We start from the raw sequence: 144,179 nt of genomic DNA, 5'->3' as shown, positions 1-144,179 counted from the left end.
AGTTCGTTGGCATATTTGAGCTGTTTCCATATTGTTAATTTTGTATTCCGCCGGATGTTGAATAATTAAGAAAATGGAGATGAGTGAGAGGAGGAATACATTGTAATTTTATGTGTGAGAGAATGAGGGTAAAATAAAAGAATATTGGTCAATATATTTTTAGCGGGTAGGGTCAATAAAATGATTAAATGGGTACCTTTTAATTTTTTTTAAAATTTGGATTTAAATAAAAATTTCATGTAAACAAAATTTAATGAAAAAATCACTTAAATAGGTTGCGTGACTTTCTAAGTGAAATATCAATAGTTGAGTGATTTTTGGGTTAGAAAATAAAGGTGAGTGACTTTGTGAGTAAAGTATCAATAGTTAAGTGAATTTTGGATTAGAAAATAAAGTTGAATGACTTTCTGAATGAAGTTGAGTGTGTATTATCTCAAATTATAGGCATCGAACTTATTTTTGTTACATTGTCCAACATAGTCAGATTGAACGATGATCCCATCTTTCAAATTGTAATTTGAATTGTTCGTGTTATAAGATTATATACTCTCACTTCTACTGCTACTGTCTATGAAAGTTTTTAGCTCTTTGTTTTTTAAGTTATAGTTACTCGGGGCATTTAGCTAGAGGTGACTCTTAAGTCTTTTTATTGAGAGAAGGTGACTCAAGTTTTAATTATTGAGTGGAGGTGGTGTTTTTTGATTAGTGATTAAGAGGTTTTGACCTTGCCCAAAAGTTTTTATTTTGACACTTTAACCCTTAACTTTATTTTTAACACTTTGCCTTCAAGTTTTATTTTTAACACTTTGACCCAGTCAATATAAACCCTAAAATACCAAAATGGGTCCAAAAAAAAAAGGGGCCAATAGCTGCACCGGTTTTTGCTCTTTTCCCTCCTCTGTTCTTCTTCTCCTTCCTCCATCCTCCATTCGTTCTTCCTCCTTCTTCTTCTTCTTCTTTTCCATCCGCCTGTTTTTCTCCCTCCATTCTTCTTCCTCATCTTCCATTGCTGCTTCCCCTGCTTCTTCTTCATCCATTGCTGTTCCATTTTGAAGAATCTGCTCAACAAAAGAAAAAACTAAACCACCAAATTTGCAATTTTTTTTGTTGGATTTCGTTAGTGTCTACATGGGCATTACTTCATAAGTATTGCTTCTTCCCATGCTTCTTCTTCTTCCATTGGTGCGACATTTTGAAGAATTTGCTCAACAAAGAAAAAAACGAAACCAACAGATTTTGCAATTTTTTGGCTGGGCATTACTTCAGAAGTAATTTCCGCTCATTTGGTAAGTAAAATATTACTGTTTTGTTTCAATTGTTTATGTGGGTTTTGCTGCTGATTTTCCAACAATTTACAGTAGCAATTGTACTTGTTGCAACAAGTGCTAAAGCTGCTGTATAAGAGCTTCTAAATTTTTGCAACAACTGTTGTAGTTGCTGCAGAAGCTGTTGTAGTTTATGCAACAGCTATTGTAGTTGCTGCCACAATTACAACAGATTATGTAGTTGTTGCAACTTCTAATTGTTGTTAAATACGTAGTATGAATAAGTTGCAACAGATTTGTGAGTTGTTGCAAGTAGTGTACTACCTGTTGCAACAAGTATCTTACTTGTTGCAACAACTCACTGATCCGTCGGATTCAGCTTCAGTCCAACAGAACCCAAAAACTGGACCCAAAAAAAAAACTGTAGCTGACTCCCACAGATTAGTTAGTTGCTGCAACAAGTTTATTACCTGTTGCAACAAGTAATTTACTTGTTGCAAAAACTCATTAATCTGTTGGACATCTTCAACTGTCTTTGGATTAAACAGAACTCAAAAAACTGAAGCTGACTCCAATAGATTAGTTAGTTGGTGCAACAAGGATAGTACTTGTTGCAACAGGTAATCCACTTGTTGCAACACCTGATTCATCTGTTCCAACAAGTCACTAAGTTATTGTATTTTGTTACTATACAGTCATGACCTTTTTTTCAAAAAACAAAATATATTCAGGTAGCATTAATGGGGGACTCAATAACAATAGGTGTTGATTGCCATGGCGAATGGATCGAGAAGAACAATCGATATATTTGGCGATGGAAGGGTGGTCACATGTTAGAGACGATAGCGATGAGTGTCCAAAGAGATGTTGTGTTTGATGATTTTGTGAACTTAATCATCACCTATTGTGAATTAACTTGTGAACCGAAAGATCTTGCCATCACTTACATGCATGGCTCTTTTGAAAACCAGAGGGTTTTGCCTTTTAAGATAACCGATCAGGATCGCTTGCGTACTTATTTGAATGATGTAGCTAGGCCCATTTTAAGGGTATACGTGGTTGGAAGCCCGGTAGAGAACCATAATTTAGGTCAACACCAATAAGATGTGTTAAATGATAAATTGGATGGGGTAGATATCGATATGGATATTCCAAATAATGGAAGTGGAGGTGAGCCGATTCCTACACCCGAAGTTGCGAGCAATACACCGTGTTCTACACAATCTTCACAGTGCAGCCATGTTCAAGATGATGAAACAGGCTTTTATAAAGGAATGTCATTCAAGAACAAGGAACAACTAGCAACTATGTTGAAACTTGCTTGCGTGAAGAAAGATTTTACACTCAAGAAGGTGATTAATTCGCGCACTGTGTATTGCTTTAGATGTGTACATCCGGAGTGCAAGTGGTGGCTGAGGGCTATGAAGCTTTTAAGTTCTGATAGATTTTGTATTACAACCTACGTAAAGTATCACACATGTGGTTCTGAGCATATTACTAGCCATAATCCACACGCCACAGCGAAAGTCATTGGTGAATACTTCAAAGATAGGTTTCCCAACGGTAAAGGCCCATCTACAAAAGATATGAGCCAATCATTCCGCACATAATTGGGTTGTAAAGTAAGTTATTGGAAGGTCTGGAAGGGCATGGATATTGCAAAATCTTTGACAAGGGGGACACATGAGCACGGGTATGCAGTGCTTGATGCGTACCGTTATATGCTTCGTTCCTCAAATCCAGGAAGCAAGACGGCATTGAAGGTTGATGCTAATGGGAAGTTCAAGTACTTTTTTGTAGGCTACAAGGCTTGGATGCTTGGTTTTGCGCAAATGAGAAAAGTCATAGCTGTCGATGGGACATTCTTGAAGAGCAACTACGAAGGAGTGTTATTGTCAGCCGTGGCGCAAGATGCGGAGAATCATGTTTTTCCTGTGGCATTTTGTGTAGTGGACAAGGAGTGTGATGCCTCATACAAATATTTTTTTGAACAAATGAGAAGCTTTGTAGATGATACCAAAGAGTTGTGCATAATTTCTGATAGGCATCCAAGTATCAAAAAGGCAGTTTCAATTGTCTTCCCTTTATCTCATTATGGTTGTTGCATGAAGCACCTAGGGGAAAATCTCCGAACCACCTTTCACAATACGAAGGTCATATCTCAGTTTTATAAAGCAGCAAAATCGTACAATATAGATGAGTTCAATGACCATTTCAATCAAATCAGAGATACCGTCTCTGGGGCCGCCGAACATCTTGAACGTGTTGGATTCCACAGATGGAGCAGGGTATTCTTCCCCGGAAATAGGTATTCATACATTACCTTTCCAATAAATAACACATCTGCTGGAACAACTAACTAACTTGTTGCAACAGGTAAGTTAGTTGTTCCAACAACTAAGTTAGTTGTTGCATTTTGTTATGACACAGAGACAATAACTGAAGCTCTCTCCAACAAGTAACACATCTGTTGGAACAACTAACTCACTTGTTGCAACAGGTAAGTTAGTTGTTCCAACAACTAAGTTAGTTGTTGCATTTTGTTATGACACAGAGACAATAACTGAAGCTCTCTCCAACAAGTAACACATCTGTTGGAACAACTAACTCACTTGTTGCAACAGGTAAGTTAGTTGTTCCAACAACTCACTTAATTGTTGTATTTTGTTATGACACAGAGACAATAACTGAAGCTCTCTCCAACAAGTAACACATCTGTTGGAACAACTTAATCACCTGTTGCAACAAGTGATTTAGTTGTTCCAACAACTCACTTAGTTGTTGTATTTTGTTATGACACAGAGACGATAATTGAAGCTCTCTCCAACAAGTAACACATCTGTTGGAACAACTAACTCACTTGTTGCAACAAGTCAGTTAGTTGTTCCAACAACTCACTTAGTTGTTGCATTTTGTTATGGCACAGAAACAATAACTGAAGCTCTCTCCAACAAGTAACATATCTGTTGGAACAACTAACTCACTTGTTGCAACAGGTGATTAAGTTGTTCCAACAACTCACTTAGTTGTTGCATTTTGTTATGACACAGAGACAATAACTGAAGTTCTCTCCAACAAGTAACACATCTGTTGGAACAACTACCTTACTTGTTGCAACAGGTGAGTTACTTGTTCCAACAACTCACTTAGTTGTTGCATCTTGGTATGACACAGAGACCATAACTGAAGATCTTTATTTTCACAGGTATAATCTTATGACGTCAAACATTGCTGAGTCAGTGAATTCAATGTTCAATGTTGAAAGAGAGTTTCCCATTACTGCTTTATTTGATGCCATAAACAGGAGATTTGCAGAAAAATTTCATGAGAGACGTATGGAGTTCATCGACTCACCAAACATCTTTGTTCCTTCAGTTGATTTTTTTTTTTCAAAATTTGTCAACTTGGGGAACAAGTTGTTAGCCCATCAAATAGCCAACTACAAGTTCAGCGTCATCGGTCACGGTGCAGTTGCGACAGTCGATCTGCAAAGTAGATCTTGTACTTGTAGAGTTTTTGACCTGGACAAAATACCTTGTCCACATGCAATGGCAGCGCTTCGTATCCAATATGGTGACGACTTTGGAAGACGGATTTATGACTACTCATCTCCATATTATAAGGTGGAGAATTACATAATTGCATATTGTGAGGAAATTTGTCCTGTGCCTTCTGAAGAATCTTGGGAAGTTCCTTTGGAGATTTTAAAGAGAGAGATACCTCCTACATATGTTGATCCAAGCAAACCCGGAAGAAGGCGGACAAAGAGGAGGCGCGGAATCGGGGAATCATTTCCAACGAGGAAAAACAAATGCTCCTTATGCAAAACAGCTAGCCACAAAAAAACAACATGTCCAAGCCTAAATACTCCATAGTTGTAAATTGCATTATGCTTTAACAATAGTTATCTGTTGGAACTTTATGACATTGTAATGTTATTATTTCTTAGAATGGTAATTTATGTTTAACTTCCAACAAGCAATAAATCTGTTGCAACAACCAAGTTATATGTTGGTGTTTTTTCAACTAAGTTATGTGTTACAACTTGTGTTTTATCCAACACGAGTAAGGATTTGTTCAACAACTTAATCACTCAAAAGAAACAGATATTACAATTGTTGCAACAGATTCTACATATGCTGCAACAGATATTGTATTTGCTGCAACAGATATTGTACTTGCTGCAACGGATACTATAGTCGTTGCAACACATACTATAGTTGTTGCAACATATATTCTACTTGCTGCAACATATATTGTACTTGCTGCAACAGATACTGTACTTGCTGCAACGGATACTATAGCCGCTCCAACAGATACTATAGTTGTTGCAGCAGATTACTCACATGCTGCAGCAGATACTATACTTGCGGCAACATATAATATACTTGCTGTCGCAGATTACTCACATGCTGCAGCAGATACTATACTTGCTGCAACAGATACTACTTGGTTCACCCATATTTAGTGATAAACAAAGGAAATCAACCATATTTAGTGATAAATAATGGAATACTTAATCAATTTGATGTAATTTTAGTCATCGAATAGGATCTCCTAAGTCAGCATGCACTAAATCGAGTGATCATTAGAGAGAATTGATGTGAACTATTCGATTCACCCATATTTAGTGATAAACAAAGGAAATCAACCATATTTAGTGATAAATAATAGAATACTTAATCAATTTGATGTATTTTTAGTCAGTGAAGAGGATCTCCTAAGCCAGCATGCACTAAATCGAGTGATCATTAGAGAGAATTGATGTGAACTACTCGATTCACCCATATTTAGTGATAAACAAAGGAAATTAACCATATTTAGTGATAAACAATGGAATACTTAATCAATTTGATGTATTTTTAGTCAGCGAAGAGGATCTCCTAAGCCAGCATGCACTAAATCGAGTGATCATTAGAGAGAATTGATGTGAACTACTCGATTCACCCATATTTAGTGATAAACAAAGGAAATTAACCATATTTAGTGATAAACAATGGAATACTTAATCAATTTGATGTATTTTTAGTCAGCGAAGAGGATCTCCTAAGTCAGCATGCACTAAATCGAGTGATCATTAGAGAGAATTGATGTGAACTACTCGATTCACCCATATTTAGTGATAAACAAAGGAAATTAACCATATTTAGTGATAAACAATGGAATACTTAATCAATTTGATGTATTTTTAGTCAGCGAAGAGGATCTCCTAAGCCAGCATGCACTAAATCGAGTGATCATTAGAGAGAATTGATGTGAACTACTCGATTCACCCATATTTAGTGATAAACAAAGGAAATTAACCATATTTAGTGATAAACAATGGAATACTTAATCAATTTGATGTATTTTTAGTCAGCGAAGAGGATCTCCTAAGCCAGCATACACTAAATCGAGTGATCATTAGAGAGAATTGATGTGAACTACTCGATTCACCCATATTTAGTGATAAACAAAGGAAATCAACCATATTTAGTGATAAACAATGGAATACTTAATTAATTTTCAAGTGCATTGTTGTGACAACTAAGTAAATTGTAGCAACAGAAGATCCATATGTTCCAACAGATGCCTTACTTGTTGCAACAACTTCAGCAGCTGCTGGATTATTTGCAACAGAAGATCCATATGTTCCAACAGATGCATTACTTGTTGTAACAACTAAGTAAATTGTTGCAACAGAAGATCCATATGTTCCAACAGATTCCTTACTTGTTGCAACATCTTCAGCAGCTGCTGGATTATTTGCAACAGAAGATCCATATGTTCCAACAGATGCCTTACTTGTTGCAACAACTAAGTAAATTGTTGCAACAGAAGATCCATATGTTCCAACAGATGCCTTACTTGTTGCAACAACTTAGGTAAGTTAGTTGTTCCAACAACTCACTTAGTTGTTGCATTTTGTTATGACACAGAGACAATAACTGAAGTTCTCTCCAACAAGTAACACATCTGTTGGAACAACTAACTCACTTGTTGCAACAGGTGATTAAGTTGTTCCAACAACTCACTTAGGGCCTGTTTGGAAAGCCACCTGGTAATTGGAATTGGTGTAATTACTAGGGTAGTAATTACACAACGTTGTAATTACACTGCGTAATTACAGTGTAATTACAAACGTGCTGTTTGGTTGCACAAGTGTAATTACACAGTCAGTTTAATTTAAAAATAAAATTTAATTATAAAAAATTTAAAATTAATATTTAAAAAATATTGCCTTTATAAATGATATTAAATTAGTTATTTAATAACACATTGTTTCTCGAAAATATATTAATTAATAATCATATATTTGTAACTAATATTGTAGCAAAAATAATTGATATATATTTTTCAAATTAATATTTAATTTTAATTAATTATAAAACTTAAAAGAAGACTTTTTTTGTGACAACATCATGGATTGGATGTTTGACAAAAAAATAATATTTAATAAATATAATGCCATAACATTATTCAAATGTTTGACACAAAAAATCCATCAAATGTAAGTGAAAAAAACAACAACATGCAATGTGAAAGCAAATAACTTAAAATTCAAAATATAACCTAAATTCAAAATCCAAAAGAAAAAGTTCAACATAATACTCTTATGTCAAATTCCAACATTACATAAGTAAGTTCCAACGTAACTTAAGTAAATAATTCAAAAGAAAGGAAAAATATATTCACAATGAAATTCTACTTTAATAACGGCACTCGTTATATGTCAAGTTTGTTAATAACTCATTCTTTCCAATATTAAGAGGTGTAATTTCAAATATTAGAATAATAGCACGGTTATGCTAAATGAATAAAATAAAAAAAATAAAAAAAATATGAGCAATTACATGAAATCACAAGAAGTAAAGGTTGAGAATGAAAAGAAGGAATATGAAAAACAAATAATATAAAAAGAAAAATACATTTTAAAAAATAAAAAAAAAAGTAAAAATAAAAAAGAAATTAAAATAATAGAAATAAAAAAATATTAAAAATCAAAAAAATCAAAATAATAGAAATAAAATAAATTAAAAATAAAAATAAATTAAAGTAAAAAAATAAACAAACTAAAAAGTAATCCTGTAATTACAGGGTGTAATTACACCCAATTCTCAGCCCCCCCCCCCCCCCCCCCCTTGAGAATTGGAGAGTGTAATTACATCCTGTCAATTACACTCAATTCCCACCTAACTGTGTAATTACTTGATCAAACAAACAAGTCAAACTGTGTAATTACACCCAATTACACCCAATTCCAATTACCTGGGTGGCTTTCCAAACAGGCCCTTAGTTGTTGCATTTTGTTATGACACAGAGACAATAACTGAAGTTCTCTCCAACAAGTAACACATCTGTTGGAACAACTAACTCACTTGTTGCAACAGGTGATTAAGTTGTTCCAACATATCTGTCACTTGCGTAAAACTACTGAAACAACTTAAACAATATATAAGGGTACTGAGAATATAATACATATTTAACAAATTTACATAATGTGTTCATCCACCATAATTCAAATTGATGGTAGAAGAGAAATTGTTTAATGCAAACATAGTTTAAGAGAAATTGTTTGTCCCAAGCCCACCTCCATTAGGGCTCCAACACCTTATCAATAATTCCACAAACCCACCTCCATTGCATCCTCTCCACAGTATTGTCACTCAATAAGGTATCGAGCTTGCTCATATTCGTGCGGGTAAGCAAAGCTTCAACAAAAGCAAGTGACCAGGAAGTACATGCCTTATTGGTATCATTGCGGGGGATATCCTTCTTCCGAACAAAATTCCATGATTCATTTAGCAACTTTTCAGGTAAGTGTGAGAACATGCCACTCTGCTTTAGCAACTTGGGGAACAAATCCATTAACGGTTGCATGTGGCAGAAGAAATCACTGTCGTCATTACATGGAATGTTGCAATCATAAACATTTATGATACCCTCCTCAATGATGATCTCAACAGTGACAAAATGGTTGTCATTAATATTCATGACATCTATGATCCTTTTGGCACCAATCCACTCGCAGCCACCTGGGTAGGGCACACTACCTCTGGGAAAAGCGAGACCATCATCGTCCCACCTAAAGAGAGCAAGTCTTTGATCATAGGACACGGCACCCACATTTGTAGACTCATCGGACAATCCTAAGTACCTGTTGCCACAGTGATCGTAGAAGTTGAGGTCCATGATTCTATCAGAGGAATCATAGTACTTAGGGAAATTGAGCTGCCTCATACGCATCAGCAACAAGATTTCATCTACATACTGCAGTAAAAGTATCAAAACAGTCAGCCACTTGCTGCAACAGGTAGTTAGAGTTGTTGGAACAACTAGTGAACTTGCTGCAACAGGTTGTTAACTTGTTGGAACAACTGGTTAACTTGTTGCAATAAGTTAGTAACTTGTTGTAACAACTAGTTAACTTGTTGCAACAAGTTCATCGAATTACATTACTAGTTCAAACAGCATACTGAATTATATACATATATATATGAGTGTTGAAACTTACCCAATCCTCCCACCATTCGTGCATGTTTGTCATAACCTTGAAGTCTTCGGCCCCAAATTCATGCATTGAGTACAGTGCTCTCCCACTCTTTTTGGATTTGATCAAGGTTTCAAGCTTCTTCTTTTTTTGGGGGTTTACACGCTTGAAAATATCAACTTTTTTCAGCACTTGTGGCACAACTTCAGTAGGAGGAGTTGCAATAGACTTCTGCGGAGTACTTGTTTTCCTTGCTCTACAATCAGCAAGTGCCTTGGAAATTGTTTTTGCCCTCTTGCGAATCCCAATAGGAGTATAGGGTGAGCTGAGCTTTTTGGATGGCTGGACACCCTTCTTGGACATCAAACTCTTTATAGCTGAATTCGTATCTTTTTGTGCCTGAAGCAACTCTTCAACCTTGTTTATCAAACCTTCCATTTTCAGCCTGCAAGTACTGCATTCATAAGCACAAGAATACACCTTGGAGGAACCGGCACCAACTGAAGAATATCTACCCAACCTATAAGGGATATCTGTGGTCTGCCCACCACCACCACTTTGGGGAGTGTATCCACCAACTCCACCACCAACTCCATCACCACCACCATCATCATCTCTTCTTTTATCAGCAAGACCTTCCACTGTTTGTCTTGCAACATCAACAACAGTATTCATATCAACAGCATCACCAACACCATCACCAACACCATCACCATCACCACCACAACCACCAACTCCATCACCACCACCAACTCCATCAACAACACCAGCCCTTATGATGGTTGTGGCTCCAACCAATTCTTCTTTTATCTTATCAATCAATTCATCATGCACAGATTCCCTATGCCCTAAACTAACGAGGCATGACATCTGCACCTCTCGTTTTGTCGGGATAAGCCTTGGATGTACAACCTACAACAAACAAACAGATATATTCAACCAATAAGTGTGTAATCTGTTGGAACAACCCCCACATATGTTTCAACAACCTCCTAGGTTGTTGCAGCATATTCTTTAGCTGTTGGAAAAACCAAAACAGCTGCTGCAGCTTCCTCTGCAACTGTTCTGTTATTTTCCAACAGATTTTGAACCTGTTGCAACAACTGATCAAGTTGTTCCAACATCTTAGGAGTTGTTGCAACATATTCACTATCTGTTGGAAAATATCAGAACAGTTGTTGCAACTTCCTCAGCAACTGTTTTGATTTTTCCAACATATTCTGAGGTTGTTGCAGCAGATAAATGTATCTGTTGCAACAAGTAGTTACTTCCTATAAAACTATTCAGGGATATTTTCCAACAGATTCTGACTTACTGCTTCCTTGGGGGGGGGGGGGTTAAAAGGATCAAGATTCATTTTTTTGTTGCTGTTTTTGGTAGTCAACCATCTGAGGATCCTTGGAAAACAAACTTCTTCTGAGTAGTCCCTGACTTGACTCCGTAGGTGAGGAATGACTTCAAATGCCCAAGCCTAGAAAAAATTATGCCACCAAAAATCAGAATAATCAATGAAGGAAAAGAATTAAAAAGATTTAACATTGAAGAAAGAAAGTTTACCATGAAGGCCCAAGGGAAGCCATAGATGTTGGAAGTCTTCACATTAGGGTTCAAAGCTTTGCACAAATATTCAACAGTCAACTTAAACTTTTATGACACCATGGATAGTTATTGAATGCCTCATGATCCTCCGACAGTTTAATCAAACCAAGTTCTATATTATTCTTTACATCCCTTGCCCAAAGAATAGAATTCACAAACCAAACTAAGCACAATGACTCCTTGTGCTTTCTTGACATAGTTTCTGACTTCAAGTCTGCTAGCAAATCTGTTGCCTTGTAGCTCTTTCCACAAACATCCACTAAATCCAAATCATCATCAACCTTGGCTTTGCCTTTCTTGGTTGTCTTGGATGACTTGGGTGTCTTGGCTCCCTTGGATGACTTGGGTGTCATGGCTCCCTTCTTTAATGTAACTGTAGGAAGAGGCTGAGAAGGATCATGACACCTCAATCCGGTAATTATGGCAAACTCCTTGATGCCAAAACAAACTGGCATGCCGCAGTAGTTTATCCATATCTCATCAGTTTTGCTGCAAATAATTCTTCGTTTGAGAAGACCATACACAATGGTCATTTGAACCTTACATTGTTGTCCTCAGGAAAATCTAGATACATGACAAAACATGTGGCCCTAAAGAAATCCTCCAAGTCCTCCTGCTGAAGTATCTTCCTAAAGTGATCAAAGGGCTTGCCCATGACTGATTTTACAACAAGATCACCATTTAAATCACCTAGTTTATCCATCGGCATCTGCACACGGAACTTCTCAATACTGAAAGTTTTGACAACTTCATCAGTGGAAGGTCTGTCAATATCAGTCCCAATAGAAGAATCAACAGCCCCGGTCGCCGACCTTTCAAAAGATGCAATTTTATCCTCTTCATTGTCATCATTATTTACATCATCTTCTTCATCTTCATCATCTTCTTCATCATCATCTTCTTCTTCTTCTTCTTCTTCTTCTTCTTCTTCTTCTTCTTCTTCTTCTTTGTTCTTCTCTATTTTGTTCTTGTTCTTGTTGTTTATCTTGTTCATCTACTTGATCTTCTTTACTTTCTTGGCCAGAAACTCCTACTTGAGAGGTTTCCTGTTCAGCAGTTTGATCAGAAAGAATATTTGCCTGTTCAGCAAGATCATCTAATGATGGCCCCTTAGCTCTTTTACTAACTGTAGATGATTTCGATGATTCCTCCCCTTTTCTTTTTCGTGAAGACATTTTATCTGCACACAGGAGATAAGCAAAAACACTTTCAATTGATTTGTGCACCATTTAAAGTAAATAAATAATGAATTTTTACAAGAGCTGAAGCATATGTTGCAACAAGTGTGTAATATATTGGAACAACTCCATCATATGTTCCAACAACTTCATAAGTTGTTGCAACAGATTATACATCTGTTGGAAAATATTAACACAATTGCTGCAGCTTCCTCAGCAACTATATTGATTAATTCCAGCAGATGGATAATCTGGTGCAACAACTGGTAAAGTTGTTGCACCATATGATTGAGTTGTTCCAACAGACTAATCTGTTGGAAACCATCAGAACAGTTGCTGCAGCTTCCTCAGCAACTGTTTTAACAATTTTCAACAGATTTTAAATCTGTTGCAACAACATATTCACTTGCTGCAACAACCTCAGCAACTGTTGGATTTTTACTAACAGATTAGAAATCTGTTGCAACAGATTACTCAGCTGTTGGGTAAAAAAAAATGGCAAGGCCATTTTTCCTAAGCCTTACAAGGACAACAATAGGACAACAACATCTATTTCACTATCAGGCTGCAATATCAGTGTATTACAAACACACAACAGTAAAAAATTGAACAAAATACACAGCATTGCATAGACACCCTGCCCATGTTCTTCCTCTTCTTCTTTAACTAAAATTAGTCATTTTCGTACTTTTATTTCAAAACTCTAACTTTTGAACCAGAAAAAACATTTGTTTCAATACAAACACACCACCATCACAAGTTAAACAAAATAAACCAACCTCAACTGTCAAACAAGTGCTGAAGTTGCTGCAACAACTTACTCAGCTGTTGGAAAAAAATCCAAAAAAAATTCAAACCCTTTTTTCGAAACCCTAAGGAGAACAAGAACACAAACAGTACCAAAAACCATAATTTCACAACCACATACACTATTTAACAACACAGAAACCCCAACAAGTGGAACAAATAGAGCAAATGCGGGTTTTGTCAAGCCTAACAAGCCCTTTTTTCGAACTCCTAAGGAGAACGAGAACACAAACAACACCAAAAACCAGAATTTCACAACCACATACACTATTTACAAACACACAAACCCCAACAACTCGAACAAATACAACAAATAAGGGTTTCTCAAGCATTGAACAACAAAATAAACAACATTGCAGACAAAGCCATGTTATTCTTCTTCTTCTCTGACCAAAATCATCATTTTCTCACTATGATTTCAAAACCCTAACTTTAAAAGAAGAAAAAGTTGAGCGAATTTACCTGAGAGAAATGGAGAGCAGCAGTTCGTTGTTGAGTCGGCTTTTGAAGAGGTTGACGACGGTTTCAAGAGGCACATTTAGCAGTTGAGATCGTGGGTTTGAATTTTGAGGGAGCAGTTGAGATGAACGTGTGTTTTGGATGAAGTTCGTGTGTTTGGATATGGACTGATGTTGAGTTTGAAATAAATGGAGGGTTGGATTAAATGGTTTGGGGTTTTTTTTGTATTTTATAAAAGATTAACAAGTTTGATAAAATATATTTTCAACCCCAATTTTCTTAACCACAAATTTAATTGAGTTTTGACTTCATGTGATCCCTACAAGTCACCTCTGATAATTTCCAAACTTAAAAGTCACCTTTGCTTAAATTTTCGTAGTTACTCCTCCTGCTTTTCTTTTCTCCTCGTTTTGGGCAAAAAGGGTCAAAAAGTTTGCCATGAAAAAAAGGTGGGATTTCGCCCCATCATCTTTTAGTCAATATTTATCATAGCTCAATTTATTCCACGTTACAATTTCCGAAATCCCATAATGCCTTAAAAGGCTAACATAAATTTAAGAGTTGATTTCTCTGGAATAATATTTGCCAGTTTCTTTTTTAAAATAATAAATGATGCCAACATTAGATATAAATATGACAGGCTTGAAATGTACCTTACTAACGCTGATGTTCACTCTTGCTGCCATAATTGGTATTTATTCTTGTTTCTAAATTTCAATTAGAATTGTGAAAAGAAAGAGGTATTGGCAAAATGCCCAAGCATCAAAATAGACTTCGGATTTATGTTATACACGTTGACAATTTAAACTTATTAGAGTAGTTTAACTGGGTCTATTAGAAGTTACATTTAGTCTTTCCAGGTTACTTATGCTTAGTATAAAGTATAAACGTTTATTTGAAGGTGGCTTTTAAAAAGTTATCTAATGAAAAGTTGTTATGCTGTTTTGTATAAAAATTAAACTGTAATATATAGTGTGCGTATGTAATGGTTGGTCGACTTTGTAGTCAGTATGACATTTCATTATTCTTAGTGTATTTAAATAAGTTTTTACTCTCTTCGTTCACTTTTACTTGTTCATTTTGAACTTTTCACGTTATTTAAGAAATAATAAATTAAGTGCATAATTTACCAATGTACGCATATTGATTGGTGCATATTTTTATTAGATTTAAAAAATGATTTAAAGTGAGTAATTAATATTATGGATAAAACAAAAAAAAAATGTCTTTTCTTGATATGCTAAAAGTGACAAGTAAAAGTGAAAATCTATTTGTAGAATATTGGACAAGTAAAAATGAACGGAGGGAGTAATAATATATGGAGAATTTATCAATTCCCTAGCAACCCAATTGAATCGAACCCCATAACCAACCAACCTCCTCCCACACACACGACCACTTCCTGAAGAAAATTAAATGAAAAGGAATAAAATTGCAAGAGCTAGCTAGTCATAGTAAATGTTGTGTTTATGATGCATGGTCCATTTTCAACGCAAATAAAGTATTAATTTAATTTTGTGGAAAGATAGATAAGCACCAGCTAGCAATGCTTCTTCTCAGAGTCGATGATTGTATGAGTGTGGTGGAAATTCGACTGAACATTGTTATGGAGTTATTTCGTTTATACATATACGTAGACATGCATCTATTAAAGGCAAGCTATCTCTCAATGAGATCTTCGTTGGTTGGAGAGAAATGTTACACATATAGTTGTTTATGTCTAGTTTTCAATAGTCATTTATATATGCAGAAAAACGAAGGTGTGGTAATCTTCAAGACACTGAAATATTGGGTAAAATAAAAAAATAGCCATTTTGCGGTAGGAAATTACACCTAATGAAGTCAGAAATGGCTGATATTGAACTTTTGATCACACAAACCTTCAACGTCAAAAGGCATAACTTGTTGACTTTGAAGTTTTACCCAATTCAGGGACAAGCGAGGTCAAAATTTTAAGACAACCCACCTCCAAGATCATTTTCCAAATCAGCCATTTCAGGACATGTAATTGAAAACTACCACGTATTCAAAAGTTATTGAAAAATAGCCATTTTTTGAAATCCATGACATTGTCATATGGGTTTCGAACAAAACAAGTGAAACTTCATCACATCAAAAATCATGACATTGTCCTTGAGTTTTTATTTGTATAAGTTTGAAATTCATGATATTGTTATGGTGTTCCCGCATAAAAAAATGTCTATCTATGAACAAAATTTTAAACACTGATTATTTTTCAAAATGCAATCCGAAAAATAGCTAGCCCGTACAATTTTTACGAAAATATTAGCAAGAACAGTGATATTTTAATTTCACGCGCAATATCAAGCTACCAAAATTATTAGGACCTTCTCTTTTCTCTTTGTGGGTATATAGAGGGAGACTTGAAGAAGCAATTGAAAGGGAGTAAAGATGTTGACAAATCAAAGAGATATAAATTGGACGCAGTAGTAATAATAAATATGTTGTCGATTTATATGATGTCGGAGAGGAATTAAGTTGCAGCAATAGCTACAATTCATCTAAGTTATTGACATTCCAAGTCCACGCAGCTCCTATAATTAATTGTTAGGTTTTAGGAGGCAATAGAGGAATCTAGGGTTTGGTGTACTTCTTTTTCCAACATATCCATTTATTGTACTTTTTTCATATCCCTTTCTTACTTTTATTTTTCTTTTTACTTTTTTCTCTTCTGTTTTCTGTGATGTTTGGCGAGAAATTAATACTAACTTGTTATCATCTTAAAGCCTACGTTGGAGCTTGAACGCTCACTTCGTAGACCAGTTGTAATAGCCGATACGTTCAATAGTCCTTCAGTGAATTTACAAGAAAAGTCATTTTCAAAACAAAACAAAAAAAAAAAATCACAAAAAATCATTTTAAAACTAATTTTTTGAAAACAATATTCACTAAAGTTTTATAATAATATAAGGTTATTAACAAATTTGATATTTTTGCTATCTTATTTCTCTTGTAATCATATGTCGCATGCATTCTGTTGAGCCGAGGGTCTATCTGAAACGGAATCTCTACATCACAAAGGTAGGGATTTGTCCGTCGCTAATTCTTGTTTTTCTAGTAATGATATTATATCATTTATCCAAGTTGTGTGCTAACTTAGCAATAGCTAGCATGCACCTTATGCTACCATATATATGTTAGGTTTTTGGGTTTTCCCTTCCTATGTGGAATTGGATTAATAAAACTCAATCCAATTACGTTTTTGGGTTTTCACTTCCTATGTGGAATTGGATTAATAAACTCAATCCAATTTGGACCAGGCCAATTTTGCCCAAAATTTCCTCTATATATAGGATCAATTTAGGTCTTATTTTTAGAACACAAGAGTGAATTCATAGCAACCACATAGAGAAAAACGTGAGAGAGAAAACAGATTTTCGTCCAGAAATTTTCTGCTACAGCAGTCCGCTTTAAATTACGTTTCCCGATTCGTTAACCGTTGGATCGTGTTGAAATTTGAAATGGGGATTCTCAACATCTGGTTATTAGATTTCAACGGTGGAGATCGGATTTTGTGGTCTGTAGCTCCAATTTTCTAGTACGAACAGTAGCTCGTTTTTGGGGGTGATTTCTCTCCTTTCTTCGCTAGTTTTGGTGCTATCTTTTATGTATTGTTGCTCCGTGCTTGGCTTTGTTGTCGTAGCCATTTGGAGAACATTGTTGTAACTCTTGTTGTTTATAGTGGAGCTTTTGTGGGCCGGAGGTCCCGTGGATGTTTCCTCTTCACCTTGAAGGGGTTTTACCACATAAATTTTGTGTCTCTTCCATTCGATTTATTTTTGCTTGCTTTGCTATTTTATTGTTGGTATAACTTCTGCCCAAATTTCCATTTATGATAGTGTTTATTGTCTTCTCTTGGTTCAAATAGTGTGGGAAGTTTTGACTTGGGTATTTCTTCCGCTTTTACCTCGTCGTGCAATTTAGTTATTGTTTGTTTCTTCCCAACAAAGTGGTATCAGAGCTTGTGATTGTATTTGGTTGTGTTGATTGTCTATTTGAATGATGGAGGCAAATATGAGCAAGATGGTTTGTTTAAATGGCAGTAATTACCATATTTGGAAAAGCAAGAGTTGAATAAGTCTTTTACCATGAAAAACTTGGGACCACCAAGGCAGATTCTTGGCATGCAAATTGTTCGTGACAGAAAGGCCAAGGAGTTGTGGTTATCACAAGAGAAGTACATTCAGAAAGTACTTCGCAGGTTCAACATGGATAAAGCTAAAGTTGTCAAAACACCTTTAGCTATGCACTTCAAATTGAGCACGAAACAGTGTCCTTCCAGTGATGGTGAGAAGGAAGATATGAAGAAAGTTCCTTATGCTTCAGCCGTTGGCAGTCTGATGTATGCAATGATTTGTATAAGACCTGATATTGCTCATGCCGTTGGTGTTGTCAGCCGTTTTCTTTCTAATCCGGAAAGAGAGCATTGGAATGCTGTGAAGTGGATTATAAGATATCTTTGTGGTACTTCTAGTCTGAGTTTGTGTTTTGGGATAGGAAAGCCTGTTCTTTGTGGTTACATTGATTAAGATATGGCCGGTGATGTTAATACTCGTAAGTCTACTTCGGGCTACTTGATTACTTAAGCAGGGGGGGCTGTGTCTTGGCAATCTAGGTTGCAAAAATGTGTTGCTCTATCTACTACAGAAGCTGAGCTTATTGCTGCCATTGAAGCTTGTAAAGAGTTGCTCTGGATGTGGGCCGGAGGTCCCGTGGATGTTTCCTCTTCACCTTGAAGGGGTTTTACCACGTAAATTTGGTGTCTCTTCCATTCAATTTATTTTTGCTTGCTTTGCTATTTTATTGTTGGTATAACTGCTGCCCGAATTTCCATTTGTGCTAGTGTTTATCGTCTTCTCTTGGTTCAAATAGTATGGGAAGTTTTGACTTGGGTATTTCTTCCGCTTTTACCTCGTCGTGCAATTTAGTTATTGTTTGTTTCTTCCCAACAATATACGACTAGGTTTACGTCATTTCTCAATACTTAGAGATAACTGGTACTTTTGTTTCAGACGTAAACTAATTAAAGACTTCTTAATTTCAAAGTTCGAACAACGAAAACTTAAAACATTTAAATGAATTTTGGTGATGATATTGAGAGCCCGTTTGGATTGGCTTATAAGTTGCTTATAAGTTGTTTTCATCTTTTTTGAGTGTTTGGCTGGCCAGCTTAAAGTCATTTTGTGCATAAAATAAGCCCAAAAAATAATTGGACCCGTTTGGCTTAGCTTATTTAAAGCAGCTTATAAGCTGAAAACAGCTTATAAGCAAAAAAAAAAAAATTAGCTTATCACAGCTTATAAGCTGCTTATTTGAAGCCCATCCAAACAGGCTCTGAATCTCACTATTATGTTTTCAGCCGTGCATGGTATCTTTAATTGGAGCTTTTAAGGTGATTTAATTTACAATGATTCTTCAAAATTAAAGTTTCAAAATATCACTTATATATGATCAACCTTTCTTAAATACAAACAAATCATTTGCATAACAAAATGATTCTATTGGCCATTATTACAAAGATCTAATAAATATTGAAGTTTTAATTCTCTCTTAAATATATTAATCTTGTTCTTTATTACATCAATCATCTTTTTAAGTATATTTGAAATCTTCAAACCCCTTTTTAAAGTTTTCTTCTTTATTCTCTTGTATTTTGACCATGAGTTAATTAATGAGAAACCTGTACAGGGAAGAAGTCTCACCCAAAGGGTACCAAGATTTTGACTTTCCAAGAAGAACCTTTCATTCTTATAGTGTGTGTTTTAGAAATATCAATTAAAAGTTGGAACATTATATGAAAGTGACATATTTGTCGCTTAATCTGTAATCTCGCCGGAAAAATCACACCAAAAGGCTAGCATTAACTCTCTTAGGACCCCCTAGGTCCCCCCCCCCCGACCCCGAGTACTCAATCATGAATAAATGCAGGCAAATATCCTCTCCTTCTTTTTCTATAATGTAAACAAAAAGTCTATGTGAGTAAAATACTAAATTAATAATATAAAAGAAAAAAAGAATGGAGCAATAGCACCTTAGAAGAAATATACACTCATAAGAAATATTTATGTGCACTCGATATTTGTATTAGTTCAAACAATTTAATTTTAAATTCGTCTTCGTATCAATAAACTAAAGTGATAAAAAATTATACGCAAGATACATATCTTAAATTTATGTACTTGATACAAAGGCCGAGCGCAACATAATTTTGTTTTTTCGAATCCAAACACAAGAACAATAGGATTAAAGTCGACGTATAATTTGGTGTCGTTTAAGGACACCGTAGTGCTGATTTTAAAATTGTGAAAGTAAAATACTTAGTCGTCAGTCTCATTTAGTGTTGTGACTTAATAATGACTTTATTATTTCTCTTAAAAAGTGTTACAACTACACACCTAATAAAAGAAATATTAAACATGGTTAAAATTCTTTCCTGTTCATGTCTCTTGTTGTAAATACTACGCCAACTTTATACATGTGATGATCAATAAGTTAATTTGAATTTTGAGTTCAAACTAATTAAGACAATTAATTTAAATATACTTGTTGCCGGTTGGGGAATAATTTGCATACTCACATGTAACTATGTGAAATATAATTGTTGCAAAATGAAAATAGTACTTGCATTGGTTAGCAATAAGAAATATGGAGCACTATTTTTTATCTGAAACTAAAAAAAAAGAAGATTTAAGAAAATGTATGAAGTTTTTAGATTATTTTAAAATTTGGAAAGGGAGAAAGGTTCAAATTTGGGCCGGTTGCCACCCCTAACATATTGGTATCTGGTAAAACAACAATTTTACAGTTGAAATTTTAATTGAAGTCGCAGATAGAGCCTTGACAATTTTGCTTATTGACCAAGTCAGCCTGGGTGAAAAACAAAAAAAAAAAAAACTAAGTCAGCCTGGTACTTTTTGGCGGTGTATGGAGGTGGTGGGGGGCTGGGGTGTGAGGGCGGGGGGTGGGGGTGGGGTTGGACAGTAAAACTATTTTAAAAAAAGAAATCCAAAATGAAGTAGAAAAGGTTTCTAAATTTCTCTGTGTTCTTATTATGAAATTTTCAAGATTTAACATACTTCCTTTATCCTTTGTTTCTACAAAGTTATAGAGATAATAATATTACTTCATGTCTATTTATCCATTCTTTGAAATTTCTGTTTGCTTCGTAGGGAAGTTATTTAATATTTTAATTCTAATAGTCTTTACTTAAATTACCTTTTTATTTTTTCTTTAGATGCCTTACTTTTCACTAACAGGAATAGTAAAAAGTAAGTAATAAAAGATAAATTATTTATTTAAAAAAAAATATTTAAAATAAATTTATTTGACTAAAACGACTGATATATATTTGGGACAGGAGAAAGGAAGAAAGAGGAAGTGCAATAAATCTACCCAATAAAAGGGCCAAGGGATGTTTCCCTGTGCACTCAATCTTTTCTATCTTCTATCTTATTTCAATATTTCTTATTTTTAAGATTATAATTTTTTATATTTTTATTATAATTTTTTATATTTTTATATAATATTTATATTTTTATTAACTTTATTATAATTTTATATTTCAATTTTCAGGGAGACTTACGGCTCTGGGCGACCTAATAATACAAAATTTTTATTTAATGGTGTATACACTTAACTTTGAAAATTTTAAACGTTTAACATACCTTTAACTTTTTGTTCAACTGGAATGACAAGGTAATTAACCTTTGAACTCGCACGAAATGACTGTAGTGTTTTAGCCATTTAGAGAAAGAAAGTAATTAACATTTACAGACAAACTTTTTTGTAACAACATTATTTGTTCCGATTCTGTTTTACTGCTATAATGAAATATTGTTATAGAGAACATAAAATATAACATACCATGAAAGCTGCATTCCAGAGAAAGCATGATTGTTATAGTAAAATATTATTATAGAGATATTCGATCTAATTTTTTATTTTTTTTATTTTTTTGTAAACTGAAGAACCCACAACCGCTATCCCTTTGAGTGCGCTTTGAGTAAACTCTGCTCCCAGTGCAATAGCCCGCAAACCACAGAGGAAATGTAAACTGCACTAGGCAAGCCCCGTGCGACGAGCTCGGACTGAGAAGGTTGTTGGCTAGGTGTGAAATTTCTGAGTATTGAAGCTTGATTTGAACAAAAATGGAGCCCTAATTGATCGAGCACAATAGGGAACTGAATATTGAAGGAGAAGGGAAAGAAAGCTATTTTCATTTCAATGTATATGCAAATGATCAGTACAAATTAGTTATATAGACCGCACTAATCACGTGCACCTCATGTGCTCATTAACTAACTAACAAACTCAACTAATTACTCTTTCTATTAACTAACCAACTATATCCTGATCATTAGTGCTAATCACCTTTTTAAGACTCCTCCTCAAGATGGGCTTGAACACATCCAAAACACCAAGCTTGGACAACAAAAGGTGATGTTGAGCAACTCCTAGCCCTTTGGTGAGCAAATCTGCAACCTGTGTTTTTGTACCCAAATGCTCAGTCTTGATTAGACCATCTTTGATTTTTTCCCTTACAAAATAGCAATCGATTTCTATGTTTTGTTCGTTCATGAAACATTGGGTTAGCAACTATTTGCATAGCAGCCTTGTTGTCACAACAAAGTTTGACATGCTACATCACTGGCACCTTTAAGTCCTTTAGTAATAACCAAATTATTTCCTAAATAGCTCCAGCCATGTTCTTATATTCTGTTTCAGCAGAACGTCTATTCACAATATGTTTCTTAGACTTCCAAGAGACCAAGGATCCTCCCAACTGTATGACATATCCATCCACTGATCTTCTGGTATTGGGGCATGATGCCCAATCTGAATAACAATAAGCAGTCATGTTTGTAACACTGTCTTTGCCAAGTAATATTCCCAATCCAGGAGCATTTTTCACATATTTGACAACTCTTAGAGTTGCCTCCCAATGAGATCTTTTAGGTTGCTGCATAAATTGACTGAGGACTTGTACAGCAAAGCAAATATCTAGTCTGGTAATTGTCAAGTAGATCAATTTACCAACCAGTTTTTGATAAGCAGTGATGTCCTCCAAACAAGGGTCATCAATCTTATGCAGATCCTTCTTAGTATCTGAGTCATCTGAACTACTTAAATGTTGATCATATTCAACTGAGGTGAGCTTGACATTCATTTCAAGTGGGGTTGATGTTGGTTTTGCACCACTTAATCCCATGTTGGAGATCAACTCTAGAGAGTATTTCCTTTGGTTGAGAAGTATGCCTTTTGCAGATCTCATTACCTCAATCCCTAAGAAATACATGAGTGTTCCAAGGTCTTTGACTTTAAATTTGTTGTTGGGAGTATGTTTGGCATCCTCAATCAGGGAAGGACTACTACCAGTTATAAGCAAATCATCGACATAGATTAAGATCACAACTATGTCTTTATTTCTGTGTTTAGTGAAAAGAGAGTGATCATATGAACTTCGGTGATACCCTGCATCAATCAAGGCAGATGATAACTTAATATTCCACTGCCTTGATGCTTGTTTTAAGCCATATAAGGACTTCAATAATCTGCACACAGTTTTCTCCCCCTGTCTGTGAAAACCTTGAGGCAAATTCATGTAAACTTCTTCCATGAGATCACCTTGAAGAAAAGCATTATTCACATCCATTTGGAAAATAGCCCAGTCCCTAGAAGCTGTAACTGCTATTACAGTTCTAATAGACACCATCTTTGCCACTGGGGAAAAGGTTTCATGGTAATCTAACCCCTCTTTTTGTGTGTATCCCTTAGCCACTAACCTAGCCTTGTACTTATCCAACTCTCCATTGGCTTTGTACTTGATCTTAAAAACCCATTTGGAACCTATTATTGTCTTGCCAACAAGCAGTGAAGTTAATTGCCAAGTTTTGTTTTTCTCTAGGGATGAAATCTCATCTTGCATAGCCTGGATCCATTTAGGATTTTTTTATGCTTCAACGAACGTTTTAGGTTCCACATCCACTGACATGTGACCTAAGTATACCTGATTTGAAGGGGGCAAGTAGGCTTAGGAAATGTGATTAGATAAAGAGTATAAAGAGTATGAATAGAATTCAGATGGCTTGGGGAAAACGATGAAATCTTTTAGCCAAACAGGAGGCTTGGTCTTCCTAGAGGGTCTATTGAGAGGTTGTGCAATGATACGCTCAAATTACACCTCTTAATGGTATAACGCGGACGTTGTCAAATATAGTAACCCAACAAGGTTGGGGTCGAATCCCACAGAGAACAATATGTAGGCGATTTAAGCATATTAGGAATTATCACTAACAATAGCTATGCCCGAACGCATCAATGGTGGTTTTTGATAAGGTTTTGATAAAATATGGAAATATAAATTCTAATCTAGAAAGCAAGAAAATTGATCAATGGCAACAAGAATGGAATAAAGGAAACTACTTCACAAGTAACGATCCAATTTATTTCACGAATTATAAATAATAGCAAGTTTATGTTATTTAGCCTCGGATAATGACTCTAAATTAACTTCTTCCGAAGATTAACTAGACTACCCAATTGAAGATCCCTAAAGCAATTAGGAGCATTAAGAACACCCGAATATGGCTACAAGTGGTATTGCCTATTCCTAGGTCAACTTCCATTAGATGAGGGTTAACGCCCCAAATTTATGTTAATTATTCTATCCCAACTCCGTTCTTCGTCTTCCGAGTTTCAAACAAAGTAAATGGGCGAGTTCAAAGGTTAGCTAATCCCTTGAGAAACATTCATGAACAAGAATAATTAAAATAGCAAAAACTTACTTGATTAAGAACAATGCAAATGAATAAATAAGCATAACAAGAGTGTCAATCTTAATTGTCACCAAGAGATTTCCATCAACAAGGATTAAATAGAAGAGAGAACATTTTTGTAGAAACCCTAGCCTCCAACTTGTGAAAACTGCCAAAGATGTTTAATGTTTTGCCCTAGTTTTCTATTTAAAGGGACTGGAACAACAGAAATCATCAAATCCCAAGTTCCGGTCGAAAATTGCCGAAAAACCTTCAGCGCGATCGCGCCATCATTCAGAGCGAACGCGTGAAGTCACGCCCGTTCTTCAGCACGAACGCGTATACTTAATAACGCGCGTGTGCGCGATCGCGTGGACTTGCAGCGCGAACGCGTGTAGTCAATATCGCGCGTGGGCGCGATCGCGTGGGATACCTGCGCGAACGCGCAGAGTATTTTTCCACGAAATTTTCCAAAACCTCCAGTTATTTCCAGTGATCAACGTTTTGTGCTCTGTTTTGCTTGTTTTCCACACTTAGGCTCTAGGGACCTCGTATTACCTGAAACATGATAAAAACCACGTGAAATAACATAGACTTGCTTAAAAACAAGTAAAACTTATAGCCGAAAAGCGTCGATTGTGGTGTAAAATCACGCCACATCATGCAACCTCAGCAGGTGGATGTGAAGAAGGAATGATAGGTGAGGAATCAACAATGGCTGAGGGAAGAGTAGGAAGAGATATATTAGTGGGAGCAGATGCATCACTAGGATTAGCAGGAGACAAATCATCAAAAGGAAGTGGAGATGCATCAGTATGAGGATGGATAGATGTTGTAATGGCAGAATCATTATCATGAGGGTGAGTTTCACTATTAGTAGTTGAGGAAATATCAGGATTGGTGGGAGATTGTTGGGCAGGATCTGTGATCAAGGGATTTGGAGAGTGGATAGGTTTTGTCAGATGATTGACTAGGTTGGTGTAAGGAGTCAGATTCAAACATGTCTGATGAGTCAAGACTTTTATCTTTAAAAGGAAAAGAATTTTCTCTAAATGTGACATCTCTACTCACAAAAAACAACTTGTCAACCATATCATATAATCTATATCCTTTCTGAGTTGCTGAGTATCCAACAAATACTGTAGGCCTAGCTCTGGAAGCAAATTTGTCACCTTTAGGCAACTTGCTTGCATAGCATAAAGAACCAAAAACTCTGAGATGATCTAGCTTAGGAGCCTTAAGAAACAACACTTCATAAGGAGATTTACCACCTAGAATCTGTGTAGGCAGTTTGTTTATAAGGTAAACATCAGTTTTGACACATTCACCCCAGAAAGTAATTGGAACAGCACTTTGAAACTTTAATGCTCTGGAGACTTCCAAGATATGTTTATGCTTCCTTTCCACAGTACCATTTTGCTGTGGTGTGTAAGCACAACTACTTTAATGAATAATCCCTTTAGAGGCAAACAGTTATGTCCCATTGTCAGAACTCAATTTTTTCACACACAAACCAAACTGTGTGTGAATTAAAGCAAGCAAGTATTTCAAAACCACAAACACTTCACATTTTGAGGAAATCAAGCAAATCCATGTGTATCTACTACAGTCATCAACAATTGTCACAAAGTAACTTTTCTTATCATGAGTAGGGGTCTTGTATGGACCCCATACATCTACATATATCAAATCAAAACACTTACTGGTAGTGCTAGTACTAATAGGGAATTTTAGTCTATGTTGCTTTGCTAAAGGACATATGTCACAATTTTCTTGAATACTAGTGTGTACTTGCTTACTAATTGAAGAGATGTGTTTCATTGCACCAATGGAAGGATGCCCAAGTCTTTGATGCCAAAGTACTCCTTGATCATCTATTGTACAAATTGTTGCACCTAATGTATGCTTCACATGTTCCTTTAAAATGTATAGTCCTTCACTTGCTTTACCAATCCCCATCACTCTCCCAGTGTAAAGTTCCTGAAATATGTAGAATTCAGGGAAAAATGAGACTGAACACCTTAACTCTTTTGTTATCTTAGATACTGAGAGCAAGTTAAACTTGAATTCTGGAACATGTAATACGCTTTTCAGCATTTGATCTCCTAATATCTTGGCATTCCCTGTATTTGCAATGTAACATTTTCCACCAGCAGCGACTTGTACTTTACTACTTTGATACTCTTCTAAACTTCTTTTTCCTGTTAAGATCTCTTTACAGGGGGTAATATGATGTGAGGCTCCTGAATCAACTATCCAGTTATGTGCACTTGATAATTGTGATATCATACCTGTCATGTTGGAAACGCAGTCACTAGCAGATGGCTTGCTACTTATCCATTGCTGGTATTGATCATCTGTGAGATAATGACCTCCTGTCTGTTGTGTTCTAGGTGCATATTCTTCATCTGCAGTAGTTGTGTTGGCTGCTAGTCTGTTGTTCCCTTGAAACCTGTTGTTACCTCGCTGTGCAGGTCTATTAGAACTTGGCATATTCCCTTTCTTCTTGCTCTTAAAAACTGCAGGATATCCTGCAACTCTGTAGCAATCAAGTTTGGCATGTCCTTTATAACTACAGTTTCCACAAATTTCATCAGAATTCCTAGACTTATAATGATTATAAGGTGGTTCCTTCCCTGCTAAGATGGTCAAAGGGTCTCTAGATGCTCCACCAACACCAAGTACTCTTTGACTCTCCTCTTGAGTCACTACTGCATAGGCCTCATTCACATTCATTACTGGTTTTGCAGACAATATATTGCTTCTAATGTGACTGTATGTCTCATTAAGTCCCATTAGGAACTGTATCAATCGTTGAGACTTCAAATGTTCTACATATGGAGCAGATTCTTCACAATTGCAACCAGGATATGGGACCATTACATCAACTTCACCCCATAAATCCTTCATTTTCGAGTAATAAACTGTCACAGGCTCAGTTCCTTGCCTCAAACTGACTATCTCAGTCCACAGATGATAGATTCTAGTTAAGTTCGATCTCTCAAACCTTTTTTTGAAATCTGACCAAATTCCCTTCGCATCTGATGCATACATAATACCTGGTAACAATTCACTCGCTACTGTGCAACCAATCCAAGATATAATAATTGCATTACATTTTTCCCGTTGCTTAGCCAAATCTCCTTTGTACTTAGCTTTTGTACATGTTCCATCCACAAAACCAAGCTTACCTTTTCCTCTTAAGGTAGTTTCATTGATCGACTCCACAAGGCATAATTTTCTGGCCCTGTGAGTTATGTCGGTATTAAAACTACGCCTGGAGCATCTGAAGCTTGAAGATAGAGTGGATGATTATGATCCAAAGCTGATACTTCATTAGCTGCCATTGTTGGACCTTCAGTAACCGCCATTGTCGTATTGACTTTGAGAAAGCTTTAATTTTCTGCGGAAAACTCAGATTTCTTTGTTGTGATTCGATCCCTATGATCTATGCTCTGATACCATGTGAAATTTCTGAGTATTGAAGCTTGATTTGAACAACAATGGAGCCCTAATTGATCGAGCACAGTAGGGAACTGAATATTGAAGGAGAAGGGAAAGATATTTTTATTTCAATGTATATGCAAATGATCAGTACAAGTTAGTTATATAGACCCCACTAATCACGTGCACCTCATGTGCTCATTAACTAACTAACAAACTCAACTAATTACTCTTTCTATTAACTAACCAACTATATCCTGATCATTAGTGCTAATCACCTTTTTAAGACTAGGAGAATCGATCTCAGGTCTCGCATGTGGGAAACTACTCGCTGAACTAACTCAGCCACCCACACGGGTGGATCTATATATATATATATATATATATATATATATATATATATATATATATATATAACTTTAAATTAAATTAAAGAGCGCTTTTGTGCTGTAATTTTATTACGATCCTCCACATTATGCATTTGTCTTCCCTCCCCACTATTGCCTGTTGCCTATTGTATACATTCCTTCTCCCACATTTTCCAATCTTGTCTTAATTACTCCCACCTTCCCCTCTCTCTCTCTCAATCCATCCGTTTCTCACTTTCTAATTTTCTCCACCAAATCCTCTCTCTCAATTCATGCTCATTACATATTTATCATTTAGTACATATATGTCTGATTTCCCGTCCGTTACCTTATTCCAAATATTCTCCCGTTATAATTTTCTTACAACATCAACCATAAGTCTTGCCTTTTACTATGCTATTGCTTATATACACCAACCTTCCCATCTTTATTTTTCCTTTATAATATCTTCATCATATATCCATTCTTCTTAGTAATATTACTCGCTAGCTCTCTCATTACAAGTGATTATTTACTCGTGTTAATGATGGGAATTATTACTACTAGTACTATATAGGAGTTATTGATTATTGGTTTGTCATTAAATTTTCGTTGAGTCTCAATAAAAGAGAGATCATCAATGGAATTTGCCACCGGTGGTGCTGCTTCCTCCAGCGGCGGTGACGCCTCTGACACTAACCGGAAAAAGAAACGTTTCCATCGACACACAGCTCACCAAATTCAAAGGCTTGAAACGTAAGACACTCTAACATAGTTCTTTTTAAATATTGTTATTAGGAAAAAATAATTTAACTTCTATAATAATCGGAGCCCGAATTCTGAGTTTATAAGTTCTGAATTCTAAAAAGAACATCTTAATTGTGTTCTGGATAAATTATTTGTACATATTAAGTGAACTTCTTAACACAAATATAAATTCTTGACCAAAGCTATTGAGTTCCGCTAAACCTGTTGCATTCTCTCTAGCTCCACGTTTGAGAGTGTAAAATGCAGTGTGTATTGACCAGTTGTATCAAGTACTCGTATTTTTTAATCAGTTTGCTTGTTTCACTTTTTAAAGGACAGTTACTTGTTGTTATCTTCAAGATAGTGTAAATATTATTTTGTACTAATAGAAGTTAAAATCTATAAGGAAAAATACAATCATGGTGTTTTAAAATGCTTTACTTAATTTAGTACTTTGTAGTATCAATTTTTTGGTTACGAAGATAATGAGGTTTGGCGTTTGTACTTTGTAGCGTGTTCAAAGAATGTCCACATCCAGACGAGAAGACTAGATTGCAGTTAAGCAGAGATTTGGGTTTGGCTCCTCGTCAAATTAAGTTTTGGTTCCAAAATAGGAGGACTCAATTGAAGGTTTTGATCTTTTTATCTGATTTGTTTTATTTAAAAGTATTATTTTCGTATATAAATATAACAATATTCTTTGTATTAAATGTGTTTTGGATTTTAGAGTCAACATGAGCGAGCAGATAATTCGATACTTCGAGCAGAAAATGATAGAATTAGATGTGAAAACATAGCAATAAGGGAAGCCATCAAGAATGTGATATGTCCATCTTGTGGAGGTCCTCCAGTTTCTGAAGACACTTATTTTGATGAACAAAAATTGAGAATGGAGAATTTGCAACTAAAAGAGGAGGTCCATATCACTCCTTTCATCTAATAATTTCTTGTCCATATTTGTTTATTTGCCATTTTCTCTTTATCTTATTTTTCTTTTCTTGCCATATATATGCAGCTTGACAAAATTTCAAGTATTGCTGCCAAGTATATGGGAAGGCCTATTTCACAACTCCCACCAATGCAACCTGGTCATCTTTCCTCACTAAACTTAATGTCCATGTCTAATTTTGGACTAACCGTCCCTTCACTTGATCTCGATCTTCTTCCTGGAAGTTCGATGAGTACTATTCCAAGTTTACCATGTCCTACATTGAATATTTCGGACATGGATAAGTCCCTTATGGCTGATATTGCTGGCAATGCCATGGAGGAACTGATTAGGCTTTTACAAACTAACGAACCTTTGTGGACAAAGTCCACAGCTGATGGCAGAGATGTACTTAACCTCGATAGCTATGGCCAGAATTTTCCGAAGGCTAACAGTTCGTTGAAAAATCCAAATGTTCGTATTGAGGCTTCCAGGGAGTCAGGTGTTGTGATCTTGAATGGCTTAGCGTTAGTCGACATGTTTATGGACGCGGTTAGTCTATCTTCTTGCTCACGGTCTTTTCATTTATCTTTTGAATAACCTGATAGTGAAAATTTTGCTTTGTTCTCATAATTTTGTAGAACAAATGGGCGGAATTCTTTCCTACAATTGTTTCAAAGGCAAGAACACTTGAAGTAATATCATGTGATGTAATGGGCAGTCGAAGTAGTACATTACAATTGGTAAAAAATATATATTAACTAATAACTACATCTTTTCCTTGAAATTATTTTCATAGTTTATTAAAGGCTGATATTTTGCCCTGCTACTTGCAGATGTATGGAGAACTGCAAGTGCTTTCGCCATTAGTCCCAACGCGACAATTGTATTTCCTACGGTTTAGCCAGCAGATTGAGCCGGGCTCATGGGCAATTGTTGATGTTTCCTATGATATTACTCAAGAAAATATGTACCCTCCCTCTTCATGCAAGGTTCATAAGCTCCCATCTGGTTGCTTGATACAAGACATGCCCAATGGTTATTCCAAGGTTATCCAAATGGCTCTAATATCATGATTTTGTGATTAAGCTCAACAATTCCATATTCGTAGTACTATATCTAACTGGTTACTACTGTGGAACAGGTAACTTGGGTGGAACATGTTGAAGTGGAAGAGAAAGGTTCAATTCATAGGCTATATAGAGATCTTATACATAGTGGTATGGCATTTGGAACAGAGAGATGGCTTGGTTCTCTGCAGAGGATGTGTGAAAGATATGCTTGTCTTATGGTTAGCGGCAACTCTTCTCGTGAACTTGGAGGAGGTATTCTCAAATGCTTTTCCACTATTTAATATTCATTCATGACATGTATTAATCAATTAATCAACTATTCCTCATTTCCAAATTAGTAAGGACCGGTTATATGAATCATATATACAGTATCTAATTATCGACCTATTAAGCCAGAGTTTCCTCAAAATGCGAAGAAAATTTTCATTTGCTTGAAATTAATACGTGTGTGATGCAATGGTGGCAGTGATTCCATCACCAGAAGGGAAGAAGAGCATGATGAAAGTGGCTCAAAGAATGGTTAGCAACTTCTGTGCCAGCATAAGCCCATCCAATGGACACCAGTGGAACAACATTTCTGCATCGGACGAGTTTGAAGTCAGAGCCACCCTTCAAAAGAGCACCAACCCTGGCCAGCCCAATGGCGTAGTCATCAGTGCCGCTTCCACCATTTGGCTCCCAGTTCCTCCCCAACATGTCTTCAATTTCCTTAGGGACGAAAGGACTCGACCTCAGGTGTGCATAAATTTACTAAGCTTCTAGAATTTGAATGGAGACCAACATTTTGCCTAAATTAAAGTATATTTGCATTGTTCTAATCCAAACATATTCATTATTTTGATGAACTCTTCTATTGTATTTGATTTTTTTTTACCGTGACACAGTGGGATGTTCTTTCCAACCAAAACCCAGTACAAGAGGTAGCTCACATTGCAAATGGCTCTCATCCAGGGAACTGTATTTCTGTGCTCAGGGTAAATTTCCAAAATCCATATATTTACAATGAAATGATATGATTTCCTTCTCATTTTTTCCTTTCTTTTTTCCCTTAAAAATTGAGTCAGTTCTCAAAGGGTCCCTCAACTATCCGAAATTACCTAGTAGAGTCATGTTTCTTTGTTTATAACAGAAAAATCACTTAACTAAGTCTATTGCACCAGAAGGTCACTCAACCAACCAAATATTATTTTACCCTCTAAACTATCAACTTCGTTGTTTTTTTACCTTTTTGGATAGCCAGGATAATGTTACATTTTGCAGGCCTATAATACTAGCCAGAATAACATGCTGATACTTCAAGAAAGTTGCATAGACTCATCATGCTCACTAATTGTCTACAGCCCGGTCGAATTACCGTCCATCAATATAGCAATGAGTGGTGAAGACACCACCTACATCCCATTGCTACCCTCGGGTTTTACGATATCGCCAGATGGCCAACAAGACCGCGGGTCCCACGAGGCATCTAACGGTACCATGGGAGATCACAACAGGGGAGGGGGTGGGTCACTAGTGACAGTAGTGTTCCAGATATTGGTGAGCAGTTTGTCATCATCAGCCAAAGTGAGCCCAGAATCAGTAAGCACAGTTAATAACCTTATAGGCAACACTATCCACCAAATTAAAGCTGCCTTGAATTGCTCCACTTCCTGATCCAATTTTTGAATTTAATTCAGCTGCTTCTGCTTCACTGCCATTCTTTAAATACACAGTACAGATGAGAAGTTGGATCATGAATTCAATAAGGGAAAAGGGAAAGAGATCTATTTGGAGTTAGTTGAGAATTATGAATGCTATGCTTTCTTCATCAATACCTTAGTCCTAGAGCTGACACAATGCTTAATACATCCATATGCCCCTGCTACTGCACCTGCCAAAAGTTTTATTACAGTTTAACAACTCATAGCTAGTTTCCCTTTCTTGTTTTTTGTTTTGAAATTGTATTTTTTTTCTTCTCCATTCTATTTAAAAGGGGGAGTCAAGAACGCACCATGCATGTTTTCTCTAGAAAAATTCTTTGGTAGGAATTGTCTTTAAGTTTTATTCTGTTCAAGCAAGAAAATTGTATGGTTCGGGTATTGACTTTCTACACATTAACTTTTTTTCATCAATCTAATTATCATGTAGGGTATCATTTTCTCTCTATATCTACATTTTCTGCATCTCTTTATCTATATGTACATGCGCACCCAAAATGTGGTCCAATGTGGTAGAAAACTGACAGCCATGAGTGGGACCAAAACAAAGACATGTTGAGAAAAATTTACTCCCTCCGTCCCAATTTATATGTTACTTTTCGTTTTTCAAAAGTCAATTTGACTAAACTTTGGAGTAAAATTGGATTAGATTAACTCAATATTGTAACATTAAAATTTATATATTTGAAAACTATATGAAAAGTACTGTAAGTTGCAACTTTTCTCATATCAATTCGGTGAAAAAAAAAATCCTAAAATATTGGTCAAAGTTCATGCAGTTTAAATCTCGGGAAACGAAAAGTGCCACATAAATTGGGACAGCTAACGTCAAAGAAGGCCTCGAATTTCACCTATTCTGAGTTAGTGTAATTTGTGGTCGGAAATGTACTGCACAAACCAAGATATATATGATTTACAACACCATCTTATTTGTTTAAAATTCTTAAGAGATTATTAAATGTTTGTAGTAGATTTTGTGTGTGTGTATGTGGGTGTGTTTTCCAAGACTAGTCCACTTTTAGGCCCAAAGCATGTCGATGGCATCCTTTATTCTCTCAGGTTTACTATGCACTTGATCATATATTATAAACTAGACGGCTTATGCCCGTGCTGCGTACGGGCCCAACACTTTAGATTATAGTGCATCTATGTGTATGTAGTTGTCTTTGAATAGTGATTATATATATATAGAGTATATGTTATGTTTAAAACATGATTAATATAACATTGTAGTTTGTGCTCCGTATCTAAAATTTTATTATATTAATATTTGCTACGAATACAAAATCGGCAAATTTATTAATATTTTTTAAAAGAGAAGACTTGTTGTAGAAATTGATTTTCTATCTAAACAAAGAAATACTATTTTTTAATTGTTGGTAAATATTCTCGGTTTAACTCATTTTACTTGTCATGTTGTCTTTTGCATTAAATTCTATCTTATTTTAAAATATAAATATTTTAACTATATTTAGTGACTTGATTTTGTCAATATGGGATACTATGTTCAAAACACGATTAATATAACATTATAGTTTGTGCTCCATATTTAAAACTTTATTATATTAGTTTTTGCTACGAATACGCATGGTGTTTAATATGGGGCCCACATTTTTTTTTAACATCGTTTATTTTTTAAGTATGGGATTCACTTTTTTTTTCAATATTGCTTGATTTTGTTAATATGAGATCCACTTTTTTTTCCCGTGAGTTTGGATGTGGTGGGTTCCACTTTTTTTTTTAATATTGGATGGTGTTTAATATGGGGCCCACAATGTGGGATTCATTTTTTTTTTTTATATATATTGCTTGATTTTGTCAATGTGGGATACTATGTTCAAAACACGATTAATATAACATTGTAATTTGTGCTCTGTATTTAAAACTTTATTATATTAGTGTTTGCTACGAATACGCACGGTGTTTAATATGGGGCCCACATTTTTTTTTTTTTAATATTGCTTGATTTTGTTAATATGGGGTTCACTTTTTTTTTCCCGTGAGTTTGGATGTGGTGGGTTCCACCTTTTTTTTAATACTGGATGGTGTTTAATATGGGGCCCACATTTGTTTAATATTAGTTGTTGTTTAATATAGGATTCATTTTTTTATATATATATTGCTTGACTTTGTCAATATGGGATACTATGTTCAAAACACGATTAATATAACATTGTAGTTTGTGCTCCGTATTTAAAACTTTATTATATTAGTGTTTGCTACGAATACGCACGGTATTTAATATGGGCCCACAATTTTTTTTAACATTGTTTGTTTTTTTAATGTGAATTTACTTTTTTTTTAATATTACTTGATTTTGTTAATATGGGGTTCACTTTTTTTTTTCCCGTGAATTTGGATACGGTGGGTTCCACCTTTTTTTTAATACTGGATGGTGTTTAATATGGGGCCCACATTTGTTTAATATTAGTTGTTGTTTAATATATATGGGGTCCACAATTTTTATTTTTTTTTATGGGCCTGTTTAATATGGGGCCCAATTTTTTTTTTTATATGTACTATGTTCAAAACAAGATTGATATAACATTGTAATTTGTGCTCCGTATCTAAAACTTTATTATATTAGTGTTTGCTACGAATACACATGGTGTTTAATATGGGGCCCACTTTTTTTTTAACATTGTTTATTTTTTAAATATGGAATTCACTTTTTTTTAAATATTAGTTGTTGTTTAATATATATGAGATCCATAATTTATTTTTTTATAATTTTTTTTTTAGGGCCTGTTTAATATAGGGCCCAAATTTTATTTTATTTTAATGAGGCCCGTCAGCGGACGACGAAGAGGGACGACCAAACTCCCTCTTCTAAGTAGTAGAAAATTCAATTCAATGTCGTTTGCGCACACATGACACAACCTGTGAGGCACTGCGAAATGGCATTTCATTTTTGACAACTTATATAAAAGGGCAGTTCGGTGGAAGAATTGCTCCGCGTTCATGTAGTATTTGAAGAAGGGTCGCATTTCAAGCGCGTGTGATGTGGTAGATTTATTTTTCATTTGCCTTAATGTATCTATGTTGAATGATGATAAAGATAAGGATACTGAATGCAAATTACTCAAACTATACGGAGTAAAATCTATATATATATATATATATATATATATATAAAGGAGAGACATGGACCCGGTGATGTGGCATGCCTCATTGATGAGGAAATGCATTTATCTATTTTCTCAATTTGTTGAGAATTTCCACACAAAAATTCAATTATTAAATCTACAAAATTAATAAATTGCTTAAAATTAAATAGACACTTTCCTTACTTTCCACCAAATATGCCCAATAGTCTCTTTCCTCATTATTCCAATATATGTGCTTAAACATCCAAAAGCCGGTTAATTAAAGGTTCTCATTAATTACGACCGAAGAGCCGCATCAGTTACTAATCGGTGAGGCTAATATATGTGTAACTCTTTAATCTCCTTCTTATTTTGTTTATACTTTATTCCCTTTCTTTTTTGTTTCATATGCCATATTATATACAAAGAAGACACTTGGCCTTTTTCCGTTCATTTTCACTATTTACTTGAAACGCTTCCTCTCAGTTTGTTCAATGACGTCGTTTTTCGATTTCGTTAGGTTATTGTGACCATGATGTCAACAAAATAGAGAGATAGATATGAATTTGAAGTACTTTCATGCTACAAATGAAAGTCAACTTTTGAGTGTAATTCTAAATTGATGTCGATCTCTTTATTATTAAAAAATTCTTACATTTGTATAGGATAACATAATCATGTTTTAAAGGTTTACTAGATAGAAATTTACAGCCCGAATTTTGTGTAGATATTGGTCAGGCATAACTTTTTCTCTATTTGATCAGGTTTAATGGCATTTCACTTTTGTTAAGACATATACATCTCCATATTTTTCCCCGGAACTCTCTAATTTACTAATTCTCACCTTATTATTTTGAGAAAATTTACATCGTCAATCGTCATAGAAAGAGGAAAATTTTGTTAAGATCATTAACAATGAAGAGGATGAAAGTAGAGAAGAAGAAAGTGAAATGGAGATGCACCAAATATATATATACAATAAAAGTGTGTTTTTATATGGAATAGTGTTGTGTGCATATTTATTCATAATTTTGTTATAAGAAGAAAGGAGAGTCTACCTTGGTGATGAGGAAGTAACAAGTTAGGGAAAAGGGAATAAAGCTTTTGGAATTTGCGGCTCCTTCTTCTTTGTCCATTTTTAAAATTTCTTCCTTTTCCCTTATTCTTTTCTTTTGGCTTTAATTTTCACTCCATTTCTCACTTCTATATAAAACTACAAGATAATATTGATGTAGCATATTTTTATGATCAAGAAACACATTTTTTTCCCCCTCACATTATGTTCTTTTTACTTCCCCCAACCCCATCCCTCCTTAAGTATTTCAAGACCCTTATTTAAGATCTTTAATATTTGACGATTATGGATCACACCGAATGTGTTTCAAGATTTATTATTATGATTATGATGTAGTGGAAAGAAAATAAAGAAATAGCAAATTATTCCATAAATGAAAATTTGTGGCCGAAATTGGTTCTTACTTTCCTTCTTTGTGTTATTCCAAAATTTGAACTTTTAACTACCAAATGGAGTTAATACCGACTTTAAACAAAAAACAAGTCCAGGTAACCTATTAATAAAAATATGTGAAATGAACTTTCTTGAAAAGTATTTTCTCTTCTTTAGTTTTTTAGAAAATCAAAGAAATTATAGAAATGTAATTTCATCAATACTGGTTGTAAGAAAAAAAGTTGATTTTTTTTTTATTAAGTTTATTATTTCTAATCGAGGAAAAGACAAAACATATCTAAACTAGAATATTAAGAAACTCAGCTTATAATACGTAAAAATAAGTGATTAAAATGAGCGACTTGGTAAAAGAATATATGTGTCTAAAAGAAAAGTTTGGCTGAAAAAGCTAACTAACATAGAGTTCCTAGAAAAAATATTTAACGAAAATATTTTTCTACCCAATCATTACCTGAAATGTTGATACTTTGAGTGAACTGTGACAAACATTAGAATTGACTTCATACATACTCTCTTATGAGATTGTGCTTCAATGAGCAATATAATAACAGGGGTGGATAATAAAAAATTTGTGCGATTTAGAGATTAACTGACTAGTGATAGGCAAAAAGCTTCATAATTTTCTGACTATAATGAGAACACGATTTATTATGATGATTGACAACAAATTTGATTATATATTTTTTTTTATTTTTAATGTTTGTACTTTTACCCAAAAAATGTTTGTTACTAAATAGTTATATGTAAAGTTAGTAAGTAGACTTCATTGTAGTCTTAATATCGCTTTTGTTTTCCTTCAAATAATTTTTTGGTGAAACTGGTTGTACAAAGAGTGTTAGAGCTAACCAAATAATTAAATAGTAATATTTATTATTATAGAACTAAAATTATAAAGGATGTCTTCGAAAAATTCACTTATCTATTTTATAACCACGCGAAGCGTGACAAATTCAGTAGTTTAGCAAATAAATGCACACTCATACCAATTAACTGTAAATATAGCACTTGAGATTGCGTAAGTAACTAAATTATGATGTCTGCGTTATTTGCTCTGTCTTATTTTATTTGGCCACATTTTAATTTTTAAGGGTAAAAACTATTCGAATTTGAGTGACATTGTTATCTATTAATTCATACTCAATGACACTTTAAAAAATTATTCATGTCAAACATGCGTGAGAAAAAAAGCCAAAAAAGATCTAGCGACTCCATAACCAGCTTACTATTACTAAAAACCTGGCCCATGGGGACAGAGTAGCACCGAAACCTATTAGCCTAATTTTCGCTTACCAACACTCTTGTCTTTTTGATAATCTTAGTCCTTAGTAGCTTAGTTGGTTGACTACCTCAACTTTCATTTTATTGGTGTTGATTAACTACCCGAACTTTTATTTTGTTGGTGAGGGTTTGATTCCCACCTTATAATCCTCTCCCTCATTTCCCCTACCCCCGATTTTTTTTTTTTTTTAAATAGCTCTTTCAACCAATTACTTCATCTCGTTTCACATGCATTAGAAATCTAGCAAATACAATTTGTAATTATTATGATAGACGTACAAGTTAAACAGAGGCAAATTAAGGCGAGTTCTATGGTTCAATTGAATCTTTTTTTTTCTGGTCAAAATATGTTTATACACATGTACAAAAATTAAAACTTATACATATAATAATTACCACACTGATTCTAGTTTTAATGGTCCTACTAGTACATTAGAGACAAGGGCCTAGTGTGAACAGAACAGTTTTCGTAATTGCTTTAGCACATTTAATTAAATCACGAGGGAAATCCAGAGTGACCTGCCTCTTCTTTGGATATAATTAATTAGTATAAAGAGCTTGTGGAAGAACTAATTAAGAAATGTTAATTAAACAGTCGTATCCAAGAAGAGAGTAGTAGTGCTTGAGAGAAACGTTTTATGAGAATCTTGAAAAGAGAAAAAGTGAAAATTGATTAGAAGAAGGGGTATTGTGCTTTGAATTCTTTATATATATAAAATGTATACACATGTGATTGACAGATACTAACTCTAAATCTAATAAGGAAAGAAGAAATGGCCCCTGTGGGATTGCCTCCTGGTTTTAGATTTCATCCCACTGATGAAGAGCTTGTCAATTATTATCTCAAGAGAAAAGTTCATGGTCTAGAGATTGAACTTGACATTATTCCTGAAATTGATCTTTACAAATGTGAGCCTTGGCAATTAGCAGGTTCTAACCTCTTCCTCCATCTTTTCGTCTCCTTTTCTTGTTTTAATTTTCTTCTTCTCTATTTTTATTGGAATGTCAAGACTCCAAGTGAAGACACGAAAACATAGAAAACCTAAGTTGAATCATGAATGTTTGCCTTATCGATTTGACCAATTGTTTTTGGCTCGAATGTATTAATAGGACACTTATATATAGAGAGGGCGGATGTACAATATATGGTACGGGTTAGGTAAAAATCAAAAGCTTTAGCCTAAATTTTGTATATGTGTTGAAAACTCCATTAAGTATGTGCATATAATAAACTATAAACCTAATAACATAAATGTGTTGTGTGTTCGGTGGCTAATAAGAAACCACGAGAACCCATAAATTTCAATATCATGGATCATTGACGTAAGATCTTGAACCAGTAATAACGCCATGCATATCATATCTAGCAATTATACATGATTATTTCTAAAATATGTATGTCATTCTAGTGAATGACTAAGTTTCAAGAATCATTTGTTTTCTTCTTCTTCAGTACTTATATTGTTCATTCCTTCTCTTTTTTTCTCTTTTTTTTTTTGGGGGTCAGAAAAATCATTTTTGCCCAGTAAGGATCCAGAATGGTTTTTTTTTGGGCCAAGGGATAGAAAATACCCAAATGGATTCAGAACAAATAGAGCGACAAGAGCTGGATACTGGAAATCGACAGGGAAAGATCGTAGAGTAACATCCCAAAATCGAGCAATTGGGATGAAGAAGACATTGGTTTACTACCGGGGAAGAGCGCCTCAGGGCTTGAGGACTGATTGGGTTATGCATGAATACCGAATCGATGATAAAGAGTGTGAAGGAACCTCCGGCATTCAGGTACGTAGTTCGTATTATGATTCTAATTTATCAATTGATTTAAATTATATATATTGACAATATACATAAAGAATTTTTATAATGTCAGTATACTCTTCGACACTGATTTTTGTTTCTTGTGGACACCACTTTTTCTTCTTTGCTTATATGATTCTTATTTCTCTTCTTCTTGTATTCAAGATGAAGAAAAAGGCAAAGAGAAGAAAATATAAAGTAGTACCATGTAACATGTTGCTGAATGCTGACCACACATTACTGTGCTATTAGTTACACTATTTTCTTCGCTCTATACGTACTCGAATCATGAATGCTAATGCCATCATTATCGACCTTGCTGCAATTTTTAGCACCCTTTAGTTAATTTTTGGTAAAAAGAATTTTAGTTCTTGGAGTTTAAAAAGGTAACTTCGTGCTAACCAATTCTTCCACCTTCTCCTAGTTTTTTCTTCTTCTTTTTTTTCGGGGGTTATGATATCAACAGAAATTCGATTGATAAAAGATCAAGCTTCGACTCTCTAATTTACTGTTATACTCCCTTGGATACAGGACTGCATTTGACTTTAAAAGCACAGATATTGTAAGCCGTCATTTGCTGGAAAAGCATTGGTGCTCAAGAATTTTCCCCACAGCTTTTTATAGTTAAAGAGTAGAAAGCAAGAAGATAAATCTTTTACCATGTGCCCCATATTATTTGTCTTTTTATTTCCAATTATTAATGCAGCTTAACCTACTAATTAAAGCAGGTTAGTTATACTCCGAATTTCATCAGTTACTGATTAATAAATATCGAATTTGAGTTTTATATATCGGTAGTACAAAACATATTAACACAGTCATGTGACTATAATTACAAGTAATTTTTTATGATAAGCATTAATTAGTTATAATTAACCTGGTACAAATGGAAATAAACCTGCTAGCTATCAGGAGTTAAATTAAACTACAGTCCTAATAGTGTGAAAAAAATTATTACACTGTCAATAATGTAAATTAAACTTGAATTCATACTTATCATAGAAATTTACTTGTAACTTGTAAGTGACCTGATCGTATAAATATTTTAATTTTACATCATTTGTGCATAGAATTAAATCTTTCAAGAAAAACATGAGGAAAACATGAAAGAAGAAAGTAAAAACTCATTAAAACACCAAATAATATAACCTTTCACCAAAGGAAAGGAAATGGTGGAAAACCATTTTTTAGTTGTCACAGAGACGTATGCAAGTGATCGATTACGAAGAACGTGGACTGCATGGCATGCATGAAAATTAAATCTTGGGCTTTTGTTGTTAGTCTTCCATTCCTTTATCTTTCCATCTTTTCTTATGTGCAGTAATAATTAGTAGTAATATAACATAAGATTCTTGTTAATGATAATGGAAATAAACAAATCTAGCTGAAATATTCGTTACTTGCACTTTAGATCTCTCGGGTGACAAAAGTTTTTTGTCTTCGCTTTGTCTCTTCGTATAATAAGACGAAAGTAGTATACGTCTGACCGAATTTTTCTAGCCTCCAAATCATCACTGTACCTGCTTTATTGTTGAATTTTTATTTTCTTTTATGTTGTAATGATCTGGTAGAATCAAAGAATCATCCTTACAGAAAAATGAAGTCATCATATGAATTGGATTTAACCTAAAAGTAGGCTTCCCGAACCACATATCACTTTCAATTTTGTAAGTATTAGGTGTCGGCTCATTGCTGGCTGCTTTTTCACTTTATTCCAATTTACCTGATATAAGCCAACAGATGATCACGACACTATAGCCGTCCATGCCCTTGTCGTGACTCTTTGTTTTCTTGATGAGGTAATAAACTCGGGAGAAGTTCCTTCTTCTTTTTCTTTTTCAAATTAAACGTTCTAGATATTAATTACTAACAAATAAAGAGAATAAACTTTTTCTAATATAAAATAATCAGGTTCAGATTAATGAATTAATTAAGCAATTTATAAACATGATTAAGATATGTATTACTAGTTTACTACTATTCCTATTGCAGAGAGAGGAGGGGACAAGAAGAATCCATTAATTGTAACTTTGTTGTTGTAAGAAGTATACCATTGAATGACATATCATTTTGTCTTTTTCAGTATAGTATCTACCCTTTGTACTTTATCCAGGCTTTCTTCTTGGTTTTATGTCAAATCAAAATCCTTCAGCCTCAATAATTGACTACTGCAAGATCTATAAGACCCCTAGCTTAAAATTTTGTTGTCATCGGATGAACTTGCTACATAATCTCCTACGAGATTTAGTAAAAATCCTGGCTCTATTAATGGTTTTAGCAAATTATCTGCCTAATTTCTAAGTTACTAAATTTATTAATATATCATGGAGAGTTATCTAGATTATATGTTAGGTAACTTAATGTAACAATCTTTACAACTCTTACCAAAATTAATCATGTCCTTAATTTCTCTCTCAAAAAGAATGGAGAATCTCTATATGACACTTCAAAATAAAGAAAAGCCAAGCACCATAGGCAGGGGCGGAGCTAAGGGTTAAGGGTTCGACCGAGCCCCTTTTGTCAGAAAATTACATTATGCATATATGATCAAATTGTGTGTATATATATATAGATGTTGAATCCCTTAATAAAAATAATGCCTCCTACATAAGCCATAAGTAACTTATATCCTTGCTTCTTTTTTTCATGCATGCAGGACTCATACGCATTGTGTCGTGTGTTCAAGAAGAATGGAGTTTGTCCAGAAATAGAAGAGCAGCTAGGGCAATCTAGTGCACAATTTCTGGCACCTCAAGATCAAGGGATGATGATCCACGATTACGAAATGCCATCACCAGAAGTGCCATTAACTTCTTCTTCATCATGCATGGAATTAGAAGAAGATAAAGATGATTCATGGATGCAGTTCATAACTGAGGATGCATGGTGTTCAGGCTCCTCTTCCTTTCATACCGAAGAGATTGCATTCACGAACTAAACTACTGGATATTATTAATATCTGATTGATAGCAATTTTTTCATATGTTTCACACATAATAAGTCATATTATTCGAATCAAGTTTGTTACTAGTACCTTTTTTTCTAATTAAGGAGAATGATTTTCATTAATTGTACTTAAGGTTTTGCAGTTATTGTTTTGTGTGGTTGGTTATCTACATCTGCTTAAGCCAATTTATGTTGTGGCTTTGCAGATTCAGATTTTGACCTCTTTCTTGAGGCTATTATGGTGCTACTTGTGAAATAAAGGTCAATGGTTTTTATTTCCCGTGCGACCTCTCTTCCCCCTTTTTTTCCTTTAATTTAATTTGCAATATAAAACTCTGCATTAACTGATATTTTTCAGGAAAGAAAACCATATGAGAACCAGAAAAATCAGTGTTGTATCCTCACCATCGAGACTTCCCAAACCAAGCTTTTAACCTTTTTGAGATTTTCAAAGCAACCTTGTAAACAGCAGCATGTACGAATTGCCTTGACACACATGTGCAGTCTGGTGAACAAAACCTCATCTTATGTGCGGGGTTTTGGGAAGGGCCGAGCATCGGGTTTATTGTATAAAGTCTTATGTTTCTTTCCAGAAAATTCATATTATTATTCATCAGCATATATAAACTAGGAAATAGATACATGTCAGAGAACACACTTCTAAGTTCTAACAGGCAAACACACCATTTTTCAGTTGGATTTCTTACTTGGATAAATTCAAACAGTTCTGTTCAGGGTTTACAAAGGGCAATCTAAATTTAGATTTAAAATTGACCACATTCGTTAAATATATGTTTTGATTCTTTTGAAGTACAATTAAGTAAGATATCTTTGATTGGTAACAGCACTAAGATATGCTGAATATTTACAGAAAAATACAAATTCAATCATCTAAGGAATTATTGAAATACAAATAGTAATCTGATTTACACCAAAACTTAAAAGCAAAAATATACAATTGAATGTGATCCCAAAGGGCAGAATTCTGCTTTGCCTTAAATCCAAACCACTTTATGTTCATTTCCTTGCAAGCTATCCCACCATATAAAAGCTGTTATTTTATCCAGATAATTCTCTTCTTTATTTTGCTCAGGACTCTTTTGTTCCAGCATGCTGGTAATTAATTTCCTGGTTGTTATAGGCGTGATCCAATGAATTCCAAAAATGTCCCAAAAAAAAAAAGTGGAAGTCAATGGGCACTGAAAATATATACTGCTCCCTCTGTTTCAATTTGGAAGAGTACCTAAAGAACCCCCTAAATTTGGCGCGTCTTATTCAAGATTTCTCTTAAATTATAATTACCCCATGTACTTGACTTTTCTATAATCGTTACCCCGTCAAACAATAGCTGGTCCTAATTACTCGCTTATACTTGGATTTTTATAATCTTACCCCTTCAAAAGAAAAAGGGTAAAAGTAGGAAAAATTGGTGGTTGTATTTTAATGGAGGAATAAAGAAGATATATGGAAGGAGATAAGAAAATAGTCGTTGAGATGACTAAATAAATAAAGGAAATTGTATTTTCGATCTTTTTACGCATCAAATTAATATGAAATGGCAAATCACTTGGATTATAGATTTGAAAAGTCAAATACATGGGGGCTAATTAGGACAAGTAATCGTTTGAGGGGCTAGCGATTATAAAAAGTTTAAGTACATGGGGTACTTTAGGACCGGGCATAGTATAAGGGGAATCTCAATAAAACGCTCTTTAGGTATTCTTCCTTTCAATTTATGTGGCAAAGTGCTCTTTAAAATATACTAAAAAGAAAATATTGCCACATAAATGGAAACAGAGGGCGTATATGATTTTTGTGTTTATTCTCCAGCTCACAGTTGTAGCATCTGTGACTAATATCCTGCTTTCTGCAGATTGTCCAGTGTGAAGCCTATTCATGTGTAGCAACTAGCATCCATGAGAACTGCATGTCCTCACCTCCTCTTGAGCAGTGACAGAGCCATGATTTTAATAAAGGGGGTTCAAAAATATAAAGAAACAGACAAACGAAGAAGTCAATGGGGTTAAACGTCTACTATATATACATAAAAATAATTTTCACCTTGTATATACAGTGTAATTTTTCACCGAAGGAAGTTCGGATGAACCCCCACTACAACAAAATATGCTTTTAGCGGCAATTAATTTGCGGCACTAACTTAATTGGCGCTAATTATATTCTAGAATCAATTATTACCGGCAATACCAAACTTTAGCCCTAACAATAAATGCCGCTAAAGGCTTTGGCAACCTTGGATCTAATGGCATTAACTTATTGCTGTTAAATGTTTTTGTGACAATAGTTATTGCCGCTAAAAGGAAAATATATTGCCACTAAAAGTCTCTTTTGGTGTAGTGTGCCTTGGCCCTTACTGGCTCCGCCCCTGCTCTTGAGAGTTGAATCAAAATATAATATCTTGAAGATTTTCCATAATTTGTCCTGCTTTCTCTGCGTTTTTTTCTCTGCTAACAAAGATGTCACGACTCACAAGTAGGACACTAGCAGATATATATGACATATGCAATCCCTCTGTTACAAGAAAGTGATAGCTCAAGCTCTTGTGATTAGAGAACCTAAAACAACAATATTATTTCAATGACAAACAAAGATATGACCACCCGTAGAAGTAGAATCAGCATAACTTGTACTATTGTGATTAATTTGTTTTACCATGTCCTGATCATAATTCATAAGGTACATTTACGTGTTTAAACATACACAACTATCATTTACTCATTGTTAATTAATCTATATTTTCAAATTATTAAGTCACTTAATTATGTTAAGTTGTATTGATTTGGTGTAAACTGATTTCACTAGGATAGGAAAATTTACGGATTCCCTTAAATCTCAAATTTAAAAAGAAAATTTATTATATGCGTCCAAGGGGGGTCAAACGCTCATCCAAGAGGCCAATGAAGCTTAAGCAAGTTCCATTTCCACGGTTGGACCAAGAGTCTACTTTGTTACCGGTTCCCAACAAATATTTCTTATATATTTAACAGATTTCTCAATATTAATAGGGTTCCCAAGAAACAGCACCCAATTACCTAGATATGTCGCTGCCTTCGTTAGCGTGCTAATTAGAGGTGTCAAAATGGGTTGGCCCAGCCCAACCTAGCCCTAAAGGGCTAAAGAATTAAATGGGCTAGGACGGGCTAACCCTTTTAACTGAAGGGCCTGCAAAATGACAGCCCAACTCAGCCCTAGGCGGGCCAGCCCTTTAAGTTTTTTCGTCTTCCGAAATAACATTTTCTAAGTAATTTTTTATACAATTTGAACACGAAAATTTTGCAATATGAAATAGAATATTTTACCACCCATTCTTGCGCAAATCCATATCATAGAAAAAAAAAATTCAAGAGAATAAAAATAAATTATTATTTTTAATCACTAATTCAGATCACGTTCAAAAGAAATTAAACATAATATAAATTCTAAGACTAAAAAGTACTACTCCAATTTCTAATTACTACTTAGTAGTAAATATATTCTTTTTTCTCATTACATTTAATCTTTTTGTTTAATTTACTTATATTTAAAAAAAAATTATTATTCTTTTCTAGCCTCAAGGGCTGGCCTTAGCCCAACCCTTGAGGTCGGCGGGCCAAGAGAGACTGGGCTTTTGAGCCTCACTTCTATATGGGCTAAAGAAATTTTAGCCCAACCGTACGTAAATAAAGGATTGGGTTGGGTCGGCCTCGCGGGCCAAGCCCATATTAACAGCTCTAGTGCTAATCCTTTATAACGTTCACAAAATATCTTATCTATCTACAACAAACGAACCTGTAATAGTTTTAAACCGCTCATAGTTCATTTCTCAATTTTAATGGTTAGGTAGGACCGCCTATATTTACAATTATGGTACGCTTGTTTCAAAAAAAAAAAAAAAATTATGGTACACTTTGGTATGTCAAATATATATAGTTTCTTTTATATTTAATTTGTTTCAGAGCATTTGTATCATTGTGCGGAAAGAAGTCAATTTATGGATTTCTTGATTTCTTCAAGGGGAGGGCAGTGACAGTGAGAGTAGTAGGTAATTGAGCTGAAAGTTCTTTTTGCAATCAACGGAGAGATAAAATTTTGGAATTTCCATTATTCTGATTTCTGATTAAAATTTAAAAATGTTGCAATTTCCATTTGAGGTTAGTTTGTCAAAATCCTTGAAAAGAATAAACGTCCTTTTCACTTTTTCAGCATTAATTAATTATGTACAAAAACAAGGAAAGATTTAATTTGGTTTGTTTTTTAAAATATGTACGTTATTTGAGAATTGATCACGCTTTGCCTTTTTAAGAATTGTTTGTGAAATATAATGACTTTCTAATTTGAAATTTTTTTGCTTGTTATCGTTCGAGTGTTCAGATGAATGAATGTTGTTAGAAAAAATACAAAATTAGAAATGGAAGAATGAAATGTGGTCTAGATTTCCCATTTAGGATTGCAGTCGCTAAAAAAGTTGAATGAATGAGAATTGAGATTCTAAAGATTTTTCAGGAGTTTGGATCATGGTCAATAGCTTCATAGCAAAAGCATTATTTTTACGAGACTCTGCAAAGTGTTCCTAAATGTCCAGCGGTAAAAATTTCAACATAAAGGTCAAGTTTTGTTTATAAGTCTGTTGTCTCTATCTTAATAGATCACGCTAACATAATCAATCACTATCCTATATGACTAATTGAAATACTATATTCACAAATTAAATCTATTACTACTAATGAAGCACTTCCTACAATACAGTTGTCATTGGACATAATTAATTGAGGATTATATTCCCAAAAACAAACAATTACTTGTGACGAGTATAATAGCATCTCCTATTAAAAAAATGTTATTTTTGCTACCAAAAGTAATATGACAAAATAATCAGGACATTTATACGTATATGTTTTCAGTTGAAAATTGTGCAGACTCTTGGCTCCATCCCACCAAACCACCATAAAAGCTTTTTTTTCAAGAATAGAATGTTATAAAGAACATATTAATACGTACTATATCATATCTACCCAAACAGTTAGAAACTCTATATTTTAATCTCACCTAGAGATGTAGTATGGAGCCGTTTGGACATGATTTGAAATTATGAGATGAAATCATTATGATTTGAAATTAAAGTTTTGTTTGGACATGCAATTTGGATTTCTTAAGTTGTATTTTTTCTTATAAACATAAAAAAATCACAAGTTTTGAAAACCATCAAAACCGTCCTAATTCTTATACAATCTTACCAAATGAACAACTCATATATAGTTCATAAAAAAATTAATACGCTACTTGAAGGCCTTTCTAAAATACAACATTAATTGATCAAACTTTAGTTCAATAAAATGAAAAATTGAACATGAGTGTAGTGTAACTACACTTTCTTTAATATAATCCTCTCATATGGTTGGTAAGAGTGAATTTGTTACAAATATACTACCAACTTGTAGATCTTTTAATATTTGATCATCTCATGAGATGAAATCGCATGTCCAAACGCTGATTTCATCTCATGAGATGAAACAATGAGATGAAATCTCATGTCCAAACGACTACTAATTCTTTTCTTGAAGGTTTAACATTTTAGTATTCGGACGCTTGATAATTAAATTCGTATCGGGTAAATTTAGCAAAATTTTAGTTAAATTCCTAAAACTTTGAATCGTTAATGATAGAAAAAATCCAACTATCTTGATATTCCAATTAGAGATGATAAATTAGTCCATAAAAATATGATTCATCTAATTATTCCAAATTTGAAAGAGCTAATGATCCGCTTAGTTATTAATTCAGCCTGTTTTTCCGCTCAATTTATATCATCTAAATGTAGATTGATGTTAGTTAAATATATAGCTCAAATTGACCTGTGAAAAATTAAACGTATGAAAATATTTCTAATTATTTTATACATTAGATATAAGTATAATAAAGAAAAAATTATTTGATAATCAAATATATTATTTAAAAAAATAATGAAATTAAAATTTGGTAACAGTTTGACAGATTGAGCTATGACCTGTTGTTTAGCCCATCCGGATCCAACTCATATCAAGGCAAATAACTTTTGAGCGAATTTGTGTTTGCTTAATTACTCGCTCGATTCATTTTAACCCGCTCAAATTCGATCCAGCACACTCATTTGATATCCTAATTTCATGACTGCATCATCCATCAACTGCAATGACCGTGCCAGGATTACTCAACTAGAAGGGGCGGCCATGAATGACGCGTGATTCACCAATTACCACTGCTAGATTGTTATTACCCTATCCATCCCATTTCAAGCGTCATATTTTGACTTTTTCATGTTCCTTAAGAGAACATTCACTGACGATTGGTGCATGGTATAGGCTGGGATATCCTAGCACTAATTTTTTATATCGTGTTTGGTAGGAAGAATTATACTTCCTACCAAACACGGTACAAAATGAAGCATAATCCCAAGGGTGGGATATCCCTTCTTATCCCAAGACATGGGATAAATTAGTCCTGGGATTATAATCCCGGGATAATTTTGGCTGCCTACCAAACGACCACTTAAAAGAATAATTTAACTAAATTACCTTATTTAATTTTTTACTTTTAATATTATTCTTTCTTTCATATTAATCTTTCTCCGTATTAAATTAAAGTAACCATAAAGGTAGAAGTTCAGTGATGTTACGCACAAGGTGGAGGTGAAGATCGATACACAAGTCATACTCAAGAGGGGAAATTTCAACTATCTTGGCTCTATAATCTAAGAAAAGCGGGAGATTGATGATGACGTCGCACACCGCATCGAAGCAGTCTCGCGTCAGGAATATATGTGATAAGAATGTGCCGCCAAGACTTATAGGTTATGTTTTACAGAGTGGTGGTTAGACCTGCACTATTATATGCGACAAAGTGATGGCCAGTTAAGTACGCACATGTTCAGAAGATGAAGGCGGTGGAGATGAGGATGTTCAGATAGATGTGTGGGCATACTAGGTGGGATAGAATTAGGAACGAAGTTATACAAGATAAGGTGAGAGTGTCGTCGTAGCAGAGGACATGAGGCTGAGATGCTTTAGGCACATGAAAAGAATGTGCGCTGATGCACTAGTGGGAAGGTGTAAAAGGATGGCTATAGGAGAGATAGAAGTAGACCAAAGAAAAAACTCAATTTACGTAATCACCAATTTGGTGTGCTCGCATCGTTTTTTTTTTTTTTTTTTTTTGGTATCATCTTGACTTTGCCTATTATTTAATAATAATAGTTTATCTTTTAGCCTATCATTTTTTTTTTATAATAACTCGCCTACTTTAAAATTATTTATAATATCTTAAGTTTATTTTTTCACATTGTTCAGGTGTGATATTATTAACGATAATGCACGACATAATTTAGCCAAACAATACTTAACAAGCTGTAATTTTACATTTCACCAAAAACTACAATTTTAAAAATTATGGCCAAACACAACTCCAACTCCAAAATTCAAAAAAAAAAATCTTATTTTTTTTGTATGTATGGACAATCGGGGACTTAATGTGTTTTATTAAAACTCGATTGTTGTACTTGTAATACAAAATGATATTTCGGTTGCTATAATGTCGTGTGCAACAGCACTGCAAAATGAAATAAACTAGGGATGAAACCGCCATTTCAAAACGACCAACTCTCAAAGCATTAAATTAAGTGAGAGAGAGTGCAATTGTGACTTCATTTTGCATTTTGTTATCTACACATCATTTCTCTCTCTCTCTCTCTGCAAAACATATAATAGTACTGCTTTTCTCTCTCTCTCTCTGTAGCGTTTTGTACTAGGGCAACCGTGGTGGTGGGTGTAAAATCGGTATCAAAAGGCGGCGTTTCTGAGGTAGTATATCTGTTACTTTATCATTTTATTAGTTTAGTAGCATTTAAGGTTTTTTGTTAGATCTAAGCTGCTTTTTTGTTTCGACTGTGGTTTTTGTTCGATCTAGGGTTATTGTTTAGTTTTGCTGGGTGATCAGATCTAGTTGACAGTTGCTTAGGTTATTAGTTTTTCTTCATTTATGCTGTTTTTGCCTTGCTTAACTTTTGTGTGAAGTTATGATGGGTTTTCCATAATACGTACCTGCTTGTCCTTCTTTTTTATAATGTATATACATGTGTATGCTAGCTGACTTCAGTGTTTGATCTGTTTATCTTCTTTTTTAGTAGGCGTTTGGCCATATAAACCAAATATTTTTCACTTTTTTTGGAAGTTGTACTTTTTGCAAAGAATATTTGGTTGTTTGAATGTACTGAAAGTGAAAAAATAACCGGGTATTAGGGTCTTTAGTATTATAGACTTCTTCACTACTGTATTTCCTTTCCATACTTGTTTTTGATATGCTTTACTTGAGACGAGGGTTTATCGGAAACAATCTCTCTAGCTTTGTACACCACACTCCTCGGACCTCACTTGTAGGATTACACTGGCTATATTGTTGTTGTTGTAAGGAAGTGGAATTTGGATTTCTTTCCTGTATCATCTTCTAGACTATATTTTAACTGTTTACTTACCAGTTTGCTTATGTGATTTTTTCCCCAACTGTTCACGTGATATCTAAACTATATGTTTTTTTATGTTCTCATTTTTGAAATTATTAGTATTAGTATTATTTCCGTAGTATTAGTATTGTTTCTTTTACTTCAATATCGTTTTATTTAGCCGTTGTAACTATCATTTCTTTTAGTATGCTATATAATGCTTTCCATAATATTTGCCACGGCTTCTTTACTTTCGTATATTCTTTTTTTAAACCTGCTTTGAATTGCTTCCATATTATCCTGCTTTGAATGGCTTTCCTTGAGCTGAGGGTCTATCAGAAACAACCTCTCTATCTCCACAAGGTAGGGGTACGGTCTGCGTACACACTACCCTCCCCAGACCCCACTTGTGGGATTACACTGGGTATGTTGTTGTTATTGTTGTCAATTTTGAAGGGTGTGACCTAGTGGTCAATGAAGTGAGTTGAGAACCATGGGGTCTCATGTTTAAATGCAAGCGGAGGCAAAACCACTAATTGATTTTTTCTCGTCTGTCCAGCCTTGATGTACAAAGTTACCCGGTGCATGTGCATGTGGGAGGTAGTAGGTACCCCCTTGAATTAGTCTAGGTGTGCCAAGCGGGCCCGGACAACCACGATTATTAAAAAAATGTGTTCTCTTTGATTGTCAGATATTATGTCTTAAAGCTTGGATGTGTTTTTCTGTGAATCGTAACTGAAACTAGTGAGTCCTATTATTTAGGAGATTGTTGCTGCCTGAGATTATCCAGTGGATCTTTTGTTTCTGTTTGCAATAGAAGTGGCTTGCTTGAACACATATTGATAGCTGTTTAGTTTGTGATTTATGGGGGTTTGGAGCCTATAAGTTGTCTTCAGGGCTCATAGATTGATATCAGATATAAGCTTTTTGATGAGTTCATTGATTATATCTTGAGTATCTCTACTTGAACATTATTTAAGTGATAAATGTCCTTTTATTTTGTAGTTGCTACCATGGTGCGGAAGAGGAGATCTGATGTTCCCGGTGGTGGTGAGAGCTCTGAGTCCCATGAAACAGGAGGGGGACGAGGTGGTGTCCAACGCCCACCACAGCAGCAGCAGCAACAACAACAACAAGGTGGAGGAAGAGGCTGGGTACCTCAGCGTGGAGGATATGGTGGCCGTGGTGGTGGGGGAGCTCCACGTGGTGGAATGGCCCCTCAACAATCCTATGGTGGACCCCCTGAATACTATCAACAGGGTAGGGGAATTCAGCAGTATCCACGAGGTGGAGGACAACCCCAGCGCCGTGGTGGTATAGGTGGCCGTGGGGCACCTTCTAGTGGCCCTTCTAGGCCACCGGTTCCCGAGCTGTACCAAGCAACCGAGACTCCACATCAGCCTGTGCCATATGGAAGACCATCAGAAACATACTCAGAGGCTGGCTCCTCATCTCAGCCACCTGAACCTACGACACATCAAGTGACTCAGCAGTTCGAGCAACTTGCTGTGCAGCCAGAAGCATCTGCAACTCAAGCAATACAACCTGCATCGAGCAAGTCGATGAGGTTTCCACTTCGGCCTGGAAAGGGTAGTAATGGCACTAGATGCATTGTTAAGGCCAATCACTTCTTTGCTGAGTTACCTGACAAGGACTTGCACCAGTATGATGTGAGTGCTCAAACATTGCTAGTTGTTCTAGTTATGATCTTCCTTGTATTATCTACTGAGGGTCTTATTGTTGATAATTGCTCTTATCATTTCTAATTGCTTTCAGGTTTCAATTAATCCAGAAGTCGCATCTCGCGGTGTCAACCGCGCTGTCATGGAGCAGCTGGTCAAGCTTTACAGGGAGTCCCATCTTGGGAAGAGGCTTCCAGCCTATGACGGAAGAAAAAGTCTATACACTGCAGGGCCCCTCCCTTTTGTTCAAAAAGATTTTAAAATAACTCTCACTGATGATGATGATGGGACTGGTGGTGCTAGGTGTGTTCCTATGATCTTGAGAAGTCAGATGCATTTTTTTAGCAGTATCTAATGTATCCTTTTTCTTATTTTGTGGGGGCAGGCGGGAAAGGGATTTTAAAGTTGTGATCAAGCTGGCTGCTCGTGCTGATCTTCATCACTTGGGGATGTTCTTACAAGGGAGGCAGGCTGATGCTCCCCAAGAGGCCCTCCAGGTTCTGGATATCGTTCTGCGTGAGTTGCCAACAAGCAGGTATGGTTCCTTCTGAATTGTTGATTTATGTATTTATCTTTTTCCCTTAATTCATTGTTAACTGCAGGTATTGTCCCGTCGGCCGTTCTTTCTATTCCCCTGATTTAGGACGAAGACAACCACTGGGTGAAGGTTTAGAGAGCTGGCGTGGCTTCTATCAAAGTATTCGTCCGACGCAGATGGGGTTATCCCTTAATATTGGTCAGCACAATTTTTATGACTTAAATTCTGGTTATGTAGCTTGATTCTGTAGAACTTGTAACTGATTGTCAGTCAAGCACAGTAATTTTACCACAATGTATGCCTGTACCGAGTACGCATTCTCATCATTGCGCTCTTCTACAGATATGTCTTCCACGGCTTTCATCGAGCCACTGCCGGTCATTGAATTTGTGTGCCAGCTTCTTAATCGGGATATCTCTTCTAGACCGTTGTCTGATGCTGATCGCGTTAAGGTTGGTTTTGGCATATGACAATCTTATTCATAATAGTCTCATAGTCTACCTGATCTTTACTGTTCCCAGCAATCGACTTGAAAGTTGGATTTCGTACAGACTGCAGTTTATGGAGTAGACAGCTTTCTGTACCTTTGTCCCCCTCAGTTCACTGTCTTTTAAGATGCTGCAGTTGGCTAGGAATCCTCCTACTTAGTTCGGGTCATTTCATATATAAAAGCTCTTCTTCTCACAGAAATAATATGTGCCTAGGACATAGGGTGCTCTAAATTGCATATTTCTCCGTTGTAAATGTATGTCTCCTGCAATTCCTTTTAGATATCATTTCATCCAGTTAGGAATTTATTTTCTAACAGCATCTACAAAGGTACATTCACATATTAGGGCCATTTACAATTTTTGCAGTTTTTTTGGCTAAATTTGTTTTTAACCTTATTGAACTGCAGATAAAGAAAGCCCTGAGAGGTGTAAAGGTGGAGGTCACTCATCGTGGGAATATGAGGAGGAAGTACCGCATATCTGGTTTGACATCTCAAGCAACTAGAGAGTTGACGTATGTTTTTGGCTTAGTTTTGTAAATGTGATGAAACAATTTTTTTCTGTTTATATTATGTCTTGACCATAATTTTTTGCAGTTGGATTATCTATAGGTGTAACTAGTGGTGTGCCATCTGATCTTTAATGTTCTGTTGTCTATATGTTGGATTATCTCAACGTGCTAATCGTTGTATTTTATTTGTTCTGGCAGTTTCCCTGTTGATGAAAGAGGAACAATGAAAGCTGTTGTGGAATATTTTCGAGAAACCTATGGTTTTGTCATTCAGCATACCCAGTTGCCTTGTCTTCAAGTTGGAAATACACAAAGGCCAAATTATTTGCCAATGGAAGTGGGTGCCTTTTTCTCGTTGTAACTAGTCGTTTTCCAAGTATCTTGTGTATTTTATGTGCTTACATATCCTGAGTCCAGGTCTGCAAGATTGTGGAGGGGCAGAGATACTCAAAGCGCTTGAATGAGAGGCAGATAACAGCACTTCTGAAAGTGACCTGCCAGCGTCCTCAAGAGAGAGAGGGTGACATTCTTCAGGTTGGCTCTTGCTTCTGAAACTGTTTTGAATACTCTTTTTCCAAATAATGAGGTTCTTTGAATACTGTTTTGAAAATGTGTATTCGCTGATTACTTTGGCGTGCTTCTCGACAGAAGTTCGTTATCTTATTCTTCCTGCACAACTAATGTTTTTGAGGATAAAGTTCAGGCCTTTTTGCAATATTATCTGTATTTACCATAATCTAATCCTTTCTTTTGTTAGACTGTTCGTCACAATGCTTATGGTGATGACCCATACGCGAAGGAATTTGGTATTAAGATTAGCGAGAAGCTTGCTCAAGTTGAGGCTCGCATTTTGCCTGCACCTTGGGTAAGTTAATGCTCTTTTTTTTCTTTGGTCGTGATGATGTGATTGAGGTGATGGTATCCCTAATCCTTCTGGCTTTAGATACTCTTGCTGCAATCCTTGCTTTGTGCAGTGAATTAAGTTTATTTTAGGATTGTAAAATTTTGGTTATTGTTTCTGCAGCTTAAATACCATGATACAGGTCGAGAAAAAGACTGTCTGCCACAAGTGGGCCAGTGGAATATGATGAATAAGGTAACTTATATTAGCATGATTGACATTCATGTTGCCAGTTTGACTGTCATTTCCATGCAGTTAAATGCCATCTATTGGTGTGTGCTCTCACAAGTATGGTCTTTGGCTCTGAACACTATTTTTAGGTCCTCAGGGGTCGTTTGGTTCAAAAATAAGTTATACATGGATAAATAACTCAGGGATTAGTAATGTAGGGATTAATGATACATAGATTAGTAATACAGGGATTATTTTTGTTGGGTGTTTGGTTCATTGCACTAAAATTGAACACAAAAGATACCATTTGAATATTTATTTATTTTTAAACTTAAAAAATAATTTGTTACAATTATATCCTTAGATGCTTGGCCTTTATAAGTTTCTTGGAACAAAACAAGTTCAATTTTGTCATTTTAGTTTTTTATCCATGGATAGCTTATCCATGAATAAGTTATCCCATGGTGGTGGTGGGATAAGATAATACACCCTTTGGTGTATTAAATAATCCATGTATTAGTTATACATGCCCCAAAATGTCAACCAAACATGGTATAAAATAATATCACATCTAATACCATGACTAGTTTAGCTAAGACCTCCTACCAAGCGAGCTCTCAATGAAGTATCTACTTTACCTTGTCAAAAAATAAGAAAATTTAGGACCTCAGTGGTTTAGCTGGTTTTGCCTTATTGATACCTGTTTTTGCTACATATAGCTTATGATAGAATAACTAACCTTGAGGAATTTAAGTGTGCTTTTTTTGGTCCTGTCCTTTTTGATCTTGCAACTATCATTGAGCAATTTGATTCATCATGGTATTGGCGGTCAAAAAGTAGTTTGGTTACTCTTTGTTACTCATTTAATTATGTTGTACGATTAGCTGATGCAGAGCTAAATTCCAGTTTTTCTAATCCTGTGGTTCGATCAACGTCAATAAGATCCACCTACTTAGCTGCACCTTAGGATGGTATAGCCTTAAAAGTGTATAGCGGGGTTTGAACAAGGAAAGAATTTTGGTGATAGCTAGTCACCCAAAGACGATGAAAGGGAGTAGTAATCAATGACACAGTTGGGGGTGCACAAGTACATCAAAGTATTGCTGATGTGGATGGATTCCACTTTTCATTCATAATTTTCTTTTTCTCTGAATAATTTTTTTGCGCTATTCTGTGTCGATTTTCAGTTGAGGTTGGAGCTTAACATAAGAATTTTGTTAGTTTATTATATATCTCAAATAAGTTGTCTACTCTGTCGATTTTCAGTCTGTGTTGAATGCTTTAGTTATTTACTCTGCTTTACTGTTGTTTACAGAAAATGGTTAATGGAGGAACAGTGAACAACTGGATCTGTATAAACTTTTCTCGCAATGTGCAAGACAGTGTTGCACGTGGATTCTGTTCTGAGCTTGCACAAATGTGCCATATATCGGGCATGGTAATTTGGAAGTTATAGTTTTTCCTCTTTTGTTGCTGTATCTCTTTTGGTTGTCCTGCGACATAACAGTTTAAGATACTATTATGTCTTTGTAGAGCTTCAATCCCAATCCTGTTCTACCACCAGTGAGTGCTCGCCCTGATCAAGTTGAGAGAGTCTTGAAAACTCGATTTCATGATGCTATGACGAAGTTGCAGCCTCATGGCAGGGAGCTTGATCTATTGATTGTCATATTGCCAGACAATAATGGCTCCCTTTATGGTACAACCCAAGAATGGTCAAATTCATATGGTGCTTCTTTTGCAAACTCCTGGAATATGCTACAGATTAAATATTTTATTTCTTTTCCTAGGTGATCTAAAACGGATATGTGAAACTGATCTTGGCATTGTCTCGCAATGCTGCTTGACAAAACATGTATTTAAAATGAGCAAGCAGTATTTAGCCAATGTGTCCCTCAAGATAAATGTGAAGGTTGGAGGAAGAAACACTGTGCTTGTTGATGCGATCTCTAGACGAATTCCCCTTGTCAGCGACCGCCCAACTATTATTTTTGGTGCAGATGTCACCCATCCCCACCCTGGGGAGGATTCTAGCCCATCCATTGCTGCGGTAGGATTGTTGTGTATTTCATTCTTTTGGTTTTGTTGACCCCCTCGGTAATCTCTGTCTCTGGAGTAAATTTGGTGCCAACTTTACATATCTCAGGTGGTTGCCTCTCAAGATTGGCCTGAGATTACGAAGTATGCTGGTCTGGTTTCTGCTCAAGCTCATAGGCAGGAGCTTATACAAGATCTATACAAGACTTGGCAAGATCCAGCTAGAGGAACTGTGACTGGTGGCATGATAAAGTATTGCGCTTTTCCCTTGTTTTCAAAGAACATGCCCTGATATTCGAGTTTTAAGCCACTGGATTTAATTTTTCTTCTGATTGATGCTCTATCTTATTTATAATTCAGGGAATTGCTTATTTCCTTCCGTCGAGCCACTGGACAGAAGCCTCAGAGAATAATATTCTACCGGTATTGTTGAATAGCCCTTCTATGCTTGCATTTTACAAATTTACTTTTCTTTTTTTGTCTGAAATGAAATATCTTTTCCCCTCAGAGATGGTGTTAGTGAAGGACAATTTTATCAAGTACTTCTTTTTGAACTTGATGCAATCCGCAAGGTATTTTCCTTTTGTTATACCTTAGTCTGCCTGTTTATTATCAACTCGAATTTCTTTCTACTTTTGGACGATGAGGAAGGATAGAAAACAAGCTTGCCTTTTTATTGGTTAGAAGTTATGAACTGACGTAAACCGAATTCAGGCCTGTGCATCTTTAGAACCCAATTATCAGCCCCCAGTTACATTTGTTGTGGTCCAGAAACGTCATCACACAAGGTTGTTTGCCAACAACCACCGTGACAGAAATGCAGTAGATCGGAGCGGGAACATTTTGCCTGGTGAGTGTTAATCTCAGTATCTCTAATGATTCGATAATAGCTGCAAATGATCCTAATTTAAAAAAAAAATGTAATTGTGAAGGTACCGTTGTAGATTCAAAGATATGCCACCCTACTGAGTTTGATTTCTATCTCTGTAGCCATGCCGGCATACAGGTAATAAGATGGGTATTCTATAAAATATGATAAGTCATGTATAAATGACTCGGTTGTAAATTACTAGATTTTGTGGTACTGCAGGGTACTAGCCGCCCAGCTCATTATCATGTCTTGTGGGATGAGAACAATTTTACTGCTGACGCGCTGCAGTCTTTGACTAACAACCTCTGTTACACGTAAGTTGATTTCAGAGCTTCCATAGTTCTTGAAAATTTCCAGCATTCTGATTCTGATGGCCTTTAATTGTTCCTTGTTATTTTCAGATATGCTAGATGTACTCGTTCTGTCTCCATTGGTATGTTCACTGCACTGTTTGTGGCTTTTCTTCCGCATCTATTTTTGGTGCCCAATCCAAACCCCTTCCCCAAATCCTTTTGTGGAATTCTTTTGCCTATAACCTATTCATCATGGCATGTTACTGAACTTGTGCTCGTTGATGCTGTTTGCAGTTCCTCCAGCCTATTATGCACATTTGGCAGCTTTCCGTGCTCGTTTTTACATGGAACCGGAGACATCTGACAGTGGATCGGTCACAAGCGCTCCTACGAACAGAGGAGGTGTAGGAGCTGCCGGAAGGAGCACACGAGCACCAGGTGCTGGTGCTGCTGCTGTAAGGCCCCTTCCTGCTCTTAAGGAGAATGTCAAAAGGGTTATGTTCTATTGTTAGAAGTCCTCTCTAAACAGGTTATATAAGGTGGACATTGGTAGACATGCTAGGAGTAATGATTGAGGAGTAATCTCTTTCTATAACTGTAAAACTTATCACACCTTGGCTTGTCTTTCACCTTGATGTTTGTGATCCGGAGACCACATTTTGATTTTGGTTCATGAAATTTCTGTTCTGTAAGCTGTCCGTCTGTTTAATAGTTTATTTGCGAGTGGTGTTTGGTATCAAAGTGTTTTTGAACAGCATGGCTATGTATCGTATTGCCTATTATTTTCGTAGTTGGTCTTTCTTTACATTAAATAAAAAAATCTCTTGGAAGTCATTGGTGATTATGGCCCTGGGGTAGATGCCAATTCAGAAACTGCAAGTTTCGTAGAAAGCCTGGGTGTCAAATTAGCCCATGGAAGTATAACTCACTCAACTGTGGCAAGTGCACCTACAGCTGCTTGGAGAGCTGCTATTTAAGACATGGCTGAAAACTGCAAATGATATACTCCGTTTAGCCCCTTTAGAATCAACTTTAGACCTATGGGAATGAATTTGAAAATCTCGAGTATGAAGTTTGAAGATCTAGATATACCTGTGTGAAGCTAAGCTTAAATTCAGAATTGTATGTTTGATATTGAACTTCAATTTGAATGAAGTCAACTTTAGACATTCAGGACTGTTGTTGGGCTTTGTAAAGTAAGTGGGTGGCATAGTCTAGGTCTGAAGTTTAGGGCCATTGAAATTACTATCCCGCCTGTATGGAATTTGTACATAAAAGGAACAACTCCAAAGCAACATTTCTAGCATTCTTTGGAGTGTTTTGCTGTATCCTTTTGATTAGAAAACGGAAAAGGGTCATGTTTGCCCTGTACTCTCACAAATAAGTCATATTTTTGATATATTTGTTCTTGTCATTCAACTTTAGGGTCATATTTACCTCCCCCATCAGTTAAGGCCAATGTCCCCACCTTTTTTCCTACTAGGACAAATATATCAAAAAAAGTATAATGAGCTGCGCGAAAGCCGTTGCGCCTTAGCGCATCCCTTTTCTTGCTTGTTAGCGCCCCCCTACCCCTATTATTTAGATTATAGTCTTCGCTCGTTTTCTCTTTCCTTTTGCCTGCAAAAAAAGTTATGAGATTGCTGTTGTGTGCGTTAGCGATCATCAAACCTGCAGTCTTCTCAGCTCCCTTGCTCTGATGGATGCTTTCGACGGTAAGGTTATCGATGTCCAGTTCTGATCCATGTTGCTTGGCTCCGGTAGGGCAAATATGACTTATTTGTGAGAGTACAAGGTCAAATATGACCCTTTTCCGAATAGAAAATGTCAACATTATTATTTTTAAAGCACCCAAAGGGTCCATAGTATTTACAAAGCACAAAGTTGCCATCCCAGGTAAAGGATACATACTTCGAATGAAGGCAGCAATGCAAGTCTAAAGTTTGCTAACCGCTACAAGGTACTTTACTTTAAAAACTTGGACATAACACGTGTAACATCGGCTATCGGGTGTAATTCCCACCGCTCAACCTGGCTAGACTTTGGCTTAGGTGGGTTGGGCTGGACCTATGCTCATTAGTCATTAACGGTCATTTTGGGCATAGTTCAAGCAACTAGATGTGCAGCCAATGTGGCCGAAATTGACTCATTAGAGAACTTACCAGAACTAGAGTAGTAAGTTGTTCTTTAATAATAAATGTATTAGATTAGGTACATCATAGAAGAATATCTATAAATATACATTTACAGAAACTATTTTATTTAAGTGTAATTGGAAGTGCGGTACCTAGGTCATCCAACAAAAAGGAAGTTTCAAGTATCTTGGGTCTATTATCCAAGGAAATGGAGATATTGATGATGATGTCACACATCGTATTGGGGCGGGGTGGATGAAATGGAGGCTTGCATCCGGAGTCTCGTGTGACAAGAAGGTGTCTCCAAAACTTAAAGGCAAGTTTTACAGAGTGGTGGTTAGACCGACGATGTTGTATGGGGTCGAATGTTGGCCAATCAAGAACTCTCACATTCAGAAGATGAAAGTTGCGGAAATGAGGATGTTCTGCTGAATGTGTGAGCATACTAGGAAGGATAGGATTAGAAATGAAGATATCCGAGATAAGATCAGAGTGGCCCTGGTGGATGACAATACGCGGGAAACGAGACTGAGATGGTTCAGACATGTGCAGAGAAAAGCCACGGATGCCCCAGTGCGGAGGCGTGAGAGATTGGCTATGAAAGGTTTCAGGAGAGGTAGAGGTAGAGGTAGGCCGAAGAAGTATTGGGGAGAGGTGATCATATATGACATGGCGAAGGTCCAGCTTATCGAGGACATGACCTTAGATAGGAGGCTATTGAAGGACACAGATTAGGGTAGAAGGGTAGTACAAGTTGTGCATTGTCCTACTTATTCGTTCATATTAATAGTCGTATTATTACTCTTATAGTTTCATATCCTTCGATTTCTGTTATTTTCTGTTGTTTCTTGTACCTCGATTATCGTATTGATTTGGAATAGCTACTACCTTTTTTCATATTGTGTATCATGCTTTTATAACATTTTGCCATGACATTTTATACTACTTTGGGTTGTTTGTTCTTGTGCTGAGGGTCTACCGGAAACAACCTCTAAACCTCCCAAGGTAGAGATAAGGTCTGCGTACACTCTACCCTCCCTAGAGTCCCAGACCCCACTTTGTGGGATTACACTGGGTATGATGTTGTTGTTGGAAGAAGCAAAACTTTCTTCCGAGAACCAAATCTATTGGGCATTGAGGCAAAAGGGTATGGCTGCATCAACTGCAATTCATGTACTGTATATCTACTATCTGGAGCTCTTCCTAGCTAATGTAAGAAACTCTATGAAGCTCTATATTCATAGACCCACTCACCCAAGTTGAAATTTTACAGTTATAGAATATAAAGCCAAGACTTGCATTTTCTTTCATGGTTTAAGATGACCGATGAGATCCGGATAAGCAGTCTCATAGGCTCGTTCCTTTTGTGCTATACGCTAATGATTAATCACAAACTACTATCACTACATGTTTACCAAATTAGAATCTATCAGTGTCAACTTAATTTGCCTATACTGTAAACTATGAGGAACATGGTCCAGAACAACAGATTTAACTAAGTGAATCTTTAGAAGATGAATACCACCAAATTAGATGGTTCCTCTGTTGTACTTTATCGTTGACTAACTATTATGCATATAATCACATTTGTCGCTTTGGTAGTAACTAGTAGCTTCTCAAAATGCTTATATGTCACATTTATCCTGCTAATAAGGTAAAACAGGAGATGCAAAGCACAGGTGCTAATAAAGCTAGCATTTCTTTTTATGCAGCAAACTAAGTTGAATTCTTGAAACAACCTCTTTTTTTTAAAAAAATATTAGCAATAGGTTGAGTTGAAATCAGGTGCACAAAGGAAGATATCAAGCTTTTTAACCCTATCCCACAACTTAGGAACTTCCTTCCCAATCTTGGCCCTGTTCTTTTTCTCTTCTTCATGCTTCAATAGCTTCTCATAATACTCCTTATTTCTCCTCTCCAATCCATATATCTGACCTTGAAGATCCTCAACTTTTCGATTAAGAACGCAAACTCTACGATCCTCCCTCCTATTTAACATGCACCTAGCCAGCTCAGCTACCTTCCTCTTCATGAACAAAGACTCTGAAAACAACCCCTTATTCTCTTCTATCAATGAAGTCACTTTGTATCCCAATCTCGCGTTCTCGTTTAACAAGATCAACCTCTCCGATTCCAACAACTCCAATAAACTTTCCTGCAACTCTATCTTCCTTGATGACTCGTTGCATTTCTTTTCGACTTGAGTAATCTCGTGCAACATGATTTCACAGTCGACGTTTCTGATCACCAAGTCTGCAACAATCATGTCTGATTCAAATTTGGCTTGTGCTGGTTGAATTGGAAATGGAGGTTGATATGATAACGAACTTTCAGCGTCAGAATCAATAATCTCTTCTTCCTTGTCAAATTGATCATTATTATCATCAAAATGGAAGGACTGAATAGGAAAGGAATTGCGACGATGATGGTTCTTCGCAAGTGCTTGGCAATAACGGTCTGCCAAGGAGAGATAGTTGTCGTACAACTCTTGGAGTAAAGCCAGAAGCTGTGGGCGTTTTTGGTAATAGGCATCAGCGCGTTCAGTAAAACTGTCAGCAGAGTCTTTATTAGGAATGTTCAGTATCAACTTCTTCATCTTCTTGTCCAAATCTGAAGAAAAACAACAGTCCAAATACAATCAAATAGATGTATGATATTGACATGACAAGTGAAGCATTTGAAAATTTGAATTGATGAAATCCAACTTCACACAATGGACCCTTTAGCCCTTGCCTGGACCATGAGCAACAGTGACAGATGTTGACATAGGTGACAATGAAATATTAGTAGTTTGAATTCGAAAAAAAGAAACGTGTTACATACATGTTATTATTTCCACACTTTCACAAACTGCTTAATTATCATATGGCCTAATGCTAACACATTCCTACAGAATGATTATTCGAGATCTAGTTGTTCTTGTGAACCAACCACAACTACCATTAGTCTTTTTCATGATATAAGGGTGCATTAGATTTTTTGTACCAAAGCTGAGTATCAGACCAGCGGGTGGATCTAGAATTTAGACACTGGATTTTGAATTAAAATAGTTTATTTTCAAACGTATATCAAGCTCTATCCATATGCACATATGATATACAGGGTTTGATCTTGAAATGTACTTGCCCAGAGTACTTACACCACGCAAATGTAAGACATATGTCTTGCATACAGGGGCGGATTTAGAAGGTGCACCCTCTGCAAAAAATTGCAGTGTATAGATAGGGTAGATTTTCTGTGTTTATGTACATACATTATCTTTTGAATACCTTGAACAAATGCAAAATGTTAGCTTAAGTGGTCCAGGTTGTTCAAAATTGTCTCTAATATCCTATGTTCGATTCCCAGGGACAACATTATTTTTTAAATTTTGCTTTTGTTGTTTTTTCCGAACCCTCTGAGTAAATCCTGGATCCGCCACTGCTTGCATATACCCTTTTTTTAACACTTAATCATGATTAAGCTCTTCCAAGGTAGGGGTTGGTCCCTACTTGTGGGATTACACTGGGTATGTTGTTGTTGTTGTTGTAATCATGGTTAAGCGACATACATTTCCACTTTGATTTGTTGATTGTTAAGGTTAATTATTTAGTTAGTTGTAAACATCTGATACAGGTAAGCATCTGCGAACCGTCCTGTATCTAACTTGGCAGAAGGATTAAAGTGACTGTTAAGGTAAGAATAGATTCTGCTGAGGAAAGAGACGTATTTTCTTTCTGCAACACATCAGAGCGGTGAGATATATCCTTTTGAAAGGAGGGAGGTCCCACTATTCACATTTTAAAAAATGATGCGTTTTTGTGCTACTCTTAAGTCTTAAGCCTCGGACAGAAACAACAAAGGGACATAAATAGCAATAGGACACAGCCTTTTGAAATAAGCAAGAGGTTCGTCATATATGAACAGAAAGTGACCCTTCATATCACATGATACCCCTCTGATCTTCATACACTTCCAAATGAAAGAAAATTTCAGAATAATGGACCCCATTCCCCAAATAAATGCCTCTCTTTCTCTCTCTAGTCCAATATTTGGATGTAATAATTTTAGAGGTGGAGCTAGAATTTTGAATTTATGGGTTCTGGATTTTAGAAAACGCATCTTATTGAGTTCTTAATTAAGTGAATTTTTTATATAAATTCGGGTATGAAACCAAAGCTACTGAGTTCTGTCAAACTAGTAAGCTATGCTCTAGCTCTGCCCTTGATTATGCACCACTACTACTCAAATAAATCTGTAGAACATTCATTGACCACATCTTAACGTAAAATCTTGAGAAAAGAATTGATTTTGTACTCGGGTGTAGACCCAAAAAAGAAAAAATTACCTATGCACAATTGACAGAAAAGGTAAAAATATTATTCTCTCCGTCTCAATTTGTTTGGCATTTTTCGCTTTTAGAGAGTCAAACTTCTTAATTTTGATCATGTGTTTAAACATAGAATCTTTAAAAAATTTGCAATAAATTTTACATATTTTGAAACTACGTAAAAAGTATAAATTAACATAATTAATAATTTAAAATATTTAAAAGACATGCAATATTAAGGTTAAAGAACAACTAAGTTGTTCTCGAAAAGCAAAAGTGTCAAGCAAACTGGGACGGGACGGAGGGAGTTCAACATGTGATTACCAGCAATAGAGCAGAGAAGCCAAGAAGGTCTACTGAAGCTTCTCTTCCTTGAATGTTTTGAAGAGGCTGTTTCCACAAGAGGAGAAGCAAGGGCATTACCACCTTTTTTCTCTGCTTTCATTTTTGTTTCCATTTCAGCAGGTAAAATAGGGCCTACCCATATTAAAAGAAGTCACGTAAAAAACATTTTACTATGCCTTCTTTCATCAATTAATAATATGAGTAAATAATGCAAAGAGATACTATAGTTATTATCCATAATAAATGAGAACACAGTACACCAAACAGTGTAAGGTATACTACCAAGAAAAGAAATGAACAGAATAAACAGTAGTATAACAATTGTGCAAGAATATCACAATTATGCCTTGATGCAGATTTCCAGGGAAAAATGAATCATACAGCAACCAAAGATGGAGGTAATCTTAATACAACCAATTATCATTAAACAAACCATTTTTGTTTCTTTAAGTGACATGGAGATTAAAATGTAAGACGAAACCATCAAATTCCCCCCCTAAAAGAGACACGTGACTGTGTAATGTTTGAGAAACAGTGATATAGTTGAAGCCACAGCCAACAAATGGTTAAAATTTGAAGAAAAAGAATTTGCTAAAACTGTTTAGTATATACATGGAAGTCAAGAAATGTACTATAAAGTTATACAAAGTAAAGCTTCCTTAGAAGCAAGAGAGACAGAGATGATGGCATGTAGAAGGAAAGGAAAAACAAAAGTTTGAAGAAGAAAACAGAGGAAGCATACCGTACTTCAAAGAACAATCCCTGCAACGGTTTGGGTGGCAAACTAGTTCGGGCTCAGTTCCAAAACAGACTATTATAGAGTAGCATAGTTTGTTGTCTTTTAAGCTCTGTCCCTTACACATGCCAACTTGTTTTTTGGCATTAATATACTTACTGTTTGGTCATAATAGTCACTCCTTACATATGCTGAAATTACCTCCTACTAGTATTTACATATGTTATTTCAATATATAATAGAAAACTTATTTGAGAAGCAGTATTAAGAGGAACAACAATTTTCAGGCGTACATTTTTTACTTTTTTCCCAAGTTAAGTTCATGTCTGGTGTAACTTGTAATTTCTAATGCTCTTTTTAAATTTTTTATTCAACTGAATATTGTCTAAAAGCCCGCTATGTATTTATACATACTGATAGAGTGATAGTCAAAAGAATTTATTACTGATATCAAAATACTGAATATTTTAACATGCTAGTTTTCATACAAATTTTAGCTTTCTCAAAAAAAAAATTCCAAGTATAATTCTTGTCTGAAAATAATACTCCCTCCGGATCAAAAAGATTGTCCATTTAGCCATTTGCATACCTCTTAAGAAAATACTAACTCCTAGCAAAAAATAAATAATTTGACGAAACTGTCCCTAATTAAATAGATATTGTGATTTGATCAAATAACGCTTAATAGAGGCAATCTGGAAGAATAAGCTTAATTCTTTCTTGATCGAATAAGTAGACACTCTTTTTTATCCGGAGGAAGTACTAACTTTCCCAAATTTTTTTCGCTAACTTGATATTGTCAAACTGCCACTCTGTTTTCTCGAATGGTACCTTCTAAGATGTCTTTAAGGACGTACGGATAACTTAAAGCAGTCAGAGCCAGCTGGAGAGGTCGAAATGGCAATAGCCTAAGCATTGATAGTCTGCACTCTGCAGCCCTATTCAATTTTTGGTTTTTCAATATCTAATTTACCCCTTCGAGGGGTAATCTTTTCTTGTCGTTTTTCCTCCCAATGACATCGTATTTTTAGAATTTAAACCCCAGACTTTTGGTCAGAGTGAAGGATCACATCTATTTCTCCATAATACTTCTTGATGGTTCATGTGAATCTTTACTAGTACCACAGGTACTAAAACCGCCTATTTCTTGAAATTTTGTGGTTAATGTCCTCATTTTTCAACGAGGATTTACAATGACCGAGTCCCCTGATGTGCTACCAAAAAAAAAAAGGACTTTCATCTGTAAAGACTGTTTGATGATACATATGTGAATTACTAACTAGATAGAGTGAAGGAATTACATCTATCGACCACACCCTCGACGGTTCTCAAATGAAATTTTGTGATTGATGCCCTCATTATTCAAACAAGGATTTTGAAAGATATCTACCGTATGCGTCCCCAAAAAGAGACTTATTTTCTCATGACTGTTTGATACATACAGAATTATTGATGTCTCTCATGATCGTTTGGTGAGAGACAAAATTTCTCTCAAAGATTTACTAATGAATTTATAGCGAGAACGTTGAGAATGAATCATATATAAATTAGTCGTGCACCCACTACTGACATAACTTAGCAAGCTGGTCTTCATGCCAGCAACACGGAGTCAATGAACGTCTTCGTGACAATACTTCCACCCTAAAGCAAATTAGACATGCAAAATTACCAACAACAGAAAACGGTCGAAAGGCTACTCTCTTTTCTCTATGATGGCATTGCTACCCTGTTATCAGCAAAAGAGAAGTAGTTAAAAGAGTCGTTGAGTTTATAAAGTGGTTGATTGTTAATCTGGAAATTGCTACCACAGCAGAGCAGCACAACAGAAGGCACTTCTAACTTGGGAGTCAATAGCAAGGGCATCAAGCAACTTCTTTCAATACAGTTACTGATAAATTGACTCACACATAAAGAGGTCAGAGTCGAGACATCCATGAAGTACTAGACTCAAAGAAACCATGCTGAATATACATATATAGCAAACATGAATGGAAGTTCAAACTCAAGGCTGTGCGTCTAACATCCTGCTCCTTGTCCACAAAGACACATGGTTTCAATAATTGATTTTTGCCAGAAAAATTCAAACTTCTTCCAAAGTCCAGCTGACAGGAAATCATTTCCCCCTAAAAGAGAAAAAACAAATGAAATGAGTAAATTATCAGCATTGCCCTAACAAGAAGGGGGGAGAGAGGGGGAGAGAGAATTACAGCAGTACTATAAGCTATTTGCTATGAGTAATTAACTATGCTTTCAGGTGCATAAGCAAAAGAGGTATAACAATGAGTCAATAACTTACGTGTTCATCATCAATGTGATATTATCTCCTTTCAGAAGAATCCGCCCTGTACAGAGAACAAGGAGATTTTAGAGACAAAAGGCGCAGAGAAACGTGATTTCTCCTTCTAATTATAGGGAAAAAGGTTAGGCCTTGGGGTGAAAGTTATTTGTTACCCACCTAACTGCTTTCTGCTTTTCTTCTTCACGTTGACTTCCTCAGCATCATCTAGAACCAAATTCATGTACTCATCAAAACCCTAAACAACAAAAACAAACAATCTCCCGTTCAACATCTAATAGTGAGTTGAAGTATAACCTAAATTCAAAAGCCAAGAAAAAAAATCTGGTAGCTGCACAAGAAGTTTGTGGCAATAATAGAACTCTAAATTCTTCTAAGTGCACTGATGTACAACTCTAGCCAAAAGCACACAGTGCAGGTGTGTCAAGCAAAAGCAATAGTTCAGGGATGAAATCATTGTTTTTATCTGCTGGCAGAGAACATGTAGGACCAACCTTGATCAGAAACTAATTCATGAAATGACCAGATGCAGATTCTAAAAAGACCTAAGAAGAGTACAACAATAAATATGTCAACACCAAGTGAAGCTAGTGCTAAAGCTTATCCAGTCATATGATGTCTAACAAGTTGATAATGCAGCTACTTCCTAAACTCTTAGGCTTCCCAAACCCCTATTGAAAGCTTGACTACAATCTGTAATCCATATCCATGTCTCCTAACCAAGAACCAAAGCTTAGGAAATCAAAACTACATAAGCAGAAAAATAGATCAATATCCAAGTCTCCAGAGGTTCATACAATAACTTTTTTCTAGGCACATCTTCACATTCAAAGCAGGCTTCTATTTAGGGTCAATTTGATGTTCCAAGTAAAGAGTAGTAGAAGAAAGGATGAAGTGAGGATAGCTGTGTAAAAAGGCTACACACCCAGAAGAGGTACCCATATGCAAGACTATAGGGGACGCTAAGTATCATTAAAGGATAGCATTCTAAAGTTTGAAGTGTATGGTGCAATAATTCAATCAGAAAAACAGGCATTGAAATTTGCAAGACAGCAAATGCTCTAAACAAAATATAAGAATCAAGCATAGAAACAGATGATTTCATAATAATCCCCACAACACGCTACAGAAATTAGTCAACTCCACTAGATTTGACTTACGAATCAATGATCAATTACTAATCCTAAGAGGTTTTAAGACAGAGCACACTTTCTCAAACCTTTGGCCCATACTACCATAAAAATTACTACAATTGAAAAGGTTACAGCTCTTCTAATATAAGGCTATACAATGTTTTTATTTCATTCTAGTGTTTCTTTTAGAAAATTAGAGTTTCTCTTTCGAGCTATGGGCAGTCCAGACTCCAGTCTATCCCAATTTCAAGTATATGCTACATCGCCACAATAAACTAAAGTTGCTTGTTCAATAAGACTAGACCTTTACATAAGATTACAGCTGTTATTTGGTCTGGTACAACTAGATAGGCCTTTTGGACCCTGCAATAGGAACTAACGATGAGCCATAAATAGGTCAATTATGACTTACGAGCTTGCTACATGAAATAAAAGTTTTTATGACACATGAGGTTAGATACTTTGTACCTTTCTATTGCAATTCACAAAAATAAAGGCTACATGACTTGTAAAACACAATTTATTGAGTTAAAGGAATATGAGCTTAAACTGTTTTTTTGCCTTCCTGAGCTATATCCAAATTGTGCACCTTTATTATCTCAAACCATTTCTAATTATAAATCTCACAGACCAAAAATTCAAACCTAGGCTGCTCATTTATGAGTTCATAACAAACCAAATACTAAACTCTAAGAAGCTTTACTCAATATATAACAACAACAACAACATACCCAGTGTAATTCCATAAATGGGGGTCTGGGGGAGGATAGTGTGTACGCAAACCTTACCCCTACCTTAGAGGCTGTTTCCAAGGCATTGCCCCTAAATTCTACGCTGAATTTACTCTAGGAAATATAACCTATTATTGTATCCGCTAAAATTTATGCCAAGAAAAAAAAAAAAAAACAATACTACTTCACAACTAATAGAAGGAACCAGAAAGCAATGGGCACAAAAATTGGTAAGTAAATTCATATTAAGCAAAAACATTAAAAAAAATAAAAAAATTCTTCTTCTCTTGAACAGGAAAATAAAAAAAGACTTTGATTCTTGCATACAAATATATAATAAAGAAAAGAAAAGGAAACATACAATAATACGTCCTTCAATCCTGACATCCTTCTGCTCAAATAGCCATATCTGAATGCGAGCTTTCTGCAAAAATAATTTCCCCACAAATTATAACTCAAACAATAATTGGAAATTAAACGTAAATAAATGCCTATGATAGTAAACTTACACTCTGAAGAAATCTGAAGATCAGATTCTGTAAAAACAAAAAATTCCCAAATTTAGCGCAAACAATTAAACTTTTAAATTGCTCATATAAAAAATAAATAAAAAAGGGTAAGAAGGAATAAAGTTACGATGGGCTGGGTCATAATCCTCTGTACTTTGGTGCTCGCCATGGCGGCTACTCCTCTTTCTCCAACGCAAAGTAGCAAAACCCTAGTTGGAGTAAAACCCTACTGCTTTATTTGTGACCGCAGATCAATTCGGGTGTCGTTTCTTTTAAAAAAAAAATTGTGACTATTGGCGCTAATATTCTGTGAAGTGCTTTTAAGCCAAACCAACTTTTAAGTGGGTACTTTTTTTTTTAATGTTTGGCTGAAATAAAAAAATATTTTTAAGCACTTATTTTTAAGTTAAAATATAATAAAAACAAATTAAAAGTCAAAATTTGAAATTGTTAACTGATGGATTTTGGTTTATAAGTCATAAGCCAAAAGTCCATCCAAACAAGCTCTTAGATGTAGGCTTTTGTACATAGATTTGGTTGATTGAAGTTTAGAAGGAAAAAAAAAAGTTTTTAAAGTTGAAGTTAAAAATAGCATTTGAAAGGTGAAGTTGTATTTGGTCATGCATTTTATTTTTAAAAATTAAAATTTTGTGAATGAAAAAGGATTTTTTTTATTTGAAAAACTCATCTTACAAAACTAGTTGAAAGATCAGTCTAACATATAACCAAAAAATGATTATTTAAAACAAAAAAAAAATTGGTCCAAACGGCTCCAAGACCATTTAAGTGTTTTGGTTCTTTTAAAACAACTCACAACCTAATAGTGACGGATCACCATTATCTTTATTTAATAAGTCCGAGAACTTAAGGTCTGCGGAAGAAAAAGAGACACGACAATAATGTCGATAAGGCCATGACATAAATAGCTACCACCAAAATAATAGCCGACTGTATGTTTTTGTATATTAAAGTATAATATACATAATTAGGCCCTATTTGGACATGGTTTGAAAACATGGTTTCAAATCATATTTGGACATGCAATTTGGATATTTTAAATTGTATTTTATTTTATAGACATAAAAAACTCCTAAATTGTAAAACTATCAAAACATTCTCAATTCTTATACAATCTTACCAAATGAGCAAGTCATAGTTCATAACAAAATTAGTACACTACTAGAAGACCTTTCTAAAAAATACAACATCAATTAATCAAACTTTAGCTGGGAAAATACATAAATACCCCCCAACATATACTTGGATTAATTATGACGCACCCAACCTTTGCGGGCGACCTATTACCCCCCGACCTTTTTTTCTGTATTTTTGTACTCTTTTTCGGTTGACGTGGCACAAAAAAATTGATGCCCAGTTGCACAATGGAGAGTGTTTCACACTCTCCACCACATCAGCGTCACGTCATTAAACCCTTCTTCTTCTTCTTCTTCTTCTTCTTCTTCTTCTTCTTCTTCTTATTATTATTATTATTATTATTCATTGAACCCTCTATTAATTTTATCTTCTTCACCACTAACCCCCAACTTTAATTCACAGACCAATTGTTATTTTCCAGACACAGTGTTAGTCCAAGAAATCATATGACATGCCAAAGTTATACAAGTACAGAGACAAGATTGACAACAAAGAAATTAAACAAAACTTCAAAGTAAAAATGCTCTACAAGATGTGCACTTTAATGTTCCCTATCAGTTCAACCAATGCATAAACCACGACATAGTACTGCCTAAAAAGCATCAATTTCATCAAATTCACATCAGCTTTCCCATCAGATTTTACTTGCAACCAATTTTGACTAAAAAATCACTAACATACAAAATTTTTAGATTCAAAATTGGTAACCCAACAACATTTTCGACTACCCATTTTAGATTTAAGAATTCGACTTTTCCATTTCAGATAAAAAATTTCAGATTCACAAATGGTAACCTAACAACATTTTCCTCTAATTTTTCTATCATTGGGGGAAATGTAGGATTGAAGACAAAAATGGAGTTCCGGAAGTGAAGAAAAAGAATGAGAATGAAGAAGAGTTGCACAAAGAAAAAGAAAGTAAAATATTGTGAAAGAATAAATAAAAGTAACATTATCAAAAATGAAGAAGAATGGGGGTGGCAGTAGGGTTAGGGGTGGGTGGGGAAAATGAGGGGTGAGGTGGAATGAAGAAAAAAGAAGATGGGTGGGGAAAATGAGGGGTGGGGTGGAATGAAAAAGAAGAAGATTGGTAGGGAAAATAAGAGGTGGGTGGAATGAAGAAGAAGAAGAAGAAGAAGAAGGAGGGTTTAGTGACGTGGCGCCGATGCAGTGGAGAGTGTGCAACACTCTCCACTGTGCAACTGACATCAAATTTTTTTTGTGCCACGTCAGCCGAAAAAGAGTACAAAAATACAGAAAAAATAAAGCCAGGGGGTAATAGGTCGCCTGCAAAGGTCGGATGCGTCATAATTAATCCGAGTATACGTTGGGGCGGTATTTATGTATTTTCCCAACTTTAGTTCAATAAAAACGAAAATTTAACATGAATAGTACTGTAACTACTCTTTAATATAATCCTTTCACATAAATTAAAGGTTGGTAGACATAAATAAAGGTCGGTGGAAGTTAATGAGATTGGTAAATGATTGATGGGAGTAATTGTTAAAAATATCTATCAACTTATGGGTCTTTTTTTTACAAAATATAAACGTATGGGTTAAATTTTATAATTAAAAAAGTTGAAACCATGGTTTCAAACCTCAAATCATGTCTTTTTGGATGATTTAGGATTTGAAACAATGAGTGAAAACGCATGTCCAAACGTTGGTTTGGGGTTATGTTTTCAAACCACGGCTTGAAAACGCATGGCCAAACGCCTACTTAGTATAATATTTTTTAAGCCCGTTTGGATTGGCTTATAAATTGGTCAAACCAGCTTATAAGTTATTTTTAACTTATTTGGGTGTTTGGTAAAATAGAAAACAACTTAAATTAAGTTAAAAAGTGCTTAAAATAAGCCAAAATCAAGAAGTTGCTCAATCCCAATTTATTGTTTTTGGCTTAAAAGTCATTTTGGTTTGACCAACAACTTTACCCTTTTATCCTTATTTTTTTCTGTTAATTTCAATACTACCTTTACTTCTAAAAACACTTTAAGCACTTTTATCCAAACACGTAATTGCTTATTTATAAAATAATTTTCAGTACTTTTAGCACTTATGATTCAAAGTCACTTTTTTTCCGGTTAATCCAAACGGGCTCTTTGTATATTAGCTTGTGGTATAATTATTTCCATCCGAACAACCAAATGTGTTAAAAGCCCGAACTTAAAAGGACATTAATTGACACAAATTATTAAACGGAAAATAATAGTAAGAGATATCGGGTCTTGTTGTTGAACAAAGAAGAGGAACTTTTGTTTGCTGAAAGAAAAAGAGAAAAGACATCATTTCACTCTTGAACTTGGTATGAAAACTCACTTTAGCAATGAAACTTAAGTTGTATTTATATACCCCCTTAGCAACTTTCATTTCAATTATTTTTCACCTCCAATGTTGCTGTGGCAAAAAAAATAAAAAAAATTAGGTAAGTAAATGATATAAAAAGGTGGGCCCGTTAATATATATATATATATATATATATTATTATACAATAAATTAATAAAATAAAATACAAAATGAGCCTTTTCTCTTTCTTCTACCCCCCCCCCCCGGGGTCCTCTTCCCCCACCTGCTCCTCTTCCCTACCACTGCCACCTCCACCACCTCCTTCATATCCACCTCCACCACAGCTACCACCATCGTATCCACCACTATTACTACCATACCCATTGATTCGACCACCACCAAATCCACCCCCACCTTCATAACCACCACCATCAAACTCATAATTTTTTTAAATTTAATCCCAATTCTTAATTCGGAAAAAGTTACCAGAAAATTATGGTCAAGATTTATTCAATAAAACTTGTGACATTGAGATTATGTGTTTCTTATTGCACAATCTGGATCATAAGAAATTGATAATGATATTTTGAGTTATGAAATATATATTAAAATATTGGTTTTATCAATTTTAATGGAAGTATATTATTAACTAGTCATTTGCACTTTTGCCCCTATTTTGTGCTGGTCTTTAGTTAAACGGAAAAGGGTAGATCTTGCATGTAAGATTGGAGGGCTTGAAAGGGGCGATGATGATTTTTGTTATGAGCTGATTAATTAGGCATTTTAATTTCATCATTTGGGTTGAATATATTACTGAAATGTAGTCGTCTTCATCATTGTCGTCGATCAATTTCATCGAGAAAAATGGCGTCGGCGATTACTTTCCGGCCAACCAAACCCACATTAATTAATCTATCTAAGAAATGATTTTCATATTTCTTTTATTATGTAATAAAACACATTAACCAAAATTGTTTACAAAGAATAGAAAAGAAAAGGAGAATGACACGGAGAAGGGGAAACAATATTGACAGAAATGGCAGATGATGGGTGGAAAAGAACAAGAAAGAGAAAGGAAAAGGAGAAAAGAGAAAGGCGTTATTGGACTCTCTTTTTGCTCGAGCTTAACACAGATCTGAGCCTTAATTTTTCTCTGTTCTGCTTGGAATTCTTATATATATTTTGTTGATGTAATGGAGGTTTGAATGATAAAGATGGGATTTTGTGGTGGCGGCGGCGGCGGCGGCGGTGGCGGCGGTGGTGGTTGGAAGAAGAAAGAGAAAAGGGAGATGAAGACGAAGAAGAAAGAGAAAGAGAAAGAGAAAGAGAAAAAATAATAAAAGAAAAATAAAAAATGAAGGGTTGGTAATTTTTGACGTGGTAATGACATGGCGCGAGTGTAATACACCTCACAATGTAAGAGTGGTATTATTTTTTTTAGAGTGAAAAATAATTGAAATGAAAGTTGTTAAGGGAGATATATAAATATAATTTAAGTTTAACTGCTAAAGTGTGTTTTCGTGCCAAATTCAAGAGTGAAATGATGTCTTTTCTTAAAGAAAAAATCTAACGCTAGGTGCACATGGGTTCTCTTGCCGTTTAAAAATTAACAGTGGTTAAGGTAAGGACTTAAAGTGCACCAATTTGACAAAGAAAGAGGATTGTAAGTGCTTCATGCAAAAGAATGAGGACTACTTTGAATCTAATCAAAGATAAGGGACAATTTTGATCTTTTTCTCCCCAAATTCGGGAAATCGGCCAAATTGATGTAACAGCGTCCTGCCAAAATTTCGGGTCGGGTCATCGGGTCTCAGTTCTCACCCTCAGAATCAAACGCAAAACCCCCTAATTTTTGTAAATTTGTCAATAATTTACCTGAATTAGCGACGTAACTGTAGCAAATTAGTCAATAATTTACCTGAACAAATAGCTTTGCATGAATTAAAGTGGTTTAATCACTGTTGGAGCTTTGGGCGAACCGCAATTTTACCGTTTATGCAGCCATTGCTCATTGTTGGTTCGTTAATTGTTGAATTTCGGCTCGAAAATACAGACCTCAGGTAAATATATTTAATTTCCACTCAGACTTGATTTTTCTAAAAGATTGAAGAAGTTGCAATTTTTATGTTCACCGTGAAATGATGTAAAAGTGTAAAACTTGGCTTGGTTTCTACGTTACATATGAACATTCGCCCGTATAATCTCAATTCATGCGTGTTACTAAAAAATGCTTTGACTATTTCTTTTTGAATTTTGGTTGGGTTGAGTAAAGAAAGGCATGAATGGGAAGTTAAAAAATCAGGTCTTTCAGCCGATCAAATCAAATTAATTAATGGGCTATGCTCAATGCTAATTCTTGCCTTGTTGTACAGACTTGAATGCATTATGTTGGTGCATGGAAGATATGCTGAATTAGAATCAAAGTTTCTCATGGAAGCTGTTATCACACTAAGTTGCTCCCTTTTTGGATCTATGTGCCTTAATGTTTGGAATAAGATGTTGTTTTCGTCCTTGTTTAGTTCTCAATAATAGGTGGCAAAAATTCAATATTTGTTGCAGTGTGGGGTTTGGTTGGGATTGTGAGTTAGTTTTCATGTGCTTTCCCTGTTCGCACTACTTGTTCTTCCTTGTCTAATGTCTATTCTACTTGGCATTTCTGATTTAAGTATTTGGTGCTAACAGTAAATGTGAGTAATATTCGGCTTTTTCTAGTGCTTTTGGCTAACCATGTTTTTTGAAATTTTGATTTGCAAGCCAATAGATTGATGTGGAGGAGCCTCGTGGTGGAAGAGGCAAATATTAGTCATTTTTGAAGATACAGTTGAGTTCTTGCTTATGTAAATGTTTGTCAGTATTCCTTGGTCAGTTATTCCTTGGCATCAGCCTTTTCAAATTCTGTGCTGAAGATGTCTTTGAGCTCAACTGCATTATCTACTGAAGCTAAGGAGCCCAATCAGGAGAATTTGCTCCTGGTACGTGGCAACCTATCCAACAATGGAGTTCCTCGAGAACAAGAGGCTGATGAAGAAAAGAGTGAACACCATAATGGTGATTGTGACAGGGGTGAGGATGAGAATGAGTTTGACGAAGATGAGGAAGAGGATATGGACTTTAATCCCTTGTTAAAAGAAGCTGTCTCTTTAGATGCTTCTTCAAGCCTGAGCTCAGAAATCGAAGGTCTGGATGCTGATTTCGTGGACAGCGGGGAGAACATTGCTGAATCACTGAGAAGTTGTTGCAAAGAAAGCATGCCAGGTTTTCCACAGGGCTGTCTCATTGAAGACAAAGAACTCGGGGAGGAGATTGTGATGCAAAATAGAGCTTCTTCTGGAGCTTGTCCAGAAGAATTGAAGAAAATCTCGTCTTCTGAACTTAAGGAGAGAGAATCCACTCTGGATACTGAACCTGAAAGTGGAATTTCACATAACAAGAAAATTGTGTTGAGCGGAGGGGGAGATCGCGTTGAGGATCTTTCAGTTGGAGAGTGTAGCAATATAGTAAATTCAAGGAGATCCATCATAGATATGGATAATGAGGATGCTATATGTAAGCGCACTAGAGCACGCTACTCACTTGCTAGCTTTACGCTTGATGAACTTGAGACATTTCTTCAGGAAACCGATGATGAGGATGATCATCAGAATGCCAACGATGAAGAAGAGTACAGGAAGTTTCTTGCAGCTGTTTTACTGGGTGGAGATGAAAATTCTGGACATATACAAGATAATGAAAATGTCGATGATGAAGATGAAGACAATGATGCAGATTTTGAGCTTGAAATTGAGGAGGCATTGGAGAGTGACCTTGATGAACACGTGAAGGATGACAATGAAGAGGAGTACGAGGCTGTTGGTCGAAGACCTAAGACTAGGCAAACCAGGCGCCAAAGAGCTTCTGTTGAGAACAAGAAGAAGATTTTAGGATTGTCAAATAGGCCCCTACGCCCTTTGTTACCATATCTTCCCATTTCTCCTTACTCAGTACATGGTGCAAAAAGCATGATGCCGCCTGCAAATGAGGGCTTTGTGAATGGATTTACAGCCCATCAGATAGGACAATTACATTGTTTGATACATGAGCATGTTCAACTTCTTATTCAGGTTTTTGCCGTTTGTGTTCTTGACCCTGCCAAACGGCACATTGCTTCTAATGTTGGGGAGTTGATTTCCCAAATGCTTCATAAACGTGATGAAGTATTAGCAAGTAGGAGTGTGCCATTTCCCAGTTTTTGCTTCTTCTCTCCATATGTTTATCCCTCCGTGTCTGATGAACCTTTGCATACTTCTCCTGTCCAAACTACCGACAAAATGTCTTCAGCACATGATTTGCAGGGAGACTGCTCGTCTGGACATCACATAGTGCAGCCTTTTGACAGAATTTCTCCTTCAAGAGGAAGACATGAAGCTATTAAACATAATCAGGTGGGATGCCCTTTAGGCTCCTGGGTACCTTATATAAGTGGTCCAATACTATCTGTTCTTGATGTGGCTCCAATCAAATTAGTTAAAGACTTCATGGATGACGTTTCTCATGGTATATCATGTTAGAACACTAAATTTATTTCATTTCTTATTCTTGTTCAGTTTATGATACTTACTACTTCATCACTGGTGATACTTATCGACAGCTGTGCAAGATTACCGAAGCCGGCAAGTAGGAGGTTTGAATGACATAAGCTCTGAGAAGGAACCCTTGTTTCCTGTGCAGAGTATTCATTTTACCGCTGAACCTGATGGTCGTTCTTCCTTGAATACAAACGCCGTGCCTCCTTCTTCATCAAGTTTTCGAACATCAAAGAAGACTATGGCTGCTGTATTAGTAGAAAAAGCTAAAAAACAGGCTGTTGCTCCTGTTCCAAATGAGATTGCTAAGTTAGCTCAGCGCTTCTATCCTTTGTTTAATCCTGCCCTGTATCCCCATAAGCCACCCCCCGCAGCGGTAGCAAACCGGGTGCTTTTTACTGATGCAGAGGATGAGTGAGTTTGTTTCTTCTTTACCTTTTGGGTGGCAGAAGTATTCTTATGAAATGAGTTTCTTTACTGATTAGGTCGTGATTGTAAAATTATGGCAACTTTGAGCTTTCTTGCTTTTGTTAGTTGGTATTGCTCAGTCTCTGCCGTGGTGATAGGTGGTGAACTAAAATTCTTGCTATAGGAAGAAAAGAGAAAGTAGTGAATTTAGTTAGGGTTCGGAGTTGCAAAGATGGAATGTTTGAATTCACATATTATGAAAAAACAATGCATTCTGAAATTTCAACTGAATAAATGATCTCTTTTACAACTTATTTCTCAGCAAGATAAGTGAGAAAGTAGTGAATTTATTTAGGGTTCAGAGTTGACAGTTGGAGTTCACATCCTATGAAAAATTAATGCATTCTGAAGTTTCTCCCAAATAAATGATCTTTACAACTTATTTCTCAGCATGATACAACATTAGGTGTTTTCATAAAGCGGAAAAGAATTCTGTTACATCTATTGTGTATGAAAACAATGGGATGAAGCTAATTACCTATATCTGTGAGAGCCTAGCAGTTGTTCTGAAATAAAGATTTCACTAGTCATTTCATTGTGCTTTTGTTAAATACGATGTATTATTCGTCTTCCCCTTAGGCAGTTTCATCAATTTGCCAAGGTTCTTAAAGTTATAATATTATCGATGATCTTCATTTTAACCTATATGTTAATGTTCTGCTATTACCTTTGTTGATAAGTAGTAATATAACCTTGACATGTGGTACAGATTATTAGCATTGGGTTTGATGGAGTATAATACAGACTGGAAGGCGATTCAGCAGCGGTATCTTCCTTGCAAATCTAAGCATCAGGTGATTCTTATGTGCCCTTCCGATTGCAACAGCTGTGTAGTCTGTTATTTATCCTCTTGATTTCGATGTCCTTTTAAAGTTAAACGTTATGCTTAACATGGTGAAATACTTGACCCCTTTTGCAGATTTTTGTCAGGCAAAAGAATCGCTCATCATCTAAAGCACCTGAAAATCCAATAAAGGTTTGTTACTAGTGTGCATAGAACATTAAGAAACAGTCGTAGTTTTAGCATTATGGTTCCATTTTAACTGCCTCAAAAGTGCGAGCAAAACCACTTCACCGACATGCTGGAAATGTTTAAGTCAGCTTGAAATAAATAATCTCTCCTACCACTCTTTCAACTGTCATTGTTTTTAACTCTACAATGATATTCTCGATTCATCAAATCAAATTACAAGTTGCAATTACTATACATCCATGAATCATGACCTTCCCCTGCAGTTACTCAGTGTTTTCAAGACCTGTTGCTAGAGATGCTTTTTTTTGAATTGATTATTCCCAGTATCATTCAGATTTTTTGATTGATTATCATGGTCATTGAGCGTGGTAAATAATGTTGTCATGAATCTTGTAGGCTGTTCGGAGGATGAAAAACTCTCCTTTGACAACAGAAGAGGTTGCACGTATTGAAGAGGTATACATACATACATACATTTCCACAGTACCATCATTTCCGTCATCGCTGCTTCACTGTTTACATGGTTATGATCCCCCAGGGCCTGAAGGTGTTCAAGCTTGACTGGATGTCCGTGTGGAAGTTTATTGTTCCTTATAGAGATCCTTCCTTGTTACCCCGGCAGTGGCGCACTGCTATTGGAACTCAGAAATCATATAAATCTGATGCTAGTAAGAGGGCAAAACGTCGGTTATATGAATTAGAGAGAAAAAAACTAAAAGCTGCTTCTTTGGAAACTTGGCATATTTCTTCGAAGGAGGTAAGATTGCGTCTTTCATTCAAACTGTTGTTTTGCGTCCATTTTAGATATCAGAAAAGTGTACTTTGTCAAATGTACTTTGTCAAAGAAGTATCTAACTCGCCAGTATGTTCTTTCACAGTCGGGTGAATAGTTTAATAATCATTATTTAGCTGACATTTCTATTACTTATCAAAAAGAAATTCATTATTGCAAGAATTGTATATTTCACCTGCAGTTAGATATATTTCTTCTCCTCTTATTACCATATCACCATATTAGTAAATGTCATCTAGCCAATTGCTAGTAATTACCATCAAATATGGAGCATGGAGCTGGTAGAAATAGGAAGAGACTCTTATGCATGTGAGACTTAATTAGGTTTGTTCTGAAATATAGTCATGACTGTGAAATCTGCTAAGAATTTTAGAAATTAGAAGTTGGATCAATATTTAAAGAACTTCTAATGTTTCTTAAAAGTCAAATATTTTTTTAGTAAAATAAAATATCCCAAATAGAGCAGAATGGATATAGAAGATTCATTCGATCCCAACTAAATTGTGATTGGGGCAGAGTTAATTGAATGATTGATGAATGGATTTTGTTGATACTTTTGAGAAGGTCTTTAACTCCAATGCTCTGTAATTTCTGCAGTTATATATAAACTATAATGCCTTTGCTCATGAAAAAAATGCAGGATGATGTTGCTGACAGCGCTGTGGAAGAAAATTGTGGTGCAGATAATTGTGCAGACAGAGATGAGGAAGCTTATGTTCATGAGGCTTTTCTGGCAGATTGGAGGCCTGCTGTATCCAGCATCCAACTGAATCATTCTACGTCAGACCTGGTAGAGAAAATTCCTCCACCTCAGGTATTGGGTGTGGAGAGTTCTCAAGTTGCTGAACATATGAATATCAGTGGTTCTAGAAATGGGCAATCCCACATCTCCAACGAGTTCCCCGTTTCCCTGAGGTACTCATTGCATATTTGTACTCTTTTTTCTGCTCCTTTTGTTCATGCGTGTGTTTTCAAGATTGCAGTCTTCTGCATTCCTCATTGTGCTGACTCACTATTCTTATCATCTGACTTGAAGGTCGCCAGAAACCGAGTCCTTTTCGCGGCCATACCGAGCCCGTAAATTTAACAATGGGCAGTTAGTTAAATTAGCTCCAGGTCTGCCTCCTGTTAATCTTCCTCCATCTGTTCGAGTAATGTCTCAGTCGGCTTTTAAAAGCTACCATGTTGGAACATATCCAAGGGCTTTTGGTGGGGATGCTTCTACAGGTGATGGTGTGAGAGAGATTGCAGTCCCAAAAATTGCAAATGCTGCAAAGCCATATACCAATTATTTTGTGAAAGATGGACCATTTAGCAGTAGTGCTGGGAGGAACAATATAAGTAATCAGAATCTACAGGAAACCAGTGTGTCAAAGGATAATAAGAATGTTACAGAAGAAAAAGACGAGTCAGGTCTAAAGATGCATCCTTTGCTCTTCCGGGCCCCTGAAGATGGCCCTTTGCCATATTATCAGTCTAACTCTAGTTTTAGTACATCCAGTTCGTTCAATTTCTTTTCAGGTTGTCAACCCCAACTAAATCTTAGCCTCTTTCATCATCCACGCCAATCAGCCCATACTGTGAACTTTCTTGACAAGTCTTCTAATCCCAGGGATAAAACTTCAATATCATCTGGTTTTGGCTTTCATCCGCTTCTGCAAAGAACTGATGATGCAAATTGTGACTTGGAAGTTGCATCCTCTGTTGCACGACCCTCTTGTACCCCAGAATCATCAAGAGGAAGATGCACTCAAGCTCAGAATGCTGTTGATAGTAGCTCAAATGTTGCATGTTCTATACCCTCTAGCCCTATAGGAAAAAGCAATGAGGTTGACTTGGAGATGCATTTGAGTTTCACGTCTAGAAAACAAAAAGCCACTGGGAGCAGAGGGGTGGCTGACCATTTTATGGGAAGATCACCTACTAGTGCTTCAGATTCTGGAGATCAAAATCCTCGAAACAATGGAATTCCAAATGGAACCACCCAGCACCGTGATTCAAGTGCCACTGCAAGGCTTTTGTCCAGCGATGAAGAAACTGGAAATGACGTTGATGATTTGGAAGACCAGTCTCTTGCAGAAATTGTGATGGAGCAGGAAGAGCTAAGTGACTCAGAGGAAGAAACAGGAGAAAATGTAGAGTTTGAGTGTGAGGAGATGGAGGACTCAGAAGGAGAGGAGATACTTGAATCTGAGGAGATAACTAATGATGAAAATGAGGTATCTCTTGAAAATAACTCTCTTAAACTGTTAATATTCTTACGAGGATTTCTGTTAAGGCAGTCCAGTTATTTCTTCCCAAAGTATTTATTCTGTCTGTCATTTTTTTTTTTCTCTAAAAAATATCGGAAACTTCCTTGTGTTTCTATTATCAGCGGTGAAGTGCCAATCATTTTCTTATTACTTCACAAGCTTGATAAATTTGTTTTTCATCTATGCCCAAGTGATAATGTTATGATGCGTAGTATGCCCTTAGTACTTCAGGAAACATTGTGCACCCAGAAACTACTGCATCAACTCTAAGTTACAAGCATCAGAAGCATCATTCTCTATCTTTTCATCAAACGAAAAAAAGCATAAGAAGTTTCAGAATTTGCAGTCTTATGTGACTTGTACCAACTCTCTGCTGACTTTTGTTTTGCTCAATAACTCTGTTTTGGCCAGGAGATGGATAAAATTGCATTGGACGACTCTAATGATCAACATGTACCTAATAGACATGGTAATTCGACAGACAATCCTTGTAGCATTTCTGGAGGCCAGACTACTTTTGACAAAGCAATGGATGATGAGCCCAGTTCCCTGTGCTTAAATTTGAATTCACCAAGGCCAATTGCTCCCCAAGTCAAGTCTAAGTCTAGACATTCCAGTGGTTCTGCTGGCAAAGCCCAAGATCCTACTAGTTCCAAGAGGTATGGAAAGAATGCAAGGCGGAACAGAGTTCACCCTACAGTACAGAAGTCTGCTTCTGACATACCAGAACAGGACAACCAATCTTCTGTTGTTTCTTCATACAGGAAGTCCAGAAAACGTGCGCGTAAAACAGATTCAAGGAAAACAGACACAAACATAATTGCTGATACTAATGTGGAAAGTCCAAATAGTACTAAGAAAGATGAAGCTGGTTAATTTAGTTTCTGTAACCTCCAAGTCATAGGGTTGGTATAGTTCTTGGATGTATTAATTTTATTTAACATATTAGGGCCGGGAGGGTGGTATGCCCTCACTTTTTGGAAGTTTTCTTGATGCTCTGGTAAGGTTCAAGGCTTCAAGCTCTGCAAATGCAGCTGTAATATTCTATTCCGGAAAAAAGAAAAATGAATGTATTATGTATATAATATTGATCGTTAACTTATTGAATTGAACAAATCAAAAAGGCCTGACTCTCGAAATGAAATTGAATCAATTTTTTTAAAAACCAAAAGCAAAATTATTTTTCATGATACAAACAGCTGAATACAACTGAATTAAGTTGACACCAGAGAATAAACACTAGAGAACATAATGGCATTGATTCCTACGTTGTTAGCTTTCGTTTATACTTGCGTATATGCTACTACTAAATAAACTTACATATTTAGACACATTCTGTTTTTTCAACTTAACATTATATGAATCTCCAACAAAAGATAGTGCACATGTTCAGAAAAATAAATTGTGGTAGAGGGGATATACATTAGAAAGGAAAGGTTGGATTAGTCATAAGCTTTAAACGAAGACCAGTATGTAAAACTTGGCCATTAATTGCATATATGGATTCTCATTACTCTCCTAGCTTATCAAAACTTATACTTTGTAGCCAAGGGCCCATATATTTAAAGGACAATTCATAGCATCTAATCTATATCTATATATAATATAAAGCTAAGCATAGACAAGGTGATGTGGCACCTCTTATGACCAACATTCATATTTATCTTTTTTCTCTTTTTAAAATTTTTTCCTATTTATATGATATATTAAAAAACCTAAAAATTATTTCTTAATTACATTCTCTTAATTACTCTTTTTCAGTTTAGAAAACCCAAAAGTCATTGTCAATTAATGGGTTTTGTAACTCCTCGACCACTAAGGTATTCAGTATTTACTATTTAGGTGTTGCTTCTTGTGAGAATGAAGAGAATCAACGAAAAAAAATGAGGAAATTAAGAAGAATATGGCTTAGAAGATCCAAGGAAGAAGATTAGGCTGGAGATGATGCTACAGGGCTGAAAGAAGAAATATATGATTGATACAAGATGGTCAGTAATTAAGGAAACGGAGGATGCAAGTTTCTCCTCAATGTTTTTTTTTTTTTTTTTGGGGTTGCTAACTAGGGCCTGTTTATCCACAGATACAAAAAAAAAAAAAAAAAAATCATTTTTTTTTGTAATTTTGGAGTTGGAGTTGGAGTTGGAGTTGTGTTTGACCATAGTTTTTGAAATTGTAGTTTTTGTTGAAATGTAGTTGTAAAAAAGTGAAAAAAGTGATTTTTTTTTAAAAACAAGTTTTTGTTTTTGTTTTTGGAATTCCGGAAGTTGTATTCGAAATTCTTATGGCCAAACGCTGAAAAGTGAAACAAGTAAAAAAAAATTCCGGAATAAAGTGAATAATTCTTATGGCCAAACGCCCACTAAGAGCCTGTTTGGATGGACTTATGCCTATAAGTTGTTTGCAGCTTATAAGTAAAAAAAAATAAGTTGGGGTAGTCTAACTTATTTTTTTTGGCTTATAAGCTGTTTTCAGCTTATAAGCTGCTTTAGATAAGCTAAGTCAAATGGACCCAATTATTTTTTTGAGCTTATTTTAAGCACAAAATGACTTTAAGCTGGCCAGCCAAACACTAAAAAAAGCTGAAAACAGCTTATAAGCAACTTATAAGCCAATCCAAACGGGCTCTAAATCTCTTAAAAGCTATACTAATGGAAATGTTCTAAATTTCCCTTGAAATACTTAGGTGCCGTTTGGCCATAGATATAAAAAACAAATTCACTTTTTTTTGGAATTTTTGGAGTTGGAGTTGTGTTTGGTCATAATTTTTGAAATTGTAGTTTTTGGTGAAATGTAGTTGTAAAAAAGTGATTTTTTTTTGAAAAATAAGTTTTTCTTATTTTTGGTATGTTGTATTCCGAATATTTATGGCCAAACTCCCAAAAGTAAAAAAAGTAAAAAAAAATTCCGGAAAAAAGTGAATAATTTTTATGGCCAAACGACACCTTAATTGTATCATCTTGTAAATTGTTGCTTATTCTATATTTTGGTATTTGTCTATCTTATATACACGATCTGTTATGACTTTATATTTGTTTGAATTTTAATATTTGCCAAAAAATACATATTATTAACTAATTTTAAGAACACTTCGATGATAGCTACAAAATATTTATATTAATATGTTCTGCAGGTTGTTGTAACTATTAAGATAAACTCAAGATTATTAGTTTGTTAGGAATAGAATTAGTTATCAAATGTTATCAGTTTGTTAGAAGTAGATTTAGTTTAAGTATTTGAATTAGTTTGAATAATCTATCTAATCTTATCTATAAGATTAGATTAAGTTGTTAGAGTAGTTCCTTAAATCTAGTCAAGGTAGTTGCATTTACTTGTATTTAAGTGAATGTTATCATTAATAAAATCATTCAAGTTTGCTTTCATTCTCATTCTCTTTATGGTATCAGAGCCTCTCTAAACTCTCACGAGTTCGATCCATTTTTTTCCCCCCACCAATATGTCTCTACTTGCTACCGCCACTAACACTGAAGCTGCAGTTTTGCCTACCACTCATGTGGTACGGTTCAATCCAGCTGCCCAGTTACCTATCAAACTGCAAGGTAATCTCAACTTTGCGACATGGAAAGCACAACTGGTGATGCTGCTCAACGGACACAAACTCCTTGGGCATCTTAACGGAACCAAAACTGCCCCACCTACCACTATCACTCGAAATGATTGCTCTATCTCGAATCCTGAATTTGAGATGTGGTTCTGCCAGGATCAACTGATTCAACAGGCAATGATGGCATCGGTCGATCCTACTATTGCTCCCACCGTTGCAACTGCTTCCTCAGCAAAAATGGCCTGGGAACTCCTTCATACAGCTTATGCAAACAGGAGTCATACTTGTATTTTCAGCTTGCGAGATCAGTTGCAAAACTTGAAAAAGGCCTCCAAGACGGTTGCTGAGTACCTACAAGAGATTAGATCAATTGCTGATGCTCTCAAAGTAGTAGGTTCACCAGTGGCTGATGATGAACTAGCAGTCAAGATCTTGAGTGGCCTTGGTCCCAAGTATCGTGAGATTTCTGCTGCTATAAGAGCACGAGACTCGGCTCTAAGCTTTGAGGAGCTATTCCACAAGCTCACGGATCATGAACTCTTTCTCAAACACCAAGATCTTGAAAAATCATCCTCAACCATCACTGCTGCAATTGCACAAAGGACCAACTTTCAGCCTCAACACCACAAGAATAATCGTCGTTTCCCCAATCAATCTTGGAAATCACCAGCTCAACGACAAGGGTATTCTGGAAACCAACAAAATGGGAGACAACCTAGGCAAGCTGTGAAATGCCAACTATGCCAAAAGATTGGCCACACTGCTGACGTGTGTCGCTCAAAGTCGCACAATCACGCAAAGGTCAATTTTGTTTCAAGTCATCAACCAGATGCAAGCCCTTGGATTCTTGATTCAGGAGCAACACATCATGTCACAACGGAATCGGATAATCTTGAAGAATATACTGGCAATGAGGAAGTGTCCATGGGTGACGGGAAAACTATTCCCATTACTCATACTGGTTCCACTCAATTAAAAACTTCTAATTCTAATTTCACGCTTAATGACACTCTTTGTGCTCCATCTATAAAAAAAGAACCTCATTTCTGTTGCCAAGTTTTGTTGTGACAATCTAACTTCTATCGAATTTTTTCCATATTCTTTTCTTGTGAAGGATCTCAAAACTCGGAGGCTGCTGGTACAAGGCCGGAACAAAAATGGACTCTATGAGTGGCCACACAGGAAATATATTCCACCTTCAGCCAATTTCACCTCCACTAAAGTCTCTCGTCAATTGTGGCATCGTCGTCTGGGTCATCCTCATCTTAAAGTTTTAGATATAGTATTAAATAAATTTTTCCCTTCCTATCTCCACCAAGGAAAAGTTTGAATTTTGTAATGCTTGTTCTTCAAATAAAGCTCATCGTTTGCCATTTCAATGACTCACTTTAAATAGTAATGCTCCGCTTCAAACTCTGTTCAGTGATTTGTGGGGTCCATCACCCATTTTATCCATAGATAAAAAGTTGTATTACTGTATTTTTGTTGATCATTACACCAAATATATTTGGTTGTACACAATAAAAAATAAAAGTGAAGTCGCCTCAATTTTTAAACAATTTCATCCTTTGGTGGAAAATTTCTTTAAAAACAAAATTGCATCGGTTTATACAGATGGAGGGGGTGAATACACCGGTCTTAAACACTACCTGCAACAAAATGGCATTGAACACTTGGTTTCACCACCCTACACACCTCAACGAGTTGCCATAGCTGAGCGACGACATCGTCATATTGTCGAAACAGCTAGAACTCTTCTCAATGAAGCCTCACTACCACCTGAATTGTGGTCCTTTACCTGCCACCATGCCGTCTATCTCATAAATAGACTTCCTACACCTGGCCTCAATAATGTTTCTCCTTATCAAAAATTATTTGGCGAGCCACCAAAATACACTTCGCTAAAAATTTTTGGTTGTCTTTGCTATCCATGGCTCAAGCCATATACAAAAAATAAATTTCAACCTAGATCTACACCATGTGTATATTTAGGCATCTCTATTGTTCACCATGCGCATCTTTGTTTCGATCCAGTGAGCTCAAAAATATTTGTTAGTCGTGATGTCCAATTTTGTGAAAATATTTTTCCTTTTTCTCAAATGTTCTCACACTTGTCAAATAAATTTTCCAAATTAAATTGGGTAATTATAGAGCCCCACTCCAAAAATAATGATTCAGAAGTCCAAAATAAATTGGACTCCAACCTAATCCCCACTTTTCCGCCTCCTATCCCTATTCCCTTATCAATTCCCACTTCTCCTAATATTTCAACAGATTTGCACCAATCTTTAATTTCTCAAGAGTCCATGCACGAAGGCCAACTACCAGCAGCTTCAAGAGATTTATCTCCATCAGGTATCAACTCTATCCCTTCCTCTTCTCCTTTACTATTTAATAATCCCTTAAACACCATTTCTACTTCATCACCCACACATAACCTTCCTCCATCAACATCAGCCCCGCAAACACAAAATCCTTCAAACACTATGAAAACCTCCAACGCACCTCCGCCCTCCCGTATGGTCACCAGGTCCCAAAATGCAATTTTCAAACCGAAACAACAATTCAGCTTCTTGGCTCATCTTTCTCCCACACCAAATACCTTTAAACAAGCGGTTAAGCACACTGAATGGAAGAAAGCTATGGATTTAGAATATGAAGCTTTAATGAGAAACCAAACTTGGGAACTAGTACCGAGGGACCCGTCGAAAAATATTGTGGATTGTAAATGGTTATTTCGAATCAAAAGAAAGCTGACGATTCTCTTGACAGGTACAAGGCGCGATTAGTGGCCAAAGGTTTCACGCAATGTCCGGGATTGGACTTTCATGAAACCTTCAGTACGGTTGTGAAGCCGACTACAATCAGGATTATTTTATCCCTTGCTGTTCAAAACGAGTGGAAGGTTCACCAACTCGATGTGAACAATGCGTTTTTGCAAGGTACCTTACAGGAGCAGGTGTTCATGGCTCAACCAAAAGGCTATGTTAATTCTGATTTTCCTCATCATGTATGCCGCCTTAAAAAGGCTATTTATGGCCTCAAACAAGCTCCACGTGCCTGGTATGAGGCTCTCAAATCTCATCTAAATAATATTGGGTTTGTTAAGTCTGAATCAGATGCCTCATTGTTTATCTTTAAATCCTCGGCTGTCACTGTTTATATTTTGGTGTATGTTGATGATATTCTCATTACCGGAAATCATCCAAACTTGGTTGCACATGTCATCAACTCTTTGGCTAGCAGGTTCTCTCTAAAAGATCTCGGTGAACTCAATTATTTTTTGGGGATCGAAGTTAAGCGTGTTCCCAATGGGATCATCTTATCTCAGTCCAGTTATATTCTTGAGATTCTCGCGGAAGCAGACATGACCGACTGCAAAGGGGTTGCCACACCTATGTGTTCAACTTCACCACCCACAGCAGCTGATGGTTCACCTCCTGCCGATGCAACTCTATATCGCCGCACTCTGGGTAAGCTGCAATACTTATCCTTCACACGTCCTGATATTTCATTTGCGGTAAACAAGTTATCCCAGTTTATGCACTCCCCAAGTTTGGAGCATTGGAAGGCGGTAAAAAGAGTTCTTCGATATCTCAAGACATCAGCAACATCGTCCTTACAAATTCTTCGGCACTCGGATAAGAATTTGTATATGTATGCCGATGCTGACTGGGCGGGCGATCCAAGTGACAGAATCTCTACATCAGGTTATATACTCTTCTTGGGACCAAACCCGATCAGCTGGTCCTCTAAGAAACAACAATCAGTAGCTCGGTCTTCTACTGAAGCAGAATACAAATCAGTGGCTAATGCGCTCGCTGAGATTACATGGGTCCAAAACTTGTTGAATGAACTACGATACACAGTCTCACAAACGCCAAGTATTTTTTGTGATAACATTGGTGTGTCATATCTTAGCAAGAATCCAGTTTTCCACAGTAAGATGAAACACATTGCGGTGGACTTCCATTATCTTCGCAATAGTGTGCAATCAGGCAGAGTGGTTGTCAAATACCTCCCTTCTGCGGACCAAGTTGCAGACACTCTCACCAAGCCGCTACCCAAGCCTGCTTTTCTTCGTTGTTTATCCAAGTTGGGTGTAGTTGCACCACATCTAACTTGAGGGGGTGTATTAAGATAAACTTAAGATTATTAGTTTGTTAGGAATAGAATTAGTTATCAAATGTTATCAGTTTGTTAGAAGTAGATTTAGTTTAAGTATTTGAATTAGTTTGAATAATCTATCTAATCTTATCTATAAGATTAGATTAAATTGTTAGAGTAGTTCCTTAAATCTAGTCAAGGTAGTTGCATTTACTTGTATTTAAGTGAATGTTATCATTAATAAAATCATTCAAGTTTGCTTTCATTCTATATGCTCTTTAGAATCTGATGGTTTGTGTAAAGTGATGGTTATGTGGATATTTTTGGGTGAATTTCTGTCCAAGCTATGACATAGATCCGAATAATATTTTTTCCAACAAACAGTGAGAATAATCATATTAGGAATTTTATTTTGATTTTATGAGTTGGCGTTGTAAGTTTATATAGCTTGTGCACCTTTTCGTGAGATATAAAGTTCGAAAAACCAATTAATTTTAGGAAATTAAGGGCGCTTCAATAAATTTGTATGGCATAATCATGTGTAAATTTATCGGGATGCATGTATAAATTGCTGTCAATTTGGAGTAATTAATTAAGACATAGAAAAACAACTAATTTCTCAGACTAATTATGTGAGATTGACATGAAAATGAAACGTGTACACAACAGCTTTTATTTGGTAGGTGTGTACAATAGCTGTTATACCCCATTTTAACCGGGTCGATTTAGGGAGTATGACCTATTGGTGATTCCTATTTATTTTGTTTTAAAGAGTCGCCACCTAATTAATTTAACGGTGAATTAGGACACCTGGATGTTAACTAAGGCAAAGTTAAAACTAAACCTCAATTAATAGTCTGCTTAACCAGTGTGATTCTAGGTAAGGGCTCTATATTATCCTAAAGGGAAGGGGTTAGGCATCCTTTAGAATCCGTTAACTCACGGTTATCCGACCAAACTTAGGTTAATTAATCAAAATTAAATGAAGTGCTCATATTTTAAGAAAATAGCTTGTACATATTGTTAAAGTTTTAAAGAAAATATAATAATACTATTTGAACTAACTTGTAGAGAAATAAAGCGTTTTGTATAAGGAGATGAAAAATATGATTTTATGAATGCTGTTAAAATTTGAATGAGAATAATAATGCTATTTTTAAAATAAGACTTGTAAAAAAAAGTATAATAATCTGCATAAAAGAAGAATTTAAATGCTATTTTATGATAAGACTTATAAATGACTTCAAATAATAATGCTATTTAAAATTAGACCAATAATCTGCATAAAAGAGATTTTAGAATACTATTTGAGATAAAGTTTATGAATGTTGCTAATAGTTTAAATGGAAGTAGAATAATGCTATGCAAGATTAGATTTACGAAATATGATAATTGGCATATGAATTAGTGCAATGTCTTAATAAATATTTGAAACAAACTAAACGATGAGGTATTAATTGACTTTGCGTTTTTTAGAAGTATAAACGAAATTATGTTTTTTATTAATTCAGCTAGAAGTATGTATAATTTAGATAACCTTAAAGGTGTTTACAAAATATTCTTTAATTCCTATTTGCGTGTTAGTGGCGTTTAAAATTTTCAAGATAATAAGAGTAGAACATGATTCCTTTAACTCAAAATAGGAATTTAAGCTATTGAAAAATTAATTATTCTAAAAATAAGTATTATAGATATTATAAAATAACGTTAATATAAAAGAAAGAAAATGAGACTTATGGAATTGATTATCAGTTTTTTTTATATATATTTAACTACCCATTGCACTAATCTAACCCGCTAGTTTACTAAGGTTCGCCTAATCTACACAAATAAAACAAGTAAAATGTTAATCAGGTAATTATAAATTAAATGCACATAAAAAAAAAAGTAAAATGATTCAAATGGGCTCAGGCCCATTTTCGTGTTGTTGCTGTTTGCCATTGGGCCACTGCTGGGCTGAAGCCCAGCAGATTTATGCGCTGCTGCGGATCTGTTTGCTGATGTTGGGCCTCGGCCCAGCGGAGATTTTATGCATTGTTGCGGATGGGCTGGACATGAAGGAAACTCGATAATATGCGTTGGGATTTCAGCCTACGCTAAATGCGGAAGGAGGTGAGTCCCCTCAAACCCGGATACAACGTTCATGCATAAAAAAAAACGAGAGAAAAGGATTAGTACGTAACCAATAAATACGACTAAACATGTATAATGTAAATTCAAAGAAGACAAGTGGATTATATATATATACTATGTATATTTGAGTATAGTTCATGTATACGTATTCATAGCTGGTTTAAATAGAGGTATATCAATAACGTGCGAATATACCTGGCCAACTGAAATATGTTTGCAACGATGCACAAAATTTGAATGATACCAAATGATAATATAGACTATGCGTCGTACACGGGTGATACATATATAAATTAAATGTACATCATGTATACATATGCATAATTCTCAAGTAAACAACAAGGGTGCGCACATCTGCATTATTGGGAGTTAAACTGGAGGCCTACCCCGAATCACACAACGTATAGAAAAGCAGTAAAATAGTCATAGGGATGCAACTCATGATTATGGGAAAAAGAAGACAGGTGTGAGCATGCGAATGAAGTCAAGAAACAGAAACAATGCAGGGTCTGGCGTATTTATTCAAATCAGTGATACTTCATCAAAGTATAATAATCTGTTTCTTCCAAGAAGGCAGCAAAGTTATAATAGCAATTATTACATCAAGTGTAGCATGCATACTTCTTTTAAACACCAATTTTTAGGTAGCAAGCAGGGCTGCAGATTTCACATAGCTTATCTAGTTACTAATCGAACCTTTAGCAAGGAACAAAATAACCATAGGAGAATCTGAAAGAAAAAGAAATCAACTAAACCAAGTCATGCTCAACTTTCTCAACCTGTCATATATCACCTATACATAAGTAAGAGAGGACCAAACTCTGCTCTACACTGATCAGCCCAGAAACCTTGGGATAAAACAAACCTCAAACAAAGGTGAAAACTTTCGACAAACAAATCGACCATCATTTTTCTAAAAGAAAAAAAAAGAAACAAATCAAGAAAAAGAAGTCTGAGAAGGCACACTGCTGCATTCAAACAAACTGAGTTAGCCAGCAACAAAGACATTCATATGCAATCCCTTCGAAACCCAATCCAGTTGAAGTCTAGTTTCACTTTTAGTATCCCTCAATACTTTAGGGTAAGGGCAACCATTTGGCTTACTAAACCAACACAGGACATAATAAAAGTTAATGCTACTTCTCCCTTTAACTAGCAGAATATGGGATAAACAGATCCTTACTAAGAGTTCCTATGGACACCCTTTGATTCACTGAACACCTTTTCCACTAACATGATACCACACAAACAAGATTTAGACTCATTGGCAGAATGAATTGAAACTTTACACTTAGTTACGGAAGGATTGTCACAAATTAGGGAATAATAGACCTCATCCAGTCTTAAACTAAAATGATCAACATATAAGTTTTAAACCTGCATTTTCTCTAAACCAAACAGAGCCTATTTCAAATTATAGTATGTTAACTCATATCATAATATACTGATAATGATCTACAATCTGCTGATACATTTTTTTGATCTTAGCAAAAAGAGAAAAAAATACAAATGTTCAGCAATTAACACGAAAATACTACTCATGCTTTCACACATAACTGAAGATAACTATACCTCTATTTCACAATGAGGGTCAAATTCTGATCAAATGACAATCATGAGAACCAAAATAGACACTAATAAAACAGGGAATTACTGAACTGGGAATTAAGCACTGAATAACATGAATCTCTAGGTATCCTAAACTATTAAACCGAAATCAAATTGACTAAATATAAACACGCTTAAGACTATCATGCGATTAAACTGAAAATGAACCCGCCACGACAACTAGCGTGTATGGACACACACACACACTTGTCAAACAATATACTGAAGCTAAACCAAACTAAAAGGGAAGTTATTCACCTCTTCGGAGTGCAGCGAAGTGGGGCTCGAATCTCCGATATCCCTCGAATTCGAAAGATACTAGGACCCCCTTTTTAGTGCGATTTTCGTCCACAACAGAGTCGAACTTTAGTTTCTAAAACTTCGACTCACTCAAAACAGAAACGGAAACAAAAAGAGAAATTTCAGATCCACAAAAGACAGACTAGGCTCAATCGAAATTTTATGGCTGAAAACTTCTTGTTTTTGGGGATTCGATGGTTGAAAAAACCCCTCTTAGACGAAACCAACCACGATTATTTATAGCTAGATTTTGGATTTGGGGCTAGGGTTTTCGTTTTGAGGAAGAGAGAGAGGAGCGGGGGAGACAAAACGAGGTGGGGGTGACAGTGGCGCGTGGGGAGCAGGAGAAGGTGGGGTGTCAGAGGAGGCAGGGTATGGCGGAGACGAAGAGGGGAATGGGGTGTAGTGGGGTGTCAGAAGGGTAGTGGAGATGATGATGGTGGAGAGAACGTGAGGGGTGAAGAGAAGAGAGGAAAGGGGGAGGGGAGGAGACGACGAAGAAGGGTTTGGCGGAAGGAGGAGGCGGAGGAAGGAGGAGAAAGAGGCGGAAAGGAGGAGGCGGAGAAGCGAAGAAGGAGGCGACGGAAAAATGGGAAACCCTTGTTTCCCTTATTTTGGATAAAGATGGGTCGGATCAGGTCCATTTGTGGACCGGGTCAATTTTTAGACCGGGTATTAAAAGAATGGACTAGTGAATTGAACCATGGACTAGTCTAAAATTTAAGATAAGTGATATGGGCTAATCCAAAAAATATTAGGAGTTAATCGGACTTTGATTTGGGGTCCGGTAAGTCAAAAATGCGGACCGAGTGCAAGAAATAATTTGGCTTCTAAATTTGAATAAAAGACCCATTTTGATTAACGATGTACCAAGGGTGCCAGAATATCACCTGGTACGAAAATGTGCAATTGTAAAAGACCCGGATAATAAATTATATGTTGTTGCAAATGACCGTGCAATAATATTTTAACAATAAATAAGGCTATCATTTAAAGATGCACGAAAATAAAATGCGATGTGTATGCAGGGGTGGATAAAATGCCGAGAAACGCGAGTCTCAATAATATTAAATAACTGTAACGAATGACTAGTGGTAATAATACTGCTAATAATAATAATACTAATAATTAACCACAATGATAATGATAAATGATGACGGTAATACTGATAATGCTGATGATAACGGTGATAAAAATAATAATAGATATAATAATAATAGTAGATAACAAATATTGACAGTTAATAACAAAAATAACAATAGGAATAATGATAATAATTAATAATAATAATACTAACAATAATAATAATAATAATAATAATAATAATAATGACGATAACGATAATAAATAACAATTGTTGATAAAATCAATGATAATAATTAATAAAAAAAATAACAATGGTAATGATGAATAATAATTAATAACAAAAATAACGCTGATAATAGTGATTAGTAATTAACAATAATAATAATAATAATGATAATGGAAATAACAAGAATAATAATTAATGACAATTAGTAATAATGGTAATTTAAGAATAATAATAATAGTCGTTAATAATAATAATAATAATAATGATAATAATAGTTGTAACAGAATAATGAAACGTCGTCATTGATAGGGACTAACAACTATAGTAAACATAATATATATTATTATTTATTTATTTATTATTATTATTATTATTATTTATTTTATTTTTTAAATATTAGAAGCGCAAATATGTATTTCGGAGGAGAGGCGGGACAAAATTGGGTGTCAACAATAGCAATGTTGGTTTTTTAAAGAAAATTATTCTTTCTTTATATTATCTCCATTGTTTTTATTTTTAATACTATAGATCAAGAGCTGAAATTAGTAAAAAGTCAATAAATTATTTGTTTTGAAACTTCTTTAAATTTATCTGTTAGTATCAATTTGCAATTATTTGATTCATGTAATATTTTTTTACTATGATGTTTGAGGGGTAAAATTGTTTTATATTTATATAATTCTTTACTACCGCGCAAAGGGCAGACAAATTTACTAGTCATCTAATCAAGAGAAGAAGCATTCGCTGCTTGCAACAACAACATCTCTTTAATCCAATATAAAATTTAATAGTAAAAATATGTGTAAGTATTTAGAAGTAAATTTGATATGACTATCCCGCCAAATTTTAAAATTCTAATAGTTAAATGAAGAGAAAATAGCCAAATTCACCCCCAACGTTTGGCCGAAATCCCAACTGAACATTCAACCTTTGTGGGGGTCCTATCACCCCCCCCCCCCCCCCGGGACCCTTTTAAAATGGAATATATTGCTCTCTAAATGCTGAGGTGGAAAAGAGAGTGTATCTCACTCTCTTTGAGAGAGTGAGAGATAAAAATAAATTATTAAAACTTTATTTTTATAAGTATTTTTATTTAATATTAATTTTCTGATTTTTTTTAAGTCTTTCACTTTTTTTTTTCAAGAGTCTCTCTCTTCTTTCTCTCCCCAGCAACTAAAAAATAGCAAACAGAACAGTGGATTAACTGATCAAAAAGGTTGCCGGAGATGGCGTTTTCCAGTCAATCCTTTGGCCAAAAATGTTTTCCGATCAACTCCGACAACAACAACTGAAAAGCCACCAAAGCTGGTGGTCTTCTTGTAGTCGTCAACAAGATAAAAGAAAAGAGAAAAATAAGGTCACCGTTAATGGAGTTTTTCCAGATGGCATTTTTCCAGCCAGATTTTAGCGGCGGATCTCGTCGGCGTTGCTTTCAAGGGCGTATGCCGGAAAAATATACAAAAAAAAACAAAAAACAAACAGATCTTGCTCTTTTTGACAGTGATGAAGAGCAAAGAAAGAGGGGCTGGGTCGCTGTGGTGTTTGCCGGAGACAGTGGGGGAGACGAGAGGGGTCAAAGGGTTCTTCAATGGTGGTTTGTGATCGGTGTTGGTGGAGGGGGAGACGAAGTGGTGGAGGGGCTGGTCGGAGATGATAGAGAGAGATGGATTCTTTTTTCTTTTTTCTTTTTTTGGTGTGAAGGTGGTCAACCATGGCAGTGGAGAAGTCACCGGTGACAGGGTCACTGGTGGATTTTAGAGAAGAAAGAGAAAGTATAAGAAAAGAAAAAGAGAAAATAAGGAAAGGATTAGAAAAAATATATGTTTTTTTGTCAAATTTAAGGGATTAGGCGCGTGCACTTCACTCTCCAACACATAAGTGGGATTGACATTTTAGGGAGCAATATATTCCATTTTAACAAGGTTCAAAGGGGTGATAGGACCCCCACAAAGGTTGAATGTTCAGTTGGGATTTCGGCCAAACGTTGGGGGTGCATTTGGCTATTTTCTCTTAAATGAATCTTAACTTTTAAAATATGTTCGAGTTAATAATAATTATACTATTTAAAAAGTACTATTCCATCCGTTTCAATTTACGTGAACTATTTGACTGGGCACGGAGCTTAAGAAAAGAGCGAAAATTCTTAAATTTTTGGCATTAAATGAGTTACATATATTTTATGTGGTATAAATCATTGCATAACAGTAAATTATTTCCAAATTTAGAAAGGGGCCACTCTTTTTGGCATATACTAATAAGAAAATAGGTTAACATAAATTGAAACATAGAGAGTACATATATCAAGTATTCGAGCCATGAGAATGATTTGGCAGGTGATTGATTCTCTCGGATAATGAACCTTTTATTTTATTTTTTACCCCTCACCCGAGGAGCTTCCCCTTTTTGCTTCATTGGTGACTCAAAATCACAACTTCAAGTTGGAAGGTGTTTACCATTTGAACAACCCCTGTTTTATATATATATATATATATATATATATATATATATATATATATATATATATATATAAGAAATGTATTGGACACTGAAAAAAAAAGAAAAAAGAAGAAGAAAGATCTAAATACTTTATGGATTGTAATATTAAAAAAAAAAAATCATAGGGAAAATACATAAACCCCCCCCCCCCCCCCCCCCCCAACGTATACTCGGATTAATTATAACGCACACAACCTTTGCGGGCGACCTATAACCCCCCCTGAGCATTTTAAAAGTGGAATTTATAACCCTTTAAAAAGTCATACCTAGATATGTGTTGGACAGTGTAGTGCACGCGCCTGACACGTGTTCATTTTAAAAAAAAATATTTATTTTCTTATTCTTTTCTTTATTTTTCTGTTTTTCTTTTTCCCTTTCCTCTGTTCTTCCTCACTCTTTCTTTCTCTTTCTCTTTTTATTTTCTTCTTCATATTTCCTCCATTTTCGCCAGAGCTCCATCCATGGCCGCCACAATTTCAGACCAACCCACCACTTTGTGATTTTTAATGAATTTAACAAATTAGAAATCTGAAAATTTTCTTTTCCTCAATCAATTTAAAGACTTGATTTTTCATGCTTAATGACGTGTGAAAGCTCGGTGGCAGCAAAAGAGTAAATTTAGGAGCTGAAATCAGTAGGGGAAAAATCAACTGGATATCACCATTAACAACCACAGTAGAAGCTTGAAGCTTGAGCGCAAAGATCTACAACGAAGCTGGGTAATTCCAGATCTAAAATTTTTGTCGAGAAATTTGTGTTTAAATTCAAAGTTTTGTCTCATTGTGTTGAATGTGTTGATGGAAAACTGAACAAATTAGGGCTTGAAGGTTTTACTTTCAATGGTGTTGAAATTGGGCCAAAGTGATGATGAAATGGGTCAAATTATGGAGATATAATTAGGGGATTAAAAACTATAACAGTTGGGGGTGCCACGTGGCAAAAGATTAATGGGTTAGCCGAGCTTAATATACCCCTCACGCGTTCCTTCTTCGTGTTCCCACCTCCCTGTCCAGCTCACCAGATAATGGCCAATATAATGCACTAAAAATATGTGTAGGGGGGTAATAGGTCGCCCGCAAAGGTTGGGTGCATCATAATTAATCCGAGTATACGTTGAGGGGGGGGGGGGGGTTATGTATTTTCCCATAAATCATAAATACTTGAAAAGAAGGAAAAAGGGTCAAGAATACCCCTCTACTTTGAAAAAAGGGTTAAAAATATCCTTCGAACTTATTTTGGGTCAAAACTACTCTTCCCGTCCTTAAAATTTTCAAATATACCCTTGCCTTGATGGAAATTCTCTGCCAAAATAACTCGAAATCAATTTTTAAACTCGACCCAACTAAATAATAACTCATAAGATCCCCTTATTCCCCCAATTCCCTCAAACTTCATACCTACGTATTGGGGGAATAAGAGGGTCTTATGGGTTATTATTTAGTTGGGTCGAGTTTAAAAATTGATTTCGGGTTATTTTAGGGGGATAATTTCCGTCAAGGCAGGGGTATATTTGAAAACTTTAAGGACAAAAAGAGTATTTTTGACTCAAAATAAGTTTGGAGGATATTTTTTTTTTTTTTTTTCAAAGTAGAGAGGTATTTTTGACCCCTGAAAAGAAATTAGATATAGAGTTGGAAACCCAAAAAAGATAGGTATCAAAATCTTTGTAAATTATGACATTAAAAAAGTGGGTCATATAAATTCTCCTTTGTCCATATCATTTCTCTCTCCCTCTCCCTCTACCACAACATAACCCACACATTTGATTTCTGTATATACAAAATGTCATCAACCGGCAACCTTGACGTTACCGGAAATTCACCTCAAAATTACTACTGCTACGAATGTCAACACACTGTCACCTTACCAACAAATTCCGAACTCTGTTGCCCTAATTGCAATTCTACATTCTTAGAACAATCCGATACCGCCCCGGCCCCACCTCCACATCATCCAATTACCCATAACAGCAACAATCCCTTTGAAAATGACCTTTCTGCCCTCTTCGGTGGAGTCGCTTTTTCGGGCCGATCACCTAATGAATTCGACCCGTTTGCGTTTCTTAATGACTATTTAAGAGCTGCTGCTGGTGATGCAAATATTCAATTAGTCTTTGAAAACAATAATGAGTTTGGGTCAGGGTTACCGGGTAATTTTGGTGATTATTTTCTTGGGCCGGGTTTGGAGCAACTGATCCAACAATTAGCAGAGAATGACCCGAACCGGTCCGGCCCACCACCTGCAGCGAAATCAGTTGTTTTAGGGCTTCCTGATGTTAAGGTTAGTGATGAATTGTTGAATTCAGATTCATCACAATGTGCTGTTTGTAAAGATTGTTTTGAAGTGAATGAATTGGTGAAACAAATGCCTTGTAAGCATATATACCATAAAGATTGTATATTACCTTGGTTAGAATTGCATAATTCGTGCCCGGTTTGTCGGTATGAGTTGCCAACTGATGATACTGATTATGAGAATATGAAAACAACATCACAACAACCGACAAATACTAGTAGCAATAACAACAATGACAACATACCCAGTGTAATCCCACGAGTGGGGTCTGGAAATACTAGTAGGAATAACAACAACATACGCAGTGTAATCCCACAAGTGGGGTCTGGAAATACTAGTAGGAATGCTAATACTAATAACAATGCTGGTGCTGGTTGGTTTTCTTTGGGTTTAGAAGGTATAGGAAATCAAGAGAATCCTTTAATACCGAGAACCGTGGAGAGAAGGGTTAGGATTTCGTTACCAGGGTTGTTAAGGGGGTTGGGATCGCATGCCGAGACAAGCGACAGTCAAGGTGGGGGAAGCAATAGCAACAATGATAGTGGTAGCAGTAATACTCCTGGGGAGTCGAATCCATGTTCTGGAGGACAAACAAGGATGGAGGATCTTGATTAAAGTATGTACCATAGTTCTGAATTTTTACAAATCTGCTAGTTGTTTAATTAGGTGTTTTGTATAATTCTGTTGGAGAATTGAAAGTCCCGTATACTTGAGATTGCAGGGGAATTTTAAGAAATAGTTTTGTAGATTGCTTGAGTTTCCAATCATGTGCTTTATATAAGGTGCAGAGTTTCTTTTCATAATCGTGGTGGTTTTATTTCCTTTGATCTGGAGAACAAAATTGTTTTTATCGCTTATACTTAACTGGAACCATCCAGGTTATCTATCTGCACGAAGGGGCGGGCAGAGGGGGGATAAGTTGTCAGGCTACTTATATCTACCTCGGTTTGGTTTTTATCACTATTTTTCTATCTTCTATTGTTTGGTGGAAACAAGGTAGCATCCGGAGCTTCCGATCCAAATCCACCTAAAGGATAATAGAGATTTTTTTTTTGTGTGTGTGTGTGGGGGGGGGGGGGGGGGGAGGGGGGGGGGGAGGGGGGGTTAGTGTTGTTGAAGGCTCGCTTTAGGCTCGTTCACGCGTTGAAGCTAGTTCAGCGCTTAAGCAGTGGTTTCATGCAAGTACCAAGGGAATAAGACATGACCCTCATTGCCTAGGATCTTCTTGGATGGCACTAAATATAGCTGTCAAGCTGATATATTAATTGTTAGAGAAACTTACGGACAAATATGGCAGTAATTAGGAATACGAAATTTGAACTTAGTGTAAGAAAACAATCACTGTAACTGTGCCAGAAAGTTAGAACTGCATACATGCATTTGAACAAAAAATCCAGGATGATACTTGAATTCGGATGGCATGGTTTTGACTTCATATATTTCGCTTAATTGAAGTTTTTCGAATTCCTCTGTTGATACAACTCTTGTTCGGGTTCATAGTTATTTTTGTTGTATTAGTGCGTTTAATTGTGCTTGGTGCTGAAAACCTTAACAGACTTGCGTGATATGCCTTTTGCTTTTCTCTTACCGGGAATAATACTCTTAATATTAGATTCCAGATGCTGGCTGAACATTCTTTTTCTGATATCTACTCTTAGGAGTGTTATTCCCAGTATGAGAAACTGAGGCACTTCCCAAACTTTTTATCCCAGCAATTTTGCCAGCGGGACCTACTGCCTCATTTGATTGCGGGGTACAATTCAAATGAGCTCGACTGATATGGGATACTTGTGCAATCCCACGTTCCTGCAGTGAAAGTGGACTCTTACTTCTACCCAGGTCCTTTGAAATGAGTTTTTCCTGATTTGTATCTGCTGATTTCGATGATAAAATTACATCAACAGCACTAGGAAGCTTTTTATTCAAGGGATCATCATCTAACTCATCATCAACCTGTGAGAAATCCAAGTTTTTCAAGTCACAATTGCCTACATTAGCATCCTTCTGAATTCTTTTCCATTTATAATTTTCTTGATTTTTTTTTTTGTTTGAGAATGTGATCGTTAGATCATAATTTCCAGCTATACTTGAGTTTTTTTGTAATCTAATATTGTATGCATTGTCCTGGCACTTGCCACCCCGTAACTTTGGCCAGGTTCTTTTTTTTTTTTTTTTTTTTTTTTTTTTTTGAGAATGAAATTGGCCAGGTTCTTAGTTGACAGGAAACCGTCTAATATCAGACTAGTTATTAGCCAAAATAATTTACTGCATGGGGCAGTCTTTCTCTAATATGGGTTGTGATTTTCCGTATCTGCATTCTGCACCCCTGTTAAGTTTTGTTCTTACTGATCCACAGCCATATGTTACTGTATGTGACTCTGAAGTCTGAAAGGCAAGTTGCACAGGGATCCAGTGATTAAACAGTATCTTTGTATTGGTAGCTTCTGGCTGAGGTGACTTTGGTGACTAAATTTAGATCATGTAAGATGAATGCCAAAGAGGGTGTACCTCAGTAATGTTGATACTTTGGTTACCATACAGTATTAGCCTTCTTGACGGAGCCAAAGAAAAAGGGGGGCGGGTGAAGGGTTTTATTAATTAAGGTGATTAAGCAACTACATAATCATGGTAGGCGGTCTTTGGAGTCTCAGTGGGATTAATCAAATTGATTTGCGGCATCGACAACCATCATTCAGTCTAGACATTGAAGGGGTAATTCCACCCCAAATAAGGTAGTCCATATTATCTTAGTTGTTTTCCCTTGGGTGATCATTAATCTTGCAACGTCTTGTTGTAATTATAGTGATGCACCTTTAGTTTGTAGTTAAAACACACACACGTTCTGGTTCAATTGTGGTACTGACAGTTCTTTATCCACGTTCATCAAGTAGCTAGAATGAAATGTTAAAACTAATTGGTTTGAGCCTTGAGGTACAATGGGCACCTGGCATTCTTGATAGTAGCTGCTAGCTGGAGCAGATTTTGATTTTATTTTTCCTTTTGAAAACAGTCGTCGAAAAGGAATTTGGGAAATGGATTTAAGTGTTTTATATATCAGAATCATTCTTGAAAACAATTTCAGGAAAATCATGGATTTTGGTCGATGAAGTGCTTTTGATTTTTCAAAAGTTAATTGGTTTTATTCCCCAAATAGGATATTACTTACCTTGTACTGTATTCCTAACCAAAGCGGGAAATACGGCATAGAGCTACTCAGAAATTACTGAAGTGCTACGACTCGTCCATTTAGGAAGACCCAAGTTATCTTCAAAGGCACTGGTCTTTAATATTTGTCCTTAAATTGGTGGTCATTAATTGCCTACAATCATGAGGTTTGAGATTCGAATCCCGGCTCAGTAAAAAAAATAAAATAGCAAGACAAAGTTCGTAGCAAAATTAGGCCTTAAGGCAGAATTTTACAAAATTCCAATTGAGCAAAAAAGAAAAAAAAATTGCCTTAATGCAAATCTCTATCTTGCCTTAATGCAAATCTCTACCTTGTCTTAGCTTGAAGGTAAAACTCTACGTTAAGTAGAGTTTGCAGTTAAACTCTGCTTGATAAATTAGAGTATATTTGCAGGCAAACTCTGCTTGATCAGCTAGAATTTGAGGCAAATTCTGTCTTAAGGTAAAATTTGAAACTCTGTCTTGCGAATCCAAACTCTACCTTGCGATTTTTCTTTTTTTAATTTTTGATTGAGCGGAGGTTCGAACCAGGAACCAAAGGGTGTGCAGCGAAGGGCAAAAATTAAAGGCCACCAATTTGAGGGGCAAAAATGAAAAACCACCCTCGAATAAGAGCAATTGTGCAAATTGCCTGGCGGTCTTTGGAGTCTCAGTGGGCTAAAAAGAGGGACTAATCAAACAACTTTTTTGAGCGGATTACCCTTCAAAGGCACTGGTCTTTAATTTTTGGCCTTTCCTTAATACCCCGAGGTTCAGGGTTTGAACCACGGTTCAGTCCAAAAAAAAATTTCGCAAGGCAGAGTTTCATAGCAAAATTAGGCCTATTCGGGCAAAAGTTAGGCCTTAAGGCAGAGTTTTGCAAAATTTCAGTTGAATTAAAAAAAAATTGCCTTAATGCAAATTTCTATCTTAAGGTAAAATTTTGCCTTATGCGTGAAGGTAAAACTCTGCCTTAAGGTAGAGTTTGCTTTATGCCCGAAGGCAAAACTCTGCCTTAAGTAGAGTTTGCAGTCAAACTCTGCCTGATAAGGTAGAGTTTGAGGCAAACTTTGCCTTAAAGGTAAAGTTTGAAATTCTGCCTTGCGAATCTCAAATTTTGTCTTGCGTTTTTTTTTTTTAAATTTTTTTTGATTGAGTGGGGGTTCGAACCCCGAATCCAGAAGTTTTATGCGAAGGACAAAAATTAAAGACCACCCCAAATAAGGGCAATCGTGTTGATTTACTGAATTGGGTCATTCGCACAAATGCTCTATTTCGGGGGTGGTCTTTAATTTTTGTCCCTCAAATCGCTGGTCTTTAATTTTTGTCCTTCGGCATTTTAAGTGGCCGAAAATATCCTAAGATTCTGGGTTCGAATCCTAGCAGAGTATAAAATAAGAATTTGCAAGGCAAGATTTCATAACAAATTATGCCTATTCGAGCAAAAGTTATACCTTAAGGCATATTTTCTATGTAAAGTATGCCTTGTCCGGCATAGTTTGTAGAAATTAAGTTATACTATAAAACTATACCGGAAAAGGAACTATATATTATGCGTTAAGACATAACTTTTGCCCTAATAGGCAAGTTTGCTATGAAATTTTGTCTTGCAATTTTTTTTTTTTTTGCCTCTGCTAGGTTCGAACCTGAATCTTTGGTTTTATAGACCAGCGAATAAGGATATTTCGGCCCACAAATTTTCATTAAATGGGAAGTAGGGATAAAAATTAAAGACCACCGATTTGAGGGGCAAAGATTGAAGACCAGTCATATGAACTATGAAGGGGGCAGTCGGCGCAATTTCTTGAAAACTAATTGGTTTGAGGCTTTGAGGTACAATGGGCACTAGCATTCTTGATAGTAGCTGCCCAGCTGGAGCAGGTTTTGATTTTATTTCTCCTTTCGAAAACAGTCGTCGAAAAGAAATTTAAGAAATGGATTTAGAAGTGTTTATGTATCAGAATTATTCTTGAAAACAATTTCAGAAAAATCATGGATTTTGGCCGGTGAAGTGTGTTTGAGTTCTCAAAAATTAATTGGTCTTATTCCACCATATAAGATATTACTTACCTTGTACTGTATTCCTAACTCAGAAATTACGAAAAATGTTGCAACTTGTCCATTTAGGAAGACCCAAGTTATCTAGTAAAACTCGGCAAAAAAGAACTTAACTGCAGCGACAAACATCGCAAGAAAACAGTAATTGATATCATCTAATGCTTTGCGAAATTGACACTCATCATCATAGCTTCGGTAGTTTTGTGACAGGTTTTGTCGAACATTTCTAGGAGAAGGTAGTTTTGTAGCAGTTTTTTTCAAACATTTTCCAGGAAAAGAAGGAACCGTATACTTTAGGTTGAAGCCAGAAGAGGCATTGCGTTTTAGAAGAGAAAACTCTGGCTTCCACCTGTTATTGAGTGGTTTGATTTTGTGAATTCTCAATATCCAATTCGATGTTGTAAACGCCTCTTCCAAGTATTCAACCTTGATGTCCTTGTATTCAATTTCAACTCCACCAAGCTATAGTATATCAGCCACAAGCAATGTCGGTATCGGAAGTTGTTTGAAATTCACTGGTTCTAACAAAAGGTTTCGATTCTCAGTACTCAAACTTGACCTTTCGTCAGTTTTACTACTCAAACTCGAGACTTTTAGTTAAGAATATCAAAATTTTACGTCTTTTTAATATCAGTTGATGTAGGATTTATTTTTGGAACAAAAACTGTGTCTTGTCGACAAGCCTATTAATGTGAATGAATTGGAGAAAACTAGTTCTTAGGAATTCTGGTTTGTGTACAAATCAATTATTTCTAGCTACTTGATTCCGCCTCATTTATTTTCTAGTTTCTATTGGACTCATTGAACCCTAACTTTCGATGCAGAATATAAATGTGTGTAAAAAATTACTAAAATTGTAATACATAGTAGATATAAACCCATAACTTTAAAAATATAATAGGCTCAATGCTAAAATCTGAAAATCGAACCCATAAAGTTTAAATCCGTCTCCGCCTATCGTTGAGCGCTTGACGATAAAAGCAGAAATTATATCCGTGTGCAGTATGCCTCTGTGTGTGTGTGTGTACGTTCATAGAGAGCGGAAGATGCTTTATCTGTTTTAATAAGCAGCCAAAAAAGTAACAAAAGTTTTATTTATTTCATATATATTTTGTTCTATTCAGAATCGAAAACACCACTATAGTACTATTAAGAACAGGAAGATCTAGGTGTTTTTGATTGAACAGAATTCCGTTTGCCAAAGGCTATGGCCTTGGGAATCCTTGTTGAAGAGAGGCTTCACAGCAGTCAGGGTTCCATCTGCAACAAGTTGGCACACCTCCATAAGCACCATCCAGCATAGCCAGAATAACCATAAGCACAAAAATCAGCATCACCTTCTTAGCAAAACTCATGCTTCCTTCCATTAGAAACTTTTTTTCTTCTCAAGTAATTGAGAGCGGGTATTTATATATGCTATTGCATATGTATCCATTAGAAAATCTCAGAAGATTGACAAAATCTGCATTAATTATTATACTGTACAAGGTCAAAGGTAATTCTAACGTGTCGAAAATGATTTAAATTTGTGCGCTGGTCAAAGGTAATTCTAACGTATTGAAAATGATTTGAATTTGTGCTCCTATTCATTTATTGGACCATTATTGCCGTTAATGCTAAATTTCTGGTTAAAAATGCCTCTCCTTCCATCTATTAGACCGTAATTGCCCTCACTATTAATTATTGGATTAAAAGTGCCCTTCTTTTTACGGAATTATGAGATGGCAACGGAGTTATGAGATGACACATATAGGCTTTAATTAAATAGGTGGCACTGATGTATTGATTTACGTGGTCAACCATAAATAACCCGACCCATCCAGTTTAACCCAAAACAACTAAAAACCATTTCTTCGATGTTTTGCATTTTGCGAATGAATGGATTTAAAAGATAATAATGTTTTCTTCGTTTGAAGCTGCGATTTTTGATTCAAAACTGATTCAACAAGTTTTAATCGATTCCAGATCTAGGTTCAACCCAACTTCCTCATCCTGTAACAATGGTAGATACTTAGAAATCCAACCCAATAATTCTGAACAAATGGATGGGTCGGGTAATTTATAGGTTGGGTATAACACCATATGAAACAATAAATTAGTATCACTTATTTAATTAAAGTCCCACATATGCCATTTTATAAATTCGTTAAAAGGAAGGTCATTTTTAACCGTAAAGAGTAACTGGGGGGGGGGGGGGGGGGGAGGGGTTGTTATTTTTAACCCGAAATTTAACATTAAGGGAAATTGTGCTCGGGGTTGAAATGTTCAAAGAACTTTTAGTACTTTTTATTTTTATGTTGTTAATATTACCATAATATACATCAAACTACATTATCAATGGGGATTCATATAGTTAACCTCAACTTTATTTGAAATTGACGCATAGTTATTGTATTAAGCTCCTCCTTAAACTCGAACAAATTCATGTGTGTGTGTTCATAGATAAGGAGAAAATACTTTTTATCTATTTTAATATAAGACAGAGAAACACTCAAACAGCAAAAAGTACTCAATAAAAGTTTTATTTATTTCATATTTGTTCTATTCAGAAGAAAAAGATCCATGTCCATATAGTTCTATCAAGAAAAACAAGAAGACCAATGTGTTTTTTCAATTGAATAAATTCCATTTGCCAAAGGCTATGGCCTTGGTAGTCCTTGTTGAAGAGAGGCTTCACAGCAATCAGGGTTCCATCTGCAACAGGTTGGCACCCCTCCATAAGCACCATCCAGCATAGCCAGAATGACCATAAGCACAAAAATCACCATCACCTTCTTAGCAAAACTCGTGCTTCCTTCCATTAGAAACATTTTTTTCTTCTCAAGTGATTGGATTTAGAACAGAGAGTGGGCCTTTATATATGCATATGAGTCTATCAGAAAATCTCCAAAATTTTGGAAAATATACAGTAATTATTATATTTCCATTTATAGTATATGTCTAGATTCATATTATAGATATATATTACAAGCTGCAGACAGATAATCTTTACATAGAGAATTTTGAGGATGGTAACTAATAATTTCAATAATTAAAGAGCAAAGGATTCTGAAAGAATAAAGAGTAAAGACGTTATTTCACCTTTAAACTACTGCATAACTCACTTTAATAACTAAGCTTAACTTGTAATTATATACCCTTATCTAGTATGAAGTGAAATCAATACCACCTTCCATGCTGATGTGGCAAAAAAAAATCAGACACGTACATTTTATATACCCCACTTTCCTTTTGACTTTTCATTTTTGCTTTGTATCTTTATTTTATTGTCTTCTCCAGCTACCTCTTTTGGCAATTAAATGGAAGTCTTATTAATTTTCATGAAACAGTACAAAACAAATACAATCACATCAACAACTATCTTCTTCTTCATTGCCACAAGCTTATCTCCATTTACACTTCATTGCAATGTCTAAGTTCTGCTACACGCATTTCTTGGCTTTTGGGCTTAACGCCTGTGTTAGATTTCGGTGGATGCATCTATAATTTTTTTGCGAATAAGCTCAGATCTCATAGGTGGAGAAATCGAGTTCTAGTGAAGGAAAAAAAATAAACACAAATTTGTGCAAAGAATCTCAAATCTCATAAATGGGGAATCGTTAAAGCCAAAGAAATAAGGAAGAGAAGAGTTTAGAACGAAAAAAGAAAAAAATAAAACAGAAACAGAGCAAGAATGATAATATGGAGAGAAAGCTTGGAAATGGTGGAAGTGGGTTTCTAAGAATACAGGAGATGAAGGGTTGAAAAGAATTTTAAAAAAATTGAATTGTGGCTTTTGAAAGAAGAAAGAAAAATAAAAAAGATGAAATAATACAAGAATACAAAAAAGAAAATGTACGCGTACAGTTGTGAAAATTCACTCCAACACACCTTAAATGTCAACCAAACAGCACGAAATTTCAGATTCGAAATCCTCTCGGCGTTCCGGTTCTTTTGATATCTTACCCACTCAAAATGTAGCTCCTTCGCAGCAACCCGAAAATTCGATCTTGAAGCTTTGTGCTTCAACAATGGCGGACGGATACGTTCTTCATCAAATTTCGATTTCCGGTGAAGGGTAGTTTCCAAATGGGTCATCATAGCCGAAAAGGATTTGTTTTCAAGAATTGAGACAATGGGAAAATAGGGAATAAACGAAAACCTTTCAAGGAGATGGTGGAAGTGGAAAAATGGAGCAGAAAAGAAGAAGAAGTGAATTCTGAGGTGGCATATGAATTTCAACAAGTTGAGGTGGCTCTGACGTGATGCTGACAAGTGAGTGACTTGGCGCGTGTGTAATGCACCTTCCATTGTGAGAGCGGTATTATAATCTCAGGGTGATATTATTTCACTTCATACTAGATAAGGGGTATATAAATACAAGTTAAGTTCAGTTGCTAAAGTGAATTATGCGGCGAACTATGGGTGAAATGATGTCTTTTCTCAAAAATAAACAATATATGCCCATCCAAATATATGAATTAACTTCATGAACTATGTATCTTGATTTATTAAGTACTTAAAAACATCATACACAGAAACTAGAGATGAATGAACTGTACTTGTGGGTGAAATATGAGTTTACGTTTGTATATTGACCATTGATTTTTTTTATACCATCAAGTTAAATTAACCTACAACCATAGGTAAATTATAGCTAGATAAATTGTATCGATAGTGTTAGGAGTTCCCTAGAAATATATCAAGGTAAACAGAAACAAGTTAGTGATGGCAACAAATTAATGACGATCATCCGGGTAACTGAAATAATTTAATATTTTATTAATTTTTAAGCTTCGTAAACTCGATCAAGCCGCTTATAGAATGTCAGACATTTTTCACTTAATAAGTGAAGGAGAGAAGAAAGCAAGGCTTAGCGAGCTTTATAAGGCTAAGCACAACCTAACCCCTTGGCGGAGATAGCTCCAAGAGCTTCCCTTTATTCATTATTAAGCCAAGGTCTCAAGTATCAAATTCAGGCCGCACTTCTTCGCAGAATCCTGCACCCATGGGCATACTATCCGACAGGCCTTCCAATTCTGCCGGAGCTTCATAGGCATTGCCCCATTTAGAGTATTTCAAAGATTAAAGTCCCTACTTCTGGATTCTTCTTCTTTTTAATTTTAATTTTTATAATTATGATGTACGGACCAACTTGCGTCTACTTTAATTAATTCACCGGTTACCTAAAATCTTCCGTTAGCACAGTGGACAAAGTAATATGCTCATCAATTTAAGCAGATGGGAAAAAATCCCTCAATATCGTCTCTGATTCAAACCTTGGTTCTCAACGTCATCAAACTCTTTGACTATTAGTCCAATCCCTTGAGGCCTATAGAGTACCTACATCTATATCATGTATGTCAGTAAATAAAAGATTCATGTAACATGTAGGTATTAGCTGCAGGATGCGATTCGGAATCACTGATTCCAAAAAGAAGAGAAGTGTATCAATTACACAGATAAATAACAAAACTTTTAGGGTACGTTCGGTAATACACAAAGGAAAATGTTTTCCAGAAAAATAAGTTGGGTCTCTTATTTGTTTCCTTGTGTTCGGTAAGTAAGTGAAAAATATTATCCTAACATTTATATATAATCGACAATACTATGGGTGATGGGAGTAGGGGTGTGGGATAGTGGGCATGAAGCCCTACGGGGTGAGGGGTCAAGATGAGGTGTGTTGGAGAGTGGGGAAGACACAACCAATGTGGAAGACCACTGTTTCCACTAGGGAAGTCATTTTCCTTATATTTTGAGGAACTTTGTTTTTCTAGGAAAAATGTTTTCTCAAAATTTTGACCCACCGAACATGGAAAATGAAAAAGCTTCCTCCATACCGAACACACCCTAAAGCTAAAATTATCAGCTATCTAAGAAACTAAACCAGCACCAGATGCGCCAGACAAGCAGACACTATTTTAATCCAGAAAAGGGTTGTACCTAGTTTCAATGCAATACAAGAATCTCCAAACCAGAAAATTAAGAAGTATCAAAACGGATGTAAGCCTCTGATAGTTATACTCAGATAAGCTGGAAACACACAACAAAACCTTTGATGAGAACTGTATATGGTTGAGAAACAAGATAGATCAAGGTAATCGAACACGGCGCCTGGACAGGAAAAACTCGTAATCAGAGTGCTTGTTCACGAGTGTTTCTGTACCATTCGTTTTCTTAGCTCGTGACATAAGAGATGCAGTCTGCTCTAGTGTCTTTAGTCGATCTTGTAAAACTGAAGGTGGATCCGAATCCAAGGTCACTTCTTTCAGGTGGTTGGTGGAGTGCCTTGGCTGAAACCAGCATTCACCCTAGTTTAACCATTCATAAAAAAGAAAACATGCAATATCATCATTATGAATGACAGGATACCAGTGTACATGTTAGAGAACCAGAAAGGCATCGAAGAAAGAGCTAGGTAATTTAGTCCTTGTACAAACAGTATTAATTATGAACTTAAACGCATACAGAAGAAAAATGCAAAAGACTTGGCTGAATGCAGTGGCGAGTTAAATTCTTTATTTTTTTATTACACGAGGGGGGGGGGGGGGGGGGGGGGGGTAGGGGAAGGGGAAACGGGGGAGGTGATTACAAGGTGGGGAATCAAACCCTCACCAACTAGTTGAAAGTTCAGATAGCCAACCAACTGAGCTACTAAGATCCCCGAGTGGCTTGTATACTGAGGGTGAGTTGGTATATATAGTTTTAGTTCTAAAGTTTCAGTTGCTTGATCTAAGTCAGCAAATGCTTGACTTTCCATCGGTTAAATATAGCAAATATGTTACTTTTCTTGCAGAACTTGAGAAACTTCTTGTTCGTGAATTCAAAGGAGAATCTGTCACAGCTGTGGAAGTTCTGTCTCAGCAGTAATTCTCCAAGTATTTTGTGAGTTCTATGTACACTGTACACCCAAGATTCAGTATTTTATTATAATTTTTATTTCTAATAAGTATCATTCTAAGCATAATGATTCTAATTGTTATTGTGAAAGAAGAGGAATTAATTTTCATTTGCAAATGCGAAAGATACCTGGAATAAGTGAAATCAACCATTATAAGTCATAGACAACGTTTATTTATACTAGCAGGGCTATTTCTAAATGTGTTATTTTTCTCGGAAGCAAATTTGTCATAAGTTAGAAAAAGCAGTGTAAATGCAAACTTTAGTACATCGACAATTTTGATTATGCATAGACATAGCCATTATCTATCTTATGTTACGCAATAAACTTTCCAAAATACTTCAAAGGGGTGTTGCAGCAGTTACCGAACCTGAGCATTGTAGCTTTGGAGACCCACAACTGGGGAAACTATGCAGGTATCCAAACGATGAGAGCCAAGTGCCTGGCCTCTGTGAACATAATGGCCAAGTGAATGATAAGTCAAGAAAGCAGCACGGAAGTTGCCGTTTGGTATCCTATAAATGGGGTACCATGCAACAGAAAACCTGTAAATACAAAATTACCATTAGATCTACAGAGAATTCTGCTCTAGAACTTGAAGACGATTATACTTTCGCATACTTCTTTCCCCAGTGTTTAGGATGGCGAGAGGCGAGGCGTGGCGAATAGGGCTCGCCTCACGCCTCATCGCGAGGCGTGCCATGGTGAGCGCCTTTTAGAAGCGAGGCGAGAATTAACATAAAAATTTAAAATATTAAATATGCATATATAAATACCCAAAAACTCAAATACTCAACAAACTACTAGCAAATATTTCAATTGAAAAACTAAAAGTAGATAGTTGATACTAAAGTTTAAAAGTTTCCAACTAGATAGTTAATAGTAAGTCATATGGAAGGCGATGGAAGACGAGACAACTGAAAGTGAAACCCTAGGTAGAAATTAATCTTTTGTTGTCTTTTTTCCGTTTTGTTTAAGTTACACATGCTTTCTTTTTTTTGTCGCCATGCTCGCCTTTCTTGCTTCAACCTTGCCTTTCCAAAAACGCCACGCCTTGGCTGTTAATGGCGACGAAGGCTCGCCACGCCTCACCTCACGCCAAAAGGCATAAGGCGCTCGCCTTCCTAAACACTGTCTTTCCTCATATTTCCTTTTTCTCAAGAAAGGACGCAAGCCTGGATTGTGCTTCACATATTCACAAAAATAAATACAATCATATTAGAAGCCTTTCCATACTAACCACGAATGAGGGTGCAGTTCAGGTAAGCGTGCGGACTGTAAGATTGATGGATCTCCATACACTCCACCACTTGAAGGCCCACGACCAGCAATAAGTTCCCGAATCCTAGAATATAGTAGTTGTTGTGAGCCCAAGAAACACATTTTGGCAATACCAAAATCATATTGGATATCAATAAAACTAGGCATTCTCTGCTCATAAATTCTTTATTCTAGAGGTTAGGGGAAATCTTGGTAGAATAAATCATGTGCCAGAATCCAAATACCAATCTGATACTTAAATATAACATACTTCTCAGATGCAATATAAATTGAGAGTCAGATGATACAGACAACATACTCCGCTTCTACCTCTATGACCTATATTGCATTCAGCCCGAAACAATTTTCAACAAATTCTTTTAGCATTACAAAATAACCTCTGTCAACTTTCAGATATGCATATTCAGATGACTATCAACAACCTCGTTCAAGTCCTGTCAATGTTGCAAAGCATATGGGCTGAACATCATTTCCCTTCCCCTTTCTCTAAATAAAGGTTTTATATGTTTTTACAAAGATCTATTCAAATTATTTCCTGCAAATTTTTGCCTTAGAATACTGGTTCATATTTTCCCAAAGTTACAAAAGATTAGTAATAAACAATACCGATTATAGGAGAACCTCTCAGGTAAAAGTTTAGTTTTGACCCATTTGCAATTAATTTTACCACGAAAAGTCGAAAAGTACTCGTATTGCTAACAAACAATAGAACTAAAACGATAAGAAATAACTTATGTGCCACTTACTTTTCAAACAAATGTTTACGACTTTGGGGCTGATCCCATTCGAAAAATTCAAACAGAAGCTCCACATTATCATCAGACAATTTATATTCAACTGGTGGATGATGCAATTCTGTATCGCTGTACTTTGAAGATGACCCGGAGTCGGAGACAACATTCCTTTTCTGCAAAGAGCTTGATTCCTCAATACGAGGTTTAGGTATAAGTGTAGAAAATATTGTGTGAAAGTCTACTCTGGGTGAACTCTCAGATATTTTATTTTTCCCAGAGTCCACCACATCTATGGGCCCCAGAGTTCCATTATCCTTGAAGAGCTGAATGGCTGACAAATATGGAACAAAATATGCACTAAACTTAAGACGATCAAAACCATGTTGATTACATCTCTTATGTTCCTCTGCTTTTACTTCTAAACCATAACTCCCATTTTTCTCATACCACTGCCAGAAGTTCCCTAAAGAGATATTGGGTATCTCATGCCTGCATAGAGGTGCACCTAAACCATGGACGCAACCCTGACAAGTACGGATGTTAACGGAAGGACATATAACTGGAGAGGCAGAATGAAGAAATTTCTCAAACTCAGCAACAGGATAGCCCTTACTCATCTCAATAGCTTCAACAGCTAGTTGTGTCCTATGGGCCTCACTCACTGCCCGACAAAGGCTTCTGAAATCATTTTGAAGACCACAAATTGTTTGGCCTCGGGCTTTATCTCCATGAATCAACAACTTTGAAGCAGTAGCATTCTTGCAGTCCTCCTCCGGAACACCTGGTAAAGCTTTTATATTTTCTATATTGTGACCTGCATTTATTACCACATTCAATGATGACGATATAGGAGGTTGATATTTAGCAGCCGGTGGCTCTTCCGTTATATTATTTGAGGTCCGACTTCCAGATGCTGGCTGAACATTCTTTTTCTGATATCTACTCTTAAGAGTATTATTCCCAGTATGAGAAACTGAGGCACTTCCCAAACTTTTTATCCCAGCAATTTTGCCAGCGGGACCCACTGCCTCATTTGATTGCGGGGTACAATTCAAACAAGCTCGACTGATATGGGATCCCTGTGCAATCCCACATTCCTGCTGTGAAAGTGGACTCTTACTTCTACCCAGGTCCTTTGAAACGAGTATTTTCTGATTGGTATCTGCTGATTTCGATGATAAAATAACATCAACAGCACTAGGAAGCTGTTTATTCAAAGGATCATCATCTAACTCATCATCAACCTGTGAGAAATCCAAGTTTTTCAAGTCAAAATTGCTTGCATTAGCATTGTTCTTCTGAATTCTTTTCCATTTATTGTTTTCATTCCCAGCATGACTATTCAGGTTTCCAGCATCGTTAGCTGCATGGACAGTTGAATCATTTGGCACTTTCCCGGCGTAGTTATCACTCTTTCGCGTCATGTGTATGTTACTATGACAGTTTTTCCTCTTGTTTGAGATATCTCAAGTAGAAGAAATGTTCGACCCCATCGTCAAAGAATCGTCAAACACTGAGTAAAAACTTTCTTTCCTTCAAGACGATGCTAGTCAAAATAGTTATCTCGCACAGTTGCAACTCCCATCAGTGAATTTCTAAATAAAGTTGAGAGCTCCATTAGGCAAGAAAAATAATAAACTGAAGCTTGTAAGATAAGGTTCAAACAGAAAGAAAACATGTCTAACGAGAAACAAGTAGCAAAGATTTATTTCACATGATGAATGAGATCTCACAGACTTAAATATATGAATTTTAGGAGAAACAAGGATCAATTGAAGTTAACATGATACAAAGAAGTAATATAGAAGATATTTTATGGTTTTACAGGTCACTTAATTCTACAACTAAACAATGTGATAGATGCTCAATTTGACGTTATCAAAGCGGAAGTTCACATTAGCTTTGTAAGCAATTACCAAAAGTATCACTAGTTCAATAACAAAAGTTATGTTAGTAGGTACGTGAAACCAAAAAAAAAAGGAATTAATTACGCGGTAAGTTCTAGTCAAACAATATCCCAAATTCTAGCAAGTCATAAATAGTGTTAAATGTATATTGGAGGTAATTATTCATTGAACAATACAATGAAAAGAAAAAAAGGCAGAAAGAAACAAGAGGATAAAATTTACAAACAATTAGTTGAAGATAAACCACAACATTAAATACGACTACTCCGAGGACAAAATCCAAAGCGAATTTTCTACTTAACTTTCCAGGATACAACAAAAACTATGCCTCAATCCCAAACAAGTTGGGTCGGCTATATGAATCCTCACCAATGACTAATGAATGAAAAATCAATGGAAAAAAGAGAAAACCCAATGAGCATGTGAAACTCAAATTGCACACCTCCCTAATGCGGGGAATAAAAACAGAAGACCAACAAATATATGCAAAACTCAATTTAAGTCATCCTTAATCATTATTTTTGATTAATTACAGCTAAAAGTCACATATCAATAAATAAAAACGACCAAGAAAGAGACGCAAAAGAAGAGTATTATCACTGCAAAAGTAAATAGATTAATTCAATCATGAAGATTTTTTACCCAGGGATCGTTTGGTTCACTTGCTAGTTATGCAGGGATAAAATATTGGATGGATTGTAGATGCATTTAGTAATAACCAAAGGATTGTTTACTCGGGGTAGACGTTAGTACGCCGGTTCAGCTTTTAAGAACTCCGGTTTGGCACTTCCTTTGGTTTTTCTAATGTATATACCGAACTGTAATTTATCAATTCGGTTTTTCTTGTTTGGTTTGGTTCTACAGTATGGATAAAAATAAGCTATTTTCAGTTGGACCTGATGATTGGAAAACTAACGCATCAAATCGACGTTCTATAATTGATTCTTTTTCGTCGAAAAAAATTATATTGTGTAAATAAGGTAAAATGATGTTTTGTATATATACAAATTATTGAATTTTCTCTAAAATAGGTTAGGTTTTAGTGTATCAGTAAGCAGCAAAAATTGCATGTGCGTATCTTACGTGTTTCATCATTGTATTTTCTATCTTTAATCTGCAAATCTACCAATCTTCAGGTCCCTGAAAAATGTACCACATAACCTTTTGATATTCTTCTTACAAAGAGGATAAAACAGGCATAGAAGATATATCAAGATTATGTCTCCAGTTTAACTATAGTATTAGCCACTTGAATAATTGATCAAATTCGCAGATGTTCCTATCAGGAAAAGCTTATGATAGTAGAATTCATGCCTTATCGAGCATGTTATCCCATTTTGAAATTGGTTTATTCTACAGCAGTAAATGCTAGTTACAATATGGGTTCCAGCGAAGCCAATTTAGTTAGTAGTATAGCCGAGGTCAATGGGGGTACTACCATGCATGAAGAAATTGAAACCTCGAGCTCGAGTTCATAAAAAGCAGTATCTCAAGACATATATATTGACAGTTTATGTAATATATAGAATTTAAACTTGTGTCATTGTATAAATTGACTAAAGAAGAGTTCTTTCGACTGATAAGACCTGATCTTTGGCACTCGGGGACAGGAAAAAGGAAGGACATGAGGCAAAGTCAGGCCATGGGGACATAAATGTACCTAAACATAAAATATCAAGATACGAAAACCGAAGAACCGAAACATATACCACAGTAGTTCGGTTTTTTCGGATAACCGAAATATCAAACCCTTAAAACCGAAAACTGAACTTTTAAAAAACTAATACCGAATACCAACCGGAGAACCGACCCCTGTATTTTACATGAATTACTTACTTTAAAGGGGCAATTTTTCCTTTAAAAGGTTGAATCTCCGGATTGATACGCCTATTCTTATTCCACATTCTATCTCACATAAGATGATACAGACATTCCCGCGTAACTTAATGAGGGTATTATTTAACACAACGGCGATCATTTTCTTCTTATGCGGCCAAAAAAACACTGAATTAATTTATGCTGGTATTAATTGATCCAACACCACAAATAAACGACCCATAACTGAACTAATCCACTATTTATAGAACAGAAATTATATTTGGATCCCCGCATTTATACACCTATTCTTATTCCATATTTTATCCCACATAAGATGATACATAGATTCCCGCGCAACTAATAATGTGGGTTGATACATAGATTCCCGCGTAGATTCCCGCGCAACTAATAATGTGGGTTGGTACATAGATTCCCGCACAACTAACAATGGGGTAATTTTTAACACAACGGCCATGATTTTCTTATGCGGCCAAACAAACAATGAATTATTTTATGCTGGTATTAATTGATCCAACACCACAAATAAACGACCCCTTACTGAACTAATACACGATTTATAAAACCAAAATTATATTTTTTTTAAAAAGCAAAAAAAAAAAAAAAAAACAATCAAGAATTCTGGACTTCAGGAGCAGACTGGTATTATTTGTAAGTCAAGAAGAGTCCTTAATTTTCTGTTTTGTTAGTCAAGAACAGTCCTTAACTTTCTAAAACCTCTACCATTCACCTCTTTATCATGATCAAAGGGAAACAAACAAAATTCTAATAAAAACTGAAGTCCAATTGAGAAAAAATAACGAATTTTCCACTTCTTTTTTCTTTTCACTTCTTGATTTTCGGTTCTTTGGTCCTTATACATGATTTGTTCCAACAAAAGTACAAACAAGCGTACAAAGAATTGAGATACAAAAATCAAACCTTTTAGCATAGAATTCAAGACTTCTGCATGCAAAAACACACGGTTAGCCAAGTTGTACCTGTCTTTGTTACGTTTTTTTTTTTCTGATTGATTTTGTTCCTCAAGGAGTAATGGGTCGGCGGCGGTGGCGTGGGTGGGTGGGGGGGACTGGGATGACAGCACTGAAACTTTGGTCTATGTGTGTCAAAGGTTTGTTTTGGACGATGAATGAGTAGGATCAGACAAGAGGAATAGTAGTATTTATACTACTGCCACTGTCCTAACTCCTAACGAAAGTACATAATGCTTAACTGGTGTTATTAATTACAATTACCTCCTCTTACTTTGTGATATTTGGGATTTGTTTCAACCAATAAAAAAAATAAAAATTGAAGAAGAGTTGTTGCCAAAAGAAATTTCAGTTTATGGTTCTCAACCAAAACAAAAGACTATATTTCGATTGTTAATATGATATATAAGGACCTTTGCTACAAAGAGTATTACACTCTTGATCGTGAAATATTTATTGCTTGTTGAACCCTGTGAATTGCGTGAAAGCAGGATACTCTAATAGAATTTTTGGTTGAAAAATAGAGTTGTTTTGCAAAAATGTTGCGTCGTCCCAATTCACAACCACGACTTACTCCTTTTCCAAATCAGCCTAGTTGGCTAGTTGATCTCTGAAATCTTATCGGCTGGCAAACCAAAGAAGGACGATGACGGTCCCGTCTTTATCAGCAGCGGAGGGGTACTAACCAATGAACTCGCCAAATCAACTTTCTTTTATGATAAAACAAACTAAGCATAAGCGGTCACGATATCTTGTTGATATTTATTGAGTCGGAGGACTTTCCTTGATTGATCCATATATAAACCTAGACCAAGGTATCCTTATTAACTATAGTGTTTAAATTTTTATTCTCTACTAAGACTCTCCATCAGTGGATGATGGAGTCAGGATTTTTACGAAGAGGGTTCAAAATATAAAGAAATAAACACACGAATAAGTCAGGGAGATTCAACATTTACTATAGATGCATAAAAAAAAATTCTAACTTTGTATATATAGTGTAATTTTTCGCCGAAGGGATGAACCTCTGGACCCAACCTAGCTCCGCCCCTGCTCTCCACCTTTTTGTTGTAACAGACGTCATTGAAGTAAGTAAATGATGGAAGTCGAAATTACAACACTTGGAAAGTGAAAAAAAAAAAACATGTCAGTTTCATCCACTTAAATTCTTAAAAATTTACCTATTGATTTGAGTGAGGAAACTTAAAAGGTAAATTTTAATTAACATTATTAATCTCCTCTTTACTTTGTGATACTTGGCTTTTGTCTCAAAGAAAAAATATTGAAGAAGGGTTGTTGCCAAAAGAAATTTCAGTTTATGATTCCCAACCAAAAGCCAAATATATGATTTTTGGTCGAAAAATGGAATTGTTTTGCAAAAATGTCGTGTCATCCTAATTCGCGCCTTCGATCTACTCCTTTTTAATAGAAAACATTAAAAAGAATAACCAAATCAACCTAATTGGCTAGTTGATCTCAGAGATTGTTACGGTACGAGATTCTTAGAGTTTCGCTTTAGAAATCATATTAGAGATCTTATCGGCTGACAAACCTAAGACGGACGATGACGGTCTCGTCTTTATCAACAACGGAGGTTTACTAAGCAATGAATTTGTCAAACTAACTTTCTTTTATGACAAATAAACTAAGCCTAAGCAGGTAGGATCAGTGTTCTCAAAGGCGTTTTCGGTGCAAATTTTGGGGATAGTCTCGAGGCGGGGCATATCAAAACCGATCTGGGGCACGAATAAAAGGCGTGGATTCATAGGGCGTACAACCGGAAATTTGGGGCGCAAGTCCCGAACGCAAAAGCATAATCTCCGGGCATAAAAGCGTACGCCCGGACATTAAATTTTATTGTTTTTTCGTTTTAGAAGTACTTTTGTTATAGATTATGATTTTATTATTGGTGTAATGATATTTATACTTTATGTTTTCGGTTTCATGTTGTAGTGATTTATCCTAAAATATATAAATAAAGAAAGCAACTCTTATTAACAAATAACACTGTCATAAATAGTCTTTTAGATAATTTATCTAACGTTGATAGGATAGATATTTTATAGTACTATATTCCTGAAGCAACTTTATCCAAATGTTGTCATTGCTCTTACGCTTTTTACCCTTCTCCTTCTTTGAAATATATAAATAAAAATTAGTGCAAATATTAGTTGAGGGTGGAAATTAAGGACTTATAGATGTGAAATTGATGATGAAGTTGATGAACATTTCATTTTAAAGATTATCTATGCTATTATATATCATTTTTTGTGTTGTTACCTTTTTCAAATAATAAATGTAATAATTTTTTTATTATTGGTGATTTATCTGCATAAAATAGATACACTCCGTAGATCCATGGGACTTAGAGGGTGTTTGGCTAAGCTTATAAGTTGGTAAAACTAGCTTATAAGCACTTGTTGGCTTATCTGCGTGTTTGACAAAAATAAAAGTGCTTATAAGCTAAAATAAGCAATAAGTCATAAGTTGGTCTCCCTTATGATTTTTTAGCTTATAAGCACTTTTAGTTTGACCAAGACTTTTATTATTCTATTCCTAATATTATTTTGTAATCTCTGAGATACTTTTAACTTATAAGCACTTTTAGTTTGACCAAGACTTTTACTACTGTATCCCTAATATTATTTTGTAATTCCTGAAATATCCTAACAAAACTCCTAACCTCTCCATCACGTCATTCCTCACCCTAAGTCTTTAAAAATTAAAATCCAGCAACTCGTGATTTGATTGCTCAGAATTTTTATTACAGTTGAATAATTTAATTTAAGTAGCAACAAACAAAATTTCATTAATTGTATATACGTTTCTTCTATTCAAACATTTTGTGTACTATTTGAGTATGTTATCCTAACAAATTTTAGTATAATTATTAAGTATTTTATTAAAGCTTATAATTGTAGTTTTGCTTATCATAAAATAATTTATTTTCACAAGAAATAATTTTATCTAATCAATTTTACATTAAAAATAAATGAGGCATAAATTATTTTGTATTTGAATTAATTTGAAACTTACGTTCTTATTAGTATAAACAACGTTAAGGGTATTTAAGTTATTCTAACATAAAAAAATGCTTATCAGCACTTTTTTGCCAAACACTTCAGCAACTTATTATCAGTTTCAGCAATTTTATCCAAACGCGTAACTACTTATTTATTAAATCAGTTTCAGCACTTAAAAATACTTATCAGCACTTAATGCTTATCAGCTACTATAAATCAACTAAGACAAACGGGCTTTTACTCCTCGTATCTTGGGGCTTACACGGGTTAGGATATTGTGTGTTGATATTTATTGAGCTGGATGACTTTCCTTGATGATCCATACATGAACCTAGACCCAGTGGTGGACCCATGATTCAACGGTCCTGGTTGCTCACCTTAAAATCGACAAAAATGCATTGCTTTGAGTAGGATTCGAACTAGGCTGCTCCATGCCTTAGCCTAAAGCCTACCACCTTTTTATCAAAGCACCAAGATCTTTTGTTGCTTCTTGGTGCTATGTATTATTTTATACCAAAATTTCAATATTTTCTATATGTCTACATGGAGTATCCGCCACAGTTAATGGATACTCAAGCACCAATAATAATACATGGCTCCGCCCCTACCTAGACCAAGGTATCCTTGTTAATGTTATTCTTTGCTAAGACTCTCCACCTCTATTTTGTAACAGGCGCCATTGAAGTAAGTAAATGATGGAAGTCGAAATTACAACACTTTAAAAAAAAACAAATCAGTTTCATCGACCTTAATTTTTAAAAATTTACCTATTGATTTGAGTGAGGAAACTTAAAACGTAACTTTTAATTAACATTATTAGCAATAATAAGGAATTTAATTAATTAAAAAAGAGTACATAAACAAATATATTGAAAGGACTAATGCAAACTAAAAGACTCGGGAGAAAACGAAAAATATACACTTGTAATGTCAGGACTAAAAAGAGAGAAGGAAATGTTAACTGTTACCTAGCAAGCTCTTGCTTTTACATACTTACAAATTACAATTATAAATTCTCATGATATATTTGCAACTATATGTGTAAGTTGTACTGTACATGCTGCAAAAATAGAGCTATGGTTATTACTATATATAATAAGTGGCAATGTAATGAATTTTGTAGGCCTTAGTTAGTTCTCAACTTTCTTGTTGGAGAGTTTCCTAACCAAATGGTTTGCAATTTCAATTTTACCCTTGTATTTGATATTTATTGCATATATATTAAAGTATATTTTCAATAAATCTAGACACTTCCAAACTTATTTTGGTAATACATGATCCCTCAAATTAACTTTTTGTTACTATTATATATAAGAGCAAATGTGGGGATTTTTGTAGTCCTCACAATAATTTTTAAATTTTTTAAAAACTTTTTAATTAACTACTTTTAGGTTCTAATCTTATTTATTTAAGTCAATTTTTTTGCTTTTTATTTTTAAGGTCTACTTTTCAAAAGCTATCGAACCTGGAGACTTTTGTAGTCCTCACAATAATTTTCAAAATTTTTAAAACTTTTTAATTAATTACTTTTAGGTCCTAATCTTATTTATGTAAGTCAATTTTTTTGTTTTTTGTTTTTAAGGTCTACTTTTCAAAAGCTATCGAACCTCCTACCTCATTTTTCATGTTCTTTGATTTTCTGGTTGGTGCTTGATATCCGCATTTGAGCCCAATTAATCCAAACAATTCGCACTGTATCGCGCTTATTCGGGAGGAGCCTTCCTCCAAAGATTTTTTCCATATCCATGTTCGAACCCCTAATTCCTAATTAAGAGAGAAGCAGCTCCATCCGCTGCAAAAGTTAAAGTATGTATTTGTCTTCAAAGTTCATTAACTATGTATAGATTATTTATTTGGAACTAAATAACTTCAGAAAATTAGGATACATAAGCTATAAATGTCAAATTCTGGCTCCACATTTGATTTGAAGTAAATAATTTCATCAAAATGGAAGTTAAAGTATTAAAGGAGTGGAATGAAAATTTTGCTTTCATATAACTACCCACTTGCGGGACTACAATGGGTATATGGTGGTTGTTGTTGTACACTTGTACTAACACAAATTATATTTCTTTAGTTAAAATATCTACTTTTATATCTTGAGTTTGGGCCCGGGCTCAGCACGGGCCTCACATAACTAGTTTTAAGTATAAGATTCAATCAGTCAATGGAGGTTTCAAGAAAGACGAAAAACATGTCACATTTACTGCTTAATAGTGATATATCAACGTTTTCTAGTGGATGTCAAATTAGGCATGAATGTCTCTGCTTATGGAATAAGGGAACTGAGGAACATGAAGGAGGTAAATTGTAGTATTATCAACCCAAAAGATGTGCATTGTATTTGTTTATCGTAATTATTGCCTTGATTTTACCTTTTGAATGTCACAAAACAAAATCCAGATTCAATGTAAATGCATAAATAAAAATATTTTCCGAAATGTATGCATGTTTATAAGATGAGTAAAAAAGGCCGCTCGGTGCACGTGTGGAAAATGATCGCATCCTAAAACAATATGATATGACTAGCATATCCTGACACAAGCATCAATGGTGACTCCACGCAGGGCCAGCCCAAGGGTAAGGCTACCCAAGAGCTGCTTTAGGCCCATCACTATGGGGACCCCAAAATTTTCTTGCAAGTAGTACATGTTATTTAAAAAAAAAAAAATTGAAAGTACAATTTTCATAAAAATTGGGAAGTGAAAGCATTTCAGGAAATCTTTCCCGTAACCTTACGTGTAAATTGGCTTTTCATTTTTGCACAATCATCATTATCACAGGCCTACATTATTTTTACCCTTTATTATTATTCTCTCTCTACTTGTACCTTACTTTTAGGTGCCGTTTGGCCATAAAAATTATTCACTTTTTTTCAGAATTTTTTTTCACTTTTTTCCTGAATCAGCGTTTGGCCATGAAAATTCTGAGAATACAACTTGAAGTTGTATTCCGGAATACCAAAAACTCAAAAAACTTGTTTTTCAATTTTTTTTCACTTTTTTACAACTACATTTCACCAAAAACTACAATTTCAAAAACTATGGCCAAACACAACTCCAACTCCAAAATTATCTATGGACAAACGGGGCCTTACTTTTATATTTCACTTTGGTCTTTCTCCGTTCTCTAGATTTCAAGTCTTGTTTTTCATTGAAAAAAAGTCAATTGCCAATTCTTTTATTTTTTTTCTCAAATTCTAGTGTTGCATCAAGAGTACTCAAGCAGTGAAAATAATATCAAGTTTTATATTTGTCGAACCAGGTTTGATTGTTCTATATTTATTATTTTGCATAATTTGTTATTTTTTATATTTTTTTCTTCATAATATATATTATCTTTTAAAGTTTAAATATGTCATCTAGAAAATATTTAAAACTGCAAAAAAAGAGAAAGATTGAAACTTGAATACAATCTCAAAATGGAGCCCTTGATAAATTTTAGTAATAAACGATAAAAATTCTACAATCGAAAAATGTGGGGGAACTTACTGTAGATGAGCAAATTGGTGATAAAGTTAAGTTTGACGATAAAATAAAATCCAAGAAGAAGAAGAAGAAGTTGGCGAGAAAACAACTGGTATCTTCAAGAAAATCAATGGATTAGCTATCTTATCAATCGAAAACGAACTACTTGAAGAAATCGATTATAAACAAATTATTATAATAATTTTGCATCTCAAAAATCTAGAAAAATTAATTTTAAATAAAATTATATATGAATTTTTTTTCTCGCGCCGAAAAACTTAAGGCCTCTCATTGAAGTTTTGCTTTAGGCCACATATATCGTTGAGCCGCCCCGGTTCCATGGCATGAACTCATGAATTATAGGTCACCCGTAGATAATTTACCGTTGCTCTGAGATTCCTCTTCATATATACGTGGGCAGCTGAAAGGTAAGGCAAATGAATGCGCGTTGCCTTAGGCCCCCGAAATACTAATTATTATTATTATTATTATTATTATATATAATTTATGTTATTATTATTAATAAAAAAATCAAAAGTTAACCTTTCTAATTGTTGAGGTTATATAAATGGTGACTAAATAACGATAAGTTTTCTCTCTCCTTAAATTAAATAAGTAGTATATTTATCTTCCACTTCAGATCTAATTTTTCCTCTTCTATACGCACTCATTATTTTCATATTTGACGATTTCACTTTCTAATTATAACTCACTGAATTGGCTATTTCATTTTGTCATATTTGATTCTTACATCAGAAAACAAAATCTTTTGTGTCTCATTATTTTTAACCAACAAATACCTCAGGACAAGTAGCTCAAAGTTTGAAACTCATTGCATAATAAGCTCATCCCTCTATCATTCTACCCTTCCACTTAAATACCATGTATTTGTCTACCAAAAAGTTCAAAATACCATGTATTTGTCTACCAAAAAGTTCGAAATCGTGACATGCACTTGACCAACACATCATGCCGAAATAAATTTAACGGCCTTTTAATATTGTCCAACCTGAGGACAAAGGCAACAACAGAAGTTTTTTAAATGCCAAGACTATAAATGCTCATAGAGAACTTAAATCCAGTAGTTGCTCTCTTACAAGTGAATTCAACAACCCTTTCTCGTATCCCTCTTTCATAATTGTATAGCTAAATTATCTAAACACTATCATTAAGAGATTCATAACTAGTACTACTTGGGACATTTAACATAGATGGTACAATAAGTGATAACAAACTGCCAATGAATCCCGCAATTGAAAGATAAATAAAAACACATTTGTACTGTATAAGGTAAATGTATTCAACCAATAATTAACTCCAAAATGGGGGGTAATACACGCTACATGATCAAACTACGCTTTAAATTTCTTCGAAAAACCTCTAACTGAAAAAGTAAAACATACCAAGAAAACCTCAAAACTATAAAACTATCTTGTACTCTTGAACTCAGCTGAAGAATTATCCAGGTCTCACAAAACTGTATCCCAGAATCTTTAAAGAATACACTCCCAAAAAAAAAGTCCTTGTGTTGAAGTTCTGTTTAAAACGAATAAATCAACCCGAATATATCTTACTAATGGATCAAAAGCGATCTTTTCTTTTGCGTGCCGTGTATTTGCTATCTGGAGGAACCGCATTCCCCTTTCTCCTCATCTGTTCTTTCTTCTTCAGAACCCAATCCTTTCCTTTGCCTTTCTTGTTCACTTTTTGCATTTTTCTAGGTCTGCGCCTGTCAGATATGCAAACCTGCATGGTAGGGTGAAATAAAAAAATGGGATGATTAAATATAGTAACAGAAGAAAGAGAAGAAAAGAGGGAGATGGGAGTAAAAATAAAAAAGAAGAGATGGTGGGGGAGGAGGAAAAACACTGGTTAGCTTCATCACGGTTTAGTTAGGTGTGCTTGAATTACTTACTGTCTGGTTTTCTTCATCCTCACTACTGTCTTCATCAGAACAACTCTCTCCATCTTCACCCTTTCCTTGGGGAGTGGTGGTGCTGAGAGACGGCGGACCACAAGTGAGAACTAAGTATTCTTTCCTCCTTTTAGAACTGCGACAACAAAAGAATGTACAATCTTGTGTCACGAGTGCAACCAAATAAAAAAATTGAACCTTCACTTGAAAGTGCATTGTAGTCATATTCTGGGGGCTGGGCATCTAGCAATATCTCAAGCACCAACAAATTCAGGTTCCTAGGTTCTACTTTGTGGTTAAGATGTTAGGCTGCACGCACAACCTCTTAAGGGCATCATCAATAGGATAAGCTTAGCTAAAAACTTTTGCGCAAAAAAAATTCATCATTTTGAGGAATTTCCATCATTCCATTAGACCTTAAAGAGAAAGTTACAGAGAGCACAGTTAAGAGTGTAAGAAAACACACGGATATCAATTTGCACTTACTGTAGATTCTACAAAAAAAAGTTACTAAAAGAGAGAACATTTCAGAAGTAGTTACGAAGGATCTAGAAACGTGCTAGATTTAGAAACTGTTAAATGCTATCTTGCATCTTTTCTTCTGAAAAGCACGAAACATATCCACCTAAGCTAGAAATACTGGCCAGATTGGTGAATGAAACGGTCCTGAGTTGAAAAGAAGAGAATCTTACCCCCTCAACCCCTGCCCCAAAGAAAAAGTCAGAAGCCTATCCACCTAGCTAGAAATAATGGCCAGATAACGAAACGGTCCCCTTTGTACATGCCTGGTAAATTAAGTTCAGGGGTCGACCTTTGAGGAATGAGCTGCACTCAGGTCAACCAATGCTAATTTTCATACTATTTCACAACAAAATAGGAAAAAGAAAATGACAGTAAAACAAGTCTATAAGCTTCCTAACCTGTGTGGGTAGTCAACAACTATGCCTCCAGCAAATCCAGCTCGCATGGCAAAACCCAGAATCAGCTCCCTCTGAGCAATATTTTCAGGATAGATCTGGAGTACTGCTCTTGCTCCCCTTCCCAAACATCTATACAAGGAACTAAAGAAAGCCCTGCAGAGTTATGAGCAAAATTCATACAACTTAGATAGCTAGGAGTATGAAATTATTATACTACAATGACATCATAAATGGATCTTGAGCAAATTAATATGCACAATTGACAAACTAAAAAATAAGAACGGATTTTTCTACTTACTTCAATCTTATCCGAGGTTCATGACAAGATTTGTCAGCATTGCACAACCACTGCTTGGGCAAATTACATACATCAGAACTGATTAGCACTATGCCTTAAGAGGCTATACAAATTGGTGTGCACTGACAATTCACCAAAAACCATCTAAAAGTAGTTCATACATGAACCAAATTAAGTCATAACCAGAGAATGTTTGCAAGAAGATGATGAGATTATGAAGAGTATGGAAAGCCGTACCTCTTGAAACTTGAAAGTAATGCATAGGCTAATTATTTTCATAACAAATGCACAAAATTGATTATGAAAAAACAATAGATAACATTTCACTCATAATCTAAATTGTCAAGGCTCCCCTGATAACTATCATCATTATCAGCTTACGAAACTGAAGATCTCAACAAAGTAGAGGAAACAAATACCTGCACAGCTGAGATACTGATGGCACCATCCAGAATACCGGGTCGAATCCCTAAGCCCTACGATAGATGCAACCAATTATCTCTGCAATTCTATAAAAGAACATGTTGCAACAAAAGATAGCAGGTACAAATTTGAACTACCCATTATTTGACAACTTGTAGCTTCTCTATCAACGTAAAAGTTCTATCAAGAGCATTGAGAAAACTAGCAGTTAGTCTATACATGGTATTGGCACAACTCAGTTGATAAGTAATCTCAATTGTGCGCACGATCAACCAAGATAGACGGTTACATGTCATGATAGTTCATCTTCTCCAGTATTTTAGCACAAAAGAAACAGCTGTACCTTGCAGACAAATCATCCAGGAAAACCATATCCAAATGACTTAAGAATGTGCCTACTATGCCTTTGCCTAGAAATTCCCAATTATAGACAATAGTTATAGGCAGATTATTCTTTTGATAAACATGTCTATAGTCATAGTATATAAGAGGGAAGAAATGTACATGGGCAGGTATTTATAGAACAATCCACCTAATATATAGATGACCTACTGGCAAAAATATGATATGTTATTGTGGAACATCCTATTCTCAATTTGAGTGTAGCATTACAGCTCGAAAACTTGTAACCTAAAATTCATCACCCAACCGTCGTCAAAACAGAGAAGAAAGATACATCATGCAGAATACACTATCATATTTAGAGACTTACTGGGTAGAGCTGAAGGTTTGCTTCCATGACTAGGTACATTGTAACATTTTTTGATAGGTACATTAGTATGCTTACTGTTTTCCCGAGAAGATAGCATGCTTAGTCTACAGTCATGTGCAGTATTTTCCTTTTTATTTTTATTTTTTGGGCACTCCGAGATTTCTCACTGGTAAGATATGTACTCTGGGTGGTGGAGCATTTACCAGTCTTGACAACTTTAAAGGAATTAGACCAAGGCCATAGGAATATAGAATAATAACAAGGTACATCTGGTATTTATAATCGCATTTGAGAGTAGGGTGAAGCAATAAGAGTAAACTATGTAACCTACCTGACCCATGTCAGCCAGAATCACATCACCCTCAACCTCACGCTCCAATGCAATGTCTAGACAATGAAAACCGGCATTTAGCAGTTTGATAATGATGATAGCAAGATCAAAGATTTTACTCGCATAAGAAGAAATTTACATACCAAGCATTGAATCTGATATATCCAAACCAAGCCACTGGTGTCCATGCTCAGTGAGTGTTTCCCCACTTAGACCTGATCCGCAACCTTTGAAAAAAAAAAAAAGAATGAAAGATCATCATTTTTCCATGCATTTTTGTTTAATTGAATATGATGAAATAAGCATGAAATCTCAAACTAAACAATTGAAAATGCAAAAACGAGCATCTTTATTTTGAAATTACAGCTGTAAGATCCATGAGTGCAATTCCAGAAGTTACAATCATTCAAGTTTACATGATGACTTCTTTTACCTAACTGAACTCAGAAGCACAAGAAGCAACCTGGCTAAATTGCGTAATTTACACCAGTAAACATTGAGGCACTTTCCCATTCTACAGTATAAAAGGCCAATCAAGCACTTTATTCTACTGTGATTGTTCAACAATTTAAGAAGGCTAAACAGTTGGTTTTTTCCCATTTAAAATAAACCAATAAAACTTTCTCCACATTGGATAAGTCAATACCTTGTAACTATGGAGACTCCTTTCTTGTTCTTCTTCCCTAGTAAGCACTAGACTATATACACCTAATAACCTTTACCATTAATGAGGAGGACCAACCATACTTTGAGAAATATAGGGTAAAAAGAGATTTCTCAGCTCTGCTACCTTCTCTTTTCGCTACAATATCAATATGGATACCAACATACATCGGATTTATTAGAGGAAATAGACTAGCCACAAGCTAGTCCTATCAAACTATCTTTAAGAGCAATGTATAGCTCAAAATGCTCGTTCATGTCTTTCACGCCTTAGCAATTAAGGTAAGAAATCAAATGAATAACTTGTCAAACATGATTTAATTACTCCTTCAACCTTCCTACACTCAAAAAAAAAAAAAAAAAAAAAAAAACTATAACCGTGGTGTCCCTGGCCTCGGCTTACCTTCTACTAGCACAAACATTCCGTTTCTTTTCATTTTACAAGTACAAAAATTAATGCTAAATCTAACCCATAAAATTCACCTTCGTAACATTTTATTAAAAAAATTCAGCTAACTATTGGTAAAGACATACCAATATCAAGAAGTAATCTTGGGACACCATCATCTGGCAAAGCAAGAAGCTCCAATGCTCTCTCCGAAAGTTGTGTCTTTCGTAAAATACAAACAAACGTCAGAACTAAAATCCTAAATCCGCCTCAGCAATGAATATATGTCATTAAAAAGAAAGAATGGTTTATTACAATAGGGTATATACCTGTATGTCGATAATTCGAGAAGATGAAGTATATTTTCGAGCTTCATCATCGTTGTAGAAAATTTCTGGTGGTGCTAGCAGTTCTGGTCTTGACATTTTTCTGAGACCTAATTTTGCTTTCCTTTTTTTCCCAACAAGAAAGGCCTAAAATTTTGTCTCTCTGTTAAACCCTAGTAAAGCCCCGCGAATTTTATGGATAATTTTGATTTAGTCCCCTAACTTATGAATTATGTCCGAAAATCAGTCCCTTATGTCCGATTGCCCCGTTAATAGATGGAATATTTACTTTTTTCGTCCTTCAGTAGTGGGGCTACGTTAAAACCACTATAAAATTGGTTAATTGGAGGTATGAGGGTTTTTTTTTTTTTTTTTTTCATAAGAGATGATATTGTTAATTAACAGGATTTTGATAACCTTAAATTCAATTAGATCGATTTACATAATATTCTCTAGATAGGCAACTGTCATTTAGTTGAAAACGTGAAGCAATTACTTGTATTGATACGATGAGTCCACACTAGGTCAATAATTATACTCCATCCATTCCATAATAACTGTCACTTTAGCCAAAAAAGTTATCACATAATAAGTATTATCTTAGGAAACCAAGACATAAATTGACTAGTTTTTTCAATTTATAATATGATGTGCATTAGTCAGACAAAGAAATTTAAAAGAATCCACTCAAAAGTCCAAAGAGTTTTTTTTTTTAATAGTATGTACGTACATATATACCTTATGACATTAGAAATTTGTAGGAACCTTTTAATTTCAACAATAACATTAGAAATTAGAAATTTTAATTTATATAATAATTATTGATAAGAATAATATTGAAAATTAATAATAAATTCTCTTAATTTGTTAAAATGAACAAATAAAAACGAAAATTTATTTTTAATACAAAGATCAAATAAAATGGAACGAGGTAGTAAGAGACAAGCTATGCCCACTTTTTGAAACATAATGGAGCACCCACTGTGAAGTGTGTGAAACATCACCTTCCAATTTCACAAAATGGAGAAAGAGAGACAAGGTGGGAATAAACAACAATCCAGTAGAGAATATATTTGTTGAGAATGGTCCTGTTTTTAACTCATCGCCTGTGCAAATGTCCATCGATATTCTTGAGGCCACTAATAGAGATGATGGGCAGGACTGCAATATTGAGATACAAGGTAATGAGTTGGATGATTCCAACGATGAAGTGGATGGTGAACCATTAATGAGGCAGAAGCGTAAAATTATTCGTAAGCGTTGTGCGACCGGGAGTCACTTTCTTGATCAGCATGGTAGGATTAAAAAGCAACGCGATAGAGGTAAAAAGCAGCAAGGTAGAAGCAAAAAGAAATGAATGCATCACTAATAGTTTGGCTTGTAAGTAAGATGAAGGCACATATTCTCGCTGATCTAGTTTAGTAGGAATGATCTCCTTTTTTTTTTTTTTTTGCTCACTGTAAGTTAGATGAAGGTACAGTTGGTGTATTATTATTTTTTTTTTGCTTTTTGTATTCAGCTACGTTTTCTATGCTATGGTGCAAAGAAGTTTTAATTGAAAGTCATGATTGTATTTGGTTTTTGCTAGCAAGTACTGTAAGTTTTAATTGGAAGTCATGTATTAGCTATGGTTTTTGCTAGCAAGTCATCAGCAGTTTAGTAGGAATGATTTTTTTTTTTTTGGCTCACTGCTGGTGTTGTTTTGAAGCTGGAAAAGAAGTGAAATTTTGGCTCACTGCTGGTGTTGTTTTGAAGCACGTCATGTATTAGTCTTTTTTTGCTTTTTGTATTCAGCTATGGTGTAAAGAAGTGAAATTTTATGAAAAGATTTCCATGAGGCATTTATATGTATTTCTTCACTTTATTCATACAGATGCTGAACTTCACTTTATTCATACAGGTGCTGGTTTATTTCTACTGGTTATGCATTTAGTTAATTAACTAGAAAAGATTAGTACAGGTGCTGAAGGTTCCAAAATTGGTTAACAAGAAAATTAAGCTCATGTCAGATGTGCATGCTTAAGTATACATAGTAAAGAATTTAGGAAACACGTATTGATCACTCTTACATAAAATTTAGGAAACTGAGCATATTGATCATATAAAATAAAGAAACAAAAAAAAAATTAACTCATTACTAATGAACTAATATAATAACTTGACAAACTCGACTAACACTAAGTTTGACTACGGGTTGGACATTGACGCCTATCATGTCCAGTTTGCCTACACAACCCGCAAGCTCGCCCATATACTGCAGGACCACGATCCATCTCATCAGGAATTCTAGTTGTCCTTGGTCGATTGGGACGACGATAGAGTTCATTACTTGTCATTCTAAAACTTGGAGATGGCCAATACGCCTCGTGCCCAACTGGCGAGAATGACCCAGAATATGTTGTAGCATAATTCTCTATTGTGAAATGCTCGCTGATAAAATTTCTAGCCAATCCTCCCATTCTTTCAGTAACCTTCATGACATGTGAACATGGAAACTGCAAATTAGCCCATTTTTCACAATCACATTTTTTTTCATTCAGTGAAACACGGTGAGGATTACCACCAGTACCATCAACCTGCATAGATCTAACCTCATATACCCTTGTGGGTATATTCCAATCATAAACAAAGTGCCTTTTTGAACTTTCATAGTTCTTTTCCCACTTCATTTTGAACCTCCCCGTCCATAGTTCATTTTGCTCCAAAAGTTGTTGCGCTGTTTGAGACCTACGAGTATACCGTTCAACAGTTTGCCCCAATGACAGTTTAACCATAGCAGTGACAGGCAAGCCTCGTGCTTTCTTCAGAACTCCGTTGAACGACTCTGAAAGATTTGTTGTCAACACTCCCCATCTTTTTCCATCATCATGGCTAACTGTCCATTTGTCCAGGGGAATTTCCATGAGGTATTGATATGCTTCAACATTTTCTTCCTTAATTTCCCACATCAAGGCTTCAAACTTTCTTATTTGATGGGCAGAAGCAGCCCTCCACATCAGTTTACTGAGGTCCTTGTTTGGATATCGAGATTGAAAGTTGCTCTTAAGATGCCTTAGGCAAAATCGATGGAAGGCCCGAGGCTCTTGATACCGCCGCAACTCCAATAAACTAGCCAAAATTCCTTTTGCCCTATCAGAGATCACACATATATCTTCTCTATCCTTTATCACATGTGCGCTCAAATTCCTAAAAAACCATTTCCATGCCTCTTTCGACTCCCTGTCAACAATAGCAAATGCTAGAGGAAGAATGTTATCATTTCCGTCAATTACAACAGCAATTAATAATTTGATATCATATTTGCCATACATATGAGTTCCATCTACTGAAATAACAGGGCGACACGTTTGGAATCCATCAATGCATGGCTTGAAAGCCCAAAATACAAACTTGAAAGTTTTTACCTCTAGTGAACTCGTAGACTCTTCGTGTTTCCATTCCACAACAGTTCCATGATTAAAGTGCTGAAAAGCTGCAAAAAATTTAGGAAGCTCACTAAATGATTTTTTAAAGTCGCCGTACACCAATTCAAATGCGCGTTGACGTCCAAGCCACGCTTTCCTGTATGTCACTTGATGACCAAATTTCTCGTGAACCCTAGCCATGACATCTACTACTAATAATTTGGGATTTTTTCGAATTTGGTTTAGAAATAAAAATGCAATCAAATTGGTATCTAGGTTGACATGACCTGTCATAAGCCCTTCAGTCTCACATCTATGATTATCAATATACTTTCCTATCTTCCAAAGGTTATTTCCAACCTTCCGTCCTCGAAGAAACCATAGACAACCTAATAAATTATAAAACCTGCATCTCACAACCCATAGACTTTTGTTTGACGTTACCACCTCGAACTCTTTATTTTTGCGCAAACTCCAAATCGTCACGGCCCGTTTCAATTTTGCTTTGCTGCTAAAATACATATTCTTTTCCAAGTCTTTGTTGGCATCCTCGGACCAAGCTGAATAACATCCCGTCTCAGATTCTCGTGTAGAAATGAAAATATCTTCCTCGTTCTCCAATGTCGTAAAGTAGGGTATATCATGACATGGAATTTCGGACACACCATGACCAGATTGATTATGAGGATTTACACCAATATTATTTTGAAGTAAATCTCCACTATCATCGATATATTCATCAGGTTCACTTTCTCTTTCACTCTCTTCATCCTCTCTTGAAGGGCCGTCATCCTCTGAATTTTCAGAGCTAATTTCAGCATTTGCGTCATTATACATATCAATGCTAGCCTCAGCTTCTCTGTGGAGAAAAGGAAGAAACCATATTAATAAATTGTAGTAAGATTGTAGGATATATGAGCAAGTTTTTTTTCTCTTAGTAGAAAATTTATATGAGTACGAACACATTTAAAAGTTAAAAAATGCAACAATTTTGAGGTTTCTAATAAACCTATTCTAGCACTAAATAATTGAAGCAACAATTAAAAACATGTAAAAGTGCAACAATTGGCGGTACAAATATCTTCTGGGGAGTACATAACATTTGACTAATTTATTTGTTGAAAATATATAAACCCAAGCTATCGAAAAAAATCTAATTTGTTGCTTACCTGGCCTCATATTCTCCGTGGCTACTACTAGTACGTCTTTGACTACTTGAGCCTTCATCAAATGATCGATGACCATGCGTGCTAGGACCTGCACCAAATGATTGACGGAAACCATGTGTCACACTATATGATGACACATTGGTGTGAGATTGATTATAGAAATTTGGATTGTCGTGCATCGGTAACTGCTGGAATGATGGTTGAATAATCGGTTCTGCAAAATGAGGCTGACTGGCCATAGCAAATCCATAATTTTGAGCCAACAAATTCATGTGATAACCATGCTGACCACTCATTTGAAATATATTATTTTGATTTGCTGGTTTGGTATTTACATAAATCTCCAAAATATTTATATCGATCTTATCCGCAAATTTTTGCGGTATGGAGAAATTTTTTAGCAAGGACTGGTCATTCTCAATTTTAAACTCAATGAACCTTGTATTGTTACCTTGAAATGAGCATGGATATTTTCCAGAAATATCAATTTGAATATTTTCACTATTTGTCCCCATCTTCTCATGCAATAGTTCAACCAATTTAGCATAGTTCGTTGAAATAAACATGCTGACAATCATTTTGGCACCTTCAGTGTACCTAAATCCGTTCATTTAAGTAATTATTTCGCCACCCCAATACAAAGCAACCATCACATTATGTTCAAAATTGGCCATCTTTACTCCTACACACGAAAATAAGACACTTATTATTATTAATATAACAGAAAAATAAATTAAAACTATAGTATTATTTTAACATATTACGACATATTTGACTTAATTAACTTATACCTGTTGAATTTTTTAATGTTGTTCCAACAATAGGCCACACAAGTAGAAGCTTTGCTGAAAATTGTTCGAATGTTTTTGAACATTCGTTTCATAGACTATATTTTATAATGATCTGTGGTTTGTTCAAAAAGTATGAGGAAGAGGGACTTTAGCAGTGTGTCGTTATTGTGTGTCACGTTTTACAATTAAAACGTAACTATTAATCACGTTTTATAGTCAAATCAATCAGAAAGATTCCCAATTTGCAGGATTCTCGGCAAGATTTGCGCATGCCTAGTTTGAGTATAAACGTAACTGTCAGTTACGTTTTATCCTAAAATCGTAACTCCTAGTTACGACTTTAACATCAGTCAATGTCAGATTACATAGAACGATTGTTCGTATTTGGATTCTCTAAAGTCGTTACTGACAGTAACGTATTAGGAATAATACGTTACTAACAGTCACGAATTAGCTTTTAACACCGTTAACCCCAGCTATTTTTTCCGTTAGAATTTTTGAATAAAATAATGCCTAATACGTTACTCAGGAATACGTTTGTAAAAAAAATTAAAAACGTATTACTTTGGTGAATTGGTTTAAAAAATAGCTTATTTTGGTCAAACTCTCCCTTCCAATTTCACAAAATGGAGAAAGAGAGACAAGGTGGGAATAAACAACAATCCAATAGAGAAGAAGATTACATGTTCAAAATACTTCAAATTAACGAACTGAACACAAGCAAGATTACAGCAGAGGAAGCAGAATACTATTGGAAATTGAAAAGCTCCCAATTGACCATAAAATGGAGAAAAATTGTAGGATCAGAAAATCTTCTTGAACATGACCCTGTGTGGAGTGTCACTCAGAGCCAAAAACCTGACTCCATCCTTAGTCCTGAATATGCCAACATCTTTGCAAATAACTTTACAAATTTTGCATACACTTGGGCAGAACACGAACTTGTAATGTTTCTCTAATTTCTCAATCTTGAACCAACTGCTCAAAGTTTGCTTACCCGGATTACCTTCAACTCCACCAGTCACCACAAAGTACTGCTTCAACTTGTCATCATAAGGCCCAAGTTTCCAAATAGTTTCTCTAGCACAAATAGTTGGAGTATAAAACCTGACATTAAGATCAGTTGATAAACGAACAACACCTTTTTTGGCGTCCAGACGTGTAAAAACCACAGGCAGTCCTGGGTCATTAACGTTCCATTGCATGATGTCCCTAGGACAAGTATTGTTTTGTTTAACGTTGAATGGGGTAAGCCCGCCTCCTCTTCCTCGGATCACTGGTAAAATGAAGTAGTTAGGACCTGCTTGGACTTTGTCGCCATTGATGTCAAGAACTGGAGATGGTGATGAAGCTGCTAAGATAAATGGGATAATTGAAAGTGAGAGTAGTAGCAAAAGGGGGTTCATTTTTCTTTGTAGAAATTGAGATGCTTACTGAAGTTGATATTGAGTCCTTGGTGTGTGGAATGATCAGAAATGGATGTCAATTTATAGCCTGAGCCTAGAGGGAAAAGATACTTTCTGCTGGTGGTGAAAGAAAAAATAACGTGTTGACTTACACGTGGGTCTCCTAACTTATTTTCAAAAATAGTGGCGGTCCTAAAATCATAGATCTCAATGATTTTTAATTTGAAAATTGAATCGGGTGCTCAATTAATATATTTATATAAACTACTAAAAATAATAATATGTGAATAATAGTACGCCACTTCAAAAGTAACAGAAGCTTGAACACTCATAACTCATAATGTAGATCTATCATTGTCCGAGACGCACACGGTTTTAAAATTTGTTCGTTGTGAATATTAAGAGTATATTCTAAACTAATAATCTTGACTTTAACATCATCTCCTCCTCTTTCAAACAAACTTCTTCGCTCTTTTAGAAACATTAATACTATATATGAGTGGGAATAAAAAAGTTTTGTAGTCCTCGAACTTTAATCCAATGAAGTTTTTGCATGTGGCTTTTGTGTCTTTTTCCATATTGCATATTCTTACTTTTACAATTTTTCTTTTTCTTTTAATGATATTTCACTATAGTAACTTTTTATGAATTTGTTTTTACTCCTTTATCTCAAAATAGCCTACTTGTGGATTTCACTTGGTATGTTGTTATTGTTGTTATATCTCAAAGTACTTGTTACGTTTCACTTCTTGAGGGTCAAATTACATAAATTTTAACAAATATGTTAAGAATCTTTTCACTATATTGATAAGAGAGTTGCAAGTTATAGTATTTTCTATATATTTTTCGAATATCTAAATTTTAATTTTAAAATATTAAATTAATCTAACTCAATTTAGCTTTAAAATTAGTTAAATTGCCTTTATATTTTGGGACGAAGAAAATATATTATTTGTCTTTATACATTCTGGTAAAATTCGGACAATTTTGGAGCCAAATTTTCTTTTACAACTGAAACATTGATTAGGTATTATAATATCTTTTATCCTTAAGCGTCAAATATTTTGCTTCTTTAGTGGCCTCATATGTGCTTATAAAGATCTGTCCTAAAATTATTTTTAAATATACTTTTAAAATCTTTTACTTTATTAATGTACTTTTATTACTCCCTTGGTCTCAAAAAGATTGTCATGTTTCGGATTACAAGAGTCAAATGATATCTTCTTTGACCATAATTTTTTCAAATATTTTGAATTATTGTTAACCATTACTTATAATACTTCTTATGTCGTTTTTAAATATGTGATTTTTATTTTTAAAAATTAAAGAATCTAAGTACGAAGTCACACCAACATTAGTTAGTTTGAGTCTCATAATCGGAAACATGACAATCTTTTTTGGAACGGATGGAGTATTATTTACTAATATTCTTGTAGGATCATTAGGTTAACATGCATGTGTAAAGATTCTAAACGAAGGTTATAACTATTGTAGTATAGATTTGAAGTTATTGAATTTTTTTGTTGTCGTAGATAATTCTAGAAGATGAAACATGAGTTTTGTTAATATAGGTGAAAATAAAATACATTATTAAAATCTTGAATGGGTTCCAGATAAGCGCAAAATGAGTTTAAAGTGGGGCGCAGCTAGAGTGTCGACGCTTTGGTTCACAAACTTTGTATTTAAATCATAAATTATTAATTTAGTAATGAATAACTCAAAAACTAAGAAGTCAGAACCCATAAATTTCAAATGTTGACTCTACATTTGAATTGAAGTAAATAATTTCGGGTCGTTTGCACGATTATCCTTCAAAGGCACTGGTCTTTAATTTTTGCCCCTCAAATTGTTGGTCTTTAATTTTTTTCCCTTCGCCTAATACCATGAGGTTTGGGGTTTGAACCCCGGCTCAGTAAAAAAAATAGCAAGGCAGAGTGTTTTAGGCCTCAGGCAGAATTTTGAATGCAAAAGTTTACGTGCAGGCCGATCGAGTAGCAAAACTCTGCCTTACGATTTTTATTTTTTTTACTGAGCTGGGATTCAAACTCAGTACCTTGGAGTATTCGGCGAAGGGAAAAATTTAAGGCCACCAATTTGAGGGACAAAAATTAAAGACCAGTGCTTTTGAAGGGCAATCGGCACAAAAAAATGAATAATTTCATTAGCAATGACAGTTAAAATGTGTGAGAATTTATGGCCGGGCCTCATGAACCAGTATCGTTGAGAAAGTTTTCTACTTTAGAAGTGCCATTTATGGTAGACAGTAATGAAGTGTGAAGCATCATCACCTCCAATATTCAGAAAATGCAGTATGACGTACGTGGTCAATAATGAAGCCATATTTTGATTTGACTTTTATGTATCTAATAGTAATAATTTAGTAATCGAATTAATGTCATCTCCGAGAGTACTTGATTTTTTAAAGCTAAAATCCATCTTGAATTTTTACGACATGTTCATTTATATATAGCTTATGGTAGAATTGTATCAAACCGACTTCTCCTTATTGCCAAAGAATTAAAGCTAAATATGAATTTTATGCTGTGAAGTACGTATATGCATGAAAACTCAGACATACTGTCATATTCCATAATTCGATTACCTCCGCTAATTATATCTATGGATATATAAAAACGAAGAATGAAGCTGAAGGGTAAATTTCATATATATATATATTACTTTTTTTCAGCAAAGTCACTTAAAATTGTTTTCTAACATAAAAGTCACATAACTATCATTTTTTTCGTCAAAATCACTTAACTATGTTTTCTAATACAAAAGTTACAAAACTTTGACCTTACTAACACAAAAATCACACCTAGCAGAAAATCTAACTTGCGATTGATAATATTTTTTTTTTATTTTTAATCTAATAGATACAAACTTCATTAAAAAAACCTACCTGATTCAAAATTCATATGTAGATATTAAAATATCAATAAGACAAAACCAATCATTTCTCCAAATATACTATCATTCTCTCAGGGCTTTCAAACCAAAAATGTGTGGAAACAAAATTTTCATTTCAACATTACTTTCAGTTTGATTTCCTTTTTTCTTCATACTTTTAATGCAATTCAAAATCTTTTTCATTGTGATTCATTTTCATGAGGATAAATAAAATATTGTGGCTTGTGATGCAACTGTTGGATGATGGAATTTGACTGTGGTACTATAGATAAGCTTATCCTTGATTATTTAAGTATATGCTCAATGACTAGGATTATGGGACAGTTGTTCTTGGAAGAACTTATCTTTGTAAATATTATGTTGCTTTAGGTAAATATTAGTTAACTTTGGTTAATTTACCCGAAACAATCTTTTTTCAATCTTAGGGCATATTGATCCTTTTTTCTCAATATATATATTGAAAAGTGTAATATTTTGTTGGATAGTAAGAAATTGAATTTTATGAAGTACTAGGTATTACAATTTGCATTGGAAGTAATTAATAATCTTGTGATAATTTTTTTTTCAAATTTATTCACCCTTTTAGTATTTTAATATCTGCATATGAGTTTTGGATCGAATCAGCTCTTTTTAACTGGGTTTATATCTATTAAATAAAATTTTTAAAAAAGAATAATAAAATATTACTCATCGGAAGTTAGACTTTTCGGTAGGTGCGACTTTTGTGTCAGTAAGTTCAAAGTTTTGTGACTTTTATCTTTGGAAAATACAGTTAAATGATTTTAGTGAAAAAAGTGATAGCCATATGACTTTTGTATTCGAAAATATAGTTAAATGACTTTAGTGAAAAAAGTGATAGTCATGTGACCATATGTGATATTGTACTCCATTTAAAACCAGGCTTACTTTACCAAATGCTTCACTAGTTTTAACCTCTCAGAACTTATGCCATTCATGGATATATATGTAAATTGTTATCGATTAAATACGACATTAGCAAATATGGTAAGATAAACATTAATGTTTGAAGAGAAACAGAGATAAGTTGGGAAGATAAAGACAACAAGAATTCAACAGAAGAACTGTTTCATACTCTATACTCATAAATGGATCGCCAACTGCCCCATTTGCTGCTAAGAGAGGGGTTCGACAAGGGGGCTCTGGAATCAAAATGGCCCCAAAAAAAATATTTTGAACCAAAATACCTCAACAAAAAAAAAAGTTACCAAAATGCCTTTAGCGCAGTAAATTACTGCGCTAAAGCACTTAACGGGAACGGCTCCGTTAAGTGCTATAGCGCAGTAATTTACTGCGCTATAGTGCCTCCTCTTTTTTTTTTCGGCCCTTTTGGTTAACCCTTCTTCCATTACACTT

The 144,179-nt window shown here is 35.3% G+C and overlaps 10 protein-coding genes across 16 annotated transcripts; 5 read left to right on the top strand and 5 right to left on the bottom strand.

Annotated features, from left to right (window-relative positions):
• Window positions 1–28,514: 28,514 nt before the first annotated feature.
• On the top strand, window positions 28,515–33,237 carry LOC132602231 (homeobox-leucine zipper protein HDG11-like). 2 transcript variants are annotated; one of them, XM_060315187.1, is made up of 10 exons: window positions 28,515–29,100; window positions 29,604–29,721; window positions 29,819–30,007; window positions 30,107–30,571; window positions 30,661–30,762; window positions 30,856–31,068; window positions 31,164–31,344; window positions 31,559–31,827; window positions 31,977–32,066; window positions 32,353–33,237. In XM_060315187.1, the coding sequence occupies exons 1-10, from the start codon at window positions 28,985–28,987 to the stop codon at window positions 32,743–32,745; spliced, it is 2,136 nt and encodes a 711-aa protein (XP_060171170.1). In that variant the 5' UTR covers window positions 28,515–28,984; the 3' UTR covers window positions 32,746–33,237. The 2 variants fall into 2 exon arrangements, with proteins under 2 accessions (XP_060171170.1, XP_060171176.1); XM_060315193.1 differs by having other exon boundaries at window positions 32,433–32,606.
• Window positions 33,238–39,369: 6,132 nt separating this feature from the next.
• LOC132625928 (NAC domain-containing protein 54-like) lies at window positions 39,370–43,641 on the top strand. Its single transcript, XM_060340581.1, has 3 exons — window positions 39,370–39,551; window positions 40,129–40,406; window positions 43,078–43,641. Exons 1-3 carry the CDS (start codon window positions 39,395–39,397, stop codon window positions 43,357–43,359), a joined length of 717 nt encoding a protein of 238 aa, XP_060196564.1. The 5' UTR covers window positions 39,370–39,394; the 3' UTR covers window positions 43,360–43,641.
• A 7,341-nt stretch (window positions 43,642–50,982) lies between these two features.
• Window positions 50,983–60,119, top strand: LOC132602221 (protein argonaute 1-like). The gene is made up of 22 exons (XM_060315183.1): window positions 50,983–51,196; window positions 52,840–53,504; window positions 53,611–53,819; window positions 53,902–54,051; window positions 54,119–54,252; window positions 54,397–54,506; window positions 54,953–55,059; window positions 55,255–55,393; window positions 55,474–55,590; window positions 55,814–55,921; window positions 56,081–56,152; window positions 57,444–57,566; window positions 57,662–57,827; window positions 57,919–58,178; window positions 58,275–58,417; window positions 58,526–58,588; window positions 58,674–58,737; window positions 58,880–59,015; window positions 59,098–59,171; window positions 59,256–59,350; window positions 59,438–59,469; window positions 59,624–60,119. Exons 2-22 carry the CDS (start codon window positions 52,848–52,850, stop codon window positions 59,839–59,841), a joined length of 3,177 nt encoding a protein of 1,058 aa, XP_060171166.1. The 5' UTR covers window positions 50,983–51,196; window positions 52,840–52,847; the 3' UTR covers window positions 59,842–60,119.
• A 2,951-nt stretch (window positions 60,120–63,070) lies between these two features.
• LOC132602201 (kinase-interacting family protein-like) lies at window positions 63,071–67,015 on the bottom strand. Of its 2 annotated transcripts, none has more exons than XM_060315172.1 (3): window positions 66,861–67,015; window positions 66,098–66,250; window positions 63,071–64,074 (listed from the first exon to the last, which is right to left on the bottom strand). In XM_060315172.1, exons 1-3 carry the CDS (start codon window positions 66,979–66,981, stop codon window positions 63,224–63,226), a joined length of 1,125 nt encoding a protein of 374 aa, XP_060171155.1. In that variant the 5' UTR covers window positions 66,982–67,015; the 3' UTR covers window positions 63,071–63,223. The 2 variants fall into 2 exon arrangements, with proteins under 2 accessions (XP_060171155.1, XP_060171160.1); XM_060315177.1 differs by having other exon boundaries at window positions 66,866–67,008.
• Window positions 67,016–68,712: 1,697 nt separating this feature from the next.
• LOC132602189 (uncharacterized) lies at window positions 68,713–71,823 on the bottom strand. Its single transcript, XM_060315167.1, has 6 exons — window positions 71,651–71,823; window positions 71,524–71,550; window positions 71,376–71,438; window positions 69,310–69,388; window positions 69,151–69,196; window positions 68,713–68,977 (listed from the first exon to the last, which is right to left on the bottom strand). Exons 1-6 carry the CDS (start codon window positions 71,690–71,692, stop codon window positions 68,968–68,970), a joined length of 267 nt encoding a protein of 88 aa, XP_060171150.1. The 5' UTR covers window positions 71,693–71,823; the 3' UTR covers window positions 68,713–68,967.
• Window positions 71,824–76,715: 4,892 nt separating this feature from the next.
• LOC132602170 (uncharacterized) lies at window positions 76,716–85,079 on the top strand. Of its 2 annotated transcripts, none has more exons than XM_060315161.1 (10): window positions 76,716–77,026; window positions 77,728–79,499; window positions 79,594–79,942; window positions 80,706–80,790; window positions 80,916–80,972; window positions 81,366–81,425; window positions 81,508–81,726; window positions 82,403–82,677; window positions 82,799–83,981; window positions 84,426–85,079. In XM_060315161.1, the coding sequence occupies exons 2-10, from the start codon at window positions 77,873–77,875 to the stop codon at window positions 84,888–84,890; spliced, it is 4,320 nt and encodes a 1,439-aa protein (XP_060171144.1). In that variant the 5' UTR covers window positions 76,716–77,026; window positions 77,728–77,872; the 3' UTR covers window positions 84,891–85,079. The 2 variants fall into 2 exon arrangements, with proteins under 2 accessions (XP_060171144.1, XP_060171141.1); XM_060315158.1 differs by having other exon boundaries at window positions 77,721–79,499.
• A 16,116-nt stretch (window positions 85,080–101,195) lies between these two features.
• On the top strand, window positions 101,196–104,088 carry LOC132602145 (E3 ubiquitin-protein ligase RING1-like). 3 transcript variants are annotated; one of them, XM_060315150.1, is made up of 2 exons: window positions 101,196–102,443; window positions 103,540–104,088. In XM_060315150.1, the coding sequence occupies exon 1, from the start codon at window positions 101,315–101,317 to the stop codon at window positions 102,440–102,442; it is 1,128 nt and encodes a 375-aa protein (XP_060171133.1). In that variant the 5' UTR covers window positions 101,196–101,314; the 3' UTR covers window position 102,443; window positions 103,540–104,088. The 3 variants fall into 3 exon arrangements, with proteins under 3 accessions (XP_060171133.1, XP_060171125.1, XP_060171130.1); XM_060315142.1 differs by having other exon boundaries at window positions 103,486–104,088; XM_060315147.1 differs by having other exon boundaries at window positions 103,440–104,088.
• Window positions 104,089–112,844: 8,756 nt separating this feature from the next.
• Window positions 112,845–120,814, bottom strand: LOC132625920 (uncharacterized). 2 transcript variants are annotated; one of them, XM_060340573.1, is made up of 5 exons: window positions 120,669–120,814; window positions 115,958–117,540; window positions 115,171–115,275; window positions 114,301–114,475; window positions 112,845–113,340 (listed from the first exon to the last, which is right to left on the bottom strand). In XM_060340573.1, exons 2-5 carry the CDS (start codon window positions 117,367–117,369, stop codon window positions 113,122–113,124), a joined length of 1,911 nt encoding a protein of 636 aa, XP_060196556.1. In that variant the 5' UTR covers window positions 117,370–117,540; window positions 120,669–120,814; the 3' UTR covers window positions 112,845–113,121. The 2 variants fall into 2 exon arrangements, with proteins under 2 accessions (XP_060196556.1, XP_060196545.1); XM_060340562.1 differs by having other exon boundaries at window positions 120,610–120,778.
• Window positions 120,815–128,424: 7,610 nt separating this feature from the next.
• Window positions 128,425–133,299, bottom strand: LOC132602119 (18S rRNA (guanine-N(7))-methyltransferase RID2). The gene is made up of 9 exons (XM_060315129.1): window positions 133,129–133,299; window positions 132,946–133,021; window positions 131,892–131,975; window positions 131,749–131,804; window positions 130,702–130,758; window positions 130,283–130,332; window positions 129,985–130,137; window positions 129,065–129,200; window positions 128,425–128,895 (listed from the first exon to the last, which is right to left on the bottom strand). The coding sequence occupies exons 1-9, from the start codon at window positions 133,222–133,224 to the stop codon at window positions 128,731–128,733; spliced, it is 873 nt and encodes a 290-aa protein (XP_060171112.1). The 5' UTR covers window positions 133,225–133,299; the 3' UTR covers window positions 128,425–128,730.
• Window positions 133,300–139,158: 5,859 nt separating this feature from the next.
• LOC132602131 (kunitz trypsin inhibitor 5-like) lies at window positions 139,159–139,964 on the bottom strand. Its single transcript, XM_060315134.1, has one exon. The coding sequence runs from the start codon at window positions 139,893–139,895 to the stop codon at window positions 139,293–139,295; it is 603 nt and encodes a 200-aa protein (XP_060171117.1). The 5' UTR covers window positions 139,896–139,964; the 3' UTR covers window positions 139,159–139,292.
• Window positions 139,965–144,179: the final 4,215 nt, after the last annotated feature.

Source organism: Lycium barbarum, chromosome 1, assembly GCF_019175385.1.
Source record: "Lycium barbarum isolate Lr01 chromosome 1, ASM1917538v2, whole genome shotgun sequence".
In the NCBI taxonomy this organism is placed as follows: Eukaryota; Viridiplantae; Streptophyta; class Magnoliopsida; order Solanales; family Solanaceae; genus Lycium; species Lycium barbarum.
The sequence above is the reverse complement of the archived record's forward strand: the minus strand, read 5'-3'. Positions and strand labels throughout refer to the sequence as shown.

Coding starts and splice junctions, on each gene's coding strand:
- LOC132602170 (XM_060315161.1), top strand. CDS start 77,873: ATGTCTTTGAGCTCAACTGCATTATCTACTGAAGCTAAGGAGCCCAAT. Junction 80,791..80,915: donor CTTGCAAATCTAAGCATCAG/GTGATTCTTATG, acceptor CCCCTTTTGCAG/ATTTTTGTCAGGCAAAAGAA. Junction 80,973..81,365: donor CACCTGAAAATCCAATAAAG/GTTTGTTACTAG, acceptor TGAATCTTGTAG/GCTGTTCGGAGGATGAAAAA.
- LOC132625920 (XM_060340573.1), bottom strand. CDS start 117,369: ATGACGCGAAAGAGTGATAACTACGCCGGGAAAGTGCCAAATGATTCA. Junction 114,476..115,170: donor GAACTGCACCCTCATTCGTG/GTTAGTATGGAA, acceptor TTGTATTTACAG/GTTTTCTGTTGCATGGTACC. Junction 113,341..114,300: donor TCCAAAGCTACAATGCTCAG/GTTCGGTAACTG, acceptor TGGTTAAACTAG/GGTGAATGCTGGTTTCAGCC.
- LOC132602231 (XM_060315187.1), top strand. CDS start 28,985: ATGGAATTTGCCACCGGTGGTGCTGCTTCCTCCAGCGGCGGTGACGCC. Junction 30,572..30,660: donor TCGACATGTTTATGGACGCG/GTTAGTCTATCT, acceptor ATAATTTTGTAG/AACAAATGGGCGGAATTCTT. Junction 32,067..32,352: donor ACTGTATTTCTGTGCTCAGG/GTAAATTTCCAA, acceptor TACATTTTGCAG/GCCTATAATACTAGCCAGAA.
- LOC132602189 (XM_060315167.1), bottom strand. CDS start 71,692: ATGGCGAGCACCAAAGTACAGAGGATTATGACCCAGCCCATC. Junction 69,389..71,375: donor GGATTGAAGGACGTATTATT/GTATGTTTCCTT, acceptor TTTGTTGTTTAG/GGTTTTGATGAGTACATGAA. Junction 69,197..69,309: donor GAAAAGCAGAAAGCAGTTAG/GTGGGTAACAAA, acceptor TTCTCTGTACAG/GGCGGATTCTTCTGAAAGGA.
- LOC132602201 (XM_060315172.1), bottom strand. CDS start 66,981: ATGTGTAAGGGACAGAGCTTAAAAGACAACAAACTATGCTACTCTATA. Junction 66,251..66,860: donor GGATTGTTCTTTGAAGTACG/GTATGCTTCCTC, acceptor TAATATGGGTAG/GCCCTATTTTACCTGCTGAA. Junction 64,075..66,097: donor GCTTCTCTGCTCTATTGCTG/GTAATCACATGT, acceptor GTTTTTCTTCAG/ATTTGGACAAGAAGATGAAG.
- LOC132625928 (XM_060340581.1), top strand. CDS start 39,395: ATGGCCCCTGTGGGATTGCCTCCTGGTTTTAGATTTCATCCCACTGAT. Junction 39,552..40,128: donor TGAGCCTTGGCAATTAGCAG/GTTCTAACCTCT, acceptor TTTGGGGGTCAG/AAAAATCATTTTTGCCCAGT. Junction 40,407..43,077: donor AAGGAACCTCCGGCATTCAG/GTACGTAGTTCG, acceptor TCATGCATGCAG/GACTCATACGCATTGTGTCG.
- LOC132602145 (XM_060315150.1), top strand. CDS start 101,315: ATGTCATCAACCGGCAACCTTGACGTTACCGGAAATTCACCTCAAAAT.
- LOC132602119 (XM_060315129.1), bottom strand. CDS start 133,224: ATGTCAAGACCAGAACTGCTAGCACCACCAGAAATTTTCTACAACGAT. Junction 130,759..131,748: donor TTCTGGCTGACATGGGTCAG/GTAGGTTACATA, acceptor CATCTATCGTAG/GGCTTAGGGATTCGACCCGG. Junction 128,896..129,064: donor AGGATGAAGAAAACCAGACA/GTAAGTAATTCA, acceptor CCTACCATGCAG/GTTTGCATATCTGACAGGCG.
- LOC132602131 (XM_060315134.1), bottom strand. CDS start 139,895: ATGAACCCCCTTTTGCTACTACTCTCACTTTCAATTATCCCATTTATC.
- LOC132602221 (XM_060315183.1), top strand. CDS start 52,848: ATGGTGCGGAAGAGGAGATCTGATGTTCCCGGTGGTGGTGAGAGCTCT. Junction 53,820..53,901: donor GATGGGACTGGTGGTGCTAG/GTGTGTTCCTAT, acceptor TTGTGGGGGCAG/GCGGGAAAGGGATTTTAAAG. Junction 54,507..54,952: donor CTGATGCTGATCGCGTTAAG/GTTGGTTTTGGC, acceptor ATTGAACTGCAG/ATAAAGAAAGCCCTGAGAGG.